At 45.3% G+C, this 144,179-nt stretch overlaps 3 protein-coding genes across 8 annotated transcripts in view; 1 reads left to right on the forward strand and 2 right to left on the reverse strand.

Moving 5' to 3' along the window:
* The window catches only part of ADGRD1 (adhesion G protein-coupled receptor D1), a 262,582-nt gene extending 241,099 nt beyond the window's left edge, over positions 1-21,483 (reverse strand). Inside the window, exons 1-5 of one of the 2 annotated variants that reach the window (XM_081893300.1) lie at positions 20,605-21,483; positions 20,449-20,485; positions 6,755-6,838; positions 2,816-2,911; positions 1,324-1,446 (exon numbers count right to left, since the gene is read on the reverse strand). In XM_081893300.1, the coding sequence (XP_081749426.1) occupies positions 1,324-1,446; positions 2,816-2,911; positions 6,755-6,838; positions 20,449-20,485; positions 20,605-20,658 (394 nt within the window). In that variant the 5' untranslated portion in view covers positions 20,659-21,483. The remainder of the gene's footprint in view (positions 1-1,323; positions 1,447-2,815; positions 2,912-6,754; positions 6,839-20,448; positions 20,486-20,604) is intronic. The other variant, XM_081893301.1, reaches the window with a different exon arrangement.
* A 34,707-nt stretch (positions 21,484-56,190) lies between these two features.
* On the reverse strand, positions 56,191-64,005 carry RAN (RAN, member RAS oncogene family). Of its 4 annotated transcripts, none has more exons than XM_081892859.1 (7): positions 63,777-64,005; positions 62,744-62,792; positions 59,265-59,349; positions 58,409-58,534; positions 57,734-57,921; positions 56,691-56,861; positions 56,191-56,590 (listed from the first exon to the last, which is right to left on the reverse strand). In XM_081892859.1, exons 2-7 carry the CDS (start codon positions 62,780-62,782, stop codon positions 56,546-56,548), a joined length of 654 nt encoding a protein of 217 aa, XP_081748985.1. In that variant the 5' UTR covers positions 62,783-62,792; positions 63,777-64,005; the 3' UTR covers positions 56,191-56,545. The 4 variants fall into 4 exon arrangements, with proteins under 4 accessions (XP_081748985.1, XP_081748984.1, XP_081748986.1 ...); XM_081892858.1 differs by having other exon boundaries at positions 62,744-62,795; positions 63,777-64,004; XM_081892860.1 differs by lacking the exon at positions 63,777-64,005 and adding an exon at positions 63,349-63,490 and having other exon boundaries at positions 62,744-62,795.
* An 18,562-nt stretch (positions 64,006-82,567) lies between these two features.
* STX2 (syntaxin 2) lies at positions 82,568-114,509 on the forward strand. 2 transcript variants are annotated; one of them, XM_081893480.1, is made up of 11 exons: positions 82,579-82,766; positions 92,705-92,779; positions 95,187-95,286; positions 98,673-98,747; positions 100,429-100,502; positions 101,521-101,629; positions 103,289-103,362; positions 103,562-103,699; positions 106,545-106,655; positions 109,965-110,092; positions 112,743-114,509. In XM_081893480.1, exons 1-10 carry the CDS (start codon positions 82,737-82,739, stop codon positions 110,046-110,048), a joined length of 870 nt encoding a protein of 289 aa, XP_081749606.1. In that variant the 5' UTR covers positions 82,579-82,736; the 3' UTR covers positions 110,049-110,092; positions 112,743-114,509. The 2 variants fall into 2 exon arrangements, with proteins under 2 accessions (XP_081749607.1, XP_081749606.1); XM_081893481.1 differs by lacking the exon at positions 109,965-110,092 and having other exon boundaries at positions 82,568-82,766.
* Positions 114,510-144,179: the final 29,670 nt, after the last annotated feature.

Genomic DNA, 144,179 nt, shown 5'->3' on the forward strand with positions numbered 1-144,179 from the left:
GGTTTTTATTTCCCAAATGGTGTGCTTGTGTGAGTTGGAGAATATTTCTTATACACACAACAAAATGTGCCGATATCAGCAAACAAATCCCTCTGGCCTGTCGAGACTAGATGAAAAGGCATCATTTCAGGAAAATGGGTTGCACAGGCTGAATCCATTGGTCTGCTGCCGCTTTTGCCCTGGTTGGAACCAACAGCTCTTTGGTTCCTCCACTTCTGGAACCCTACATGACTGGGGTTCTAGATCATGTGGGAAGCCACTGTGAGTGGTGGAGGAGCCCCACATCACCCAGTTACATTCCATGAGATGGAGGGCATCAAGGAGGGTGGCAAAAGAGGTGGACCTCAGCACTCTCACCCCCCACTTGCATGTGGGGTTTACACATGAGCAGAACGCATGAACAGGACTTAGGTCATTTCAGAACAACTAGAAGGGACAGTGTGTGTGTTGTGTGTGTGTGTGTGTGTGTGTGTGTGTGTGTGTGTGTAAAGCACGCCAAAAGAGAGGCTGTGACTCCGCCTACCACCAACATGCTGCCAACCAATTACTTCCAAGGGAATGGAGTCCTTGGCAGGGGAAAATGTTGTCTGCCCCTATCATAGCTTAATCCACCTCAAGAGATTGCTATGAGGTTAAAACAGAGACAAACACCTGTATGCTAGACTCCAGAAGAAATCATGGGACACCAACTGATTCTTTTCTTTCTTTTTTTCCTTTAAAGTGTTGGTGACATTCTTGAAGTGAATTTTTGGGGTATTGTTCTCCTGGACTGATTGCTGACCCGAATAAACTTACCATAGATCCTTAGAGAGATTCAAGCCAAATATTGTTCCTAACCAGCAATACTTATAACTTGAGAGATCTAATGCAGTCCTAAGGGGGTGATGCTCAGCTTGTGATAGCGCTCTGAGATATGAGTCAAGAGAAGGATATTAAAATACAGGGAAGATGTCTCTAAAACACAGTCCTTCAAGACAAACTCTTTGTGGAATTTGCTTGGGGAATTTCTGGCAGCAGCGATCTAATTTCTTTTTTTCTTTTTAGAAGCCCATACTTAAATTACAGCAAGAAAACTGCACCAGTAATTCTGATAAATGCATTTGCATTTTCTAGGCAAATAATCTGGATTTTCTTTTTTCTTTTTCTTTTTCTAAAATTAAAATGGGAGGTTGCAGAAAATACACATAATTAAACCTCAAAAGAGTTGCTGATGCGTGTTTTCTTTCAGCAGCTTTCTCAGGATCCTCCTCCCTTTCTCTGGGAAAAGTGTGGTGCAATAAAGGAATATAATGGAGACAATGGCGACTGTGGCTTTGTACTAACCTTCAGGTTCACAGAATTCCGGGTTAACAATGCAAGAGTTCTGATGGCTTCCAAAAAGGAGGAAGGTCATTCCTTTAACATCTGGGACGCAGATGCCTTTGTTCACTATTCCTTCTACAATATCTACCAAAGGAGGGAAATTGTTTAAATGATACATTTATTTATTTTTAATAGCCTTGTCAGTTCAAACAGCCTAGGGATACAACTCAGGCAATTTTAAATAGCTTTCATCCTATTCCTCTCCCCTCAGTCCCATCTCTATGGGGCCTCAAACCCAAAGACCACTGCAATCCATCTCACTCCTTTGCATCCTCCCAGTGCTACTCAGACCCTCCCCCAAGTACTCCAGACTTAGTGCACTGCTTTAAATGTATAGTACACATGGGGCCTATCACTTTAAACACTCATGTCATTCCCCAGAGAATCACGGGAAACATAGTTTGTTAAGGGCGCTGAAAGAGACCCTCCATTCGCCTCCCAGAGCTAAAATAACCAAGGTTCCCTGAAAGGAGGCTCTGGTTATTAAACTACTCTGGGGACTGTAGAACCAGTAAGAGGAATAAGAGGCTCTGCTGTCTCTCAGCTTCTGCCCCCTGCAACTGGGAGAGCCAATAAGGGCCCTTAAACATTACATTGCAATTCATGAGCCATAGTTAAGGATTATCTGTAAAGAGCAATGCAAAACCATGGCTTGAAGAAGGTTTTAATTTACCATGGTTAAGTGCTACATGTGCACCAAGCTAACCATGATTGATGCAATTTCCATGTCTCTCTGCTTTCTCTTCTTTTTGAGGTGACAAGTAGATGGTATACAGTAGATCCAAGTTGAGGTATACAGTAGATGGTTTCTGGGGCAGCAGAATGCAGCTTAGCAAACCATGGTTTCACAGTATTTTTGATATTGTAACCAGAGTTAAGGCCACAACCCTTGGTTAGACCTAATCATCCTGTTTTGTCTCCCCTGGAGCTACTAAAGTATTATTTACTACAAGCTGAAGCATACAGTAAATCAGGCATAGGCAAACTCAGCCCTCCAGACGTTTTTGGCCTACAACTCCCATGATCCCTAGCTAACAGGACCAGTAGTCTGGGATGATGGGAATTGTAGTCCCAAAACATCTGGAGGGCCGAGTTTGCCTATGCCTGCAGTAAATGGTTTCTGGGGCAGCAGAATGCAGCTCAGCAAACCATGGTTTCACAGTATTTTTTAATATTGTAACCAGAGTTAAGGCCACAAACCATAGTTAGACCTAATCATCATCCTGTTTTGTCTCCCCTGGACTTACTGGAGTATCATTTACTGAACCTGCATACCCACAAAGAGACTCCTTTATACTCTGTTTTGAGAGGGAGAATTTCCATTTAAAACCACACAGATTTAAAATAATTTTTAAAGAAAAACGGAGCCTGCTTTAAAACCACGTCTAGCTTACAGCATTATTCAGAATGGCCCGAGAGTGACAAATGCAGAAGAATCGTACTGAATCCTCACCTACAGTTGCAGAGAAGTTAGAGTAGGCAGAATCATTGGTATATACAAAAGTAGAATTATGGGAAGGAAGCACAGTGAAGTTGTGGAATCTTAAAGCTGGGTGGAACGACAAAAGACAAAAAAAAAGAGAAAAGCAACACAATGAATAAATGCAAGATGAATATGAATCAGCCAGTCTGTATCTCTCAATGTGGGGAATGAACAGTAAAGTAGTGAAAGCTCCTCCCAGGGGATTGTACCCAGATTGGGGACAGCGAGCACATTCAGCAGCAGATGGCTTGGTGGGGCAGAACTGCTTACCAGGAGAGAGAAGGGGAGCTGGCACAGAGGGTGTTGCGGTGCTAATGTACTGGCAGGCACACTGGATTGGTTCCATTGATGCATTTGCCCTGCACCACCTGCCCTGCTGCCTCACCCTTTGTGGAGGTAATGCTCCGCTTTGCAAAGGCAAACCTTGCACCAGCCATGCAACAGTATGTCAAGAAGCGTTACGCCTGTTTTCCCTGACCTTCTTGGCTAGAAAACAGAGTATGGTTGGGATCTGACCGAAATGACAAAGCATCTTCCAGGTCCAACCCCTGCCACATAGTGGTGCAGCAATAAAACAGCTGGCATGTTTTCAAAGCTAAGCAGGATCCAGTATGGTTTCAAATTGGATGGGAGACCACATGTTGAGATGCCTGCATTGCAGGGGGTTGGACTAGAGGAGAATTGGGATCCCTTCCAACTCTACAATTCTAGGATTCTATGATCTCTACATGGGCCTCTAGAATTGCCTGAAACCCCAATTGTCTGCCAATCAGTGCAGACAACACTGAACAAAGTTCTAAAAACTTTGGTGTTTCCCCCAAAAGGCAACCAACACCTCATTTGTGTGGATGGGTGATGCCATTTGGGCTAAATAAGCAATGGCACTCGCAGCCAAGAGAGAGAATGGTATTGGCGCTTGACTCGGGAACTCCCATGTAGATCAGTGGAGGCCAATTCTCATCAAGACTGGTGAGACTGGAGGACCACAGCAGGTAGAGTCAGATTCAATGAAAGCCAGAGCCACTTAAGTCTGCTTTCATCCCATCCTCTGTTGAGTTCCACAAAGGTAACACCAAGAGCAAGGCAGAGGAGGCTAACAGCCACCAGTGGTACCCTGTGGTCTGGTTGTAAGTAGGGAGACAGGAGGACAAGGGCACAGTGAGTTTGGTGTGGCAGTGCCCCACTGGCACCAATGGACCCAGACTCCACTGATTTCATAGCAAATGGCCATTTAAGTGTTACAGTAAAAATTTTACTTGCTGCTCCACTATTTCCCCCCTACAACACAGAGATACCTTGCATCAAAGTCACCTCCAAAATGTGTATATATATATGTATCACTTCTATCCATCTAATCTATCTATGCATGTATCTAAAAAAAGCCAGTCTGATGACGCTGGTATCTGCAGAAACAAGCAATTGAGAGATACAGAACTGGATTTACAGCCACACAAAGATTTCAACAAATGAAATGGATTAACATGAAATGCAAGCTTATGACGCTCTGAGGATTGATGAGCGGGAAACATGGAGTGAAAAAACACAACTGCGTGGGACTTATGGCGGATGCGAAGGCTGAGTTGGGTGGGTACAAGTAAATAAAACATGAAAGACTCTTTGGCTACCAAAGGAAGAAATGCATATAATCAGAGAGTGATATCAAAGCAGTGATTTTGCTGCTGCGGCATCCATGAAAGGAGACCTTCTAGGACAGGGCTAGAGAGCCAGGCGGCCTCCAGGTGCTATTGGACTACAGTTCCCATCAGCCCCAAACAGTAAGGTCAATGGTCAGGGGTGGCAAGAGCTGTAGCCCAGCAACATCCAGTCAGCCACAGGTTCCCCATCCATGTCCAAGCAGGCTCCCTGCTGTTATGACGTTACACAACCAAAACAATACATATAGCCCCATCTTACTACTGTCCATTCAGTAGTAAGGCCTACTGAGTTCCATGGCACTTGCTCCTGTGTGAGGCGTGTGTAGGTTTTGCAACCTTAGTCCTGGTTCACATATGCATATGCTCAGATATGTAAGCTAGGCGTCAAATGGTTCCTTAAACCAGGGTTACAGTTGCCAAAATGGAATGCCTAGCTGCCAGAGACAGAGAGCTTGAAAGTTGTATTTTTCAATATGACTTTTTGGTTGCTGAAATTCGTTATGATTGTGTAGCTAAAATATCACAGATAGAATTCCAAAGAATGTGTTGCTAGTGTGTGGAAACAGTCAAGATCCTCAGGCATGTACCTCCAGATGGTAGAGGTGTCAGTGCCACCTTGACACCTGGGCATCTTCACAAAGCGGCCAATAAAGGTAAAGGGACCCCTGACCATTAGGTCCAGTCATGACCAACTCTGGGGTTGCGGCGCTCATCTCACTTTATTGGCCAAGGGAGCCGGCGTACAGCTTCCGGGTCATGTGGCCAGCATGACTAAGCTGCTTCTGGAGAACCAAAGCAGTGCACGGAAACACCATTTACCTTCCCGCCGGAGCGGTACCTATTTATCTACTTGCACTTTGACGTGCTTTCGAACTGCTAGGTTGGCAGGAGCAGGGACCGAGCAACGGGAACTCACCCCGTCACGGGGATTCGAACCGCTGACCTTCTGATCGGCAAGTCCTAGGCTCTGTGGTTTAACCCACAGAGCCACCCGCGTCCCGCCAAAAGTGGCCAATAGCCAGGTGCAAATTGCACCTGGCGCCAAGCGAATTTCAGACACTGTATGCTTATTGTTCATTGGACCAAGAAGTAACTTGTTGCATGTCTGAATGAGCCATCACAGAGTATCAGTTGCCATAAAGAAAAGTTTTAGATCATGGAAAGTTGTTACAGAATCAACACATTTCATTGGAGAGGGTGAGGGTCCCTATTCATATATTCACCTGCCACCTTTAAGGTTCAGTCTTAATGGGAGATGAAGTGGTCAAAGGACTTCTGAACTGTACCACTTTGTGTGGTGGTGAGAGACAACTCAACACTACACATTGTATGTGTTGGGTGAACAACTCCACACAGAAAACTAGCATGTCCTGAGAGAAGGTTTAGACCAGGACACACTTCTCCCTGACATGCATCTTTTTATGAGCATTCAACCCACACATGCACCCTGAAGTCAAAAGTGGTTCTGTCCAAGCCTCCCTCATTGCTATTTCTGCTTCTGTGGACCAGCCTAAACGCTGGATAAATCTTGTGATGGGGTACCAAGTCAAGTGTGATTCCCATGCATTTGTGAACCAGCCTGGGGTGCTTACATTCCTATCCAAACACGAACCACAGGGAGCATCATCAGAAGGCAGAAGGCATGCTTTGTGCCTATATCTACATAACACACACACAAATCCAACCACAGTCCACAAACACAAATGAGTTTCAGTGCAGGATCTAAAGGACAGCATGAGCAAAAGCCTTCTTGGGATTGGGGGATGAAGACCACTTTCAGATGTGGGGCAAACATGCATTACCCCACAGAGACACACACACCCAATACCCCCAAACTGTGTTAATAATGCATAGCTTTATCCCATGTGGTTTCCACGTGACGGAGGCACCACTTGGTATTGCGCTAATTTTTAAGCACACACAACACAGCTGGTTATCATTGCCCCTCCGAACCCATCATCAATGTTTCAGTTTGGCTCATGAGGTTGCCCACCCACCAATATTGTCTTTGAAAGCATGGTTCTGTGTGGGTCACCAGCCCGCCTCTTTCCCCACCAAAGATCAATGCAGTCTGTGGTTTGAAATGCCAACAGAAAAGGTCATTTGGGTCCAAAACATTTGCTGGGCCAATCGACAAACACAAGTGGGTAGCCCACAAAGCCAGTGTTTCTCAACCTTGCTTTCTTACACTCTGAATTTCATAAAGATTTAAGTCACTCTAAAGGGAGTGGGGAATCACCGTTCTTCGATCTACCTCCATTTGCGTCTCGCAACTCGTGGATTCCTTCCACAGCCCCCAGAGGCCAATAGTGCGATGCTTGGGCCAGGACATCAAAACCTGTCAAGAAAACACAATGTCAAGGACTGCTTTGAAGATGTCTTCCACAGGGAGTGTCTTATACAAAGTCTGACCATTGAGTTCATCTAGTTCAAGTATTGTCTACACTGACCGTCAGCAGCTTCCCAGGATTTAAGGCAGTGTGGTAGAGTGGTTAGAATGTCAGACTGAAACCTGGGAAACCAGGGTTCAAATCCCCCACTCCAGCCTTGACGCTCACTGAGTGACCATTGGCCAACCCCTGTCTCTCAGCCTAACCTACCCCACAGGGTTGTTGTGGGGCAAAGTGGGGAGAGGGAGAGCCACCTGTGCCACCTTGAGCTCCTTGGAAGAAAGGTGGAAAATAAATAAACAAACCCTATCTGGAGACACCAAGATTTGAACCTGGGACCTTCTGCATTCAAAGCAGATGTTCTGCCACTGAGCTACAACCCATCTCTTGAGCATAATGGGAATAGGATCAACTCCTCTCCAGCAAATGAAGCAACCACATATTGGTTCCCTTATTATTATTTTCCATTTCATTTCATTTATTTAATTTGTGATTCACTTCCCACGAGGCACCTCAAAGTGATTTACAGTGTACTAAAAAACATATGCAGAGCGTTTGAATAGATAAAAACCAATTAAAAGCTAATTATAGAGATGAGAACATTTTTTTAAAAAAAAAGCAACATCAATAACGCATATATAGTCAATTCAAATCCATTGCAGGTACCAGCTCAGATTACTGAACAAACCAAAAATCTCTACTCAGAAGGCATTGAAAGAGGAAAGTCTTCATTGGGTCGTGAAAAGATAGTCTGAAATGAGGCAGACAGCACAGTGTAGTGGTTAGAATATTGCAGTAGGACCTGGGAGATCAGGGTTCAAATCCCACCCAGCCATGAAGTGGTGACCTTGGGCCAGTCATTGCTTTTCAGCCTAACCAACCTCACAGGGTTGTTGTGGAGTTTAAATGGCAAGGGGTAGACCTGTGTCAGCCAACTTGAGACACTTGGGGGAAAGGGTGAGGTATAAATTAACAATACTGATATGCAATGGGAAGGAGTTTTCAAGGGTGGGTGCTGCCACACAATGTATGTATTTATGTTTGCTTCATTCAATGAGTCTACTCTGAGTAAGACTAGCACTGCATGCAATCCCATGGGGGGGGGGGTTTAGATGTGGAAGAATGGCCTCAATCTGCAAAGAAACATCTGGAAAAGCAAACATTTAACAATTCCACCATTCTGCGCGCACGTGCACACACACAGAGAGAACATCTGTGGGTTTTTGTTTTCTGCTTTCTGCTTCCTACCAGCAAATAAATAAGCCCCGCAGCTAATCAGTAATGCTGAGTTTCCTTAAGTGCTTTATTCAGCTGCAGATGGTCATCTGCACTGAAATCGAAGTGCACAAGCTAACAAAGAACCAGCCCTCCAAGGGCTTTTGCTTCCCAGTGACAACATAGCGGCAGAATACCAATGTAAGAAGAGTCCGAATCAGGCCTGGGGCCCGTCTAGTCCAGCATGCTGTTGCTGCAGTGCCCAACCAAATGCCCTTGGGAAGCCCACTCTGCTGGGCCCGGGGGTTAACCCGAGCAATGCAGTCCAGGTCTGGTCCCAAATCCAAGGATTCTACAAAGAGTCAGTCCGACAGGGCCCAAGCAGGAAACCAGGCTAGGTTGGGTGCAGGGTCTCAGGCAGGTTCTAGTAAACAGCAATGTTGCTCCTGCAACGTGGGACAGGGTCTGACATCCTTTTATCTTTGTCGGGGTAACAGCCGGTCTTGATCCCCCGGTGACTCATCTCCCTGTCTCGCCCAAAGGCGAACACTCCTCCTGCAAGTACTCAGGTCTCTCCTCCTCTCAGACCTTAGTCTCTGCAGCATGGAAGATGTCGGTGGATTACTAGACCCAGGGGCCACCTCAGCCTCCCCTGAGTGGAGCAGCTGTAAGTGATGGCCCAGCTGAAGGCAACGAGGTAATCCCTGCATCTGGAGCCAGAGCAGGCTCAGGCCCCTGACTCGGCCCAGCTGGTGTTTGTTTCAGGGGAACCTGTGCAGACTGGGGCTCTCCAGGAACAGGTCCCAGACTTGGTTCAGATGATGTCTGAGGCAAAGGATCCAGTGCGGACTGAGACCCCTCTGGTTCCGAGCCCGAGCCCAAGTCCCAGGCCATCACACCCACAAGTGGGAAATGAGTACAACAGCACTGGCATTCAGAGCCATGTTGCCTCTGACAACAGACATAAGCCCATCATGGCTAGTAGGCCTTGGTTGGTCCTTCCGTGCAGGAGGATGAAATGATGGTTCAGGTGGCCCAGCATGGGGAGGAGGCATAGATGAAGGCAGGGATTGGTGTCTATATAGCACAAGAAGACATTTTAAAGTGTTGGCCCTAGCAAGCAGGGAGGGGGCTTACTTGGGACCCGCTTTAGGCATCCCAAAACCTTGGGTCAGTTCTGCTCAGACAACTTCCCCTCCTCAAAGGCTTTCACACATTCACCCGTAGCCAGAAGCACTTTGTGAGCTTGAGGGGTGGGGGGAGGGGTGGATTCTGATTCTACAGTATCTTCCTGCAAGTGTTAAGGGCCCACAATACCAGTTCAAAGGGCTTTTGTAGAAATGAGACCCACTTTAATAAATAGCGCGGATTGAAATTGGTAAAGGAAGATCTATTCAGCTGGAATCTCCCTGGGGACTGTGCATACACATCATTTCCTCCTCTTTCATTCTGAAGAAACAAACGGAGGTTATCTACAGCAGGGGGAAATGTCCTAGGAGTTTATTTAGCCCCGGCAGTGTGACTGGCAAAGTTGGAACTAAAATAGCAAGTTTGATCACTGCCAGAGGTCCAGGACTTCTGGGGCTAAAGTACCACTTACTAGTTAAAGGCTTGCTGTTAGGGAAACTGGGTGTGCTTGGAACAATGGGTTGTATCAACTGTAGGGCCAAGTTAAAGTCACTTAGTGGGATATCTATTCCGTTGGCGAAATATTTTACTCCAGTAGACCACTACTGTTGCACAAGCGCTGGTAACTTGGTTTCTCAATAGACACTGCAATCTGGTGCATGGCATGTGTCAGGGAACTCCCATCAGAGCCAGAGGCGGAGGGAAGGCTCCAGAGGGATGCCGGAGAGGGTCCCAGTAGGGAGAGAGGCAGCCCATCTGCTGGGGAAGGAAATCAGCGTAACACCAGGGGAGTAGGGGGGCAGATGGGGGAATCGGAGAGGAGGCTCCAGGACTTTTTGCCGGAGACCAGCGGGGAGAGCACGGGTACTCCGCTGCCCACACCCTCCCTGCGCAGAAGACTTTCCCGCAGGGAGAGTAGGAGGAGTCTTGGCGTCAAAGAACTTCTTTGCTGGAAGAAGTTCAAGAAACGCCCACTGACGGATTCTGCCAGTGACTGAGACAGCCACGGGTGTGTCCAGACAGAAAGGGTTCAACCAGGTAACCTAGCCAGGAGTGGCAGCAACTTACGCACGAGCAACCCCTAGAACCATCACAGCATGTTTCCACTGGTGCAACTGTTGCATTTGATTCCTCAGTGGTGCAAACTTAAAGCATACCTATCTGCAAGCACATACTCATCTTTGCCACTGGGGGCACAATATTTGCCTGGGCCCGGGCAACCCATGCTATGCCACTGCCAGCCACCAGGGCTTATAGTGTGGCTCTCCAGAGTTTCAGAGCAGCAGTCTTTCCCAGTGATCGAACCTGGCACCTTCTTCATCCAAAGCTGATGCTCTGCCACTGAGCTATGGCCCTGCCCCTGAACTGATCTTCACTTCTGCCTCCTGGCTTGTTCTCTGGTCCCAACTACTGGCTTGCCCCATTGCCCCTGGTTCCTGGCTCCTCAGTCACCTGACTGTTGCTCACAGGGCAGTCCTAACAAAGAGACTTTTGCTGCCCTGCCCAGAGATGCTAAGAACTGAAGCTGGGACAGTTGGAGGGCAAATCATGTGCTGTAACAACAAGAAGTAATACCTCATGATAACCATTTGCTCTACCACCAAGTGGGGGGGGGGAGAGAGAATTTCCATTTGGTTTGCATTAAAATTCTGCCTAATTCACACTTCCACAAAACACAACCCAAAAAAACTTTAAAATATTCTTGCTGACTAGGCCTCGGTGATGTTAAAAGGGAGGAGCAAGCATAGTCTTACCCATAGAGGCTAGTGGCACAGGGCGCCAGGGCTCCAAGTTGTGGAGGGCACCAAGGAAGAGGTGGAGGCTGGACGCAGCGCCTCCCAGCATCAGCTCGCTGCCCTCACCCGCCTCCGCCATGCCGTGCCAAAGCAGCGCACCTCCCAAAGCCTCCGCCTGCCATGGCCACCACAGCATGGAGCGGCCAGCTGAGCCGGGAGCTGCCACATCCAGCCTCCGCCTCTTCCCCACCGGAGGAGCTGCCCTCCAGCCGCTGCCCGCCTCCTCCAGCCCTGCAAAGCTGGGCACATCGCCGGCAGCGCCGTCCCCCCTTAAAAAGGTCAGCAACTCTGGGAAACGGGGGGGCGCCGGAGGGATCTTTGCACCACGGTGCCAGATATGCTTAAGACGGCCCTGGGAGCAAGCTGCCTCACCCCCGGCCTGCAAGGTGCTGGGGTGAAACCATCACAGTTTGGAGCTAGGGCAGTTTCACCCTGGTGCCTTGCAGCACTAGGGACAAGGCAGCTAGCTCCTCCTGCCTTTCTTCACTGAGGAGCCACCTGCCCATGCAGACAGCTGAGGTAGGAACAAGCTACACTGGCCCTGGCCAATGTTACTTGCTCTTCCCTCAGCAGTATGAGGGCCAGAGTGTGATGGTGGTTTCACCTGGTGGTATATTGCAGGTGAAACCGCTACTGTGCCCCTTCTTCCACCAGCGCCAGGCTGCAGCTGGTTTCTGCTTCGGCACGCTGGGCACTGGTGGCAGAGGGACTCAGGAGTGGTTGTGGTTTCACCCAGGATATACTGTCCCTTATACCAGTCCTTGGCAAAGTATCGATACCCCACCCAGGCCTATTGCTGACCCAAGTATTTGATGCCGACCTTGACATTATCAGTTGTAAGGATATGCAAATGTTTTTAAATGTTCTGGGGTGTTCATAATGTTCTGAAACGTTTTTAGCTTCTTTTAATTTTATTGTTTTAACACTGGGGGGTTTTCGCCGCCACGGAGACGAAGAGTGGGTTAGAAATTCAATAAGCAGCAATAACAGTGATAAACATCTCATACTTGATGTGGAAATATGGGAAACGGAACGTAAGATCAGACAAATGAGAAACTGAAACGGACAAACTCATCCATCCTAAGCTACGGCCCATCCACATTGTGTGGAAGGAGTGCAACCCTGCAAAATGGATTTTATGAGAGTTAGCTGGCACAACTGAACAGTGGAATTTGATTTAATACTTTGTTCTGCAGTGTAAGCATTCAAGCCACACAATTGTTAAATCAACAAGTCTATTTGAAATCCTGTGTCTGTTTTTTTTTTCCTTTCTTTTTTTAAGTCAAAGCAATACAAATAAAATATTTGGCGTGAAACACTGCCTGTGAAGAATCAGGAAGGATGAACAGACCCAGCACTAAAGAAACAGACTGCTGCTCACTAATACCCATATATAATCTGGAAACAGAATCTTTCTTATGAAAGAATAGAAGTGAACCTATTCCAATTGTATATTTTGTTTGCATGCCCTGGCACTCTCCCAGGTCCCTGGAGGAGAGTGAGGGAAAGAAAAGGGCATGTGAGGATGGAGGGACGTGGAGGGGGGGGGGATAGTAAGCAAGTTGTGAAGTTTCATGACTTGCAGCCCATGATCCCGCAATAAACACATTGTCCAAACATTCCAGAAACCTTGTAAAAATTCAGATCACCACTTGAAATAAAACAGAAGCCATTTTTCATGGGTGTTTCGAACCCTGTGCCTCATAAACAGAAGAACCTATGAGGTAGTGAAAGATGGAGGGTGGGGTCCCTGTCTCTCTTTGTTTCCCCAATGCCCCCAACCCTTCTTTCTCCAGGACTAAACTGCTTCTGGCACAACAGAACACCGTGACGGAAACCAGAGCGCACAGAAAAACCATTTACCTTCCCACTGCAGCAGTACCTATTTATCTACTTGCACTGGTGTGCTTTCGAACTGCTAGGTTGGCAGGAGTTGGGAAAGAGCAATGGGAGCTCACCCCATTGAGGGGATTTGAACCGCCAAACTTCTGATCGGCAAGCCCAAGAGGCTCAGTGGTTTAGACCACAGTGTCACCCGCATCCCTGTTTGCTAAGACTACCTGCACTTGTTGCATAATAGCAATTCCCATCATGTCCCTTTTACAATGATCTCACGATGTCATTGTGAGGAAGCATTTGTGGGGGGGGGGGGAGAAGTGGACTGAGAGAAGTGGAGTGGAAACCAAGCCTTACAAGGAATGTTTGAGGGAGCTGAGTATGTTTAGCCTGGAGAAGAGGAGATGTGAAGGCCATCTTCATATATCTAAAGGCTGTCACATGGAGGATGAAGCAAGCTTGTTTTCTGCTGCCCTGGAGGGTAAGGCCCAAACCAGTGGATTCAAATTACAAGAAAGGAGATTCCAACTAAACATTAGGGGAAACTTTCCAGTGGTAAGAGCTGTTTGACAGTGAAACAAAGTACCTCAGACAGTGATGGACTTTTCTTTTTGGAGGATTTTAAAGAGAGGCTGAGTGGCCACCTGTCAAGGATTCTTCAGCAGTGATTCCTGCATTACAGAGGGTTGGTGTCCCTTCCAACTTTGCAATTCTATGAGTCTAAGTTCCTCCGACAGTCATTTTGAAAAGAGAGAAGGAAAGGAATGCTGTCACTGCTGCAGCAAATCAATAAGCCCCCTCAAAGCCTGCAAATAATGTCTAACATTACCATTAACTCCCTTCAAATTTGTACAAATTAAGAGGCATTTTCTTACAGTGATCCCTAGCTATGTCCTGGGATCATGCCAATAATGAAATGTGTTGATGGTGGCATGGGTACTAGCCAATACATACCCAACAACACAACCTTTTTAAAAGAAAAACGGAAAGAAAATCAATAGAATTGAGCTGCCTAGTGACAGGAACTGCAGCAATATTAAACCATCTTTACTGTTCTTTTTTTAAAATTACATCTCCTTTCACTGAGAAGGAACTTGCAGCAATCAGGAGAGAAGTAGCCCATTCAGGAAAGGCCTTATGGAATGTGCATTTTTAAAGGAGCATTTGAAAGGCAAAGGCAGTCCTTGCTACACTGATTTTTTTTCATTCTCCTAAGGGAGACCAACCACTCTACATTTTAAGCCTTCCGTTTAAGGACCATCCTTCAGCTCATTAATTTTGATGTAGGAGTAAAGAAAGAGTTAGTATGGAGCAGGATTAAAGCAGCAGCAACGGAGTCAACCTCTTCTCTTTCTTTGCAGGATAATACATCCTGAAGAAATACAGTTGTTAATTAAAAGGAAAGAAAGAAAAAAGAAATGGGCATCAAAGCTCCTGTGGAGACTCTGAAAAGATTTGTATCACGAAACGGCCTAATGCTTGGCCTGGACTTTCCAAGTCTATAAAACATGTGGCACTTACAGTATCCATCCCAGTCACAAAAAGCAGATGTTATTTGTGTGAACAGATCTGGAGAGGTTTTTAACAGTGAGCTGCAAACCAGCCACTCGCGCTGAGGCTGAGCTTCAGAGCAACCATAATAGCAGCAGAGCATGGAGCAAGTCTTCGGCATCTCTGAAACCGCAACCGAGATCAGTGCAAGTGGGATTGTGCGTATGGTTCCCAGTTCATTAAGGAGCCTGCTCACTGGGCAAGATGGAGCAGAGCTCTACCGCTATCTTTTTCCCTCCACCCCAAAACCCACAGCTCTACCTCAGTGGTCCTATGCCCCACAATCATATTCATAAACTTATAATTCAAGAAAGTCTCCCAAGTCTTTTCTGTGCCTCCTCTCTGTTGTCCAATCAGCGCCAATCACAAACATCACTATGGCCAGCAGGTCTCACTCTTCACCTGCCTCTGGGGTGGGGAGAGTTGGAACTCAGCTTAACCTATCTCACAGGAGTGAATTCAGGTAGATGCTGTACAATTGTACTACAGTGTGTCAGGAGCACATGCAGGAGCCAGGCCCTGTGGCCGGTAGGGCTTTGCAGGACAGGGGCTTTCCTAAGTTTGTTCTGAAGAGGCAAGGTGCGGCCGCACAGGTGAGGCCAATTGGTAACTCACAGCACCTGGTGGCAAGAGTCGGGAAGGGATATAAGGTCAGCATTTCCCTTTGGCTCTTTGCCACAGCAACACGCTTCCTGCGTTGCTGCATTTGGCTTCTTGACTCCTTGCTTCCTGATCCCCAGACCCTTGGCTCCTTGCTTCCTGACCCTCGGACCCTTGGCTTCTGGACTCCTGGCTTCTGGACTCTTGTTCCTGCTCCCACCCCGCCATCTGGCCCGGTCCTGACATCCTCTGCCAGGACTTTGACCTCCCATAAAATGGTCCGTGACACAGTGGAAAATCGTGTTACGGACAGGATCCGTTCTGGAGGCCCGTCTGTAACACAGAACTGACACAAGCCAAAGGGCTTGTGCATGCACATGGCGCGATTTAACGCGTCTGCACATGCGTGAGTGGCAAAACCCAGAAGTAACCCATTCCAGTACTTCTGGGTTGCCGTGGGAGGCAACACAAAATCACGTAACCTGAAGCGGATGCAACATGAGGTATAACTGTACTGTGTTGCTTAAGTGTCTACAGCACCAGGTCCAGGGGTCAGCTGGTGGGGAAGGAAAGAAGGTAGCCATTGCTTCTCCTTCCTGCTCTGTCCACGGATGCTGTCATCCAGCCCACTGCTCAGCTTTCTGCAACTGATCAAGGGCTCCAGGTGTGCCACACAGGGAGCGGGAGTGAGAAATGGATGGCAGAACCTGCACCAGGAGATTCTAACGTATAGAAATGTTCTTCAGCTCTAAATTGGGGGAGCTTAGTTCTGTTTGTGTCTGTGTTGTGCATAGAATGTTTTCGTATTTTTAAGGCAAGTTTCTAATCCTCGTGGCTGCGATAATATAGATTAACTGCCCTATGAAATCTCAGAAGGGTGCCTGATTAAGATTTATAGCATCGGAGGGTGGAGCCTGAGTGTCAGGATGAGCAAAGATGTCGGTTTCTCACATTTCCTCATTTTTCCAATCTTAAACTCAGCTCTTCACATTTCCACATCACTTTGCAATTTTCTTAATTAAGAAAGCCATTATGAAAATTCATCAGCATTTTAGTGTGCGCTTCTCCTTATGTACGCATTTTAAATGCAATCTTGCCTAATATACACATTTTTTTGGAAGCAATGTTCCAGAATATATGCATCTTTTTATGTCATTTTCACTAAGATACGAACTTTCATGCACATTTTGCACACATTATTTGACTGGCGAACCACATTGCAAAATTGAGAAAAGTGCAGTTTTCAAAGGATGGCTGTGTGTTCCTGTGTTGCCTCGCAAACTGCAAATTAGGTAGGTTTGCCTTTAAATGGAAACGCCGCGCAAGGTTTTGACTGCAAGATTGCCTGTTTCATAACCGTTACTTGAGGCATTCAAGCAAAAATCTGCATAGCATTCTATTAATGCAAAATTTGTTGAAATATTTATCGCAGTTTGCTTGTTGGAAATGTAAGACCATTAAGCATCTGGTTGCAGGATATTCCTGGACACATCAGAAGGGAATTGTAATAATCACTCAAAACTGCTCCTGGTATGAGAGCACTCTGTGGTGAATTGTCACCACATCTGCCACCAGTCAGCAAAGAGCAGCTCCCAAGTGTTAAGCTGCAAGACGTGAGCCTCTCCAATGTTCGGTTACAAGTGGTGTTCTCATACTTGTCAAGTATTAAAATGAAGTATTTGACGTTTACTTATAAAGCCTTTAACTCACTTGCACAGGCTTCCTAACCCACAGTTGGCCCACTTTGTGACCTATGGGTTGGGAAACATTGCCCTAGATCAGAATATTGCATTGGTGGATAAAATAAGGAAATGTCACTTTGTGTTACATGCATACACACAAACACACACAGAGAAACAGCATACAGAGGGGAGGTTCAAAAAGTATCTACATGGTGCTTAGAGAATAACTTGCACCTAAATATTAGTAAGACAAAGGAGATGGCGTTGGACTTCCGGAGGAAGAGAGGGGAACCCATTGTATATCGGGGGGGGGGGGGCTGTGTGGAGAGAGTCTCCTCCTTTAAATTTCTGGGAGTTTACCTTAGTAAAGACCTCACTTGGAAAATCAACATAACTCAGGTGGTCAGAAAGGCTCAACAGAGACTCCATTTCCTCAGGGTCTTGCGAAAGAATAATGTGAAACAACTGATGAACTCCTTATACCGGTCCACAATAGAAAGTGTCCTCTCATATTGTAGCACAGTGTGGTATGCTGGCCTGACAGCCACGGACAGAAAGTCTCTACAGAGGATGGTGAACACAGCACATGATATCATGGGCTGTCCCTTAAGTCCGCTAGATGACATCGCAAGGGATCGTTGCCTTAGGAGAGCAAGAAAAATTCTCAGGGATGACTCACACCCCGGCCATCACCTCTTTAATCTTCTACCCTCGGGCAGGAGATATAGAAGTATAATCAACCGTACCAACAGGCTAAAAAATAGCTTCTATCCATGGGCAGTTAGGCTGTTGAATGGAAAATAACATAGCAAAATTGTCTTGTGAGGTGGTGCGTTGTTCAATAAGAGATTGAGTGTTTGGAGGGAGAGGGTCGTTTAATTTCATTGTACACAGGTTGTACAATGACAATAAAGGTAGTATTATTAGAATATTTCCTTTCATTAGCCTAAGAAGTTCTGGAATGTAACCTTATGCCAAGCCAGCCCACCCAACAATATTGTCTACACTGGGGTGGGCAGAAGCTAGATTGGGATCTACTTGCAGATCTCTCTGGATAATTTGCAGTAGATCAGCAAGGTTTTCTGTCTCCCAACTGCTTTAGTAATTGCAGCAACAAAACCATATCCCCACAACTGAGTTATAACTGAAAACAATATTCTAGGCCAGGCACCCCCAACCTTCAGCCCTCCAGATGTTTTGAACTACATTTCCCATCATCCCTGACCACTGGTCCTGTTAGCTAGGGATTATGGGAGTTGTAGGCCAAAACATCTGGGGGGCGCAGGTTGGGGATGCCTGTTCTAGGCTCAGAGAGAAACTGTGTCCTTTCATTCCATCTATACGTCTCTTGCACTTGGCTGTGGTTCTAATAAACAACAAATCTGATCAGATAAGACTGAAGTCTACCCAACTCTGGTCTACAATGACTGACAGACTGTCTCCGGGAGTCTCAGATAATGGCATTTCCCAGCCCTACCTGGAGACGCTGGCAATTGAACTTAGGACCTTGCACATTGTAAAGGTAAAGGGACCCCTGACCATTAGGCCCAATCGTGGCCGTCTCTGGGGTTGCGGCGCTCATCTTGCTTTATTGGCCTAGGGAGCCGGCATACAGCTTCCAGGTCATGTGGCCAGCATGACTAAGTTGCTTCTGGCAAAGCAGAGCAGCGCACGGAAACGCTGTTGACCTTCCCGCCGGAGCAGTACCTATTTATCTACTTGCACTTTGACGTGCTTTCGAACTGCTAGGTTGGCAGGAGCAGGGACCAAGCAACGGGAGCTCACCCTGTCATGGGGATTCGAACCACTGACCTTCTGATCGGCAAGTCCTAGGCTCTGTGGTTTAACCCACAGCGCCATCCGTGTCCCATGGACCTTGCACATACATTTTTCCAAATTTTGCAAGCAGCTCTCCAGCCAAGCTATGCACACAAGGGTAAATTGTGCATAAAACTGCATATACAGCAGCATATTAAAAAAAACACATTATATCAGGGGAACTATGCTTTGAGGGAAATGTTCACGTTAAGCAAAATTTCATATTAATGTGTGAATATTAGGAGAAATGTGCCCTAAGATGCAGAGGAATTTTCATGAGGACTTTAAAAATAAAATTTCCAAGCAGAAGTGGGAATATGGGAAATGGAACTGAAATGGACAGATTCACACATCCCTAACTGCAGATCCGTCTGGGCCAGATCCATGTGTCTCGAAGAGCAAAACTACACTTTTCCTTGCTGTGTCACTGGAGGGGTGTTTGGGTTTTAAAGAAATGAAATGTGGCATTGGGTGGGAATTGATGCTTTGAACAGAGTGATGCAATAAGGGGTTGTTTAACCCCTTCCCCCCCATCCCATTTTCTGTATCAAAAGAATTGCTCTCCACCCCAATGCTGCTATTGGAGGAAATGCAGGCGTTTTAATGGTTCCTCGCCTGACTAATGTTCTGGCTGTTGATGAACAAATGCATTTAAATGGATGGGGGTGGGGGGAATCTGCCCCAAGATTTTTTGCAGCTACACTGTACTTCTTGCCCCCCCCCCATTTCTTACATTTTTATGAAGGGGCCAGCACACATGGCCCCTTTGCTTTTAATCTATAGATTTATTTTTAACTACATTCCTATAATTCCAACTGTGTGGAGCTTTTGGGTGGTTTGTAAGCCTCACAACAACTTGGGAGGTAGATTAGGTTGACATGCACATGAGACGGGGCCTTCTCAGTGGTGCCTCCAGAACTGTGGAACTCTCTTTCCATTGATTTGTGCCTCGCCCCCGCCAGTACATGCATTTAGACAAGAGTTGAAGACTTTCCTCTTCAATGCTGCCTTCAACTGAGAACGCAATCTGGTTAGCTTAAGCTTCTTGAAGCATTCTGTATGCTTGCTATTTCACGTTAACATGTTTCCTCCCTCTTGTTGGTATGTTGCTTTGTGAGGGCACAGCCCTTAAAAGTGACTGAAATTAAAATTTGAGTAAATAAACAGTGACCAGCTCAATAGTTCCCAATGGGTTTCATGGATTAGTAGGATTTGAACCCAGATCTCCAGCACTTTATCCACTACATCACACTGGTCCTTATAATCTCAGGAGTGTGTTCACGATCCAAAAACCTGTACCTTTGTTTTTTAAAAAATAAATTTTTATTTATTTTCCAAACACATAATAAAAACAAACAATGCACAAAACAAAAACATACAAACATATAAACATGTATAATTTCATAGTCTTATTTTCATACACCTTTCTTCCCCGACTTCCCCATACCTCCCTTTTGCTGCATCCTTGTTCAAAAACCTGTACCTTTGAGCCACTAAAGGAGCATAACCTCTCACATTGCTTACTAGTTTATTGGCACCCGAACAATATTGATACCCCAAGCAATCTGTTCCAATTTGCTTGCACCATGAGACTAGGTCTCTACATTTGCTGTGCTTTGGGAATCTTAAATTGCAAGCTGATCCGGGTAGTTTAGGTATTTTTCTTGTGTTTTGTTTAACATATTCCATTTGATTGGAAATGTTTTACAATCATGAAAATAAGAGTAGGTACTGATTTTACATGCTTTTAATTCCATGATTATACTGCTTTGATCTACTCTGAGACCCTAGGGTGAAGGGCAGAGGAGAGATAACTTGAGGCTTTGCTAGCAAGCCTGCGCAAACAGAAGCCATCGGCCAACAAATAGCGGTGTTGTGGCAATTACAAAGATTATAATCATTTCAAACCAGCAAAAACCAAACGTTCCTTACCTGGGTGTTTGCGTAGCCAGGTATGGTTTCCATACACCTGCGTGTCAAAGAAAACAAAATAGATTTATATGAATATGGAAGCAAAAGTGTCAAAGGAGGGGGGAAAACGGGGAAAAGGTGGAGGGTGAATCTGTCGATTCCATGGGGGTCCTTTACCTGAAATAAAATCAGCAGGGAGAGGCAACACAACAGGGACAACAAATTCTCCATAGTTCCTGTCCTGGAAGTGAAAACCAAAGCAAACTCTCCAGTGAGTTCTCCTCGGTTCACAAAACATTAACTCTCTGCACAGGTTTGTATTCTTTTCGGAGGGGCATTTTCCAGGCAGGATCAAATAAAATAATCCATTCACAGGAGAAGAGGTGATCCCTTGCCGATGCCCGACAACAAATGCTTTTTTTTCCTTTGAAGGTGGAATACTTCAGTGGCTGGTAAATTAAATTCCAAAGAACTGAGCAAGGATGAATAGTTTAAGTGAAATCGGTACCATCCCGTGGAAAGAATCTGGAAAGTTACACGTGCAGGTTTTTGCCCACAGATCTTATTCCCAAGCGTCGTCTTCTGCCTTCCACTCCCTTTTTTAGAAATATCTTGTTTCTGTCTGAAGCCAGTGGGTGAGGACTGGGCTGATCAATAATGAAGGAGGTCCATTCTGATTATCCACCAGGCTCTCGGTTCTCCCTCTTTCCCACAGAAACTGGGCTGGACTGAGTTGCTCTCTTCCCGTACAGACTGGGTGGCTGAAGTTTACACCTCCATCCCAGTCCTCTTTGGGTGGAGAGAAAGTCAAAATGATGTCATGCTTTCTGCTCAAACTTTGTCCCATTTGGGTACTCTGTTTCTATATCGCATTACCAGCCAGCCTCCTTTGCTGGGTCCTAACACCAGCCAGTCAGAAGGAAAGGGGGAGTTGTTGGAAGAGGAGGTAGCTCAAAAAAGAAAAAGAAAAAGTTAAACAGATGCCATGTGAGAAGGACGAAGCGAGTGCAAATAATAATTTAAATCTGTGTGAACCACAGTTTAGGTTTCTGTGTGTGAGAGACATAGCAAACAGGAGTTTTTGTTACAATGCTATGCAAGCTTAATAGGGATGAGCAAATCTGCCAGTTGTTCTCCATTTCTCATTCTTCCAATCTTAAGTTCCGATTTCCATATCAGTTTGGGTTTTTTCAAGTCCTCACAAAAATTCAGCAGCACTTTAGCGACCATTCCTCTTAACAGACACATTTTTGTGTGCAATTTTGTCAAATATGCACACATTTGGCAAAGCAATTTCTCCTGATATAATGCATTTTTGCATTCTGTTTTCACTAATATATGCATTTTGATGCACCTTTCAACCCAATATATGCACTTCTGTGGACATTACTTGGCTTGACAACGGCACTGCAAAATTCAGAGAAGGGAAGAGTTTGAAGAACAGCTGGGTTTCCATTCATGAACTGCAGATTAAGGTAAAGGTAAAGGGACCCCTGACCATTAGGTCCAGTTGTGACCGACTCTGGGGTTGCGGCACTCATCTCACTTTATTGGCCGAGGGAGCCGGCGTACAGCTTCCAGGTCATGTGGCCAGCATGACTAAGCCGCTTCTGGCGAACCAAAGCAGTGCACAGAAACACCGTTTACCTTCCCGCCGGAATGGTACCTATTTATATACTTGCACTTTGACATGCTTTTGAACTGCTAGGTTGGCAGGAGCAGGGACCGAGCAACGGGAGCTCACCCCGTCGTGGGGATTCGAACTGCCGACCTTCTGATCAGCAAGTCCTAGGCTCTGTGGTTTAACGCACAGCGCCACCCGCATCCCTGAACTGCAGATTACATAGCCCTTAAATGCAAAGTGAATGGAACTTCTCCCCCATCCCTCCTTGGAAGTAAGCGCCGTTGAACTCAACGAGACACATTTCTTAGAAAACACGCAGGAAGCCAGCCATAAATCCTCCAACTGCTTACTATCCACCAGGGACAGTCACCATTTCACGGTCCCTGCTCCTGAAACTCTCTCCCAGTTTCATTTGAATTTTGCATCTTGAAAAACCATGTCAGTGCACACACACATTTATCAGGGCTGGAGAACAATCTGGAGCAAGTTGGAAGCCAGCAGCTCTGGGTCAGTTGAGGGCGAAAGAGTGATCAGGATCAGAGATGCCAGAAATTAGGAACAGAGAACAAGCCAGGACAAAACAGAACACTGGAAGCTGCCTTATCCTTTGCCTGACGCCTGGTCCATCTGGCTCAATCTTATCTACTCGGCCTGGCAGTGACTTTGCAGGATATCAGACAGGGGTCTCTCCCATCGCTACCTGGAGATCCCAGCGTTTGAACATGGGATGCTCTGCCCACAAAGCAGATGCTGTACCACTGATGCATAGTCCATCCCTTAATACAAAGCTGCCCTTCTAACCGTAGAGCTGCCATATTTTGAAGAGCAAAAAATAGGGCACATTTGCCAGGACACATCTGTAGGTGGGCTGGGGGGGGGACGAAGTAAAATAGTAGCAGTAAAAGATAAAAGGTGCATTCAAATATGTAACTATGGTAATTAAAAATGAGAATGACATACCCTCCAACATTTTGTGAGAAAAATTTGGGGCATCCCCACCACCACCATCCTCCTTCTCTGTCATTCGCCCCCTCCCTGCCGCTGACCCCTTCCTCACCCACCTGCTCACCCCCTCCTTCCCTCCTCTCTCTTACCTTTGCTGCCTTCAGCCTCCTGCTCACAAGTAATAATAATAATAATAATTTTATTATTTATACCCCGCCCATCTGACTGGGTTTGCCCAGCCACTCTGGGCAGCTTACAACATATCTAAAAACATCAATCCTCAAAAACTTCCCTAAACAGGGCTTCCTTCAGGTGTCTTCTAAAAGTCAGATAGTTGTTTATTTCCTTGACGTCTGAACAGCGGCGGAGGAAGCTTCTTGGGCACCTGGGGAGAACCACCCACAGGGGTGGGGCGAATCACCCATTGGGATGGGGCGCGGCCTGCGGCACCCATACAGATGGCACGGGGCACGCCGTGGGGCCTCAGCCACCCTACAGCTGGGGGGGAGGCAGTGGACGGACCGCGTGGAGCCTTCAGGCACCAGAGATGCGTAATCCGGGGCCCGTGGTAAGTGCTGCCTGCCATTTTGTCACCCCCCTCAGTAGGTACACCCGGCATTGGTCACACCTACTGCACCCCCCTTGCTACGCCCCTGCATCTAAAGGGATGGTGTACCACAGGGAGGGCGCCACCACCAAGAAGATACATCTCCAGATGATGCAGGGTTGAGCAGCCCCGGGAAGGCCACGCCAGACCTGGGGGCCACCAAAAACAACTTGAGGCCTAGAGAGGCCCCAGGAAGGCTGCACAAAGCCACACCACCACCAGAGACGCCACGAGGGTGGTGATTTTACCTCTGAAAAAGAGGATATGTCTGGGGAAACCAGGACGTATGACAACCCTATTCTACCGGGTCAGACCATTGGTCCACATAGCTGAGTACTGTCTACCCCAAAGCTTTCCAAACTGTGTGTCGTGACACAGTGTGTAGGTATGACACACAAAGAAGAAGAAGAAGAAGAGTTTGGATTTGATATCCCGCCTTTCACTCCCTTTAAGGAGTCTCAAAGCGGCTAACATTCTCCTTTCCCTTCCTCCCCCACAACAAACACTCTGTGAGGTGAGTGAGGCTGAGTGACTTCAGAGAAGTGTGACTGGCCCAAGGTCACCCAGCAGCTGCATGTGGAGGAGCGGAGAGGCGAACCCGGTTCCCCAGATTACGAGTCTACCGCTCTTAACCACTACACCACACTGGCTCACCAAATGCTCTCCACACTCCTCCCAGGCCTGGAAAGGAGTTTGTTTAATCTCTGGTTTGCCAGTAAAACTGAATTACTGTGTCACAAAATGATACATGTCCTAAAAAGCGTATCACCGACATGAAAAGTTTGGAAAGCTCCGGTCTACACAGAGTGGCAGTGGTGCGCAGAGGTTTTAGACAGGGATCTCTCCTAGCCCTACCCAGAGATGCCCAGCGATGGTACCTGGGACCAGCCATATGCAAACCAGAAGCTTCCAGTAAACAGAGTGACACAATAGTGACACAACTGCTCTGGAAATTGTAGATCCGTGAGTGGGGAAGAGGGTGTCCAAACAACTCTCAGCACCTTTAAACTACAATTCCCATGATTCCTGGGGGAAGCCTTGACTGTACACAGTGATATATCTGTTTTAAACGTGTAGGGCTGATGAGACCTAAAACAATAAAAAAATCATCAGAAAACCAAACACAAGCCTGAACCCGGACAACAGGACTCTTCCTGTCCATGGGGTTTTCCCCAGTGTTGGCTCTGACCTGCTACACACACACCCCCAGCACATCTCCCTTTTCCTTTATGACAGCAACCAACAACTCAGTGCTGACCATACCCGGGGGGAAAACGGTCTGGCAAAACCTAACAGCAGCAAATCTAAAAGCAGCTATTAGGTAAACGCAGCAAACCTGTGCATAAATATATATTTGCATGTGCACACATCAACGCAAACAACACACAGAAGTTTGCATGTGATGCAAAATAGCATATAAAATTGTGTATATATTGCCCTTGGCAAATTTTCCAGACGACTTTGAAACTCTGCACATTGGCGCAGAAATGTGGCAAAAACTGACTGGCTATTGCAAAAAAAAAAATGAAAAACCGAGTAAAACTGAAATTGTTGGATCTGTCCACCCCTAGCTGGCTTGCCCCTCTGCAGCTAGAAGGGCGTAGAAAAATGTCTTTAGGAGGGGGACATCTTGGGCAGAGAGCTATTCCCCACTTACGATTTCCCTGTTCCAAATGGCTCATCCCAGTTGCTCCCCCTCCCCATATATTCAAGCGCAGAGGGTGGGGTTAAGCGCCAGCACTATTAGCTCCACTTCACTCAAAATGAACCCCTCCCCGTTAAGACAGAACAGCCTAGGGGCCCCCTTGCATGTATTTGCCTGACTATGCCCCTCTGCTACCTGTGTTTGTACAAAGCATGTGCTTAAACCCTTAATTAAATTGCTAAGAAGAACCCTTTCAGAGTAAAAATAAATCCATACACGTCGTTGACTGTCCAACTGCTCCATCATCAGGAGGGAAAAAAGAACTGCAGCTGAAGGAAGGAGGATAAAAAGCACAACAGAAAGTTGTGCTTTATTTTGTTTTCGATTGCTGGAAGGAAGGAGGCCTCTTAAGGAAAACCAGAAGCATGCAGAGAAACAGCAAAAGGGTGGAAAGGAAGCTAAACAGCAGTGCTGAAGGAGCTGGCGGCAAGCTAGAAGCCAGAGAACATCTAAGCCACAGTAATATATATGTTATATGTTTCTCTCCAAGTTGTAATGAAAGGAAGCGGACCGACTTCACACAAAACAGCAACATATGGTGAGGGGGCTACAGTGGTTTCACTCCAGCTTGGCAAGGAGACTCCAGAAGTTGAGACTAGAGCCGGCCCTGCCATCAGACACAGCAAGGCAATTGCCTCAGGCGATTTCCTGCTGGTGTCACGGGCGATCGAAGTCCCAGATGGGGACATCGGGACCGGGGGCAAGATGGCGGGGTGGGAGCAGGAACAGGAGTCAGGAAGCCAAGGGTCCAAGGGTCAGGAAGCAAGGAGTCATGAAGTCAGGGATCGGGGCCCAAGGATCAAGAAGAAAGGAGTCAAATACAGCAAGGCAGGGAACATATTGCTGTGGCAAAGAGCAGAAGGGAAAATGCTGACCTTATATCCCTTCCCGGCTCTTGCCACCAGGTGCTTTGAGTTACCAGTCAGTCTCACCTGTGTGGCAGCGCCTTGCCTCTTCAGAAGGCCCCAGTCCTGCAAAGTCCTATTGGTCACAGGGCCTGGCTCCTGCACACACACCTGACAGCTGGGATCCAGAGGCTGCAGGTCCCACCACATTGCCCACCTCCCACCGCCAAAGTGAGGAGAAACAACAGCAGTGACATAGCATGGAGGGGCTGGGGGGCATGGCACATTTTTTTGAGGGAGCGCAACCAGGTGCAACCAGGCACCCCCACAATTGGCTCCCTCATCGGATCCTGGCTCTGCCGCATGAGGGAGCTGCAGAGACAGCTTCCTTGGGGGGTGGCCTAATGCTGCCAGCTGCAGCTCCACCCCGGAGGGTCAAGCCTGTCCCTAGGGGCAAAGAGAAGAGAGTCAGCGCCCCTTTGCCCGGTCCTCTCCTAGCCTGGGCTGCGGTGCGCTTCCTTGTGCCTGGCTGCAGCTCTGCTCCCGGGTCAGGTCTGACCCAGGGGTGAAGAGAAGGAGGAGAGTTGGGGGTAGCTTCCCAGCCCCTCTCCTCGCCTGGACTGTGGCATGCGAGTACACCCCCCCCCCATGCCGCTTTGCCAGGTGAAAAGTACACCAAGAACTCAGGCCAATATAAGTTTCAGTAGTGGGAGTGGTCCCTACTCACAAATCAATAATAAATTGTAACAAAAACTAATCCATTCAAGAGTATGTATTCTGACAAGGGTTACAAACTCAGAGATTACAAACTCAAACTCATGTATAAACAATAGTTTGTTACAGAATTAGAGTTAAGAGTTTATGAGTAGAGATAAGTTCATGTTAGTCCATAGTCAGATTTGACATGAAGGTCTTCGTTTCAATCAATGAGCAGAAGTCAGAAGTCAATATATGGATCAGAAACCAGGACAGGGCCCAGTTTCAATGTATTCACCTTCATCAGCTAATTTTTAAAGGATTGTGTAAGTTTGAAGAATTCGTATAAATATATCCTGTTACTTTTGAATGGATTAGTTTTTGTTACAATTGATTATTGATTGGCGAGTAGGGACCACTCCCACTACTGAAACTTATATTGGCCTGAGTTCTTGGTGTGCTTCTTTCTTGGTATATTTAATAACAAGAACTCCAACTTATTTAGCTTTGCAGGTGAGCCACAGTGCGCTCCCTCCACACCCCACATGCCACCCCAGGCAGCCTTAGCATTCACTTTGCTACCGAGTGGCAGTGACACTGACTCTGGCAAGCAGGGACAGGGAAATGGGGTGCGGTGGGGGCTGTCTGCCCTGGGCGTCACCACTGAAGGGGGTGACAAATTGCCGGGTGGCACTCACCACAAGGCCTGCAGCGTACCCAAGCCACGCGTCTCTCCTGGGAGTGACGCGGTGGCTTAGGCACCTGCAGGCTCCTCGCTGCCCCAAACGGTCCACCCGCCGCCTCCCCCTCAACTGAGTGGAGGGAGGCAGGCAGACTCCTTGGAGGCCCTGGTCTTGCCCTGGCTTGCCCCGGCCCCGCGTGTGGCTGCCCCCCCCTCCCCGGCGCACCCCAGGTGCCCAATCGGCTTGCTCTGCTGCTCCTGGCAAGCTCTCACTGCTGCCATTGGTTCTCCTCACTTCTCTGGCGATGGAAGGGATGGGACGAGCCGGCGGTGTCGCTGGAGTATTGTCGGTGCCTCTCTTCCCCACCATAGCTGTCAACTTTTCCCTTTTCTTGCGAGGAATCCTATTCGGAATAAGGGAATTTCCCTTTAAAAATGGGAAACATTGACAGCCAGGATCCCCACTGCCACCACAGAAGGGAGGAGAGGCAGTAGCAGAACCCCAGCTTTGGCAGCGGGTGGAGGTGGCAACTTCCTGTTTTGCCTCAGATGGCAAAATGAGACGGGCCACCTCTGGGTCAGAGCATTAATTCTGCATAGACTTTTTAAAAAGGAATTCTCAAACTGCTGTTGAAATGCTGAGAACTGAACTTAAGACTGGAAAAATGAGGAAACTGAGAGAAAATTGGCCAATTTGCCTGTCCCAAATGATTGCACCCTTTTTCTTTGCTAACTCTTCCTGCTCTTTGCTGGCCTAGAAGTCCACCACGGCCCTTTGCAGCTTTTTGAGTGAAATATTGGCCACCTAACTCACAGCAGGTCACCTAACTCACAGGCTCAGGACACAGGTGGCGCTGTGGGTTAAACCACAGAGCCTAGGACTTGCCGATCAGAAGGTCGGCAGTTCAAATCCCTTCGACAGGGTGAGCTCCCGTTGCTCGGCCCCTGCTCCTGCCAACCTAGCAGTTCAAAAGCACAAAGTGCAAGTAGATCAATAGGTACCGCTCCAGCGGGAAGGTAAACGGCGTTTCCGTGCGCTGCTCTGGTTCGCCAGAAGCGGCTTAGTCATGCTGGCCACATGACCTGGAAGCTGTCTGCGGAAAAATGCCGGCTCCCTCGGCCAATAAAGCGAGATGAGCGTCGCAACCCCAGAGTCAGTCACGACTGGACCTAATGGTCAGTGGTCCCTTTACCTTTACCTTTAACTCACAGCACCCTTAACAAACTGCAATTACCACGTGCAGCCGCATCCTTAAGGCACATGACTTCCCTCAAAAAATCGAAGGAACTCACTGAGCTGCAATTCCCAGTGCCCTTAACAAGCCAGAGTTCTCAGGATTCTTCAGAGGAATGCAAAGTGTGGATGTGAAATTTCTGCAAGCAAATTGGGATGCAATCTGAATAAACAGGTCATCTGGAAGAGCTCAAAAACATTCAGAAGGGCACCAGATTCGAAAATTCTGTCCTGGACATCTTTAGTTCGAAAATTCTGTCCTGGACATCTTTAGTTCTTTAGTTCTAGAGCTTCCTCTCTGGGTCGATCACAAAATCATATTAAAACTTTGTGTGTGTGTGTGTGAGAGAGAGAGAGAGAGAGAGAGAGAGAGGGAGAGAGAGGGAGAGAGAGAGAGAGAGGTGGGTGCAAAGGAAGAAATGTTGCTTTGTATGTGACAGAGTCTTTCTTTTTTTAAAATTAAACATATGGCTGATGAGCTAACGCAATGAAACTTGATAGCTTGGTTTCAGAACTCTATTTCACACCGGATGCCTTCCAAGAGATTTTAGCACTGTGAATGCCAGAAAATTAGCTAATTGTCATAAGCTGACAAAAGGCACTCCAGGAAAAGAATGAGAACCCAAAGTGAAAAATTCTCTTTTTTTCTGATTGCTTAAAAGGGAGGCTACAGAAAAGACGGGATGGGTGGAGGAGTTTGTACTGCAGTTTTCTTAATACTGTTTTTATTGGAATTGCCTGCCTCTTGGTGATGCTGTCCAGGTCAGCTGAATCCATCTGTGCCATTCAAGGACCCTCAAAGGGTCCCTAGTTTCCAGGGACAGAAGACTTCCTGGTTTCTGATTGGATCCCAGAATGTCCCACTTTTCCTTAGGACATCGCTATTTTCATCGGAGGGTATGGAGTTATGCAACCCCCAAGCCAAGGAGATTATACAACCTTTAGAAGACATCTGAAGACTTCCTTGTATAAGGAAGTTTTTTAATGTTGAATGTTTTATTATGTTTTTAGTCACTGAAATGTCACCAGAAGGGCAGAGAGGGGCAGAATGAGGTGTTTGCAGGCTTTTTCAATGGGTTTCTATTATTATTATTATTATTATTATTATTATTATTATTATTATTATTATTTCACTGATGTGCACGGTGCCTCAGAATGTAACCCCCACATAAACAGGTTGTTACCTACATTTATTTGTGTCTTTATCCTGTGAACCAGCCTGAGATTTTTTGATGAAGGGCAGTATGTAAATCTAATAGATGGTAATAATTGAAATATTCTACCAACATCACGAGGGACGCAGGTGGCGCTGTGGGTTAAAGCCTCAGCGCCTAGGACTTGCCGATCGAAAGGTCGGCGGTTCGAATCCCTACGGCGGGGTGCGCTCCCGCTGCTCGGTCCCAGCGCCTGCCAACCTAGCAGTTCGAAAGCACCTCCGGGTGCAAGTAGATAAATAGGGACCGCTTACCAGCGGGAAGGTAAACGGCGTTTCCGTGTGCGGCTCTGGCTCGCCAGAGCAGCGATGTCACGCTGGCCACGTGACCCGGAAGTGTCTCCGGACAGCACTGGCCCCTGGCCTCTTAAGTGAGATGGGCGCACAACCCCAGAGTCTGTCAAGACTGGCCCGTACGGGCAGGGGTACCTTTACCTTTACCTTTACCAACATCACAGGCAACCTCAATATATTACAAACCCTTTGCAATTCTAGCTGTTAAGTTTCATTACAAATGACCTAATATCTTCGATGGCTTTGAAATCTAAAGGAGAACGGATAAAAAGTACTCCAAATGTATTTCTAAATAAGTAATGGAGATTATTAATGAGTAAAATACAGCTGATCCCAGTAGGAAAAAGCTCCCAAAAACCCACACGCAATTGATGTGAGTTATAGCTTTAATGTTTCGTCTTCTGGCTTAAACTATAGGCCTCTGGGGAAGTTAAAATCCTTGTTGCTTTTACTTAATTTCTGTTGGCAGAACAATTCCAAAATAATAATAGCAATAGTAGAAAGGCAGAAGAAGAAAGAATTGAATCTAGGCAGAAAAATAAGTCCCCAATCCTATGCATGTTCATGCAGAAGTAGGTCCCTCTGTGTTCATTGTGGCTTACTCTCTAAGTAAGTGTGTTCAGAGTTGCAGCTCCAGGCTGAACTCCCATTTCCTGGGAGCAAGTCCCATGGCTATCAGTCTTACTTCTGGATAAATATGCATAGCACTGGGTGACAAGCCTGAAGTCATAGATGTATATACCTCTGAACTCAGAGGCATAGCTGTCAACTTTCAGATTTGAAAATAAGGGATCAGCAGCCTCGAAAATAATCAGCAGCCAAAATAAGGGATCAGCAGCGGATCACCGCCTGCCAGTGTACTCAACCAGCTCCTTTCCTTTCCCCCATAATAGTCAATTGGAGGAGCCTCCAAAAAAAATCCAAAAGCCCCCCCCTCCCACAAGATCACCACCCACCATTGTACTCAATGTTCCTTCTCTTTCCCCCATGTGCCCCCACTCCAGACAGACCTTATCCCCAGCAAGGGTGAGTGGGCCGTTGATGATGATGTATCCATCCGATTTTGAGCACAGGTACGTTCCAAGCACAATTCAAAGTGTTGGTGCTGACCTTTAAAGCCCTAAACGGCCTCGGTCCAGTATACCCGAAGGAGCATCTCCACCCCCATCGTTCTGCCCGCACACTGAGGTCCAGCACCGAGGGCCTTCTGGCAGTTCCCTCACTGTGAGAAGCCAAGTTACAGGGAGCTAGACAGAGAGCCTTCTTGGTCGTGGCACCCACCCTGTGGAATGCCCTCCCACCAGATGTCAAAGAGAAGAACAACTACCAGACTTTTAGAAGACATCTGAAGGCAGCCCTGTTTAGGGAAGCTTTTAATGTTTGATGCATTACGGTATTTTAATATTTTGTTGGAAACCGCCCAGAGTGGCTGGGGAAGCCCAGCCAGATGGGCAGGGTATAAATAAATTATTATTATTATTATTATTATTATTATTATTATTATTATTATTAATTATTCACTGTGTTTTTGCCATGATCACTTTCACCTCTGGCTGTTGCCTCTAGAAGGTTGCCCAGAAAGGGATGTGGGCCTCAGGCTGAAAAGCTTTCCCTACCCATTGGGTAAAAAATAGAGGGGTCCCTGGGAAAGAAGGATTGTTGAGAGCGTCAAAAGCTACTAAAGACTGGAGGGGCCATTTCTTCCTCTGAATCTGCTCAGCCTACCCAGCCCCCTTCTCTTCAAATTCTCTCTTGGAGACATGCTGGGAACTTAAATCACTTGCCCTTTTATCCACATCCATGGAATAGCACCACGCCCATTTGCTTGCTGTCTGTGACACAACACACTGCAGGGCTCATGTGCCCTTTGCCCAAGGGAAACAAAACCTCAGAGGTCCGCTATTTGGTTTCAAAACATACACAGGAGCTTCCTGCTGGTTTCACAGGAAGGGGCGATGCGTTTAAGCACAAACATTGCAATAAGCGATGGATTTAAAAGGAAGGGCAGGCAGAAACAGCTGTTAGTCATACAGTTGTCTCAGCATCACTGACAACCACGTTAACGCCTCGTTTTCGTAACCTGCAGAACCCTTTTCCCGGCACAGAAAGAAGAAAATCCAGCAAGTCGGAATCACAGGAAGAGATCTCTTCCAGCATCGTCATCTCACTCCAGAATGGGAGATGGGGTGTGACCTAAGAAGAAATGGGTGTGGCCTAGGGGAGTGCTGGAGAGTCAGATTACAAGGCCTCATAGCTAGAAGTTCCCAGTTTCTGGTGCCTTAAAAAAAAACCCAAGACCTTTAACATTAATATTCTAGTCTAGTCAATATGGAGGTTTCACTGCCTGTTCCATTTTGAGCGATGGCCTCATCAGTACAGAGGTGAGGCTTCAGCAGTACTCTGGACAGCTCCATACAGGACTTAAGCTGAAGACGCCATAAGAGCAGAGTGTGGATGTTGCTTCAGCAGCAATCATCCTCAGGCTGAAATTTCAACAAGAGCTGCAGCTGTATCTCAGTTGCTATCTGAGCAACTCACCTTCAGGAGCTGTTGATTCCAACCAAGTGGGAGAGACTGTGCTTCCACTAGGACAGGGTTTGCAAAAGCATTCCTATCTTCCCTAGCCATTGACCAGCCTTGGGTTGGCTGATGGGAGTTGCAGTTCACCAGCATCTGAAGGATCAGAGCTTCCCCACACATACAGTAGAGCATCTGAACTGGAATCCTCAAAGTCCTCCGTACATCTCGAGCTTTCTCCTTAGGGCAATTACCTCTTCAAATGCCCAGCCTCATCCCCTGAAGGCATCTGACCCCAGAGTCATGGTGCTACCCTACCATGTTCAAAGTGACATATAGCAAGAGAAGATCAGAAAATATACCTCTATGCCACAGGAGCAGCAAGGATCCTAATTGCTAAAAACTGGAAAAAAAGAAACTGAGCGAACAAAAAAGGAATGGCAAGACAAACTGTTAGAGTATATTGAACTGGCTGGATTAACAGAGGCAATTAGAGATCACACTAGACAAGAGTTTCAAAAGGCATGGGGGAAATGCAAAGAATACTTCACAAAATAGTGCCCTAAAATACATACCTGGACTTGTTTCAATTAATGTTTGCAGGAGACTTCGTGGATATTTAAGTTATAATTAGAAAAATCTTAATAATTATTCATAAAGGAAACAGTTTATAAGAAGTAAATAAGGAGGCCAGATACAGGATAAAGGAAGTCTTTTATTTCGTTGTTTGTATTGTTTATGTTATGTTCACTGTATGTTATTGTCAGGGAACTGCCATCGGAACGAGAGGAGGAGGCGAGGCTCCACGACGATGCTGGAGAGGGGCCAAGTAGGGAGAGAGGCAGGTCTCCTGTTGGGGAAGAAAATCAGCGCAACACCAGGGATGGAGGGGGGCCAATGGGGGAAGCAGAGAGCAGGCTCAGAGACTCTTCACTGGACACCAGCGGGGAGAGCACAGGTCCTCCACTACCCACGCCCTCCCTGCGCAGAAGACTTCTGCGCAGGGAGAGTAGGAGGAGACTGGGCGTCAAACAACTTTTATGTTGGAAAAGGTTTAAGAAATGCCCACTGTTGGATTCTGCCAGTGACTGAACAGCCACGAAGTGAGGGGCTGTCCAGCCAGGAAAGGTTTAACCAGGCCACCTAGCCAGGAGTGGCGGCAACTTACGCACGAGCAACCCCATATAACCATTTATGTTATGTTCACGTTTAATGAAGGTGGGTTGTGTATTGGGGGTGGGGGGGTTATGTTATATTGTAAATATAACATAATTCCAATAAAATTCCAATAAAAATTAAAAAACAACAACAAAGTAACATATCACAGTGGTGGGCAACCTAATTAGATCTGCAAGGGCTTCTGAAGTCGTGTTCTTTTAGTAGTTGCCACAACAAGTCATTGTGGAAGATATTAAGTTTGGGGGGGAAATCCAACTGTGGATTTTTGTGTGAAGGGGCTGTGAAGTCTCAGTTCAGTTGTACAAATCCCTGGGTTGAGCATGTACTCAGAGACATCATGTTGCTTAATTCTATGTGTTTGTCTGCCCCCAATCTGTGCCTGGCTCGGATTGGGGGGCCTTGGGGGGTTCTTGCACAAAGCAAAATAAATCACACAAGACCAATGCCTGCTCCACATAGTTTATCCCTTTCCCCTATCCTATTTTGGTTTTCCCCCCCAAATTTTTTTTTGTTCATTTTATGACACAAATAAACAGAAAAACAAACAATACAAACAAATTCTTGCCTTATCCTTATTTTTTCTAAACATTGTTAGGTGAGTTACCCCAAGTCCCCCCCCCCATCTGATTTTCATTTTACCTCATCTTTAGCAGTTTACATATATCATAATTTTAAACTATTTTTTAATCACACTTACTTTTACCATAAAAATCTTCACATTTTATCCCTTACAAGTAATACTATTTTAAAATACACTATCTTCTACTTCTAACCCTACACTTCCAAAGCTATTCTAAGATTTAAATATTAACACAATCTTCTTCCACTGTCTCTTCTCTCTGGTCTCAGAGTCTCCCAGTCAGTTTGGCAAGTTCCATATAGTCCATCATCTTCATCTGCCATTATTCGATAGTTGGTAAATCTTGTTTCTTCCAATTCTTTGCTAGTAATATTCTCGCAGCTGTTGTGACATACAGTCCCCTATCCTATTCTGAGGGCTGTTAGGTCATAGGAAGCAATCTGAAGCCTATCAGGAGCCAGGGAACTGGGAATCAGTGCCAAAAAGCAAGACCAGAAACACAAACCATACCAAAGCTAAGGATCAATGGGATGGGAAGTTTTCTTATACTGCTTCCTGCCCAGCAATAGCCAGTGGTCAGGGCAGAGACAGGAGCACAGCAGGTGACAACAAGAAGGCCATGAATTGGAATGAATTTGCCCAACGCCTTTTTAAAACCATCCAAGTCAGTGGCTATCGCTGCATCTTATACATATCCACAGGGCCTCTTCTAAAGGACTCACCCTGTAGTAGCTAATTCCAGAGTTTACGTGCTTTGTGAAGTACTTCCTTTTATTCATATGTGGAAAAGGAACAAAAACACTGGCTTCTTGTTTTGCTAAACCAAACAGCACAAATTCACAAAAAGTGAATTACTCGTGCTGTGTAGATGGACTTCTGTTGCCTAAGCTCAGCTACTTCCAAGTGACTTGTGTCGCCCACTTCCATGATTCCCCCCCCCCCCCCGCCTTTACATGAAATGGTGCCATAAAGTTTTAATCATTGTCATAAGCCTGAGTTGCAGGCTTCAATAAAACAACCCATAGCAGGCTACCGCTGCCTTCTTGAAATCCTGGCGCGCTTGTGAGAAACCCATTTTACAGAGTTTTAAAATAGTTTATTGGTGCCATTTATCTCGCCTTCTATAAGTCAGGAGTGCTTCAACATCAAAGAGCTGATAGCACAGATCTTGGAGGAAAGACAGTTTTTCAGACAAAAAATATCCACTTTACTCTTCTTCTTCTTTTGTACTCCCACATGATGGTGATTCAGTTTTACACAACAACTATGAAAGAAGAACTGGACAATCTCACATAAAACCAGAGATGACTACAGTGGTACCTCTGGATGCGAACGGAATCCGTTCCAGAGCCCCGTTCACATCTATAACAAAACACAACCCGTGTCTAGGTACGTGTGGGTCACGATTCACCGCTTCTGCACATGCGTGTGACGTCATTTTGAGCGTCTGCGCATGCGCGAGCAGGGGAACCCAGAAGTAACGTGTTCCGTTACTTCCGGGTCACCGCAGAGCGCAACCTGAAAACGCTCAAACTGAAGCGACTTTAACCCAAGGTATGACTGTAGTAGCCATTGACAGAGTGAGTCTTGCAATTAAATGTTGCACTGTGGCATTCTCCTAGTCAGGGTTCTGGTCACAGACTAGCCTCCTGCTAGGATACTCCATTCCATTTCCCCCCTTGCCCTTCTGTCCCATTCCCCCACCCAGGAGCGCCAACTTGAATAAAATATTTGGGGGAGCACCAGGTAAGCCCTGCCCCACATGATCGATCACATGACATGGCGCGCGCGCACACACACACACACCCATCCTGTGTGAGTGTCTGGAAGCGGTTGGAGGATGGATGGCGGCTAACAGATTGAGGTTGAATCCTGACAAGACAGAAGTACTGTTTTGGGAGGACAGGAGGCGGGCAGGTGTGGAGGATTCTCTGGTCCTGAATGGGGTAACTGTGCCCCTGAAGGACCAGGTGCGCAGCCTGGGAGTCATTTTGGACTCACAGCTGTCCATGGAGGCACAGGTCAAATCTGTGTCCAGGGCAGCTGTTTACCAGCTCCATCTGGTACGTAGGCTGAGACCCTATCTGCCTGCGGACTGTCTCGCCAAAGTGGTGCATGCTCTGGTTATCTCCCGCTTGGACTACTGCAATGCACTCTACGTGGGGCTACCTTTGAAGGTGAACCCGGAAACTACAACTAATCCAGAATGCGGCAGCTAGACTGGTGACTGGGAGTGGCCGCCGAGACCATATAACACCGGTCTTGAAAGACCTACATTGGCTCCCAGTACGTTTCCAAGCACAATTCAAAGTGTTGGTGCTGACCTTTAAAGCCCTAAATGGCCTCGGTCCAGTATATCTGAAGGAGCGTCTCCTCCCCCATCGTTCTGCCCGGACACTGAGGTCCAGCACCGAGGGCCTTCTGGCGGTTCCCTCACTGCGAGAGGCCAAGTTACAGGGAACCAGGCAGAGGGCCTTCTCAGTAGTGGCGCCAGCCCTGTGGAACGCCCTCCCATCAGATGTCAAAGTGATAAACATCTACCTGACATTCAGAAGACATCTTAAGGCAGCCCTGTTCAGGGAAGTTTTTAATATGTGACATTTTAGTGTATCTTTCATCTTTGTTGGAAGCCGCCCAGAGTGGCTGGGGAAACCCAGCCAGATGGGCGGGGTACAAATAAATTATTATTATTATTATTATTATTATTATTATTATTATTATTTGACCAGCAGTGCCCATAAACTTTGGGGGATTGGCCCCCTTAAATATTTATGGGTGGGGGCATCAGAGTTGGCTCCAGTGCTCCCACCCATTGCCAGCCAGCATTTAACTTCCTTCTGCAGGGCCTGTAAGACAGAGCTATTCCGCCTAGCTTTCAATTTGAACTTAGTCTGATCTTTTATTCCCCTTCCTTCCCTCCCCTTCTCCTTTTTATGAAGATTACCTGCTTTGGGATCCCACAGCTAATTCTCCCGTGGTCTCCTCGCTGGCCCAAATAGGACTAATTTAGCCAGCTAGCCCTGGTGATCATCTAATGTTTATTGGATGGATTTCCCCCCTAATTTTTTTAATTCTGAATTTATTATGCATGTTTTATACGGTATTTTATGCTTTTTGTTGTTGTTGTTGCATCAATTAAGAGTTTTAAATCGGTTGTTAGCTGCCCTGAGCCCAGTTTTCTGAACTGGGAAGGGTGGGGTATAAATAAAAAAAAATTACTATTTATTATTAAATGAAAAGGAACTGCCTTTAGGAACTGCCTGGCTATGTCCTCCCTGAGGGAGCCTGGGGGTTCACAAATGGAACCTGAGAAATGTGGGCCACAGTGGTGAAGAAGAGGAGGAGGAGGAGGAGGAGTTTGGATTTGATATCCCGCTTTATCACTACCCGAAGGAGTCTCAAATCGGCTAACAATCTCCTTTCCCTTCCTCCCCCACAACAAACACTCTGTGAGGTGAGTGGGGCTGAGAGACTTCAGAGAAGTGTGACCAGCCCAAGGTCACCCAGCAGCTGCATGTGGAGGAGCGGAGAAGCGAACCCGGTTCACCAGATTACGGGACTACCGCTCTTAACCACTACACCACACTGGTAAGCGGCTTGCCTAGTATTATCACTGCTATGGCAGGCCAACATGACTGGCACTTCCCACACCATTGCTGCCTTTCTGTGCAGGATAAAGAGTCAATCTCAGCATTTGCCCATTCCACATCCCCTCCCAGTTCTAATGTCCTGTTCCTACCACACCTGAGTGCTGTGGCTTGATTCCCCACAATACCAGTGAGGGCTTTGCCCCACAATTTTTTCCACCACTCTTCCCATGGTTTCTAGGCAGGTATATGAGAGGCTTTTCTTCTGTCCCGCCATTTTCCCCAGGAAAAAACCCACAGCTTACTGCTAAACCAGAACAAATATCAGTCTGCAGAAAACTCAATTGTTGCTTGTTCCAGCGATGTGGATAAGCCCTGAAGCTGTTCTCTTCCAGGATATTCCCTTCTGGAGAGCTGTCCAGCAGAGCAATTAGCAGGTCTGGTACTCTGTAGCAGCAGGGGAGCTGAGCAAAAGACTGAGACTGGAGCCAAGGAGCTGAGCAGCAGAAGGAGTTGCACTAGCAACAACCAGGTAACAAGTTTTATAGCTGGTCCACTGTTGCTGAGCTCCCAGATGTTCAGGAGAATCAGCAGGACACTAATGTGAAGTTCCACTCAGACAGTTATTTCCTCTTCCCAAATAGGGCTTTGAGATGTGGCGGAAGTGGGGACCCTCATGCTAGCAGATGTGTGCTGGGTCCTTTGGGCTTCAGTAAAGGTGTTTTCTCAATCTCTGCTCCTGAGGTCAATGATAGATTATGGTGGAAGGGTTGGAGCTGGGAGGTATGGCCAGTCTAGAGGACATAGGAGTGCCCTGACTCAACAGACTCCTCGAGCAGATCATCCAGGGCTGAATTTAGGTTTGATGAGGATGCGGGTGGCGCTGTGGGTTAAATCACAGAGCCTAGGACTTGCCGATCAGAAGGTCAGAGGTTTGAATCCCCACAACAGGATGAGCTCCCGTTGCTCAGTCCCTGCTCCTGCCAACCTAGCAGTTCAAAGTGCAAGTAGATAAATAGGTACTGCTCCGGCGGGAAGGTAAACGGCGTTTCCGTGCGCTGCTCTGGTTCGCCAGAAGCAGCTTAGTCATGCTGGACACATGACCTGGAAGGTGTATGCTGGCTCCCTCGGTCAATAAAGCAAGATGAGCACTGCAACCCCAGAGTCGGCTACAACTGGACCTAATGGTCAGGGGTCCCTTTACCTTTTATGGCTTATACTTCTATATCTCCTGCCCAAGGGTAGAAGATTAAAGAGGTGAAGGCCGGGGTGTGAGTCATCCCTGAGAATTTTTCTCGCCCTCCTAAGGCAACGATCCCTTGTGATGTCATCTAGCGGGCTCAGGGGACAGCCCATGATATCATGTGCTGTATTCACCACCCTCTGTAGAGACTTTCTGTCCATGGCTGTCAGGCCACCATACCACACTGTGGTACAATATGAAAGGACACTTTCTATTGTGGACCAGTAAAAATAGTTCATCAGTTGTTGTTTAACATTATTCTTTCGCAAGACCCTGAGGAAATGGAGTCTCTATTGGGCCTTTCTGACCACCTGAGTTATGTTGATTTTCCACATGACCCAGAAGCTGTACGCCGGCTCCCTCGGCCAATAAAGCGAGATGAGTGCTGCAACACCAGAGTCGGACACGACTGGACCTAATGGTCAGGGGTCCCTTTACCTTTACGCTATTGAAGGTAATGGGGCCCTTTATATGTCCAGCTGTCCTTTGTCAACAACAAATTGTCACTTTTTTTTGTGTTGAATATATGCTATATAGTAACTTATGGACCTAATAGGTATCTAAAGCCATTTGCACATAACAAAATAGGAGCCTACGCAGCACAAAACATTGTTGCTGTATGTAGGTTTTATTTTATTTGTTTTTTATCTTATATTTTGGAAATGTACATGCAGTATTTTTTCCCTTTACATTTTTTGGGGTTCCCCATGAGTGGGGCCCTATGCTATAGCTTGTTTAGCTTATATGTGTAAATCCAGCACTGGAGTCATCTTCTAGTGTAGGAGCCCTCGAAGTCCATGAAGATATGTTGACATCCCTCAGTCTCAGAGCACAATGAGGCTGGCTGTGGGATCTTCCTCCTCTAAGGATAAGGAAGGACGCGGGTGGCGCTGTGGTAACCACTGAGCCTCTTGGGCTTGCTGATCAAAAGGTCGGCGGTTTGAATCCCCACGACAGGGTGAGCTCCCGTTGCTCTATCCCAGCTCCTGCCAACCTAACAGTTCAAAAGCACACCAGTGCAAGTAGATAAATAGGTACCGCTGTGGCAGGAAGGTAAACAGTGTTTCCATGTACTCTGGTTTCCATCACGGTGTCCCATTGCACCAGAAGCAGTTTAGTCCTGCTGGCCACATGACCCGGAAAGCTGTCTGTGGACAAACACCAGCTCCCTTGGTCTGAAACCAAGATGAGCACCACACTCCATAGTCGCCTTTGATTGGACTTGACCATCCAGGGGTCCTTTACCTTTCTTTTTTTACCTCAGCTTGTCTCAGAGAGGGGCATGCAGCAAGTGCTCTGTGCTGCAATTCTAACAGTTGAATCAGCCCTAAGTAATGTTTCAGATCTGCCCTGCTCAGTAATTGACTCTATCTACCATAACAAATGTTGGCATTTCAGGAGTTACTCATGAATGCAGGTATTACATAAAACAATAATATTAACATAACTGGGTAAACATTCTCTTTGTTTTTTCTCCCCTCTAATCCATAATGCATTTCCCGAAAAGCCACCAACTCTGCAAGCTTTTCTGGCATTGCACGGCTACAGCTTCAGATCTCTGCAATTAGGAAAACATTTTTGCTACAGCAAGCACCTGCCCTTGGAGTTCATGTCAACGCATTTGTTTTCTATTGTTCTCTTAATTCATTGCCTTGCTGCCCTCAGAGGTCAAAGGAACCCGATGGAAAATGACATCAGATAAAATAACATTGCAGCCATGTTGCATTGCAAATTAAATTCTACCACTCAGAGTTGAAGAAATGGAATAACTCTCTCACCCCCACCACACATGAGCTAGTCTTCAAGGTCTTTCCAAGGGTGAAATACAAAATAGATAATAGAATTGTAGAATTGGAAGGAATCCCAAGGGTCATCTAGGCACTGCAGGTACCTTAACTAAAGCATCCATGACAGATGGTCATCCAAACCCTGTTTAGAAGCTTCCAATGAAGGATAGTCCACCACCTTCCAAGGGAGTCCATTCCACTGTCAAGCAGCTCTTACCATTAGGAACTTCTTCCTAATGTTTCGTCAGAATCTCCTTTCTTGTAATTTGAAGCCGTTGGTTCAAGTCCTACCCACAGGAGCAGGAGAAAACAAGCTCTCTCCATCTTCCATCTGGCAGATCTTGGGATATGTGAAGATGGCTATCTTATCAGGTCTCAGTCTCCTCTTATCCAGGCTAAACTTACCTCAACCATTCCTCAGAAGGCTTGGTCTGCAGACCTTTTATTATCTTGGTTGCCCTCCTCTACACATACAGTCATACCTCATGTTACGTTTGCTTCATGTTACATTTTTTTTTCTTTTTTATAATATTTTTTATTAATTTTAACATATGAATTATAAAGTGTACTACAAAACTTATCACTTATACAATCTTTTTGGACTTCCATCAGCACCTCTGATGATCCACCGTTTTAACCACTTCTTATGCATTTCTTAACTTTATATTGCCTTTACATCTCTTAACAAATCATCCTCCCCCTTGTCCATTTTTACAATACTTCTAATAATACTCCACACAAAACTTTTTGCAACCCTACAAACGTTGCCTGTTCTTCACAATTACTTTTCAAATAGTCCATAAATTTACTCTAGTCTTCCGTGAATTTCTGATCTCTCCGGTTTCAAATCCTTCCTGTTAGTTTATCTACCGCATAGTCCATTAACTTCATCCTCATGTCATGTTTTTTCAGGCTGTGTCCCTCGGCAACCTGGAAGTACTAGAAATAGTTACTTCCAGATTTTGCCACTTGCACATGCGCACAAGCACTAAATTGTGCTTCGCGCATGTGCACAAACACCAAATCTGTGCTGCACACCTGCGCAGATACAGCGCTTCAGGTTGCGGGCTTTTCATGTTGCAAACGGGCCTCCGGAACGAATCCTGTTCGCAACCAGAGGTACCACTGTACTCCGTCTTGTCAATATTTTTCTTGTGGTCTCCAGAACTGGACACAGGACTCCAGGTGGGGTCTGACCAAAGCAGATTAGAGTGGAATTTGTGCTTCCATTGATCACCTCACTGTATTGATGCAGCCTAGAACTGCATAATCTTTTTTTTTTTTTTTTTGCTGCTGCATCACACCGTTGCCTCATGTTAAACCTGTGGTCTTACTAAGATCCCTAGATCCTTTTCATATGTTCTACTGTCCAGCCAGGTGCCCCCCCCCATCTTAAATTCATGTATTGAGTATTCCTGCCCAAGTGCGGGACTTTACATTAGATAAGAACCTTACATTAGATAACAGAACATCGTCTGCCAGCCTAATCCGGTGTTAAATGATGTGGTGAGTGTTTCACTCAGCCGTGAAAGCTCAGTGGGTGACCTTGGGCCAGTCACTGTTTCTCAGCCTAACCTACCTCACAGAGTTGTTGTGAGGATGAAATGGAGGGAGGGGAACTAATGTACACTACCTTGAGATCCTTGGATGATAAATGGGGTATATAAATGTAACAAACAAACAAACAGACAGACAGACAGACAGATTAGATAGATAGAGATAGATAGATAGATAGATAGATAGATAGATAGATAGATAGATGATAGATAGATAGATAGATAGATAGATGATAGATGATAGATAGATAGATAGATAGATGATAGATAGATAGATAGATAGATAGATAGATAGATAGATAGATAGATAGATAGATAGATAGATAGATGATGATAGATGATGATGATGATGATGATAGATAGATAGATAGATAGATAGATAGATAGATAGATAGATAGATAATGATGATGATAATAGATAGATAGATGATAGATAGATAGATGATAGATAGATAGATAGATAGATAGATAGATAGATAGATGATTGATAGATTAGATAGATAGATAGATAGATAGATGATAGATTAGATAGATAGATAGATAGATAGATAGATAGATAGATAGATATGATAGATGATAGATAGATATAGATAGATGATAGATAGATAGATGATAGATAGATAGATAGAGATAGATAGAGATAGATAGATAGATAGATAGATAGATAGATAGATAGATAGATAGATGATAGATATAGATATATATAGATAGATGATAGATAGATAGATAGATAGATAGATAGATAGATAGATAGATAGATAGATAGATGATAGTAGGAAAAGTGCTGGGGGTTTATTCCAGTACCATAGTATAGATTTTTACCAAGATGTCCTACTGAGTGCTGTGGGAGCTACTACCTAGTAAGACAGCTTTTCTTATTTCCATTACATGCTGAAGAGGCAAGCTTCTAGAGTGAAATGCAGCTTGCCTCTTCAGTGCACAAGCAGTTGTGAGATTTGCCAAGGGCAAAAACAGTGATGAATGAAACCAAGGAATCAGAATCACGTTCCAAGTGGAAAAACAGGAATCTTTCAAGTCCCCTCACATGATGACCATACCATAAGAACATATGATAGTCCTAAAGCACAAATCAGAACAAAGATCGCAGAGACAAATCTAAGGACTCTGGATTAAGTGTTCCTCTTTCTCACACCCCAATTCAATGCCTGTATGATACAAATAATTAGAACATGCAAATACAGCAAATCTGTGCAATATATTTCAGTTGAAAGCTGGATTTGTTTGTTTGTTTTGTTTTAATCAAAACAGAATTCTATAGCCCATTTTATCACTCTACCCTCTCCGCACTTGGCCCGCTCTATGGAGATTTGGAAAATTACAATTTGCATCCTTGTCCCCCCAGGTGAATTACTGAGCATATGCATAGTGCCATCTTTTTAGCTTCTGTTGGCTCTCCAGACATTGCTCTGCTGCCAAATGCCAGCGAGAACTCCAGCTTCCATGCTGGTCCCTGTGGGAATGATGGTACAAAGCTAATTTGAGGCTGCACGCTGTGTCTCCAAGAAAACAATCTTATTCGGTGGTGGGGGCAGAAAAACAACATCCCTTCCATTATTCAAATATGCTAAGCTACAAGCAAATGTAAGTAGCTAACGCCATTGGGGAAAAGGGTAGCTAATTAAAATGTAACACAGCTCGGCAAGATGTCATCAACCATTGAGTGGGGAAGGCCTTCAGATTCCCTTTCTGTATGACTACGGGGCTCAATTTCAGCATGAAGCTGAAGGTTCTTCTGGGCTAACAAAATACCTGCCATCACGATGGAGGGGACAGCGGCCCTCACGTTAGCCATTCCACGGAGACCTTTGGGGGAACACGCTCCTTTCCCCAGGTGAAAGTTGGATCAGCCAGTGTCAACAGTGTCCCCAAGTTAACAGCAACCATTCACTTGTGGAAGCAGATGTGTATCTGGGGGTGTGGGCAGTGGTGGAACTAGCTGCTCCTGCACCCGGAGCAGTGGGGTGGAGCGATCCGCCCATGTGGCAATTGGCGTAGCGGCGAGATCCTCGGGGGGGGAGGTCCAATCGCTGTGCTGTGGTGCGATCCTCCTGGGGGGGTCCGATTGTGGCATGGCGGCGCAATCCTCCGGCGCATAGCTGTCAACGTTTCCCTTTTTTCAAGGGAAATTCCCTTATTCCGAATAGGATTCCTCTCAAGAAAAGGGAAACGTTGACAGCTATGCTCTGGGAGGTTCCGATCGTCGTGCTGTGGTGTGATCCTTCTGGGGGGGGGGGTCTGATCACGGTGCTGTGACACAATCCTCCCTGCGGGGATCCGATCGCAGTGCAGTAGCGCAATCCTCCCAGTGGGGGGCCGATCATGGTGTGGTGGCATGATCCACCCAGAGAGGATTTTGTGTCCCCCCCCCCCGGGATTGGCACCCGGGTCAGACCGCCCCCACCGCACCCCCCTTCGTACACCCCTGGATGTGGGCTGAACTTCTTCACTGTGCCTGGAGGTCCCAGTTTCTTAGTTACCGTATTTTTCGCTCTATAGGACGCACCCGAGCATAAGAAACACCTAGTTTTAGAGGGCGAGAACAAGTAAAAAAAAATCTCTCCCTCTCTGTGCAGCGCCCCTTCAGCGAAGCGACAGGAGAAATGGAGCCCCTTCCATTTAAGGTGCGCACCGATCCCTCTTGCTCCCTCTGCACTCCGGAGGCTTTGTGTTGCTTTCGCTGAAGCCATGGAGCATGCATTTGCTCCATAAGACGCACACACATTTCCCCTTAATTTTTGGAGGGAAAATAGTGTGTCTTATAGAGCGAAAAATATGGTAAACAAGCTGTTCCCTTCCTCAGCAGTTTTGCCTTACAAAATGTTAACTGGACCTGTAAACACAATCGTTAACCTCCGTCATCATTCGGATCGCATGACTTCTCTCCTTTACATCAGGGGTGGGGAACCTCAAGCCCCAAGGCCAAGTGGGGTGCTCCAGGACTTGCTATCCAGCCCTTAGCACCTTCACAAGTACTGGGATGTGTCCCTGAACTGCGAAAATGCCTCTTGCTAGTCTGGACAGAGGAAGGGAAGGTGTTTGTGTGCATGTTGAAACCTCTGGCTTCAGAGCAAGAATTACATACGTTGTTCTGTCTGTTTTTGCTCCTGGCCCTGCCCATCACTGACATGTGCCCTCTCACCGGAATGTTTCCAGTGAGAGCATGTGTATCTAGGGCTCGAAAAGTTTCCTATTCATTGACCAAAATCTTTAGTTGGGTTTCCTGACCAGTGCCGGATTTACGTATAAGCTAAACAAGCTATAGCTTAGGGCTCCACTCTCTTAGGGGGCCCAAAAAAATTTAAAGGGGGGAAAAACTGGATGTACATTTCCAAAATATAGGATAAAAAACAAATAAAACCTACATACAGCAACAGTGTTTTGTGTAGTGTAGGCTCCTATGATGTAAGTAATGGGCCCCGCCTGCTAGCCTGCTCCCTCAAATATCACTGGTTTGCTCATTTCTATATATAGGGTGCCTACATTCTGCATTTGCAAATGGCTTTAGATACCTATTAGGTCCATAAATTACCATATAGCATATATTCAACACAAAAACAGTGACAATTTGTTGTTGACAAAGGACAACTGGACATATAAAGGGCCCCATTGCCTTCAGTAGCTTAGGGCCTCATCAAACCTAAATCCAGCCCTGTTCCTGACCACTCCAGGATTCCAGGGTTTCCCCAGCCACTCTGGGTGGCTCCCAACAAAGGTTTAAAAACATCAAACATTAAAAACTTCCCTAAACCAGCTGCCTGTCTAAAAGTCAGATAGTTGTTTATTTCCTTGACATCTAGTGGGAGGGCATTCCACAGGATGGGCGCCACTACCAAGAAGGCTCTCTGCCTGGTTCCCTCCAACTTCACTTCTCACAGTGAGGGAACCACCAGAAGGCCCTCGGAGTTGGACCTCTGTGTCCAGGCTGAACAATAGGGGTGGAGACACTCCTTCAGGTATACTAGGCCGAGCCCCAGATGTGTCAGGAGATTTAAATTCTTTCAAAAACAGTTAACTGTCTCTCTCTCTCTGTGTGTGTATATATATTTGTTTTCCTTAAGCTTAGGTCTTAAAACCAGTGGCGTAGCGTGGGTTGTCAGCACCCGGGTCAAGGCAAGTAATTTGCGCCCCCTAACCCGTGGATTTGCTCCCCCTAACCCTAACCCCCAGATGTTGCAACCGGTGCGGCCGGCCCCCCCTGCACCCCCCACGCTATGCCACTGCTTAAAACTTGGGGTTTCTAAAACAAGGTGGTACCTTCTGTCAGTTTTCCAACCTTCTCTAAATCTCTCTCCTGGGGCTCCTCTATTAGTATACCAGACCAGGGGATCACCGCACCCCTCCTAACTGGCTTGGGATTGTTCTTGTCTTTCTCCAGAAGATCTATCCCCTTCTCACTGAATTGAGACACAAGTAGAGTGTTTCCTCACAACTCCACTTCTCCTTTCCTAAATTCTGCATCCCAGTTCTCACTTGTCTCTATATTCTTAAAAGACACCAGTCAATCTCTGTTAATCTAACACGCAACTCAAGAGACTTCCTTCTTTGGCTCTAGATCTTTCTCAGGGTGGATTTTACACACAGCTCAGAAGCTATACTCTTATCCAGCAGCCTTTCCCAAAACGTGGCTGGGACATTTCTGGACTATCAGTCCCATCAGCTGACCATTGGAGTCTGAAAGCATCTGGGGAGTCAAGGCTGGGGAAAAACTGACCTAAAAAGAAGAGCCATGTTGTCAGGGTTGGCCCAAGACATTTTGGCACCTGAGGCGAACCACAAAATGGCAGAGAAGAAGGGGCGAGTGAGGATTAGCATCAGGAATAAAGGAGGAATAAGCACCTGTTGTCACCGTATATCCTGCCGTCTGAGGCAGTCACCTCACCTTGCCTCACGGATGGGCCGGCCCTGCATGTTGTACAAGAGAACTGCAGGACCCTCAGCAATCTTAATATTTTGGTGAGGATCCAGGCAGAAGGGATGCCTGTTGTGTTGAATTAACACTGGTGCTGCTAAGGAGGGGCTTTTTGGCTTCCCCCACCTCCCTGCTACTCTTCCTTCCAGCTTGTTTGGATGCCTCAGATCAAGCTCTTTATTAAGTGTAATCATGCTCAATTTGTTCCACTAATTATGCACAGCTGGGTGTCAGCTAGACAGCACCACAGATGATCAGATTGCTGCTTGTTCCCAGTCCCAAACTTTCCCTGCCTGGTGTACGCAATAGAATTTGGGGTTTCGCGTGTCCTTCTTGGTTACCCAGATTGCCTTTAAAAAGATAATAATAAATTGGTGGAACTGAGGGACGGCAAGGAGCAATGGAGGAGTATTTTGCAGTACTCTCTTCATCTCCAAGTAGGACTTTCCACAGCAGTTTTGCTTTGGGCAACAGAAATAGATGAGAAACTTTTTGTAGGAAGATATTTGGATGGTTTTGCATTAATCGGTAAGAATTTAGACTCAACTCCCAGTCATTTTCACAATTGCAGGCAAAAAATGCAAAACTAACGCTAATATTTGCTTATTGCTTAATCTCTACATTCCTCAAAATAGGATTATTTATTGATCTGTTTTTTAAAAAAATGTCTTGCCTTCCTTTCACCAAAAGGTCCCAGGCTTTGTTGAAATGATTACGAATATGAAAATACTGGAATATTGGTTGGTCACATTTACAGATGGGCAAATCTGTCTGTTTTGGTTTCTCCCAGATTGTCATACTTCCAATCTTAAATTTAGTTCTTCACATTTCCATTTCCATAGCCATTTGCATTTTTTCCCATAGAGCAAGCTGCAAGCCCTATCTAGTTTTATACCAGGTCTATTTCAAAATGGAGAAGATGGAGTAGCCAGCCCCACATATTAGTCCCACCCCCCAATAAAAAAAAAGGTAAAGGACCCCTGACAGTTAAGTCCAGTCACGACCAACTCTGGGGTTGTGGCACTCATCTTGCTTTACTGGACGAGGGAGCTGGCGTTTGTCCGCAGACAGTTTTTCCAGGTCATGTGGCCAGCATGACTAAGCCGCTTCTGGTGAAACCAGAGCAGCGCACGGAAACGCCGTTTACTTTTCCGCCGGAGCGGTACCTATTTATCTACTTGCACTTTGACGTGCTTTTGAACTGCTAGGTTGGCAGGAGCAGGGACCGAACAACAGGAGCTCATCCCGTCGTGGGGATTCGAACCACCGACCTTCCGATCAGCGAGCCCAAGAGGCTCAGTGGTTTACACCACAGCGCCAAATCTCATTGCCACAGACCCACAAGTTCATTAACCCCCTGGAAAAAGAGGAGACATACAGTTCCCTTGCCTCCAAGTTGTCCATCGGGGTTCAGCTGGTATTTCTCAATGGGGGTGAATTTGGCTGTTAGGTTTCCAGTTCCTGGTCTTTAAGTTGCAGGCTATCAGCCTTCATGGACTGCCAGCCCTATACACATTTTAAGACGTCCTTAATGCACCCTGCTAAGCCACTTCGATAGAGTCTGTAAACGAAAGCTCCACTTGCTGATGGTCCTTTTATTTGTAATGTGGTGCTTTCTTTGCCCTGCTTACATATATCCAGGACCATATATAACATATATTTTTAACTTCCTTTGTTTTCGCAGTACAACAGGAAAGGTGACCAAGCATAAAAGGGCCATTAACTCGCTTGAGATGTCACAGCAAGTGGTTGTGGTTGCAAGTGGATATAATTAAGGAGGAAAGACGTGCAAAGGGAGGGAGGTGGGAACAGAAGAAATATGGCGCAAACAGCTGCCTGCACAGTGTGTTCACGCCATTCTGAGAACTGGATTTACAAAGAGAACAATGCAACAGAGGCAATGCTGGTCTTTAGGGGCATAGCTCAGTGGCAGAGCTTCTGCCTTGCATGCAGTAGGTCCCAGGTTCAATCCTCACTATCTCCAGGTAGGGCTGGGAGAGCATCCCTGCCAGAAACTCTGGAGAGCTGTTGCCAGTCAGTGCTGACAATACTGAGCTAGATGGACCAGTACAGTGGTACCTCAGGTTAAGTACTTAATTCATTCCGGAGGTCCATTCTTAACCTGAAACTGTTCTTAACCTAAAGCACCACTTTAGCCAATGGGGCCTCCTGCTGCTGCTGTGCTGCCAGAGCACGATTTCTGTTCTCATCCTGAAGCAAAGTTCTTAACCTGAAGCACTATTTCTGGGTTAGCGGAGTCTGTAACCTGAAGCGTATGTAACCCGAGGTACCACTGTAGTCTGTTACTGCAGGATGAACACTTTTAGTTAATGTTCTTTTTAACTTCTGGTGTGTTTTGAATTTGGCACTCTATTTTTTATTTAAAAAACACACCTTTAAGTGACTTTAAGCAAATTATAGTAGGCAACAAATAATGAACAAATAAATATTAAATGCTTCTCCTCCCATTGGAAACAACAGGAGGGCCAGAGGACGGCTAATACTTCTACTTCCCTTTTTTTGGCTGTTTTAAGGTACCCTGTGCTGCAGCTTAATACAGTTGACATATATAAAAGTTAGGCTAAAAGGCAGATGCGGTTCATCAACTCAAGAGCTTGCATGGGTGCATAGCTCCATCATGTGGGCTCTCAGCACTGTGGGAATATTTCTCTTTTAAAGCTGATCATTTTTCTGCTCTCCATCAGGCCTTGGCTACAGCAGGCTTTGCTCCAATCAGTTCAGAAATGAGCAATGAGCACATCACGCCTGGCCTGCCCTGGAGCTGTGACAGGGATCGTTCAGCCAAGCTCTGCTTGGATCACACATAAACACAAAACCCCTGGAAATTGGGAGAAACGGATTGTTTTAAGATTACAGCAGAGGTGGATAGTTCCAGTAGCCATAACTGGATCCTTCACTAGCATGCAGCTCCTGGGTGGTTGACCAAGGGTGCAGTGCTTTTTCCCCTACACCCAAAGGTGCCGGATCACACCTCCCTCAGAAGACCTACCACAGAGCCTAAAAGAGGATACAGTCATACCTCAGGTTACAAACTACTTTTTTGGGGGGTTAGGGACCCACCGAAAACCAGAAGTACCAGAACAGGTTACTTCCGGGTTTGGGGAGTCGCACATGCACAGTAGCACTGAATCGCAACCCACACATGCGCAGACGCGCCGCTGCAGATTTGCGAATGCTACAGGTTGCGAATGTGCATCCGCACAGCTCACGTTCACAACCCAAGCATTCATTGTATATCACAGGGGTAGGCAAACTAAGGCCCGGGAGCCGGATGAGGCCCCCCAGGCTCGTAAATCCGGCCCGCACAGAGAAGCTGGAACCCACTGTGAAGCCAAGACTCCTGGTGATGGCAACAGGAGGAAGAGGCCGAGCAGCAGCGGCTCTGCCAATCAAGTGCCACGACTGGTTTACCTCAGCACAGCACGGGGACCTCTCTGCCAATCAAACGCCACATGCTGGTTTGATTGGGAGAGCCGCCACTACTCAGCCACTTCCTCCTGCTGCCCTGGTGCTCCTGTTGGCCAGAGAGCGGAGCGGACGAGCTCGCTCTGCCTACCCGGTTCACAAGAAGCAGAAGCGGTGGTGGTGGTAGCCCCTGGGAAGATAAGCACAGCGCCTTCTTTCTCTAGGCGGGAAGCCCATTTCGGGCCACCACTGCCAGCCCTTCAGCGAATGAGGCAGGTGCAAATCGAGAAGGCGGCTGGGGAGGGACAGTGGACCGGCCCCATGTGGAAGAAGTTTGCTGACCCCCGATATATCATGTGAACCAGAGCTGTTTAGGGCTTGCTCTGCTGGTGCATGGCTTTGCCGTGCGTCACCTGATAGCTGGGAGACTGCAGAGTCCTGCTGCTCCTCCAGTTCACCTGCGCCTCTCCAGAGCCCATAGAGGATATCCCTTCAGGCTCCAGGGAGGGTCTCCTCATAACCCAGAGGTGCAGCGGGGCTTGGGTGAAGCTGGTCAGGTCTCTTCCACTTCCGGGGCCCAGCTGAGAGGCAAGATTCATTCCCCTCTCTCCTCACACCAGTTCTAAGAGCTTGACATAGTTGGGACAAGTGAAGCTAGTTATCTGTACACATGCAAAGCTCTGCTTCAGCTGGTTGGTGGTGATCACGATTGTCTTCACTTGCAATGATAAGATAAAAGGAAGAAGCGCTCGGGAATTAAACTAAAAGAGATCCAGAATGACAATATGTTTTTGAAACTGCAAAGAGGTTCAGATGTTTGTGTGTTCTGCAGAGGTGGACATCTCGACTCCAGTATTTTAAGGTCTCTTTTTTGTGTGGAGTTACCTGAATTCCAAGATAATAATCAGAGGGTTTTCTCCTTGTACCCCTCCTACTGAAGGTGGTGACAAAGAGACAGACCTTCGCAGTGGTCATGGGCTATTTCTGGAATGCATTAACCAAGATTAACATCTTTTCAGCACCAGGCAAATGTGTTTCTGTTCTCCCAGGCATTTTGAGTGCTAGTATCTTTGTAGTACATGGATCTTTTTCTGAAAGACACTGGTGATCGTGCCCAGGTGATGGGTTTTGCAGAGGGGGGTATTTACTTATTATGCATAATTAGTGTATGAATAATTTAAATTTTAGAATACAAAATACAACTTTAGTTAAGTCACACCGGATTGTATTCAACTAAATTCTACTCTGATTCAGCCCCCTGAAATAAATGGGCATGACTTGGTTTATTAATTTCAGTAGGTCAACTCTATGTAGAATTTAGACTTGGGGATAGTGACAAAATAAATTCTAAAAATCATGATTAAAGGGCTTTTCTTTACGTGAATGAAGCTCGCTCATGAGTTTCGGTGGGTGTTTTTTTGCTGGGAACCAGCTGCCAATTGCAGCTTCACTACTGGTGTAAACTGAGCAAACACATACAAGCACAACCTTCACACAATAGACCAAAAGGTAAAGTACCCCTAGATGGTTAAGGCCAGTCAGACTATGGGGTTGCAGCGCTCATCTCACTTTCAGCCTGAGGGAGCTGGTGTTTGTCCACAGACAGCTTTCCGGGTCATGTGGCCAGCATGGCTATATCACTTCTGGTGCAAAGGAATACTGTGACGGAAACCAGAGCTCACAGAAACACTGTTTACCTTCCCGCTGCAGCAGTACCTATTTATCTACTTGCACTAGTGTGCTTTTGAACTGCTAGGCTGGCAGGAGCTGGGACTGAGAGCTCACCCCATCACAGAGATTTGAACCGTGACCTTCCAATCAGCAAGCCCAAGAGGCTCAGTGGTTTAGACCACAGTAAACGGTGCTTCCATGCAATCTGGTTTCCGTCAGTGTTCCATTGCATATTTAATATAAAAACTGAGGTCATTTTTCAGTAGAAATACAGTCATCTTTAAGCTTCCTGATCTGGGATTAATCTTTTAACTCCAAGCTGCTACATGAGACTACCTCCTCCCTGCCCCAACAGTTTACCGTATGTTTTGCTGTATAAGACTCACTTTTTCCCTCCTAAAAAGTAAGGGGGAATGTGTGTGCATCTTATGGAGTGAATGCAGGCTGTGCAGCTATCCCAGAAGCCAGAACAGCGAGAGGTGATCCCTCTTGTTGTTCTGGCTTCTGAGATTCAGAATATTTTTTTTGTTTTCCTCCTCCAAAAACTAGGTGCGTCTTATGGTCTGGTGCGTCTTATAGAGCGAAAAATACGGTACATTTTGGCACCTCTCGTTTTCCTACACCTAGCAACTAGCAATTCTGGATTGAGTTGTTAGCAATTTCACTCCTCCGATACTGCAGATGTGATTGTTGTAAATCACATGCCTGTCTGGGACAAGCCTGGGAAAGGTAGAATGTCTTATCTCTTCCGCTGCGGGTACTATTACAATGTACTTTCGCTTTTAACACAAATTACTGCCAGTATGAATTGACACTAGGCTTAATTTTGCCTAACCTAGCCTTTAATTATCATAATTGTTTCATTACCATTTTACGCCAATGTTTACATTTCTCTCTCTGCATACACACATACAGTACACCTTCACTTCATAGCTTACAAAAATTCATGCCAAAGAAATGTGAGTCCTTCAGGTGCCACAAGGCTTCTAAAATGGTTTTCCTGGTTCTATTATTGTATGTCCACTTTTAAGGCTTGCAGTCTTTTTGATATACCATTAAACTACAATGGGCACTTTCCCCCTATATACACAAAAACCTAAGGATGTCATTGAACAGTAACCGTTGGAGGATTTGTAGTGCCGTATCTTTTGCAGGAAGCCAGGGCAGGGAAGGAAAAGATTCTGAAATGGCAGCTTTCAACAAGAGCGGAGGTTTGAATTAAGCAAGACCCAGAACTGTGAGGATATGAGGCAGGTCCAGAGAGAGTAGAGAGAATATGGGAGGGGCTTGAAGCTGTGAGGATATATGCACCCCCCAAAAAAAAAATTACAGTACCATCCCACATTGTATTTCATTTCTGATACCATGTGTTGCCTTCAACATGAAGTTCCAAATTCAAAGAACTTTAGAAAGTATGTTTTATTCACAAGCAAACAGTCATGTAAGTACATTCACCTACTGAAGTTCAACCTTCTCTAGCTGAACAAGCAAGACAGGCCTGCTCTTAATTCCAGTCATCTTAAAAGATATATATAGAAGCATGGGGAGGGGTGAGCAAAGGGGGCTGCAGAATAGGGCAAGGCATGTAAATGGTGGTGACCTATGTGCAAGGGGAAATTGAAAAGGGTCTCAGCAGAAGGGTAGAGGGGGAAAGGGGGGCAAAGTGAAAATGGGACTGCAAAGGGGGTTGCAAAAGAGGAGGCGGGCATGGGAATGGAGTTGAGAGCAAGGGCGTGAAAGGGTCTGAACAGGAGAGGTGGATTCACTAATTGGGCAGGTGAAAAGGGTGCTTAGCAGTTGCAACATGTTGGATCAGGAAGATGCAGGTTACCATGTAGGTTGTTTGTGTGCAAAGGAGTGCACAAAAGGAGAGTTGTGACATAGGGGAGGTGCTTAAACCAGTTGAAGTGGGGCTGTGAAACAGTTTCAGAAATGGGAGTTGGGGAGATAAAAAGCGAAAGTAGCTGCATGGAGTGGGAAGGGAAAGATCTAGTGGGTTAATATGGTGGGAATGGTAGGGGGTGGCAAGCAGAGGCACAGCCCCTAGCATCCCAGTATTTTTGTTAAAGCAGACCTACTCTTATCAAAGGCTGCAAGCCAGAAAGAAGACTTCCTCATTTGTTGAAGTCCAAGGATTTAGTTACAAATTCTTTCACTACATTTCAATAGATCTGTTTTAAGTTGAATTTCTTAGGATCTGGGCCAACTGACAGAACCTCTTCCATACATACATTCTAAGATTGTCCGGAGATACGATTTTGGCAGCTTGGAAGGCTATAACCTATTTAGTAGCAACTATAACACTAAAGCCCTGCACCACACCAATTGTGGGAACAGAGGATGGCTGAGATGCAAGAGTAGAGCTACTCTAATTACTCAACATGACTAAGATGGGTCCATTAATTTCAATGGATCTACTTCGAATAAGGCAGGTTAGTTGAATACTTTCTGTTGAAACTCCCTAGCTCAAGAACTGATATTATCTACATCATGTACTTTGGAATCACATTAGCATACAGCCAGAGTATTTAGTCTTCTGAAACTCTTTGTTGCAGTGTTCATTCTACGTGCTCTCCTTTTACTGTATTTATTGCCAAAATAGGATCTCTCTCATGACATGGTTTATAAAAATTTAAGAGCCTAAACACTGGTGTTTCCTTTTTCCAGCATTTCTCCTTCCCATGATTTCTCTTGCTTTGGGCCCTGCCTCACCAGCACAGAAAACAGGTAGCTAGCAAAACACCATGGACATTTGAAAAATTGTGAATAGCTTCTATGCAGGGTGGAATTTTATTCAGAAGTGCAATGCTAGAGAGGTAAGCCCTTTGCTCAACTCTATGACCTGGAAAGCAAACTTCCATAGGCACTTAGTGTCTGAAGGGAAGCTTCCATATACACTGTGGCAGAGTAAACCGCCCCACCTTCCCAGCACACAACAATGAAAACTGCCCACACACTACACAACTGGTTAACATGCACAGCACTTTATGATGCTTTAGTATTACACTTTATTTGGCCAGCCTCTCCTAACTTGTACAAAGGAAAGTGAACTGGAATAAAATCCCATTAAAACTTGCTTTCAGTTAATTTGCTAAAAATATATATAGTACAGTATTGCCTATCTGCAGCCCACCCAGTGCGGGAAACAGATGTGCAAGTGATGAAACTGTTTCCTACTGCATGCCTTTACAGTGCTATGGACAAATCTCCAAAAGGCAGACCTAACTGATTAGGCCCAATGCTGCAATTTCAATTCAACCCCAACACAATCCAATTGTCTTAAATCAAAGTACGGCAGCTTTTCCAGAATGTGAATTTACTCTGACTGCTAGCCAGAGCACTTGGCCTGTTTAGGGTTAAAAGTGTTTTTACTCTGCCCCAATTTGGTTGAAGCTTTGAGGACTCTGAATAACTATTCTTAAATTCATGAAGAGTCACTTGCTTGGATATTTGAAATACAACTTTATTATGGTCTAAAGAAAAAGGAATGGGAATGACAGTAACAAACAAGATTTACCACTGAATACTGTGATGCGACTGCAGCAGTCAGATTCGAAACTCAAAATGGGGAGAAAATTGCAGTCCAAAACAGCTAAATATGCAGGTCCAAAATGAAGGAATTTTTTTTAACTGCCACATTCACTCCAAAGCCCATTCTCTCTTTCAGCATTTCAAAGATTAAAGCACATGTTCTGCTCAGCTAGAATAATAAAGTGGCAAACACGCTGCACCACTGACATCACAGGACAGTTGCCTATAAAACTAGACTTCTGACGCTGGGCTCCAGCTTCACTCCCTCACAGATCATCATCTTCATCTGGCAGTGCAGTGGTCTGAGCAATCTGGAATGGGGGGAGAGGGAAAACAAGTTTAGTAACATTCTAAAGTCAATGGCAACAACAAGCAGATCACGATCTCAAGTCCTTTTATGAGCTCATTTACCTGTAAATCTTGCTCATACTGTGCTGCCAATGCTGGATCCATAACGACCTCTGGTGGTGCAAGAGCAGGCATGGCCACGAATTCCAAGTTGGGATCTCCAATTAGCTTTCTTGCCAGCCAAAGAAAGGGTTTCTCAAAATTATAGTTACTCTTGGCTGAAATATCGTAGTACTGGAGGAAAAGAGAGATTGCACATTTAGAAACAAACCAGAGGGCAATCAGTGTCCATATGCTGTTGCAGAAACCAAGTTCTGCAGCAGCTTAAAACACAAACTGTTTAACTGTGGCACAAGCCCTGCAGATTCATGAAGAGTTTTCCTCAACGGGCAAATAAACCCAATGATTTCTCTCCCACTACAAGGTGGAAAATTAACATTGCATAGAACTAGGCCTGGGTTGAAGGGCCAGAGTGTGATGGCACTTTCACCTGGCGGTGTATCGTGGATGTGCCTGCCTGCGCCTGACTCCCTCTGCCACAAGCGCCTGGCACGCATAGGCTGTAGCTTGTTCCTCCCTCTGCTTTTCAACATGGCGATGTATCACTGTATCATGTTTAACTGGAGATACATCACGATGCTGAAAAGCTGGCACAGCCCAGCCCTAAATACCACTTAATCCCATTCTGAATGTTGGAGCCCTCTTGTAGACATTCATGTATGGTACAATGCTTTTAGTCCCAATGATTTTTTGTGTCCATGTGGTACAATTTCCCTCTAGTTGTATCTGTGTGCATAAACATACACCCAGCTGTGGAGGTTTGAGATGACCTTGATGCAACTAGCTGACAAAAGTAGAATTATCTTCCATTGAACCTTCCTTTAAACATAGCCTTTTACATAGCAATCATCAGAAGGAATTTAGAAGTAGACTTCATTATTTATTTTTTTCTAAAGCAAGCAGCTGAGAAATGTAATGTGAACTAAGAAACCAAAATTACAGAGGCCATGGCTCCTTCACTTCTTCCCAAAACAACTGACACACCACCCTACTGCTTTTGTCTTCCCATCTTAACTATTATCTTTAGCAGGAGAACTTTATCTTACCTGCAGGTTCTTCTTCCTGTGAAAGACAATCGACTTTGCTTTGACTTTCCTGTCCTTGATATCCACTTTGTTGCCACACAAAACTATGGGGATATTCTCACACACCCGTACCAGATCTCTATGCCAGTTGGGTACGTTCTTGTATGTAACTCTTGATGTTACATCAAACATTATGATGGCACATTGAGCTAAAAAGTTGAAACGATTTGTAGTTAATTAACAGGGATCAAACTCACACAATGTACAGCTACCCAAACTCAAAATCTACTATTTTACAGGTGCTCCTTTAACAGACCCACTAACCCTTGATGTGTTACCTCAAAAACTAACCTTAGTAGCTGTGTTTTTATGATTAAAGAGCCCACAACCCAACATTTCAAAATAAAGCATGAAGATGGCAAAAAACCTCTGCTTAAGTTGATTTAGTTACTTTCTGATGTCTTCCAACGAAAGTCCTGCACAATTGTGATAATCTAAAACATGTTCATAACACATTGGTGCAGACCAAACCTTCACAAGCAGCTGCCAGTGATTACATTGGCAGATGCCCTTTAAAAAGCCAAATTATAACTAGAGGTTGCTGCATTTAAATTACAGACACTTCACACTCTGGTCAGGTGGCAAAAATGTGCTTTGAACAGTTAATCAGCCCAAATAGCTGAGCAGACAACTTACCTTGGATGTAGTAGCCATCGCGCAGACCTCCAAATTTCTCCTGTCCAGCTGTGTCCCACACATTAAATTTAATAGGACCTCTGTTGGTGTGGAACACCAGAGGATGAACTTCAACACCCAGAGTAGCTGCAATTACATAAAATCTCTGTTGGAACATTGCATGTAGAAGTGTAGAATATGAGCGCATATTCTAATTGAAATATTGACCTGTAGACTATCAGCAAGTGTGAGAAAACATGAGAAAAATATGATCCTTCACTTACGTTAAGTTATTCACCTTCATCTGTTTAATAAGACTGACCATCATAAACCACTTGCCCAAAACAATGGGATGGTTTTTTATCTTGTCAACAAAAGATCTACGATGCCTGTGACGCTGCCTTTAAAGACCTCCATTTAAATAAGGGACGGAGAACCCGGAGGTTCTCCAGAAGTTGCTGGGCTCTAACTCCAGGCTGGGGCTGATGCAACTTGCACTCCAGTATTAGGTTCATCACCCCTGATCTACAACTTCACATTTTTTATTGCAAGATCTGGTACATTCTTTTCCCTAGAACCAATTTATTTTGCTTACCACCCTCCCCTCTTCCAACATCAATCAACTGACAAAGGAGAAAAAATCCAATTGTGTTACAAATTCAGATGCCCCTTTAACTTATAGTGTTAAGTCACACAACTGTAAATGCTCAAAAAACTTGTACATTACAAAAAACACATTACCACTTTATTTTACTGAAATCTACTTTGCCAAAAAAAAAAGCCACCAGTTATTTTACGTAAGTAAAAGGTACATAGGTAAAAGATTACATATCACTAATATAGCAGCACAATAGAAAAAGGAAGACATTTGACATACCTACATACTTCTTCTCAAATTCACCAGTCAAGTGACGTTTTACAAATGTTGTTTTACCAGTACCACCGTCACCAACCAAAACAAGCTGTTGAAATACAAATTTAAAGAATTCAGATACTTTTGTACTGCAACTACATCCTAGGTTAACTTCTACCAACAATGGAAGTATTTCTCCAGCTAGACAGGTAAAGAGGTGAGAGTTTTAGTCCAGGGCTGGGGAAATCCTAGTTCAAATCCCCACATAGCCTGAAGTTCACTGGCTGGACGTAGGCCAGTAATTCTCTCACAACCTAACTTTCCACAAAGGATTGTTGCGGAGGGTGGGTGGGGGTAATTAGGGGGAACCAAATATGGCACCTTGAGCTACTAGAAATAAAGAATTTAAAACAAATGTATTAAGTACTGGGGTTTAAGATAGCTAACTTACATTAAACCACTTTAAAACTCAAATACACTGCATCAACTGCAGGCAAGAGCTTATTTCATTTCATTATTAAATATACCATATATACTGCCCTTCATCCAAAGATCAGAGTGGTATACAACATAAAGATTCAAAATGAAAACACAAAATGCATAACATAGTAACAAAACACACACCCAATAACCTCCTTTCCACAAACACATTTAAAAGGTCATAGATTGTTTTTATCAGTCAAAGGCCTGGTTGAAGAACATTTTTTTTCTTTTCTTAATTTTTTTCTTATTGAATTGTTATGCAAATACAAACGAAACAAAGTATAAAAACATTTCAAATTGAATACAAAAAAGAAAAGAAACAGAAAAGAAGAGAGAAAAGAAGAAAAAGAAAAAAGAGCCAACGCAAAAAGAAGATAAGTCTAATACATACAAGGTAACTTTGATAGACAGCCCAGAATGTCATTTCTCTACCGAGATGCTGACCCTTAAGGAGTCAATCTCTTTTTATTATACTTTTGGTTTTTTAACTTCCATCGACCTCACGGTGGTTCATTTCTTATAACTAAAGCAATTTCTCTGTATTTCAATATATTCCTCATCTTGGTATAAGGAGGTTTATTCTAAACACAACCAAATCTTGGTTGAACTGTGACTGGATAGGTAGGTATTTAGGCATTCCCATTCCTTCTGGACTATTTTATTTGACTTGTTCCTTAAGGCTTCAGTCAACTTAGCAAGTTCCAAGTACTCGCTCAGCTTCTGTGGCCAATCTCCTCTAGTTGGTATATGGCCACCCTTCCAGTACTTGGCTATTAGTAACCTAGCCGCCGCCACTGCATAGAAAAAAATTTTAATCTTTCTTTGGGGATATTGTCAGTTAGTAATAATTCCATTTTTTGTGAAATGTGATTATTTTTTCATTTCCTCGTAGATCGTGTCCCAGAATTTTCTCATTTTGGGGAACGACCACCACATATGAAAGGTTCTCACATTTTCATCTGGTACATAGAGATATGTAAGTAAAGCACCAAGCGAGCCTCCTGGGGAGAGCACTCCACAAGAGGGCAGCCACTGTAGAAAAGGCCCAGTCTCACATTGCCACCTAGTCCAGGTCAGTTCTTATTGGGAGATGTGGTCCTTGAGGTATTGTGGTCCTGAGCCGTTTAAGGCTTTATAGGTTAATCCCACAAAATATCTACACACTGGCACATATCCATTCCACCTGACTTTATAGGAGTAATTCAGAGTAAGCGGCATATAGCTGCCATGTAAAATGTTCATAATCATAACCAACGCCACTTCAACCAGGCTTAAAAACCTACCCATCTTCAAGATGAGCAGAAAACCGAACAGATGACAAAATGTTCTTTTTGCACATTGCCTGGGATAGAAGAGGAAGGTAATACCATAGGTGCTAGCCCTCTAGGATTTAATTCAGAGGAAAATGTAAATGGCTTACATTCAGCCTAGTACCTATATACTGCATAGACTAGTTGGACTAGTAGAATAAAAATTAATTTACACTTTTAAGCATCTATCTATGCAAAAACCACGAAGGGTGATAAATAATTTTAACCTAAATAATTTTTAACCAATGTGACCGGTCTATTGGTATTGGCAGACCACTTAAGGATTTTCTGCCTGCTGTAACAATTGTCATACTGTGTTGTATGGTTTTTAATTGTATTTTGAAAACACACCATGTACCACCTAAACAAAGCTCAGGACCACTAGTAATCGGTAGATCGGAATTTGGGAACTTCTGCTCTAAAGCAAGTTAGGGGGCACTGAGGGGAGAAGAGGGAGAGTCCTTTCAGGTCTACTTGTTATTGCTCAATGATGGAAGGAAACTTCTAAAATACTGTACCAAGAGAGGCTTGGGTTAATAGCACCTGGAACTCTGCTCTATCAGAACACCTCACAAATCATCAGTGACTAATCAAAGTTCTCTCCAAAAAAAGATACCTTTGACATCTGGTCTCACTTTTTCTCTTTTACTGAAGAACAGCATATTTTAACACCACCATCATTACAGAGGTGTCTGTGAAGGGGATATATTGATTGAAAATGTATTGTAACATTTGAATGTGTTTTTGGGGAGGCGGGTGTGTGAAAAAAGTCTACTTGTGAGGTGTTGGATGTCCATACTTTTTCCAAGATGTGAAATGTAGTGATCCATACAAATTTGTACAATCACTTCCCTGGCTGAGCTATTAATCCAACCAAAAGGCAAGATAGTACTTCATGCATCTGAGACTATACTGCCCTTAGATCTCTACTTTTAAAGGCTCACAGATAACTCAGCTGTGGAAGCATAAGTGGAAAGTAGTTTTTTTAATTGAACATGTGACGTTAGAAAGAAATTGCACAAGTCACACATTATGCCACAAAAAACGCTGAAGGAAGCACAGGAATTGTTATTGAAAGCATACAACACAATTTACTGTATATGGCTCACTGTAAAATGCAAAAAAAAAAAATTAAAAAATTAAAAGTCCCAAATATCCATAACTCTGTCTACCTATTTAAATATGTCCCCGCATTTTAAATGCTAACTTAATCAAATTGTAATTTGTACAGCCCTGGCAGAAAAGTTGAGCATCAAGTCTTCTCTTGAATAAATAATGTAATCAAAACCTATGGAAACAAAGAAGTCACGACACCCAAGCCTCCAATCCTATACACACTTAAATGAGAGTTAAATCCAGTTGAACTTAATGGACCTTTTTCTAAGTAAGCATCCAGAATTGCATCCCCCACATGCCTGATCCCAAACAAACCTAGGAGACTTTTAAGATTTACAAGGTCCATTTTGTTTTTATCGACCTTAAGCAAGCAGCTCTCAGAAGCCTTCTCAACCGAGTGGGGTTTAAAAAACAAATAATCCTAACAAAACTGCCCACCAGACGTGTAGCCTAATGAACATCCTTGTGTGGTTTCATCAGCCTAACAAAGGAAGCTCCCAAGCTAGTATCACGAGTCGTTTTAAAGAAGTGGTTTCTTTTAAAGAGAAAGGAAGAAAAGAGGGGAAGTGTGCTTGTCCCGGCCTCGCTCCTTACCTTAAACTGCACTTGCGGTTCTCCCTGCGGGGCGGCCATGCTGCTGCGTCTACTGGGAGAGAGAGAAAGGCCCGATTGAGGTTAAAAAGAAGAAAAAAACTCCCGTGCTGCGCTCATCTGCCCACGCCGCCCAAAAGGCGCGTGGCTCGCTCTCCATCCGGGTCAGGGAGGAAGCAGTAAATGGCGGCCAAGGGGTTTTTGTGTGTGTGTGCGCGCGCGCGCGCTTCTTTCCCCGCCCTCCATGCTCTCCCTCTCACCCCCCCATCCCCCCCCCCCCAGGATGGCTCAGCAGAATTGAGAAACTGCATTAAATTTGGGGGGGGAGAGAGTTGCTAATGGCGTGGGCAGGCAGAGAGGAAACAATATTTTAGAATATAATCCAAGACTCCCCACCCCCCCCGCAAAATATCCAAGGCCTTCCACCTTTTTCCCCCATTTTCTACGTTCCCAAACCAGCATGCATCATATATACCCACACATATATTTAACACGGAAGGAATGGGGGGGCCTCTCTCTCGTTTCTCCCCCTCCCCCCGCGCGACGACCCTCCCATCGTCTCCTCTCGGCCCCCCCGCCGGAATCCCCGTCCCCGCGCACTCACTCACTCGCGCCCTCGAGCCGGTGGGGGGGGGTCGGAATGCGGTTCTCTCTCTCTCCCTCCCTCAACGGCCTCCCCTCCAAACCGCCGTTCCGCGCCTCGCCTCCCGACTAACGGCGCGAGGAGGGGAAGGGACCGCGAGGGATTGTGACGCGGGCGCGCGACGGAGCGCGTGCGTCCGCGTCCCCGCCGCCGCCGTTCCCCTCCCCCCCCCACGCCGCCGCATCCCCTCCCCTCCCCCCCACCGCCGGCGTGAGGTAAATCCTGGGCCTCTCTCCTCAGGAGCCACGCGAGGAGGCCCGAGAGCTTCGAAGGCCTCAAAGGCCGCTGCCTCGGGGAGGCCTCGTTGCCGTCGCCGCGGAGAGGCCGCCGCTTCGTTCCTCATGGATCTCTCGCTCTCTCTCCCCTTCCACCCCGTTAACCGCCGTCCATTACCTTCTCGGTGCGTCTCTCCGCTCTTTCTCTCCCGCTTCCGCCGCCTCCTCCTCTGGTTCCTTTCTTCCTTTCCGTGTGTGTGTGTGTGTTTAAACTGGGCGGGCGGCTGAGGAAGAAGATGGCGGAAGCGCGGCGGTTCAAATAGCCGTAAAAAAGAACGAGGCAAAGGCGGGCTCGGCTCTGGGTGGGTTGGGAAAGGCGGGAGGGAGGGGAGGGCCTGCGTGCGCGCGCACGGCGGGAGACGCGACGACGTCGGGGGGGGGCAGCACGCAACGGACGCCTAGAGCGCCGTGGGAGGGGCCGGGTTGTCACGTGGGAGAGGGTTGAAACGCGCCTAGAGCGCATGGGTCGCGTGGGGCTTGCGCGCATGCGCGGCCCCGTCTCGAAGGCCGCCCGTAGCCTGGAAGTACACTTTTTTGTCCTGGGCGCGCGTGCGCAGTAAGGCACTCGAGCCGCCCGGCGCTGAGCCTCGGGTAGGAGATGGTGGCGGGAAAGCCTTGCTTTCCTTCTTTCCCCTCCCTCTTCTTTCCCCTCCTCCCTCCGTCTTTCCCACAGAGCTCGGGGCGCCCCTTTTTGTTACTCCCTTCAAGGGCCGGGAGCCCGTCCATGAGGCAGAGCCAGCCGCCTCAGCTGTGCTCACCTCAGAAGAGGAGCTGTAGGGGAGGGCCGGCCTTCTCCCACATATGCAGCTCCTGTCCCTTGTGGGGCGCATTTTAAATTATTATTACATTTATAGACCACCTTTATCTTCCAATGAACCCAATGGTTCTCCTCCTTCCCGTTTCATCCTACCTGTGAGGTAGGTTAGGTTAAGACATGGGTAGGCAAACTAAGGCCCGGGGGCGCATTTGGCCCAATTGCCTTCTAAATCCGGCCCCCAGACGGTCTGGGAATCAGCGTGTTTTTGCATGAGTAGATTGTGGGGTTTTATTGTGTCCTGTCGCCTCTGAGCTCAGTTTTGCTCACTGCTTTCCCTTCTGGGGACACAGATGGGACTGTGGTCTAAACCAGTGTTTCCCAACCGGTGTTCCGCGGCACACTAGTGTGCCGCAAGACGTTGCCTGGTGTGCCGTGGGAGGGAGGCGGGCGAGTCGGGAGGCGGGGCGGCGGCGGCGAGCACACGCGGGGCGGCGAGCGAGCGAGCTCCCACATCCCATCGCCGCTCGCTACTGGGCCTGCACATGCACGAAGTTTTCGCGCATCCCATCGCCGCTCGCTACTGGGCCTGCGCATGCGCGAAGTTTTCGCGCCTTCGGGATTCCCTTCAGCAGGCATCAAGCAGCCTACCTCCCTGCTTTTTCCAATTAAGGCAACCTCCACTCTCCTGCCCCTCCGCGTTTCTCACCCCAAAGCCTTGTGGGCAGCAGGAAGTGGGGCCGTCCTGCCTCTACCCCACGCCGGGTGGCTGCTGACACGTCCCTTGGGCAGGAGAGGCATCCGGCTGGATGAAGGCAGCGACGCCAGGGGAACGAAACAGCACGGCAGGTCTGAGCTGGCGCCTGGAAGGACACAAATTGCTTCATGTCGCTGCATTCCACAGCTCCGAGGCTGGCAGGTGAATGCGTGCACTTCTCTCTCTCTCGTTTTATTTAATGTGCATTTTAGAAGCATGTGGAAATATCCTGCGTCATCAACCACTTTGGGGAAAGTGTGCGCGTGTGTGTTTGGGGCTAGATTTCATGCATGCCTTTTTTTTTTAAGTTCTCTTCCTGCTTCATCCACATTCACCCCCCAAAAGGCCATTTTCTGCGTGCTGAATAAATTCTGCAACTCAAACGGCACGAGGTGCCAATGCATCGGGGCTGTGGAATTTATTCTGCTTGCAGAATTCTGCAACTCAACCGCATTTTGATGTTTAAATGTTGTATTTTAATCTTGTTTTTAAGTTATATTTCAATCAACTTGTTTTATTATTGGTTTTTTTATTTCAATCAACTTGTTCTTTATTATTGTTTTTATTTCAATCGACTTATTTTTTATTATTTATTATATTTCAATCAACTTGTTTTTTATTATTTGTTGTTAGCCGCCCTGAGCCCGGTCTTGGCTGGGGAGGGCGGGGTATAAATAAAATTTATTTGGGAAAGATGGTTTAGGTATGTCCAAGCAGGCTTGATAGCAAAAACTGTTTCTCACAAACTTAACAGCGTATACAGCCATTAAGTGACAGTGGCCTTATTACAGTGTTTTTCAACCGCTGTTAGTGTTTCTCAACCTTTTTAGGTTTTCTGTAAACTGGGGAAGACATCCATGTTGGAAGTTCAATTCCTTGCTTAGCCATGAAGCTCAATGGAAATTGCCTTGCTCTTGCCCTCTCTAATCCAGTGTTTTTCAACCGCTGTTCCGCGGCACACTAGGCCCTCAGGGACCTCGTGGCTTCCGCTTTTGCGTGTGCTGCCGTCACTCTTCCCGCCATTCCCATGTATAATTCGTGCCCGTAATACAGGCAGTAAAAACTGTTCTGTATAACGACTACCCCGCCTCTCCCCCCCCCATCTAAACCCATTTTTTTTCCTTTGCAGAAATGAGCCGCTGCATTGAGCTCACACAGTATGCATGTTTTTGCCTGGCTGTGATTGGTCCGGACTCCAGCCTGGACCTATCACAGTAGGACATCATCTTCCGACTTCCTTCCCGCCCGAGCACAGAGACCAGGACTCAGCGGGAGTCGGCACTGCAGAGAGGCCGGATACTGCAGTGATGGAAAAGTTTTTGAAAAGAAAAGAACTGGACTCTGAACAAAATTTGGAGCCAGATGAGAGCCCAAGTATGAGTGGGCATGAAAAGAAAGCAAAGATGGTTAGCTCAAGCAAATTCTCTGGCACAAGGCAATATAGCGAAAGCTATATTTCATTTGGATTTACTTTCACCGGAGATGCAAACCAACCAACTCCACTGTGCGTGGTGTGTGGTGAAAAGCTAGCTAACAGTGCTATGGTCCCAAGCAAACTTAAACGCCATCTCCAAACGAAACACCCTTCGCTTCAAAACAAGAATGCGGACTATTTTGTTCGCCTGCGTGAAAACACGGAGAAACAGGCAACTTTCATGAGACAAACCTCAAAGGTAAATGAAAGAGGTCTTAAAGCTAGCTATCACGTTGCTGAACTTATAGCCAAGTCAAAAAAGTCGCACACTGTGGCAGAGACATTAATACTTCCCGCCTGCAAAGCTATTGTAGAGGAGATGCTCGGACCTGAAGCAGCTAAGGAAATAGCCAAAGTCCCTCTCTCAAACAACACAATTTCCAGACGTATTAATGACATGTCTGCAAACATTGAAAGTGTGGTTTTGGAAAAGATCCATAGCAGTGAGAAATTTGCATTACAACTTGACGAGTCTACTGATATCAGTGGACATGCTCAACTCTTGGCCAATGTGCGTTTTGTTGATGGTGATGCAATTAGAGAAAACTTCTTTTTCTGCAAGGCATTGCCAGAAAAAGCAACAGGAGAAGACATTTTTCGGGTCACATCAGAATACCTTGAACAAGGAGGACTTAAGTGGGAAAACTGCACAAGTGTCTGCACCGATGGAGCTGCAGCCATGGTCGGGCACACCAAAGGCTTTGTAAGCAGAGTGAAGGAAAGAAATCCAGATGTGATTGTTACGCATTGTTTTTTGCACCGTGAGGCCCTCGTAGCCAAGACTTTACCAGCAGACCTAGTTCATGTGTTGGATGATGTTGTGCGCATGGTAAACTTTGTAAAGTCACGACCCGTGAAAAGTCGCATATTTGCAGCTTTGTGTGAGGAGATGGGAGCGAAGCATAAAACCTTGCTGTTTCATACGGAGGTCCGGTGGTTGTCGCGTGGCAAGGTCTTGGTTTGTGTGTATGAGCTGCGGGAGGAACTTAAAGTGTTTCTGACAAATGAGAGGTCAGATTACGCAAAACTGCTTGCAAGTGATGAGTGGTGTGCAAGGCTGGCATACCTGGCAGATATATTTCATCATCTGAATGAACTGAACACACGAATGCAAGGCCGAAATGAAAACCTGCTTACAAGTACAGATAAAATAAATGGATTCCGTGCAAAGGTGCAACTCTGGCATCAACACGTGGAAAGTGGCAATCTTGAAATGTTCACACTCACCAAGCAATGGCAAGGTGTTCACACTGCTGCACTGTGTGAGATAATAGCTAAACATTTAAAAACTCTCGAGGGGAAGTTGTCATTTTATTTCTCTTCAGTCTCCACTGAATGCCTTGACTGGGTTAGGGACCCTTATAGCTCAGCATCAGTTGGTGGAAAGGACATGACTTTACAGGAGCAGGAGGAACTAACTGAACTGAGACAAAATCGTGGTTTCAAGCTAAGATTTGCTGATCTACCTTTGGACAGTTTTTGGTTGGAAACTGCCAAGGAGTTCCCCCTTCTGGCAAACAAAGCTATTTTGACATTGCTCCCATTTTCCACTACATATCTCTGTGAGTAGAGCTTTTCAAGCATGATTGCTATAAAAACTAAAAACAGAGAGAGACTGAGAGCTGTTGACGAAGAGCTACGTGTGTGTCTTTCTTCGATTCCAGCCAGAATATCAGCTTTGTGTTCAGCCAAACAGGCCCAGGTTGCGCACTGAATAAAGTATTTTATGATTTTTCATATTTCTGTTTACTTACTATTTCATAATTAAGTAATTATAAAATACTTTCTTTGTGTTTATTTGATTCCTATTAAAGAGAGTTACTTTATAGTCAATATAGGCACAGAGTTAATTTTTTAAACATTTTCTAATGGTGGTGTGCCTCGAGATTTTTTTCATGAAACAAGTGTGCCTTTGCCCAAAAAAGGTTGGGAAACACTGGTCTAAACCTCTCCTGGTATGCCCCGCAGAGGACCTTTGTTGTTGTTGTTTAGTCGTGTCCAACTCTTTGTGACCCCATGGACCAGAGCACGCCAGGCACTCCTGTCTTCCACTGCCTCCCGCAGTTTGGTCAAACTCATGCTGGCACCTTCAAGAACACTATCCAACCATCTCATCCTCTGCCGTCCCCTCCATCTTTCCCAACATCAGAGTCTTCTATTCTCATTAGGTGGCCAAATTCTTGGAGTCTCAGCTTCACAATCTGTCCCCACTCAGGGCTGATTTCCTTCAGAATGGATAAGGTTTGATCTTCTTGCAGTCCATGGGACTCTCAAGAGTCTCCTCCAGCACCATAATTCAAAAGCATCAATTTTTCGGTGATCAGCCTTCTTTATGGTCCAGCTCTCACTTCCATACATCACTACTGGGAAAACCATATCTTTAACTATACAGACCTTTGTTGGCAAGGTGATGTCTCTGCTTTTAAAGATGCTGTCTAGGTTTGTCATTGCTTTTCTCCCAAGAAGCAGGCATCTTTTAATTTCATGGCTGGTGTCACCATCGGCTCCACCATCATGGAGCCCAAGAAAGTAAAATCTCTCACTGCCTCCATTTCTTCCCCTTCTATTTGCCAGGAGGTGATGGGACCAATGGCCATGATCTTCATGTTTTTGATGTTGAGCTTCAAACCATATTTTGCGCTCTCCTCTTTCACCCTCAATAAAAGGTTCTTTAATTCCTCCTCACTTTCTGCCATCAAGGTTGTGTCATCTGCATATCTGAGGTTGTTGATATTTCTTCCGCCAATCTTAATTCCGGCTAGGGATTCATCCAGCCCAGCCTTTTGCATGATGAATTCTGTATATAAGTTAAATAAGCAGGGAGACAATATACAGCCTTGTCGTACTCCTTTCCCAATTTTGAACAAATCAGTTGTTCCATATCCAGTTCTAACTGTAGCTTCTTGTCCCACACGAATAACCATAGTTTAGAGGTTCCAGGCCCTATGGAAGTCAGACTATCCTCCATCAGGGCCAGGGCCTTCTCAGTGATGGCTCCGATCTGGCGAAATGCTCTGTCCCATGAGACCAGGGCCCTGCAGGATTTAACCTCATTTCGCCATGCCTGTAAGAGAGCTATTCTGCTTGGCCTTTAATTTGAATTCAGCCTGACCTTTTATTTCCCTTCCCTTCTCTTTCTTCCCTCCCCCTCCCCTTTTATGAAGATTACCCGCTCTGGGACCCCACAGCTAATCTCCCCTGGCCTCCTCACTGGCCCAAGTAGGACTAATTCAGCCAGCTAGCCCTGGTGACTATCTAATGTTTATCGGACTGAATTCCCCCAAATTGATTTTGAACTTTAAATTTTATTTTTATTCATGCTTTTATATTGTATTTTATGCTGCTTCTATGTTGCATTACAATTAAGTGTTTTAAAATTGTTGTTAGCCGCCCTGAGCCCAGTTTTCTGAACCGGGAAGGGTGGGGTATAAATCAAATATTATTATTATTATTTAAAATGCATCTCTGTGTTATTTGTGGGTTATAGGAATTCATTCATATTTTTTCCCAAAATATAGTCCGCCTCTCCACAAGGTCTGAGGGACAGTGGACCGGCTCCCTGCTGGAAACGTTTGCTGACCCCTGGGCTAAGAGATGGTGACTGGCCCAAGGCTGAGTGGGCATTCAAACCCTGCTGTCCAAGGTCCTAGTCCAAAAGCTAACGATTACGCCACACTTAACAACTAAACATTATGCCTCTTAACAGCTAAACGTTAATTAACGTTTATTGGAATCAAAACACGTTTTCTCACAGCTATACTGGGTTAATTGTAGTGTTGGAATGGAGCCCACCCCCATCTAGTCCATGCCTGTATCCCTGCAATGCAGGAATAGTAGCTGAAGAATCCCTGACTGCCAGGGCTGGCCCCGTTTTTGGCACCTGAGGCGAACCACAAAATGGCACACGCACACACACCCTTCTAGGGAAGAAGGGATGAGTGAAGATCTGCATCAGGAACAAGGGTAAGAGGAGACCAGCAGCACCCCCTGAGGCTGCTGCAGAGGTGGCATTGGTGGGGCTGCTAAGCAGGTGTCGCACAGCAGCGGGCAATGCATTCCTTGGAGGCTGGATCTGCTGTGCGGTCCAGGGCACTTGCCTCATGGGTGGCCCGGCTTTGCTGACATTTGGTCATCCAACCTCTCTTTAAAAAGCCAAGGGAGGGGAGTCCACCATCTTCAGAGGTAGTCACTGTTTAGGGAAGCTTTTAATGTTTGATTCATTACTGTACAGTGGTGCCCCGCAAGACGAACGCCTCGCAAGACGAAAAACCCGCTAGACGAAAGGGTTTTCCGTTTTTCGATGTGCTTCGCAAGACAAATTTCCCTATGGGCTTGCTTTGCAAGACGAAAACGTCTTGCGAGTCTTGTGATTTTTTTCGCCCCCCCCCCTTTTTCTAAGCCGCTAATCTGCTAATAGCCTTTTAGCCGATAAGTCGCTAAGCCTTTAATAGCCACTAAACTGCTAATAGCGCTAATCCGCTAAGCCGCTAATAGGGTTGCTTCACAAGACGAAAAAACTGCTAGACGAAGAGAATTGCGGAACGGATTATTTTCATCTTGCGAGGCACCACTGTATTTTAATATATTGTTGGAAGCCACACAGAGTGGCTGGGGAAGCCCAGCCAGATGGGCGGGGTATAAATAATAAATTATTATTATCCCTCGGGCCCTCGAAGGATTCATGGTGTCTTCTCTCTCCAGCTCCGAGAAAAGAACAGGCACAAGTAAAAGCAAAAGTACAGTACAAATAGTACATACTGCGGAAGAGATAAGGCTGTCTTCCGTTCCCACGCTCTTCCCAGACAGGCATGTGATTTACTGTATGCCAATTTCATCTGCAGCATCAGAGGCGTGAAATACTAACACCTTCACTGGGCCAGGCCTTCTGATAGTTCAAGATCTTTCTGTTGCCTCTCCTTATACCAGAGGCTAGGGAACCTGAGGCATGAGTGTTGAGTGCATGCCCTCCAACGTTTATCTGATGAAAATAGGGACATCCTATTCAATAGCAATAACATTCTGCCCATCTGACTGGGTTACCCCAGCCACTGTGGGCAGCTTCCAACATATATAAAAACGTAATAAAACATGCATTAAAAAACTTCCCTATGCAGGGCTGCCTTCAGATGTCCTCTAAAGGATGTATAGTTGCTTCTCTCCTTGGCTCTGGGGTCACTTAACTCCATACACTCCCATTATTTTTCTGATTAAAATTGGGAAATTCTAGAGGAAAGTGGGATATTCCAAGATCAAATCAGAAACCGGGGCGACTTCTGTACACCTGGGGCTGTCCCTGGAAAATAGGGACATTTGGAGGGTTTGTGAGAGAACTGCCAAGCATCTCTCTCTCTGGCCCTTGGAACTCTCCCTAGACTGCACAACTCACCAAACCTAGTTCAGACCCTCCTTTGAGTGGCATACATCCCTGAACTCCGATAATGCCTCTTTGTTTCCTGGATGGGTGATACATGAGCGTGTGTGGAAACTAACCTGTACAAAGGTAAAATTTACAGTCACTGATCTTTTGCCTTTGGCACCGCCCACTCCAGTGTATGGCCCCTAAAAGGTTGCCCAGAAAGCAATGTGGCCCTCAGGCTGAAAAATGCCTGATTAAATTTTTATTAGCGGACAGTTCCCTACAGCTTTGAAAAAGTGGTCTGTTTCTCATTTAGAGCAGACATTTTAAAGAGAAAAGTTTGTGGGGATAAGTTAAATTCAAGAGAGCAAAACTATCTGACAGAATGCCAGGTATTTTAACTGCAATTAAGTTTATTCTGTTTTATGTATTTTGCTTTGCAATGGCTTCAGCTATACAAATAAATAATATTTGTATTCAAATTATAATTTATTTAGATTAGAGCAGATTCTAATGGATCATGCTATATGAAGTGATGAACAGAGTTGGTTGTGGGTGTTTTTCTTCTGAGAATTTATCAGTTTGCCTCTAGAGGTCAGGAAGGGACCTTATCTCTTTATAGATTGGTTTTCCACAGCAGCAGACCAGAATGCTATCAAGCCTCCTTCACCACCTCCTTTTCTGCCTTTGTTCTGTCTTCTTGCTTGGCCTAGCTTCAGTCCTCAAGAAACTTAGCTTTTATCTGGTCTGGCAAAACAATGAAGTGTTGTCTTGGCACTCCCCCCCCCCCGTGCCTTTTATGTTTTAAGGAGTTCAACACAACACACCTCTTAATGAAACATATTTCAGATTTGAAACTAAGAGGCAGAAAGACTGCATTGCCTACCCAATACAGCATTGCAACTCCTGACTGGCAAATCCCTGTGAAATACAAACTTAATTGGCTATTTTGAGTCATTGTTGACCTATACCATGGCTTCTGAACTCCCAGTGGGTTTTGTTGCTCTCACAACAAGGGTGCCAGCTGGCTTGCTGCTCAGATGAGACGAGAACCTTTAGTTGATTTGGCCATGTTCCACCTCCACTGTCAGAAATGAATAGCAGTTGTTGGAAATCGCAGGTGGGCAGAGTGGGTCCCATCAAGACCTGCGTGGAAGGGGTTAGAATCTACAAGCGGAAACATGGTGTACAGATCAAACAAATTCCTTTGTTAAGGTAACAGCCTTGGGCGGCCTCACCAGCATCTCAAAGAGTTAGCTAAAAGAGAAGTGTTGCCCTGCTGGCAATGGAAGATACTTCCATGAGGCAGTCTGCCACCTCCCTCACCTAGCTGGATTCCACATCATCATAGGAAGGGAAGCAATAGGCCAGGGAACTAGTGTTGGAGAGAGAGTTTGGTTGGCTTGGAAGCTGCAGAGGGAAGCTTGACTCCCATCAGCTGTGCTTAACCCAAAGCTATGATACCTTTAGGGCTAAACCACAGAGCCTAGGACTTGCCGATCAGAAGGTCGGTGGTTTGAATCCCCGCGACGGGGTGAGCTCCTGTTGCTCGGTCCCAGCTCCTGCCAACCTAGCAGTTCGAAAGCACGTCAAAGTGCAAGTAGATAAATAGGTACCCCTACAGCAGGAAGGTAAACGGCGTTTCCGTGCGCTGCTCTGGTTCGCCAGAAGCAGCTTAGTCCTGCTGGCCACATGACCTGGAAGCTGTACGCCGGCTCCCTAGGCCAATAAAGCGAGATGAGCACCGCAACCCCAGAGACGGCCACGACTGGACCTAATGGTCAGGGGTCCCTTTACCTTTACCTATAAACTTAATGTGGAATAAATATCTGTTGGGAGTGTTAATGCGGTGTACATTAAGTGTAAGTAAAACACTGTACAGGGGTACCTCGGGTTACATACGCGTCAGGTTACATACGCTTCAAGTTACAGACTCCACTAACCCAGAAATAGTACCTCTGGTTAAGAACTTTGCTTCAGGATGAGAACAGAAATCGTGCTTCAGCTGTGTAGCGGCAGCAGGAGGCCCCATTAGCTAAAGTGGTGCTTCAGGTTAAGAACAGTTTCAGGTTAAGAACGGACCTCTGGAACGAATTAAGTACTTAACTCAAGGTACCACTGTATACTGAAAAGACTAAAGTTTTATTTGACTTTCATTCCAAGAAAACCATATGCTGGGTAAGCGCCAGAACCCCTGGAGTCCCACCATTTCAGGGAAAATGGGGTACAGGCAATACAGTATGTTGTGGGAAAAGTTCCTTTTGATTGTTGAATGTTCCAAAGCTCCTATGTACTGGCAGAGAAAACTTGAAGGGATCATAGGCAAGCATCTGCATACATAAAGGTAAAGGTACCCCTGCCCGTACGGGCCAGTCTTGACAGACTCTGGGGTTGTGCGCCCATCTCACTTAAGAGGCCAGGGGCCAGCGCTGTCCGGAGACACTTCCGGGTCACGTGGCCAGTGTGACATCGCTGCTCTGGCGAGCCAGAGCCGCACACGGAAACGCCGTTTACCTTCCCGCTGGTAAGCGGTCCCTATTTATCTACTTGCACCCGGAGGTGCTTTCGAACTGCTAGGTTGGCAGGCGCTGGGACCGAGCAGCGGGAGCGCACCCTGCAGCAGGGATTCGAACCGCCGACCTTTAGATCAGCTAGTCCTAGGCGCTGAGGCTTTAACCCACAGCGCCACCTGTGTCCCTATCTGCATACATACCATACTTTTAAAGCGCTTGTGTCTTTGCCTGCCTCTCTTCTCATGTTCTCTACCATTTATCAGATACAGGTCCAATTCTGGAATGTACCATTAGACATTGCCGGTTTGATGGCGGGACCCTATTAAAACACCCTGTATGTACAAAAGTAGCAATGGGAACAGTTCAGCCTAGCTTTGCTGTGTCGTGCAGGGAGATTATTTGAGTTTTTGTATAGTAGCAGCATTCAGATACAACAACACCCCTGCAAACTCTGGTGGTACAGCCCAGGAAAAGCTTTGCCACTCATTTCTGCTGAATGGATAAACTAGCCCATTGATACATGTGCCTATGTGTCAAAAGAGAATGCCAGCCTTATCTCTGGACTGGGAAAGAGCAGTTATGAATACGGCGGTGACAAGCCTTCTCTTTGCCTTTATAGTTCCAAAAAACTGGCATAATTTTTTTTATTCTGTTTGTATCCTTTGTGTATTGTCATTCAAAGTAGCGCCAGGGTGGTTTGCAGGACACAACACAACAATAAAAAATAATGCTAGCTTCATAACAATGCAGAAGAAGTGTCAGCTGAAAGACTGGTTGCATTCCAAAGGCTTGGTGGGTGCAGGGAGAAATACAGTGATATGGGAAATTGCTTAATACTGTCTAATACAATTGGGGCACCTAGCACAGTACTGTTGTCTTTGTCCATGGAGTTTTTTTGGCAGGGATGCTGGAGTGGCTTGCTGGTTCCTCTTCCAGGTGGTCAAAACTCTCCACTATGACCTGTCCATCTTGGGTGCCCTGCTTGGCATAGATCATAGCTTCTCTGAGTTGTGCAAGCCCCTTCGCTGCGGCAAGGCAGTGATCCATGAAGACAGAAGTGCCTGGCGTGCTCTGGTCCATGAGGTCACGAAGAGTCGGACACGACTAAACAACTAAACAACAAAGCACAGTACTATCTGCATTGACTGGCAGTGGCTCTCCGTGGTTTCAGGCAGGCATCTATCCCAGTCTTACCTGGAGATGCCGGGAATTGAACTCACCACCTTCTGCATGCACAGCAGATGCTCTACCACTGAGCATCCAAAATGGCTTTCAGCTTACACCTAAATGAGGCCTATGTGGAGACAACTGAATGTAATTTCTGAAGGAGTTCTCTAATCAGGGGGCAGCCACAGAAAAAGCCCTGTTTCATACCTACCCAGTAAAAGGTAACATCCCCGGCAGATGTTAATAGTGTCAGTTTGCATTTCTTAGTACAGGAAGTATTGATCTGATATGTACAGTTCTTTCCTATTCTGCTTAGTTCAAGAGGGAAGGTTTCTACTCTGTGTGAAAGAAGGTCCTTGTTTGGGTAGGGACACGGGTGGCGCTGTGGTCTAAACCACTGAGCCTCTTGGGCTTGCCGATCGGAAGGTCGGCAATGCAGTGAGCTCCCATTACTCTGTCCCAGCTCCTGCCAATCTAGCAATTCGAAAGCACACCAGGGCAAGTAGATAAATAGGTACTGCTGTGGCAGAAAGGTAAAAGGCGTTTCCATGTGCTCTGGTTTCTGTAATGGTGTTCCGTTGTGCCAGAAGTGGTTTAGTCCTGCTGGCCACATGACCTGGAAAGCTGTCTGTGGACAAACGCTGGCTCCCTCGGCCTGAAAGCGAGATGAGAGCCACACTCCATAGTCGCCTTTGACTGGACTTAACCGTCCAGGGGTCCTTTACCTTTACCTTGTTTGGGTTATTCCTTCTGCAAAGCTGAGTACAGCTGGTTTAAACTGGTTCTGTTATCTTTCTGTCAAGGCCATGCTGACTATAATAGGCCAGGAGCCTGGGTTTCACTTACTTTCTCTTTCTATCTCTTTGTTCTGGCGTGGTGTTCTGTATACAGTGGTACCTCGGGTTAAGAACTTAATTCGTTCTGGAGGTCTGTTCTTAACCTGAAACTGTTCTTAACCTGAAGCACCACTTTAGCTAATGGGGCCTCCTGCTGTCGCTGCGCCGCCGCTGCACGATTTCTGTTCTCATCCTGAAGCAAAGTTCTTAACCCGAGGTAATATTTCTGGGTTAGCGGAGTCTGTAACCTGAAGCGTATGTAACTTGAGGTACCACTGTACTGTATAGTGTTAAGGTTTAGACTTACAGTATTATAAGATATTGTAAGTTTAGGTTAAGTCTGCTGCAACTGGATTTTTTTATGAACAGTGTCAGTCCTGAATGTATTGGATTTGTGACCACTATGCTCATTTGCCTTCAGTAGCAGTAAAGCTCTGCTGGATGAAGTACAAGTGCCTCTGGTCTACTTTTGGGGAATCCTGCAACATGTTTAAGTTGTTACTCTGCTAAGTATACACTGGAATCTACTCTGGATCAATATTGAGTAGCATTTATACAACAAATAGATGGGTAAGGTGCAGTATGGGTGGAAGCGCTCCCAGTACAGGGGTACCTCAGTTTACGAACTTAATCCGTTCTGGAAGTCCGTTCTTAAAACAAAATTGTCCTTAAACCAAGGCGCTCTTTCCCTAATGAGGCCTCCCGCCGCCGGTGCCCTTCCACCGTTTCGCTTCCATTCATAGACCGAGGTAATGTTCGCTAACCGGAACACTACTTCCGGTTTTGCGGAGTTCATATACCAAATAATTCATAAACAGGGCTGTTCTTAAACCAAGGTACCACTGTACAGCAAAATGTAATAACCATTAGGGAAAGTGCGCCATCTTGCCCTGAGGAGTGGGGAGGGGAGAAGCTTTGGGGAGTGACCAACATCCAGCCCTCATAAGGTCCCCTCTGTCTCCCAACTGCCACCACAGATGCGTCATCTTGCTCTGAAGGGAGAGGAGAAGCTGCAGCAACATCTTCTAAAAGAAGCAAGTTGTCTTTTCCCTTTAATTTAATGCAATCTTTTTTTAAAAAGATGCTTATCGTTATAATCTTATGTAAACTGCTTTGGAGGGTCTCTCTGAAAGCGATACATTGATACCTTGGTTTACGAACTTAATCTGGTCCGGAAGTCCATTCTTAAACCAAAGCGTTCTTAAACCAAGGCGTGCTTTCCCATAGCAGCGGGGGACTCAATTTACAAATGGAACACGCTCAACATGTTCTGCTTCCAAGGCAAAATTCACAAACCAAAACACCTACTTCCGAGTGTGCAGTGTTCTTAATCCAAGTTGTTCATAAACTAAGCTGTTCTTAAACCAAGATACCATTGTATATAAAATACTTTAAAATAAATAAGAATATCATCAAGAGAACAGTAAGACCAGGGCCGGCTCAATCATGAGGCAAGGTGAGGCAACCGTCAGCAGTGGCACAGTGGCGTAGCGTGGGGGGTGCAGGGGGGCTGGCCACACCGGGCGCAACATCTGGGGGTTAGGGTTAGGGGGCGCAAATTACTTGCCTTGCCCCGGGTGCTGACAACCCACGCTACGCCACTGCAGTGGCAGGATCCGCAGCAGCAGCAGATCCCCATGTCAGTATTTATTCTCTGCTTGTTCCTAATGTATATCCTCACTCACAGAGGCACCCTTTTGTGATTCACCTCAGGTGCCAAAACGTTTTGGGCTGGCTCTGAGTATCCAGGAGCTGGTGTTATTGGAATGTAGACAGGCTCACAGTATGTTTATTTATCCCACTGAATTCAGCAGGACTTCCTGCTCATTAATCAGCAGGCTTCGGGTTTCACTGCCCGTAATTCCAACAGGCATAAGGTGGCTGTGGGAAGGGGAACCTCTCCATGAGCAGACTCTAGATCAGGGGTCAGCAGCCTTTTTCAGCCGTGAGCCAGTCCACCATCCCTCAGACTATGTGGTGGGCTGGACTATATTGGGGGTGGGGGGAATCACTGGTTTTCAATATCTTCTTAGCCTTTTTGCTACGAACATGTGTAACACCACTAGTTTCATTTAGCAGTCATGCTAAGGAAACACTATGTATAATATTGCTTTGTGAATTGTCATTTTAGAATTAATAATGTGCCTTGTTGACACTAATAGATATAAATCAGAAGTGAATATGTGAAGGTGGGACCCAAATTGTAGGCTGGAAGTAAGAGGTGAGTCTTAAGTCTGGACCAGATGAAGACCACTGACCTAACCTCCCAACAGACAAATCAGAATGAATGCAAACCCTCCAACATTTCTCTGATGAAAATAAGGATGTCCTATTCCCTCCTCCTCCTCCTCCTCCTCCTCCTCCTCCTCCTCCTCCTCCTTCTTCTTCTTCTTCTTCTTCTTCTTCTTCTTCTTCTTCTTCTTCTTCTTCTTCTTCTTCTTCTTCTTCCCCACCCATCTAAATGGGTTGCCCCAGCCACTCTTGGCGGCTTCTAACATATATAAAAATGTAATAAAACATTAAACTTTAAACAAAAAAACCAAAACCAAAACCACTTCCTTATACAGGACTGCCTTCAGATGTCTTCTAAAGGTTGTACACTGTAGTTACTTATCTCGGATGTCGCATAACTCAATACCCTCCAACATTTCTTTGATGAAAATAGGGACTTCCTAAGGAAAGGGGGACATTCCGGGATCCAATCAGAAACTGTGGCGGCTTCTGTAAATCCGGGACTGTCCCTGGAAAATAGGGACACTTGGAGGATCTGTGAATGCTCAGTCAACAGGATTCATCCTAGCCTTGCTGTGTTGCACTACATGTATGTATGTATGTATGTATGTATGTATGTATGTATTTGCAGGGGTATTCTAACATCCAAGCAAACTCAAATGGGTCATCTGAAAGCATCCTGTCACACTACGTTTTATAAAATTTGTTTGTATCAGTGTTTTAAAGTTGTAAACCGCCTTGGGTGTGAACAGCAGAACAGAATGCAATAAACAAACAAGCAAACAAAACATTTGTGGCCTGTGTTTGAGAGAGAGAGAGAGAGAGAGAGAGCGAGAGCACCAAAATATGTAAATATGCTAAACAGATAATCTATACTAAAACATTTTCTTTTCTTTTTTGGTCCTAAGATGGTTAACAAAAGGTCGCTGGCTCGCAGTTCCCAAAGAAAAGTTTTGTTCGTTCTGCTCCAGCTCATGCTAAGAACAGGACACGCTTTGGAAACATGCCTGTTTCAGATTTATTTCTCAATAGGTATGCCACAGTATATAAACATTTCCAGCTTTTTAAAGCTGCAATCTTAACAACATAATTGCCTTTCTGAATCGCACTTAAGGTTCCTTAAGGTGGCTGACATTCCATTGAGAACTGGAGCCATTTGAATGCCTCTGAGAAGCTGCTGGACAGGAAGGCGAGGCGGCTTCCTTTGTTAAACATCCTCTGAATGGGGAAGTTTCATTTTGCTCTCATGGCTATAGCCCTTGATGAAACATCTCATTCAGCATCCTCTTTCTCACAAATACCTATTATTTATCAATGGCATTTGGATGCCATCCGAAGATATCAAGTTTTCTGGGTGGTGTACAATTAATAAATTTAATTTAGAGTCCTCTGTGGATAAGACACACAGTTTGTATTCACCAGGAGCCGTGCATCCAATATTGTGAGCCCAGTTTTGTGGAGCACCCTCGCAGCTGAGATCAGACAGGCCCTCAGCTTCCAGAACCTACTGAAGATTTAAAAACAAAACAAAACCAGAAGGCATTTGAAGTCTTTTCTGGTTTCATAATTTTAAAACTGATATTTATCTATATAGTATTTGTTGAGTATTTGTTGCTGTACACCACTTAAAGATGATTGTGATTAAGCAGCGTATAAAGTGTCTAAATAAATATACTAAATTAAAAACGAAATAAAACATAGAAGCAACACAAAGAAAACAAGGACAAGATCTACTGCGCTCCAAAATGCAAATTTAGGCACCGGCTTAGTTGCTGTTGAGAACAAGATGCTGGACTCAGTTGGTGACATTCTGTGTAAGGAATTCAACTTTTTTAAATATATATATACACAGTGGTACCTCAGGTTAAGAACTTAATTTTGGAGGTCTGTTCTTAACCTGAAACTGTTCTTAACCTGAAGCACCACTTTAGCTAATGGGGCCTCCTGCTGCCACTGTACGATTTCTGTTCTCTTCCTAAAGCAAAGTTCTTAACCCAAGGTAATATTTCTGGGTTAGTGGAGTCTGTAACCTGAAGCGTCTGTAACCTGAAGCATATGTAACCCAAGGGAGCACTGTACTATGTTGCTTTTCCATATACCATACCCTTTGATGAAGGGCGGTATACAAATTTAATAAATAATAATGATAACTATGGGATGCTGTACGTTGCTTAAGTAATCTTCCCATACAGAATCGTAGACTTGGACAGCATCACAAGGGTCACCGAGTCCAATGTCCTGCAATGCAGGAATCTTCTGCCCAACATGGGGCTCAAACTCATGATCCTGAGATTACCAACCTCATCCCCTACTAACTGAGCTATACCAGTTAAATATACAAAGCATTCAAACGCTGCTCCTTTGTATTATATTTTTTGCCTTGCAGTGCCATCGCAAAATCATTTCTCGTAGCTCCCGCTTGAAAATTATGCACCCCTAAAAGAAAGAGAGATGTATGTAATAATTGGAAAAAACAAAGTGCAAGAGTCAATTTGAAAACAATTATGGTATAGAAATGATAAGAACATAACAATATTCAACTTAAAGAATGCAATATTAAGGTATAATAAGATAAACAGAAGTTAATATGTAAAGAACCAGAAAAGGAAGTTGAGGGGGAAGTCCTGGAATTGTACTTTTCTTTCTCTTTGAGATAATGTTATTGGGATGAATATAAAACTGCAAGGAAGAAATATCAACAACCTCAGATATGCAGATGACACAACCTTGATGGCAGAAAGTGAGGAGGAATTAAAGAACCTTTTATTGAGGGTGAAAGAGGAGAGCGCAAAATATGGTCTGAAGCTCAACATCAAAAAAACGAAGATCATGGCCACTGGTCCCATCACCTCCTGGCAAATAGAAGGAGAAGAAATGGAGGCAGTGAGAAATTTTACTTTCTTGGGCTCCATGATCACTGCAGATGGTGACAGCAGCCACAAAATTAAGAGACGCCTGCTTCTTGGGAGGAAAGCAATGACAAACCTAGACAGCATCTTAAAAAGTAGAGACATCACCTTGCCAACAAAGGTCCGTATAGTAAAAGCTATGGTTTTCCCAGTAGTGATGGATGGAAGTGAGAGCTGGACCATAAAGAAGGCAGATCGCTGAAGAATTGATGCTTTTGAATTCTGGTGCTGGAGGAGACTCTTGAGAGTCCCATGGACTGCAAGAAGAACAAACCTATCCATTCTGAAGGAAATCAGCCCAGAGTGATCACCGGAAGGACAGATCCTGAAGCTGAGGCTCCAATACTTTGGCCACCTCATGAGAAGAGAAGACTCCCTGGAAAAGACCCTGATGTTGGGAAAGATGGAGGGCACAAGGAGAAGGGGACGACAGAGGACGAGATGGCTGGACAGTGTTCTCGAAGCTACCAGCATGAGTTTGACCAAACTGCGGGAGGCAGTGGAAGACAGGAGTGCCTGGCGTGCTCTGGTCCATGGGGTCACGAAGGGTCGGACACGACTAAACGACTAAACAATAAAAACAACAATAAAACTGCAAAACTTAATAAAAACTATTTTTCTAAAAAAACAAAGAACATTATGCATCCCTTCTTCCTTATGCTGCAAGCAGCTCCGAGCAGGATCTCATTATTCTTACTCGTTTCGCGGGCGAAAGCGGCATACAAAATTTACCCAAAAAACCCGAATCCCCGAACGCGCCCCCCCCCCCGCCCAGGGCGCTCGATTTGCGTAAGCGACGCCCCACCTGCTTGTATTTGCATATAGGCCACGCCCCTATCCTCGCGCGGTCCTCTATGCCTCCCCGGCGCTCTCCTCAGCTGCTCGGCTCGCGCGAGCGGCGGCGCATGCGCGGGAGGCGGTGGTTGCCCTGGCATCGCAGCTGAGGGAGTCGCAGCCCGTGAGGGGGACGACGGGGGGGAAGCGGGCGGAGAGGCGGCGGCGGCGCCCCTGAAGCTCCGGGAGCGGCCGGAGGAGGAGGACGAGGAGGCAGAGGGCCGCCCGGGCCTCGTCTTGGCCGAGATGAGGGACCGCCTGGCCGAGCTGGCAGCGGTGAGGGCGGCGGCGGAGGGAGGGTCCCGGGGGGTGGGGGCGGGGGGGTGGCAGCTGGCATCAGGTTGTCCGGAGGGCGCCCCCTAGAGGGGCTCCAGCCCCTGGGGTGGGGTTCTGGGGGGCTTACTTTGGAGTAGGCGCGCCCCGGGGTCGGGTCCACCTCGCGCTGCTCCTCTCGGGTGTAACGTAAAACATATCATATGAAATCAGATGCTGTTTTATTGCTAGGATTTATTTATTTATTTGTCCCCCCCTCCTCCTTCAGTGCTACTTCTGAGTAGGCATATGTAAAGGGGCTGGACACTTCGCAGCATCCTCGTGTTGTTGCACTCGTGAAAGACTCGTGTCGATGCTAAACGCGTGTGTTTTTGTGTGCCTATTATTATTATTATTAGTTTGCTGGATTTTGGTTGGGGGGGTTGTTGTTGTTGTTTTTTTACTTTGTTTACAGCGGGTCTTTGCTTTTGAATAGGCGCCTAAAGGGCTGGGCTCCGTGTTAGCAGCATCCTCGCTTTGCTCTCATAAAAAAACCCTAAAAAAACAAACCCCCGTGTTAATATAAAATGTGAGTGCGCATTTCATTAATGTTGTTGTTTTCATTATTATTGTGCTGGATTTATTCATTTGGGGGTTATTTGCTTACTTTAAAGAGACATTTTTTTGAGTGTGTTATGTATGTATGTATTATCCCTCCATCTGAAGATCACAGGGCAGTTTGCAGTGTAAAAATACAAATTGAGAAGACAAATAACAGGAAAAACATAAGCAATAACCTGCTTCTAAAAGGCTAAGCATGAACATGCTCTTTAAAATGGGTATTTAGCTCTCACAATTGTGTGTTTGTGTGTGTGTGTGTGTGTAGAGCCTTGAAAATATGTAAAAGAGCTCTTAATTCATAGCATTCTCCTTGCCTTACTCTCATTAAAGCCTCATGTTAATATAAGATGCGCATCTGGACTTTTATTATGATGATTATTGTGCTGTATTCGGTTTTGGATTTTTTTTTTTTTACTTTAATGGGGCTTAACTTTGAGTAGGTGTGTAAAGGACTGGGCTCTGAGTATGTGTTTGTCTTAAAATGTGCATGTGCACTATACTATTATCTTGGATTGCTTAGTTGTTGTTTTTTCTTTTTCTTTAATAGGGCTTACTTTTGAGTAGGCAAGTAAGGGATTGCTCTTGAGAACTGTCTTTATCTGACCTGTGCACGAATTTCATAAAGACTCCTGTGTATGCATATTTTTATTATGCTAGATTGATTAGCTTTTGTTTTTTACATTTTCTTTTATGAGACTCACTTTTGAGTAGCTTGAGATCTGTCTTTATAGCATCCTCATTGTACTGCTCTCATAAAAACTCGTTTCAGATAAAATGTGTGCATGTATGTTTTTACTATGCTAAATTGATCTGTTTTTCTTTACTGCTCCAGATTCTCATTGTGTGCAGAAAAGCAGAACATGCTTAGAAACATATATAATCTAACACATATGCACATTATATAATGTACATATTAAAATGTTTATGTGCCTGTGTACACACCATACATTTAAAGCACATCCCTCCCAAAGAATCTTAGAAACTGTAGTTTAAGTGTGCTGGAAATTGCTCTGAGGAGTGAACTGCAGTTCCCAAGGTTCATTGGGTAGGGAAATCTGTAGTGTATATGCTCCCTTTTTCTTTTTTACATTTTCATAATTTTTTTACAAGAAACACAAAAAGGTATAAACAAGTTTAATGACTATCTAGTACAGTACATTAAAAATATGTATGCATACATTTAATATAATAGAGCTTGTTTGCTTTTAGAGGCATCTAATGTAAAGTGTGTTTGTGCAACTGTATGTATTGGACTGGATTGTACTTATCTTTTAAATGGGTGGATAACCTGCAATCCTTCAGGTGTTTCTGTACTCCTTAACTCCTCTTACAACAGGGACTGTAAGAATGGATGATGGGAGTTTTAGTTACCTTTTAAAAATATTTAACGCTTTCCCAGTTGGTTTGCTGTGGTTAGCTTCAGAAGTACCTGTTTCTTCTGTGATTTTTTTAGATGCTAGGAAGAGGTGTATTTCAAGCCCTTGTTGCATCTAAGAATTATTTTCTTCCCTAACATTCTGAAGCAGTGGAGCCACATTTGACTTCCTTTGCACCATATAGCATTCCTAAGGGTAAGAACAATTTGCCCTTAGAAGAACACAGATCTTCCTTAATGCTTTCTGCATGTGTTAGAGAAAGCCCAGAGTAGTAATTAATACAGAACAGGCCACTTCTTCTGACAGTGGATAAGTCTGCGGTATCTCTCTGCTGGAAGGGATCAAATACTCAAATCACACCTAATGCAGAGATGTGTCAAATTACCCACCCTGGTTGGAATGCAGTAGCTGAGGTGCAGTGGGGAGGTGTTTGGGTGGGTTGGTATTTGGGGATTACAATTTCTTCTAATGATTGGTTTAGTTTTGCATACAGTTTGGCAGCTGCCCTTATAGGTGGTTTACCTTCAGAGTATGGTTAATGAATGAGATGTTCTTTGAGGGATGTATAAGTTGGGGTCAGGTGCATTTGTGCCAGTGTAAAGGAACTTTAAGGCAGTGAATCATGTTGATGATGGTTGGAGGCAAAGGTGCTGAGTTGCGCCCAACATTGGGGTACCCATCATGCGTGCGTGATGTCACACGCACATGGCCCCCCAAACCAGTTAGGTCAACTCACCCCCACCCCACCCCCATCTTAAGTTGTCTTTGTTTGCGCTGTCTCAAGGCTAAGGCTGCCTTGGCGAGGCTAATTCTTCTCCCTTCGTGGTGCTTGCTGAGGTGCTTTAGTGCACCCCTTTGAGTTTGCCAGGGCGCCTTCTTGGAGGGCGCCCTGGCAATCATCAAAGGGATGAGCTGGGATGAAGATGTTTTGCCCCACCATATCCCTGGTGGAGGACGCACCAGGGCAAAGACAATTCACCCCACCATGTCCCTAGCACACCTTCCAATAAGTAGCCCTTGCAATCCTCAAAGGATTGCACCAGTGCGAAGATCCCTAGCCCACAAATATTGAGGGGGCTGAGGACAGCTTGGCCCCTGGGTTTGTCATGCTTGTTTGGAGGTGACATTTGGTGCATGAGATGGCAACTGGAATGGGGAGGTGAATGAATGTGATGTCTGTGGGGCAGAGGTTTCAAATCCATACTATAACTGCTAGGGATATATGAGAAGGCATGGGTTAAAGTGAGGCACAGTCTCTAAGAAGCAAAAGCCTGAACTGGTTCCTGGATGAAGTGCAACTTCCTGAGGTAGCTTTAGGCAAGCTGTATCTCTTGGGCTCATGCTTCCAAAAAGAAGGTGATGGGTGGGGACTGGAAGAAACAAGGTCACTGTGAGGATCGGTACACAGGAACAGATGCATTGTGTGAAGTGTAACTGAGGCTGTGTACACACTAACCCATTTGCAGCACAAAAATGTAGTTTTTCACAATTTGGAATTATTCAAGTTTGTCCTCAGCATGCCTCTTCCCGTCTTGATTGATTTGCGATCCTGCCATCCACAAGGGTGGGTGTGGTTAATTTATATGCTTTTGAAAACCCTCCCCTTGATTAGGTTATCCATTCCTTTTCCTTCCTGCACTTGTCCAAGGTGAATGAAGGAGGAAGTGGTGATCTTGGTATACCTATCTGGTATCTTATTGGGCAGGTGTGGATACACACACACACACACGGCCCATTCCTACATCTGTTTTCAAGTGGACATACTGTGAGGTGGTGCAGAATCAATCCACATTAAGTTTTTATTTTCAGAATGAAGCCAGATTTTCAGGAAGTGTTTTTCAGGGGGGCAAGTGTATATGTAGTAGAGTTTTATTGCCCATGGGCTACATAGAAAAAGCAAGTACACAGTCTATTGTTTCTAGAAGTCACATGTTGTGTTTATGTAGCCTGAGCATGGGAATCATGCTAGTGAGGCAAATGGGAAGGAGTGCATTGCTCAGGTGTTACAGATTGGGAAATGTGCATTGACTTTAGATGGGTTGTGTAGGCAGGGAATAGAGAGCAGCAGCAGCTGCAAGGGAAGTGGATGTGAATTGGTTTAAATTAGATGGAGCTTATGGGAGGGTAGTCAAGCTTTGGAGGGATATTTATGAAAAGATAAATCTATGCCATCCTCCAGTCAATGGATTGAGGATATGCCAACACTCACAACTTATGAACTGATTGCTTGTAGATGTAGACGGCATGTGGACAAGTATAACGTTATTAGGAATACAGTGGTGCCTCGCAAGACAAAATTAATTCGTTCTGAGAGTTTCTTCGTCTTGCGGATTTTTCGTCTTGCGAAGCACGGATGCACCCTGGTATTAACGGTTTTAAGAAAACGGAAACAAACTCGCAATACGTTTCGTCTTGCAAAGCAAGCCCATAGGGAAAATCGTCTTGTGAAGCAACTCAAAAAATGAAAAACCCTTTCGTCTTGCGCGTTTTTCGTCTTGCGAGGCATTCGTCTAGCGAGGTACCACTGTACGTTTATTAAAATGCAGTTGCACCTCATAACTTGAACGCTTTGCGATTCAAAACTTTTTGGGTCCTGAACACCGCAAACCCAAAAGTGAGTGTTCCAGTTTGCGAATGTTCTTTGGAACCCAAACGTCCAACATGGGTTCTGTGGTTTCTGAACATTTTGGAAGTCAAACAGATTGACTTCCGAGGTAAACTGTATAGTGGGTTATAAGTAACCATATATTTTTTGGATGATAGTAACATTTATATACATATGTACTCGTCTAGCATATATGGAATTGTAGTTGTTTGCATATATAGAGACATAATATACCTTCCTCCCCTTTTTTCTTTTTTAAATTCACTTTTTATTTCCATTTTATTTTGTTCAGTTGACATATTCTTAATAAAAAATAGTAATAAAAAAGCTGGGGTGGGATATGACTGTTGGAGTGGTGTTTTGAGAGGATCACGGGGTGTTAGACTGGTCAGTATGGCAGCATGGAGGGGATGCTACCAAGTTGAGTCACGACATGTACCATTTTAGTGAGGCTTTGTGGTACATTAATCTGCGTGGCATGACTGATGTGGGTTTGGGGAGTTGAGTTGTGAGGCAGAACTGGATTTGAACAGCAACCGTGTGAGCATGTACACACATATAATAATAATTTACATAATTTTATATGCCGCCCATCCGACTGGGTTACCCCAGCCACTCAGCAAAATATATGTAACCTGATCCATGAATCAGGGGAAGCTTAGCATGAGAGCTAATGCAGAAAGCAGAATCCAGCTTGGGCCTGTATCACAGGCGCTGGGATAGTCAGGAGATGCAAACAGGAAATATGGGTCAGGAAGGGTTGCCATGTGGTAAGGATAGCATGCAAAGGAAAAGCAACAGATTAGCCTTGAAAATTTCAAATAAAGGCATGATGGGAAATTGAGTGTTAGTCCAAGTTTTTGTGGATCCTGTGCTGATCTCATCTTATTTCACCCCATGGTCCTCTACCCCAGTCTCAAAATGCAGCTGCCTACCCACATGCACTGCATTCGTTTCCATTGCCCCAACTCTTGCATTTCTTGTTTCCCATTTGTGTGTTCCTGTGGCTGTTTCTCTGTCTTTTGACCCAATTTCGTCTTGGTTTACTCTGTAAAACATCATGTATGCTTTATCAATACAAGCACACCTTAGTCTATTGCATGTCAAAGATATTGCTCCTTACAAGGACATGGGCAGTCTGGCCACTTACAGGGGAAGGAAGTCCTCCACTATTCTGCTTCTGGCCACGGGAGTGGAGCTGACTGGGGCTGGAACTGGGCTTTCCCCCTCTCACTCCTGCAGCCAGCAAGACTTGGCATAATAGACTACTGTATAGTGTAAACATCACTTTTATATGCATTAGCACTGGGGAACAAATAATAATAATGCTTAACTCACTTTATTACAATACTTGCTTTATTGAGAGTGGTCTGGAACTGAACCCACAATATCTCCAAGGTATGCAATACAGTGGTACCTCAGGTTACAGGCACTTCAAGTTAGACTCTGCTAACCCAGGAATAGTACCTCGGGTTAAGAACTTTGCTTCAAGATGAAAACAGAAATTGCACGGCTGCAGCAGCAGGAGTCCCCATTAACTAAAGTGGTACCTCAGGTTAAGAACAGTTTCAGGTTAAGAACAGACCTCTGGAACGAATTAAGTTCTTAACCCGAGGTACCACTGTAGAACTAAATGTAATAGAACTAAAATGAATATTAATTCATATAGTGTTTAACTTCACATAAGGATCAGAGAGGGAATTTTCCAGGAATGTACCTTTGAGATAAATTTCTGTACTGTGAAAAAAGAGTCACTTCCTTATCTGTTTTGCTAGAAAACGGGAGGTGTAACTAATCCTGCAATTTTTAATGCGATTTGCTAGTGTAGTTTTCTGGTTTTGTGCAAATCTGAGGGGTTAAAGGGGGAAACAGTTCAGGAGCATGCTTGAACTAGTTAGGGGCACAGCTGGAGAGAAATGAAAGCATTGATGGAATCAGTGTGTGTGGAAAAGGGGAGTTGCAGAAAGTGGTAATTCGTCTACCCACCCAAAAACACAGAAGTAAATTGCAACCCTGAGTGCTGTGTTTTGGAACCCAATTTTCTCCAGTTCATTAGTGGGTAAACCTGCATTTACAGGGGGAAAGCGTTGAGATCGGTGGCATGTTTGGGAACTGGCTATTCTCCCACCCTAGGTTTCTATGTGCAGGGATTCTTGTCTTTGGTTTTATACAGAAAAACCTTTGGACTTGTGAGTTTGAAGTGGTGTAGTTAAGAGGCAGGTTGCTTGTGTGAGAATCAGTCCCCTGAGGAGCAGAAACGCCCCTCTGTTGTTCAAATCAGCCCCCGTTATAGCAGTTACAGATGCAGATAAGATTTTTTCTCTGTTTTATGCCCATGGGGAAAGGGATAGGGATTGCTTGGCTCTTCCAGAGGCTGTTGGACTCCTAACTCTCACCAGCCCCTGCCAGCATGGCCAACAGGGAGGGATGATGAGAATTGCACTTCAGCAAAGTTAGGAGGGCCAGAGGCGTTCGAGCTTCCTTTGGGAACAATGAAAGTACTGCATCTGCCTGCATTTTTTGTATGTTTACAAGTGGGCATTCAAGCTGTGTGTGTGAGTGAGAGAGAGAGAGATACATATATGCTTTCCTTCCGCCTATTCTTATCTCTTCCTGACGCAGCAAAAGTTGAGAGGGAGGTGTTGAGGGTGTGAGAGAGAGGTCTTTTGTTTTAGCATTGGTGGAAACTCATGAAATGGCGTTTGGAGAATTATGCCTTCGGCTTTTGCATCTGTATTCTGGAGAGCACCAAAGGAATGCAATATACCTATCCTGTTTTCCCAATAACGCTTCAGGATAGGCTGTTCCTATTTGATTTAGCTACATGTCCAAAGTTGCTCTATCACTGTCATGTGGGTGTGATTGGAATACAGGGTGGTTGTTGTTGTTTTGCATCCTTCAGTTAAGCTACTGCAGGGGCAGGGAACCTATAGCCCATGGACCCGCAAGGCCCTTTCTCCACACCTGATGTAGTATGAAATGTCAACTGTGGGTTGGGCAGCTGCCAATGCACAATCAGAAGCCTTAAGTATTGTTATTTTAACTTTTTGAAAGTCTTGAATTAGCATTCATTTTTCTTACAATTTTACTCTTTTATCGTTTTTGTAAATTATTTTGAGGTTGTTGTTTTTTTGTTTTTAAAAAAGCCATGTACAGTGGTGCCTCGCAAGACGAAATTAATTCGTTCCGCGAGTTTTTTCGTCTAGCGAAGCACGAAATCCCATAGGAATGCATTGAAAATCAATTAATGCGTTCCTATGGTCAAAAAAAGTCCAAACAAAGCCAAATTTGGTACAACAAGAGTTTATTAACTGCTCTTTAAAGTCACACATACTGTAAAGGTCAGTTCAAAAATTGAAGGAAAAATAAATTAAGTTTCTATACATGACAGAAAAACATTTAAAAATCAACAAAGTGTACCGTACATTCCTGCAAACGTCCCAGATTCCTGCAAACCCCTCCCCAACTGTTCCCCCAGCCAACCAGCACACAGAAATTCAAACCCAGAAAATTTTTCAAAAAACCAACAACATGGCCCAATGGTCACAAAAAATCAAAAAAATTCAAAAAAATCCCCCACAAGCTCCCAGATTCCTGCAGAAACCCCACCAACTGTTCTCCCAGCCACCCAGCACACAGAAATTCAAACTCAGATTTTTTTTTTAAAAAAAAAAACATGGCCCAATGGTCACAGAAAATCAAAAAAATTCCCCACAAGCTCCCAGATTCCTGCAGAAACCCCACCAACTGTTCCCCCAGCCACCCAGCACACAGAAATTCAAACTCAGAAAATTTTAAAAAAACAACCACATGGCCCAATGGTCACAAAAAAATCAAAAAAATTCAAAAAAAACCCACAAGTTCCCAGATTCTCTTAAACCCCCCCCCCCAACACCAAGTCCTTGAATCCCAAACACCCCAACCCAAAATCCAAACCCCCCCAAAAAGTTTTAAAAGTTTAACTTACCAAATGGATGCAAAAGAAGTTCTGGAAAAGTTTTGGAAAAGCTTCAAAAATGAGCAAAGTCTGAGAAAAGGCTACCAAACCGCGTGCTAACAGTTGCTCCTCGAAGTCAAGTCGCAACTGCAGCTGTTCAAGCAAAGCACCCTTGGTTTTAACGATTTTAAGACAAAGGAAACAAAGTCGCAAGACGTTTTCGTCTTGCGAGCCACGGCCATAGGGAAATTCGTCTTGCGAAGCGACGCAAAAACCGAAAAACCCTTTCGTCTAGCGAGTTTTTTGTCTTGCGAGGCATTCGTCTTGCGGGGCACCACTGTATCAGGTTTATGAAATAAATACATAAATGCTGCCGAACTCCTTCACATGCCCAGTGCTTGTAGAACACAGGCTTTGGTTGTATTGCATGTTTAGGTAAAGGGACCCCTGACCATTAGGTCCAGTCGTGACCGACTCTGGGGTTGCGGCGCTCATCTTGCTTTATTGGCCAAGGGAGCCGGCGTACAGCTTCCGGGTCATGTGGCCAGCATGACTAAGCCGCTTCTGGCGAACCAGAGCAGCCCACGGAAACGCCGTTTACCTTCCCTCCAGAGTGGTACCTATTTATCTACTTGCACTGCGTGCTTTCGAACTGCTAGGTTGGCAGGTGCAGGGACTGAGCAACAGGAGCTCACGCCGTCGAACCGCCGACCTTCTGATCGGCAAGTCCTAGGCTTTGTGGTTTAACCCCACAGAGGTTAACCCCACTGATTTTTCTTAGACTTGCTCCCTTGTAAGTGTGCATAGGATTGCAGCCTTAACTACATAATTAGGAAGTGCTTAATTGGAAAAAAACATTTCATAAGTTATTCTCCAAAGACTTCATAGGAAAGTTTGAGGAATAAATATTTCCGATCTGTCTTGTGTGCCATAAGCTTCTTCTACGTCTTTCCAGTGAGTCATAGGGGTACAGGGAGCACAGGAGGGAAAGACCTGTTTATTGCAAATGAGCGGAAATCAGTAATGAATTTTTGTTGCCGGTGTTTTAAGTGTGGTTCAGTGCATCAAGTACTACCTTTAAAATGTAGTTTGATTAGTAAAACATGTTCTTATACACAAGGACAAAGTGATAGCTAATTTTATTGCTATATAATAGCTTGCAAGTATAATAGCTTGCAAAGCTAGAAATCATCATCATCTTTTTTGTCTTGAGGTTGAAACAAATTTGTTTCTTTTAATGCAGGCACAAGGAACCTCTGGCCCTCCAGATGTTCCCGAACTACAACTCCCATCTTCCCTGGCCATTAGCCATGCTTGTTGGAAGTGATGGGAGTTGCAGTTCAGCAACATAAGGAGGGCCAAAAGTTCCCTACCAGCGTTTTAATGGATATCTTTGAATAACATAATACTTGTTTTTTTAAAGCGCACCCAAAATGAAGATGGAGAAGCATCTGTTGTTGTTGAAAATGACCATTATATGGAAGACTTCTTCCAGCAGGTAAGATGCATGCAAGAGACAACCAAGAAGGAGCTACGTATTGTAACAATCATATTTATTTAATGCAGTAAATCATAGAATTGTAGAGTTGGAAGGGAGCCCTGTGCTTGGCACTTCTGAAGGCTGCAAAACTTGCTCAGCATGGATCCCTTTTCAAATGCCTGACAATCAGCTGGTTGATGGGTGTTTGGGAAGTGCTGCATACAGGGATGAATTATCTCCACCACCCCACGCTCATGGACCAGCTTTGATAGGTCTCTATCAATCGATTCCATTACAATGCCAGATAACTGACAGGTGGATGGTTGCATCCACATGTCAAAGTTGCAGCCACCCACAGGGGACAGGGGTATAAATGTCTTGCTCTCCTGATCAAAAAGGTTCCCCACTCCTGGTTTTGGAACCTCTGAACTTGGGTTTGAAGATGAGTTCTGGGTGACAGAGGTTGGCCTATGTTAATCAAAGTGAGTCCCAAAAATTCTGTGCTCCTAGTTTAAAGGTAATTCTCTCCTTGCTGTTTTCCAACCTTCATCTCAGTCCTGGCATATGTATAAGAGAACCATCACAACTTGGTGAAGTAATGATCACCTTTCACCAGCAATATCTTTCCTCTTTCTTTGACCAGGGCATCTGTAACTTACCTGGGCGGGTAATAAATTAAATTAATTTGCCCCCTCCCAACATTTTTAGTTAAATTGTAATAACTACAAATAGACACAGAAAAAAGAAAAGAAAGAAAAAGATAGTTTAAAAAGAAAAGCGGGGAATTGTCAAAGTTGGAAATAAAGGAATATGCAGTTTACTAAGTCAATAACAAAACATATTAAAGGGAAAAGGAAGTGTGGCCTAAATCAAAACAATTACATATTTTCATTTTGCACAACCCCAACCGTCAACAGTACTCATTCCAAACACTTGCATGGACCTGTGGTACCTGACACACCTGAGCCACTGTGTTTGTATATAAAATAAAATTAGACCAAATGACGAACAAGTGATCTCAAGCACTTTTAACTTACGTGAGACTTTTTTTCCCAAGAAGGGCAATTTGCCAAGTCTTGGAATACCAGTAGTCCAGATTATTGAGATCAAATGTCTTCCAAAACGTGACAATTGTGACATGGGTTGCTGTCCAAAGATGTGAAATCAGTTCCTTGTTATTTGGGTATTGATCGGAATATGTGAACAAATTCAAAAGAGCCAGACAGAGGAGGTATGAATCATAGAATTCTAGAGTTGAAAGGGACCATGATGGTTGTCTAGCCCCAACCTCTGGCAATACGGGCATCTTTTTGTCCAACATGGGGCTCGAACCCTTGACCCTAAGATTAAGAGTCTCATGCTCTACTGACTGAGCTATTCTAGTTGCTCTCAGAAAATACTTATCCTTTGGAGCACTCCTATCACATTGAAATAATGATAACATAACATAATGTGAAAATGTCTTAGATAAATTTGTGCAATATTTTGAATGTAGCTTGACTTACAGCCAGTGCTCTTTTTCTTAAAAAATGTTTAGGGGTACTCTCATTTTCCTACTCATATTGAAATAGGTAAAGGTAAAGGTACCCCTGCCCGTACGGGCCAGTCTTGACAGACTCTGGGGTTGTGCGCCCATCTCACTTAAGAGGCCAGGGGCCAGCGCTGTCCGGAGACACTTCCGGGTCACGTGGCCAGCGTGACATCGCTGCTCTGGCGAGCCAGAGCCGCACACGGAAACGCCGTTTACCTTCCCGCTGGTAAGCGGTCCCTATTTATCTACTTGCACCCGGAGGTGCTTTCGAACTGCTAGGTTGGCAGGCGCTGGGACCGAGCAGCGGGAGCGCACCCCGCCGCAGGGATTCGAACCGCCGACCTTTCGATCGGCAAGTCCTAGGCGCTGAGGCTTTAACCCACAGCACCACCTGCGCTGAAATACTGCCCCTTAATGAGGCCAAAATTAGATTCGCAAAATGTTTAGGGGTATGCTTCGCCCTTCGTCCCCCCAGATAAAAGCACTGCTTACAGCAAACTGTAATATGGGTTTTCTGGGAAATTTCTGATACCCGAGAGATTGGTCCCATTTAGCATGCTTATTTTACTTGTACTTGGTAAACAAAGCTAAAATCTTCTGAAACAACCAAGCTTGCCTAATATTGTATCAGCAGTTGGTGTCCAGTCATTGTTACTGATAAACTTATGAAATGGAAAATACCCTGCTTCACTGACAGAAAAGGGGTGTGTTGTTGTTCCTCCTTGTTCTAGGATATCATCTCTTGCTAGGCGCTACCTAATGGACCCATGCAGACAAATGAACTGTGGATTTAGTATTGCAACGGATTATTGACTCGTTGTGATTAGAAGCACAGCTACCTCTCCCTTTGCTGAATTTATTCATTTCTCTCTCTCGTTGATGTTCTCTTTAAAGGTTGAGGAAGTTAGAAAGTACATTACCAAAATAGCAGACGTTGTGGAAGAAGTGAAGAAGAAGCACAGCGTTATTCTTTCTGCCACACATCCTAAAGACAGTAAGCTTTTCATTTTGTGACTCTGAAAATGCATGCTCACTGAATTTGTGTGAAAGGTTATAGTCTGTGATGGGCTAGCGAGTGAAGCTAGAAGAGCATCTAACTTGGAAGGCAAGCCTACCTTGGAAAGGTCCAGGTGTTTTCTGTGGGTGGCATCGCTTCCTCTGTAACCTCTTTGGTGCTTGTGCATACTAGGAATCTGTGTGCCACACCTGTCCCCAACAACCAGTGCCTGCGCAGGAACTGCTTCTCAGTGTGGCATTCTGCCATGATGGGGGTTATTAGGGGCATTTAATTTATTTATTTGCTTTCCCCCTTTCTTTTGTGGATGCTGTGAGAAAGATTCATCTGGTCTTAGCCAGCTCCTGCCATTTCTCACAAAATCCACAAGGAAATTTTGGTCTCTGTGTAATGTTTGCTAAACATGGTTCTTTGCAGGAAACATTGCAAGGTGCTCCCAAGGAGGGGAAAAGGTTATGGTTTTGAGCTGATGCTCTGGCTCCCTAAATGCTTTCTATATGGCCAGGGGGCAGTCAGCACAGCTAGTTACACATTTTGTAACTAGCTGTCCCGGGGCGATTTAAAAGCCCCCGGTTAGGCAGGCAGGGGGGGCAAAGACTTTTGCCCCCCGCCCGCCTTTGGAAGAGGTCCTGGACCTCTTCCGAAGGCGGGCGGGGGACAAAAGTCTTTGCTCCCCCTTGCCTGCCTTTCCGGGAGAGCGGGAAGGCAGCGCTGCCTTTTCCGCTCTCCCGGAAAGGCAGGCAGGGGGGAGCAAAGACTTTTGCCCCCCGCCAGCCTTCGGAAGAGGTCCTGGACCTCTTCTGAAGGCTGGCGGGGGGCAAAAGTCTTTGCTCCCCCCCGCCTGCCTTCAAAAGCCATCCGGGATAGCGGGAAGCGCTTCCCTGCTATCCCGGACCGCTTTTAAAATGCTGGCGGTGGGGAGCAAAGCCTTTCGCCCCCGCCGGCCTTCCTGGACCTCTTCTGAAGTCCGGAGGGGGGGGAAAGGCTTTGCTCCCCACCGCCAGCATTTAAAAGAGGTCCCCGAGATTTCCCTATGGGCTTTCGTCTTGTGATGCAAGCCCATAGGGAAAATCGTCTAGCGAAGCGTCGCAAAAACCGAAAAACCCTCTCGTCTTGCGGGTTTTTCGTCTTGCGAGGCATTCGTCTTGCGGGGCACCACTGTACAGTATTTCCAGTGCAACACTAATAAAATCAATATAAATTTTAAAATAAATGCTATTATTTCCAGTAAATAAAACACAAATGGTGAATGACCCAATGGCCAGTTATGTAACTGGATCAAAAAAATCATTATTCATTACTTACACTTGCAATATCACAGCTTGATTTATTATTTACTAGGTTTTTTTAAATGTGGGTTGTAAAACTGGTTCTTACGTTAGAATTTACAGTTTGTGGAGAATATTCTCCAGAGAGAATTTTCTAGCAGAGAATCTTCTAGCCATACCCTGTGGAAAAAACAAACAAACACCACCCACTTGCACCTTGCAAACAAGAGTAGCATATCAGGAGAAGGAGTGCCAGGCCAGCTTTTATGAAGAAGGCAGGTGCATCTTGTAGCACTTGTAGGGACTGGGCTGGAAAAGGAGGATGTGATAATGAGTTTCTCTTTCCCCAGAGAGCAAGCCTGGCTAGCTTGCTTTGGCCTGAGGGCTGCATTCACCCTTGGCCAACCCTCGGAGACTCCTTGCCAGCAACAAGTGTCACTGAAAGTGGGTGTCACCATCTCACACTCTAGCCAGCATGCTTGCATACACATGGACAGAGACATGCACATACGCAGCCACACCGTCTCCCCTTGCCTCTGCTGATCCCTGCCCTGTGTTGTGTATGATTTGTTTTTTATACTGCAACCATAAAAAATTGGTGCTGTATTGAGGTCATGGTTAAAAAATTGCACGGGCCCGAACTCCATCCATCGAGGCCTGCCTCAGCCTGATAGTGCTGGAACAGCATCTTTTATTGTCCTGACAGAGCAATCTATACCTTTTCATCCCAAATGCTTGCCTGCCGTCACCTCAAATCTTCAGATCAGGCCCTCCCATCCAAGCCTAGAGTCCCGATAAAATGAAAACGCAAGGATTTAAGCTAGGGTAGTTCCATCAGCATTTGTGAGTCTAAGGCTGGTAGTGCATTTTCACTGACACCACTAAGGCTTACTTTCAAGTAAACATGCCTAGAGGTAAGGTAGATTTTTTTTTAAAAAAAGAAACTTAGTTATTTGGCTTAACTATGTCATGCCTATTGAGCACGAGTCTTTTAAAAATCCACTTGTTTCCCTAACAGTTGTCATCATGAGCTAATTTTAGCTCTCTATACATCTAAGAGCAGAATGAGCTAAATGCAGCATACACTATTCTCTAGAGAAATACGAAGCAGTGCTTGGTACAGTTGTTTGGCTGGCAGGGGGTGGGACGACAATGATCCGCTAATGGAGGCTCAGATATATAGAGCATTGTTTTATAAGAAATCATTTAAATTTTAAACGGATGTCTGTGGTTATGTAAAGTGTAAATTGATTGAGGCTGTTTCTTGTCTGCTAGCTTGATTTGGAAGATGATATAAAACTGGAATTATTATTTTTCAATCACTAATAAAGTGCAGTTGTAAAAAGATAAGGCAATCCTTGCCTACAGCCTCAGTGTCTAATAGACATGAATATTTAAAGACTGTAGACCAAATAAACCAATAGAAATAGACACAACACAAAAGGGAAAACGAGTGGTAAGGGTATAATAAAGCAAACCATTTCAGATTTCACTTTTTCAATTTAGATGTTTATGCTGGTCTGTGACTGTAATAAAGTGAATTCACTTTTTCAAGTTGCATCTTCTCAGTGGTATTGAAGTCAGCTCTCCCCCAGTCTTTAAGTAAACAAATCACTCCAGCAGTCCTTAGTCCCCTAGTTAGTGGCAGAGTCCAGAGTGTGCTTTCCCCCCATTCTGCTGTTCCAGGGCAACTTGCAGTTGGAGCCAAATTATTTCTGCAGTTGTTTCTGGCTCCTAGGAGAGGGAAGCAGGCTTCTTCCAGCTGCTCTTTCTCTGCCTGTGGTCCTTGCCATGACATATAGGAAGCAGGGGCCTGCGACCACTTTGCATTGACTCAGTCCAGGATCATTCCAGCCATATAGGATGAGGCTGGAGCAGGGCAGTGTTCTTTCTGGTGCAAGGCTCTCTGCAGGGTCTGGTGATCCTTTAGCCAGAAGCATAATACAAGACGATAAAAGAGACTAGTCAAAATAAGAACAATGCAGAATTTGGGGACTGTTTTCTGAGGGGCGGGAGCACTTAATAAGCAAAGCTTATACTTAAGCTGTCATTTGTCATAAACGTCTAAAAGATGTTTCAAAATTCCTCCTTTTTAAGAAACAAAGGAAGAACTTGAAGAACTGAACAAAGAGATCAGGAAAACAGCAAATATCGTCCGTGCTAAATTGAAAAGTAAGTGCTGTTATTGTTACATCTATAGCACACTAAAGGCCTGATTCCTAAAATACTGTGTCACATAGCTGAGGGCAAAGTAACACAAGTCAGGCCATAGTTGTGTAACGGTGTCATTGGTAGGCTTTTATAGCCTTACAGCAGGCGTGCACAACTTGCTGCTAGTCAAGCCAAACGCAGCCTACCAGGCAAAAATGGTAGCTCACGAATGGTCTGTTTCACATGTAGCACTAAGCCGTGGCTTGTTTAACAAACCAAGAGTTAGCTACAAGTTATCATACGGATTACCAAGCAAACCATGGTTTGCTTAGGCAAAGCTTTGTTCGGTCCCTCCCCCGTCCCCCCCGGGCTCCTCACTGCCTAAACACTTTTGCAGTGCCCTTAGTACTGGCATTGCCTTCCAGTGCCATCTTCCAGTGCCATCCTTCCTCTTTCCACTGGCCAACTGCTGCCGAGGAGGAAACACGTCACATAACGATGGTGGCTGCTGTCTCTGGAACTGCAGAAACGAGACTGACAGATCACAGGGTGGTGGGCGAAATTTGACTTCAAGGGCTGCTTGCAGGCCTGCTTCACAGCGAAAGCAAAGAGGTCAGTGTAAAGATCCACAGAGGCATGGTGAGCAGCATATGGGGCAGTTTGTATCAGGCAGGTAGAATTTTTTTTTTAAAGTTCCAGCTTCCATTCTAGTAACAATGTGAGTTTCCCCTAAAGGCTCCCTTCTTCTGTCCCCCAATGCATCAGAAGGTAACTGCTATTCTTCTAACAAATTGCAGTCATACCTTGGTTCTTGGACAGAATGCGTTCTGGAAGTCCGTTCAACTTCCAAAAACGTTAAAAAACCAAGGTGCAGCTTCTGATTGGCTGCAGGAGCTTCTTGCACTCAATCGGAAGCTGTGGAAGCTGAGCGGGACGTTTGCCTTCCAAAAAACGTTCGCAAACCGGAACACTCACTTCTGAGTTTTCAGTGTTCGGGAGCCAAAACGTTTGAGTCACAAGGCGTTCAAGAACCAAGGTACAACTGTATATTAAAAAGTAGAAATGACCATCAGCTGTAGAGTCACCTTCCAGATTCTTCATAATATAATGATTATTATGAAAATTGCAACAGCAAGCATAGCAGCTGGCTCTTTCCAGCTAGCCACTTGTTTCCAAGCTGGCCCTCCAGCCTCTGTTATTTCAAACTAACAAATGGTGCCTGCAACAGAAATTTGCAGCGCTGGGTCCTCCTGTTCAGAGTTCCAGCTAGTCAGCCAGCTGTGTTGTCTTCTAGGATTTTGAATTTTTCTCCTCCTTGTCAATTTTCCTATGCCCAACAGACAGCATTCTGTACACACTGAGCATCCTGTGTCCTCACTGAATAGCTTTTGTTGTGTCCACCCCAGCCCAGCCTTTTAAAGTTATTTAAGAAAAAATAATTGATACTTAAAATTTGATGCCCCCCTCCTGGCCTGCTGCTATCTCCCTTTTTCTTGTGCATTGATAGTGCTGTTTTGGCTAAATAGGGTTAGGCTCTTAGATGATCCATTTGCTATTTATAGGATTTAATTCTTGACTTGAGTTTTGTTTCTGTAGGAAATGTAATTTTTTAATGCAATTTCCATTTTTATGGTAAGGAGAGATGGGTAGTAACTGTGTGTGGCATCTTAAGTTCTACGAATTGCTTTTGTCTGTTTTGCAGCCATAGAACAAAATTTAGCTCGACATGATAATGTTAATCGAACTTCAGCTGATGTCAGAATACGAAAATCACAGGTATGGTACGGCTGGTAGGTGCCCTGAAGAGAATTTTAAAGAGAGAGAGAGAGAGAGAGAGAGATTTGTGTGTTAGGAAATGGTAGCTCTTTTCTGCTTGAGTTTATGGTTTGTTTTCTCATTATTTTGTGTGTGTTCAAAATAATTCAGTTTGAAAGTTAAGTCCCCCGCAAGCACTAAAATGGGAAACAAAGGGGATGATTCACAGAACTAGATGCCTGGATGTGAGCTGTGCTGCATCTGGGTGAGCAGCAAGGCAGTCATTAGACAGCTCCCCACTGCCTTGAAGCTGCCAGCCTGACCCCGCACAGCTGTTTCCCTTTAGAGCTGCAAGGTCTGCACTGGTCCAATGTCAGTTCTTTGCTATCCTCCCAAAGGGGGTTGACCTGCTTTTGGAACGAGTAGTGCATTCTGCATAATTGTAAGTAAGTAAGTAGATAAAGAAAATTTTATTTATACCCCGCCCTCCCTGGCCAAAACCGGGCTCAGGGCAGCTAACATCAAATATAAAATACATTAAAACACAATCAAACAATTGATTAAAGTACAGCTTAAAAATTCGAATCAGGATAAAATGAAATGACTGCCCACGAATTACAACCATGGGGGTCAGGAACCTCAAATATTCCTCGGGGCCAGCTGTCTATGTTGGTCCCACATGAGCCGCTAAAATGGCCAAAGAGATAACTTACAGGATCCCATAGAGGGGGGTCAAACTGGGCCCAGACCGAAGGCCAGGGGGGAACAGCTCCATCTTCAAATTTGGCTTCAAAATTGCAAAGGCTACAGTAGCTATGCTCCAGACTGCTAGTTTCATCGTCACCCAGTCTCCCCAGGGAACCTTGGGAACTGTAGTTCTGTGAAAGGGCCAATGGGATCGCAAACAACTCTCAGCATCCTCCTAAAGTGCCCTTTGGGGATGGGGTGGGCTCATAGGTATATGGAAGAGCAATATGCTTTACATATAAAAATAAGTCCTAAAAGTAACTTTGCAAATGTTATTTATATCTAATCCCAGCATACAGTGTTGGCCCGGAAGTTTGTGGAGGTCATGACAACATATAATACAACCCAGACATGCTTTCGGGAACGTACCAAGGATCAGATACGACGGCAGCTAGAAATAAGTAAGGGATTCCCTTTATTACTTAGTACTGCTGAAAGCTTTTTTGTGCTGTCAGGATTATGCAAGCAGTTAAGAAAATAGCCTTCTATAATAGCTGGTCTCCTAAACAAAAGAAGTGGTTTTTAATTTTGTATATTTCATAAACTGCTTACATATTTTGTTATGAATAGTGAAATACAAATATATTTATAAATAAAATGCATATATACAAAAGATGCTATACAAATGAGAACTTTGCAATAAAATTTGCAGAATGGGGCAGCCGGGTTGTTAACAGCACTGCTGCCTGGATCCATACATCATTGTGGTGATAGTCCTGAATAATCTGAATGCTTGTTGTTCTGTTAACTAGGGCTGATCCCACCCCTTACCCAGTGCCAGGCAATCTGACATGTAAGATGCTTGCAGTTAGGAAAACGTACTACCAGGATGGCGAACTTGCAGCTCTCCATAAGTTGTTGGAAGGCAACTTCCAGGATCATTTCACCATTGGCCATTCTGGCTGGGGATTATCTGATTCAGGAGTCCAGCAGCATTTGGAGGACTGCGTGATTCCCATCCCTGACTTTTCCCCATCACTGCTTTCTGTAGCGTGAGAACTGAACATGATTAGCAATTTAGATCTGTTTTTTTCCAGCCATGGTTTGGCTCTCAGGGTGGCTTACAATTAAAATCCGCCCCAAAATACAATAATAGTTGTGGATAGGATAGTGTGCATCAGTCTCCTCGGCATCTTGGCAATTGGCGACCAGTTTCTAGCTTCTTCCCTCTGGAGGATGAGGCAGATGAAGTTGTACATGGCCCTTGGGAGGCAGTAATACATTTGTTTTTAGTCCTCCTTAGTTGCTCTTGAGAATGTAGGAGGGTCTGTTGATGAAACTCATTTAAACCACAGATGGGGAGCCTGTAGCCCTCCAATGGTTGTTGGACCCCCAACTCCCATCAGCCCCAGCTTGCATGACCAATGGTCAGTGGTGGTCGTGGTGGATTTGCAGTTCAACAACATCTCGAAGGGCCACAGGTTTCCCAGCCCTTCTTAAAAGATTACTGAATAATCAGGGGCGGAGGAGGGGGTGTGTGGTGGGTGCGGTCTGCCCCTGGTGTCACCACTGAGGGGGTGACAAAATGCGGGGCGGCTCTCACCACAGGGCCTGCGGCGCGCCCGAGCCACACATCTCTCTTGGGAGAGACGCTGTGACTTGGGCACGAACAGGCTCTGCGCTGCCCAAACGGTCCGCCTGCTGCCTCCCCCGCCCCCAGCTGTAGGGCGGCTGAGTGGGAGCAGGCAGGCAGACTCCAGAGGCCCTGAGGTGCGCCCCGCCCCTATAGGCAGCTTGCCCCACCCCTGGGCATGCCACCCCAGGCGCCCGAGCAGCTTCCTCCGCCACTGTGAATAATATAAGTGCTCTGAGCACTTGAAGGAAGTAATATATTTTATATAAATATGCAGCAATAATAATTGTTAGTAGAAGTGTAGCAGAAGCTGTCCACTTAAATACTAAGCATACGTCTGTTGCTCTTCTGATGAAGTAGCTTAAGAGGAGTCATCTCTCCACACTGTCAATTTCCTCTTGGTGAGAGGCTGACGTTTCCTTTCAGCTTCTGAGCAAGTAGCTATTTTGCAGCATGTAACAAATGGACGTCTATAATTTCTTACTAGCTGGAAAAAACACTTCTGATGAAGAGCTGGAAGAAATGCTGGAAAGTGGCAATCTTTCTATCTTCACTTCTGACGTATGTATTTCACGCCTACTTTGCTTCCCTTGTATGTATAACATTTCTGGAGTGCTTAAAATGAAAACAAGGCAGTGTGCTTGTAGAATTAAGAAGTTCTGCTCACAGGCTTACAACCTAAATGTCTGTCTGTCTGTGTGTGTACTATTTCTCCAATAAATGGAAAAAAATCCAATGCATATTTTCTTCTTCCCCAAAGATTATTTTAGACACCAAAATTACTAGAGAAGCTCTTGATGAAATCGAGTCACGTCACAAAGATATTATAAAACTGGAATCCAGTATACATGAGCTGCACGAAATGTTTATGGACATGGCAATGCTTGTTGAGGTTCAGGTATGTGACCAAACTGTAACTTAAATCATTGCAGTGCAATATTTTATTAAAATGTTTGAGGTCTTCTAGTTGGAGCAACAGTCAATTAATTGCATTGGACACATGTGACCCCCCCCCCAAAGAAAGCACTTAGGGTGTGTCCCATAGGGTGTGTGATAAAGCAGCCACAAAAATGGGAGATGTCATCACTAGCAGGCAAAACCCCCCAACTGTTTTGTGAGCTGCTTTCCCTTTCATTTGAGGAAAGTAAGAAAAAAAAGGGGGGTGGAAATAAAAAAATATGTACAAGGGTATTTTCAAAATGTAATACATTTCTCAACTGTGCTTTGGCTGTATGGCATATTTAAGGAGGTTTGATGCAGATTTTGTGGGTAGCAGCCAATCGGATACTCAGATCCACTTTAGTTCCTTGTTCAGTTCTTTTCCTTGAGATTATATAAACAGTTGCATTCAGGTAGCTTAGTTTTTTTAATTATTACTAAGCGTAATAACTGCTTTCTTATGATTGACCAGGCTTATAGCAAATAAATAATGACTCAAGTCTTCAAGTAATGTGATGCTTTGGGTGGGCTCTGTGGTTTTTCAAGCTAGTTAGACTCCTATTGGGGGGTTTTAGCAGTGCAGAAGTGAAACGTTGAATGAGCTTTTTAACACTTTGCTGTTTATTGCTGCTGATAATGTCTGCTGACGGGACAGAGCCGCATAGGTAACACTCCTGCAATATTCCCATTTTTCCCCATGTGCCATTTCCTGAGTTAGTTCGTCAAACATGATATCATATTATATGTATATATACTGGCATTCTAACTGGAATTGCTTTAAAGGAAGTTCATGCATGGATATCTCATGCCTCCAACCTAGCTCTGAACCAGTAAGGACAGTCTCCGAGTGTTTGGAGAAAACTGAAAATCTAAACGTTCTCTTCCTTACAAATTAACTCTCTTGTTCAGACTATGTTCACTATAGCTTGCAACAGGAGAGTTTCCCAGCATACTGCTGCATAGTTCTGGTCTGTCTGTTCCCCCCACCATCTTAACAGCACCTGCATTCTGTTACCTTATCTCCTGGTGCATAGAGAGAAGCCTAAAAAGTAGACATGGAACAGGAAAACCACACTACCGCCAGCACCTTCCATTGACGTGAAGGGCAGCATGGCCTCTTTCTGCCTGTTACGCTGGCAGGCCGGAGACTTCATTAATCTTAATTAATTTCTTAATTTTTTTTATTTATACCCTGTCCTCCCCGGCCAGGGCTGGGCTCAGGGTGGCTAACACCAAATATAAATTACAATAAAACGTAACAGAAAACAACAGCAACAAACAAACAGTTAATTAAATATGGCTTGATTTATGGGCCTCATTTTTGTAGTAGCCCATAAATCAAGACCATAAAGGGAGGAAACATCAGATATTCACCTGAACCAGCTGTCCATACTGGTCCTACATGGGCCAGCAAAAACGCCCAGGCAAAATTTATATACCAAATCCCATATAAGGGGTCAGAGTGAGTCTAAGCCCGAAGGCCAGCAGAATAGCTCCGTCTTGCAGGTCCTGTGGAAAGATGTCAAATCCCGCAGGGCCCTGGTCTCTTGTGACAGAGCGTTCCACCAAGTTGAGGCCAGTGCTGAAAAGGCCCTGGCCCTAGTTGAAACCGATTTAACCTCCTTGAGGCTCGGGACCTCCAAAGTGTTGTTATTTATGGACCTTAAGGTCCTCTGCGGGGCATACCAGGAGAGGCGGTCCCGTAAGTACGAGGGTCCTAGACAGACTTGTGCAGGACATCATCTAAGCGGGGAGCATGTGAAAACATGTCTTCATAATAATTGGGGCATGCTTACCTTTTTTCTTCCTCACAGAAGCATAGTGACTCTTATGTGCAAACACTGTACAGCCCAGATCTGCGGCAGTGACCGAGTGTCAAATCTTGTTGACCCGTGAACACACAACACAGCGAATCTCTGATCTAGTGCTGGGTGCTAAACATCTGGTGCCAGTAGGAAGTGTAATCTGGCTCACCTGAGGAATATCAGGTGTGAATGCAAGAAAAGGGAGGACATTCATCCCACTGTGCCTTACAGTACTGAGCTTGGCCCAGCGTGCTTGTGTTTGGCTGGTTCACTGTAAGAGAGACTGTTGCACAGAAAAGGCAGGTTGCAGATCAGGGCCGCTCTTGCATCCTTGGAGGGAAGGTAGTCAAGGACAGGTGAGGCGGAAAAACTTGAGCCTCATTTTGCAATGCTGGGGTGGCATTGCAAAGAGTTGCTGTATAGCAAGGTAGAGGGCTTTAATTGCATAGCTTCTCTGGGAGCCCCTTCCTCAGGGGACATATTGCCTTGGAGAGCAGTCTGTTGTCCCTGAAAGAGGGAGAAATAAATTTAATTTGTAGGAAATAAACTGGTTCCTTACTCTTTAGGGAGTTACTGGTTTGAAGCTTATTAACTGTGACACATGACAATTTTTTAAAAAAGTTATGATTGCAGCACAGGAAGCTGTGTGGGTAAGGGGTGTGTTCGGGTGGATGGAGAGTGTAAGATATAAAATTCCCATGTTAGAATGCCAGTCCTAAGGAAGCATATCTCATTTTTGTAGTTATGCTTTCAATTATCAGTATTTTTTTCCTTGCCTGCTTTTACTGATGTGATTTCCATATGTCTTAAGCATCAGATGTACTACTAATAAGAACCTGCCCTTTTTCTTTAAAATGTAAATTTTATCACATAATCCATGTTGTACAATCATTTAAGTATGTTTCTTCTCATTCTGAGCCATTAAAAAAATTCTGGAAATTTCCAACAGTGGTGAAATAAAGCTCTGTTTCTGCTGTATGTTCTTGTTTTCGCTTTAAGGGTGACATGGTCAACAGCATAGAGAAAAATGTGATGAATGCAGTCGATTATGTAGAACATGCAAAAGAAGAGACGAAAAAGGCAGTTAAATACCAAAGCAAGGCTCGCAGGGTAAGTTTTCCTGTTGGTGAGCAAGTCTTGCTTTTATTGCATTCGTAGCTAGCTAGCTAGATGTCTTTTTTATTTTGGCATGACATGCAAAATCAAGATTGCTACAAAGCCACCTTTTCTGGAGCAATCCCAAATAAATGATCAAGTTAAGTTGGGGAAAGCACTTTTTCGTGTGTGTCACTATTATTATTATAAGTAGTAGTAGTAGTAGTAGTAGTAGTAGCATTGCTTCCTCACTGATGGAAGGAGTTGGAGAGAGGGGCTGTTTCTCTCTTTTCTTCTCCAAACATTTGTGTTTATTTGTTCTATAAACTTAAGATTTCGTCCTATAAACTTAAGGGTTAGAGTCCTACTCAGAGTGGAGCCATTGAACATGACTAACTTGGATCTATTGATTTAAATGAGCAAAAGTTAGTTGGATAGAGCCCCTAATAAAGTTACAGTGTCAGAAATTGGCTTTGTACACCACAGTCCTGTGCATGGTTACTCAGAAGTAAATCCTGCTGTTTTCCAGTGAGGCCTTCTCAACAGTAGTTAAGCGTATTGCAGCTTATATTTTGCGTTAATCAGACTGATGTTACTGAAGAATACACATGCTTGCATGGCCGCAAGGTTTCCTATTATATTACCGCTAAAATTCTTACGAATGCCTAATAATGTTGGCATCTTATTTATATTAATCTGTGTTGTAAACCGCTCTTTGATATTCCGGTGGTATATAAACTTAATAAGTAAAATAAAAATAATAAAAATATAGTGCTTCAAAGTGTTAAAAAGGCCTTGCATACATGCATGCATGTGCATGCACACACTGAAATGTTGGGAGTGTGCCACAGCTACACACCCACCTTCTCCTCTTAAACATACTCGCACATGCTAAATATTTGACATGCTACACGGCTGGGGACTAATGCTATATACACGGTCGCTTGCTTGCTTGATTAATGCACAGTCGCATAACAACGTTCACATGTGAACAGGCCATTGCTGATCAGATACCACAGATGCTACAAACACAATGCATTTCAGAAAGAGTCAGCTACTAGTCATCAAGAGATGCAGAATCCACATTATGTCTGTGCATGTGTGAATGGGCCTTTAGGGAATTTGCTGGGCTACTGAAGTTTATTTGTCATGATTGCAGTGGACTTGCCAGAGTGTTTGGGTTGGGTATTTTTTAAAAAAAGATGCAGTGGAAACGTTGCTAATTTAATTGCATGTATTGTTACACATTTTTTTCCAGCTTCCTTTTTCCACAAAGCCCTTCATTAGGACTAGCCTGCACTTTCCCTCATTGATGGGAACTGAAATTCCACAGGGTGGCATATGTGGGTCAGAAGGTTAAGCTGACCTAATACAGTCAGAATGGGTTTATTTTAAACACACTTTTTCATTCTTTCTTTTTGACCCCAAAATGGCTTTATTGTTTTTGGGGCTAACTGTACAGCCCCACATATAAACTGGTGGGATGTTAGTAAGCTATTTAAAACTTATTTTTAACGGTTTTTGGCTATTCTTGTTTTGTCCTGTGGCTCTCTAGTGTGGGCAGAAAATCAGTTGTAACCCCCTCACCCTGGTAAGGGCAGCTGGTACTACTGGCATGATGATGATTTATTTATACCCCACCCATCTGGCTGGCTTTCCCCAGCCACTCTGGGCGGCTTCCAACAAAACATTAAAAAATCAGTCATTAAAAACTTCCCTAAACAGGGCTGCCTTCAGATGTCTTCTAAATGTCAGATAGTTGTTTATTTCTTTGACATCTGATGGGAGGGTGTTCCACAGGGCGGGCGCCACTACCGAGAAGGCCCTCTGCTTGGTTCCCTGTAGCTTTGCTTCTTGCAGTTAGGGAGCCGCCAGAAGGCCCTCGGCACTGGACTTCAGTGTCCGGGCAGAACGATGGGGGTGGAGACCCTCCTTCATGATGTCACTGAGTATATTCCAAAGAAAAGAGAAAAGGATTCATTGGGGTGAAATGGTGTGGGGATATGCCATGATAACCTTCCCCATCTCCCTCTCGCAGCATTGCATTTATTTTCTTTTAAAATTGCAAGGGGCTTCAAAGTTCATAAGTGATTTATGGTCTGGGGAAAACTCTGTGCTTCTGTATCCCACCTTGAGGTGCTTAGTGTGGAATACATGGAGCCATTTTGTTTTGCTGTCAAAATTTGTGAGAGGTTAATCTGAAATGGTGATGTGCCCAAGACCACCTATGAATTTCAGGGCTATGTGAACTCGACTCTCCTTAGTCCTAGTCAAGTATCCTGTCCTCTGTGTCAAGTGTGGGGAGAAGTGTCTCCTTCAGTTCTTGAATTTTTGATGTCCCCCAGCTACTGTTTTTAGAAGATGGGTGGTGTTGGTATAGTTTGTCCCTAACTCTCCCACACACACCCTTGGCCTCCCTTGTTTCTGCACTGGATTGCTGTTCAATGGTTGGTTATTTACAATAGATTGGCAAGGCTTCCTGACACCCCATTGTTAGCAGTTGCAACCATAAAACTTTTTTACTTTCTCAATTAGACTTGGCATTTCTGATCTCTAGTAAATCAAATGTAAATTTGTAATTGGATACACAGTTCATAAGAACATAGGAAGCTGCCTTATTCCAGGTCAGACCATTAGGCAGTGGTTCTCCAAGGTTTTAGAGAAGGGTCACTTTCAGCCCTGCCTGAAGATACCAAAGTTGAACGTTGGACCCTCTGCATGCAAAGCAGTTGCTCTGCGATTGAATTTACAGCCCTTCCCAATGTATGGCTTTCAAGGTTCTGTGGGTAATTGACTCTCCCTCCTGTGCCAGGATTTTGCATCTGGCTCTACCATGACCACTATATTGCACCTGACTACTGCAGGGGTGGAAAACCCTTTTGGTTCTGCAGGCCTGATCCCAGCCTTGTGAGCCAAATTGGCCCAGGCTTGTTTTCCCTTGCCCTGTGCACACTCAGAAGAGCGCTTTGGGGCTCCTGATTATGTACTGGCAATCACGTCTGTACCTGCCCCACATCTGATGTCACACCTGATGTCGGGTGTGGGGCTTGCAGGCGTGGTTTGGTGAAAAGCTGTCTCATGGGCTAAATTTAAACCCACGTTGGGCCATATTTGACCCATATGTTGGAGGTTTCTCCCCCTGCTCTAGGGCACGGCCTTGGAGGTTCCATTAAAAAAACAAAACCAAAGCAGATCCAGAAAGCCTGCATTACACCATACTGACTTTTTCAGGCTGGGTGGTAGAACGGTACTTGACATTTCTGAAACAAAGCTTTTAACACCATTTTGCAAAATTGAAACAATTGCCTTACTTTCCTTTGGCAGAAAAAGTGGATAATTCTCATTATAGTGCTGGTGGTGCTTGCTGTCCTTGCTTTAATAATTGGCTTGTCGGTCGGGATTAAGTGATGCTTCGATAACCTCAGCATGCGGCCTCGCTCTGCTGTTGTGCAGTAAGTACTAATCAACTAACTTGCCATGCATGCTAACCTTTGTTCATCGGCGATAAGTGTGGTGATTTAACACACCCGCCAAGCTTGTGGGTTACACTCAACAGCTACGTCAACCCTTAAATGTGTTTGAGAGCAGAAGTCATGCGCATAGTGAGAACTGAGACACTTAGTGGCTAGCTGCTGAATATATTTCCATCCAACGCTTCCAACAGAATTTGGATGGAGTGATACCCGCTGGGACTAGATCTGTTTTGTGTTGGTGTAGAAACACACAAGCTTGGGGGCTTACACAGATTTCATCAACATATAGAGAAAGTGATGAACTGGAGAGAGAATTTGGATCTCTGCTGCAAATTGCCAGCTTGTATTGTATATTTGATAATGTGGATGAAGCTGCTATTTTCCTTTTGTAAGGTTCCTTGCTAGGCAGTAGTTGAGAATTATGTGGCATGTCCTGTCTCAAAACCCATTTCCTCCACAAGAAGCTGCCTTACACCAGATCAGGCTGCTCAATACTATCTACTTTAACACTTCCGGGGTCTTGGGTCTTTTCAGGCAGCTGATAACTGATCCTTGTAACTTGAAAAGTCAGAGATTGAACCTAGGATCTTGTGAGTGCAAAACATAATCTATGCCCATTCCCCATGAAGGCTTCGGTACAGCCTTTAACATTTTAGCCCTTGGTTCTCACAACAACAAAGCAAAGGCTGAGTTGTATATACTGCTGCATACTTGATCCATGTGAATATGTGCTTTGTCCCTTTTTCTTCTGTTGCCCCACCCCAGCCCCACATCCCAGTTACTTCTGTTGCTCTATTACAGTGTTTCCCAACCGGTGTTCCGCGGCACACTAGTGTGCCGCCGGACGTTGCCTAGTGTGCCGTGGGAGGGAGGCGGGCGAGTCGGGCTAATCCTCCGACGAGCTCCACCTCCAGACCCATTGCTCAAATCCTTTAACCCAGGAGGGCGGGGAGGGGGGGGGAGAAAGAGAAAAAAGAAAGGGTGGGAAAAAAGAAGGGGAAGAGAAAATATTTTTTTTAAAAAAGGAAAGAGAGGGAAAAAAGCGAGGGATGGAGGAAGGGGAATAAACAGAAGGGGAGGACAATGAAGAGGGGCGGGGCTTGGCAGGCAGCAGATAACTGGGGAGGGGGGCGCGGCTGGCGGCGGCTCAAGGCAGGAAGGGAGGAGCTGCCTCGCGGAGAGTCTTGGGCTGCAGAGATTTCCCGTTCAGGAGCGCGGGAGGCCACGCCGTGGATGGGAATCTCCTCCTCCTCTTCCTCCTCCTCCTCCAGGAGAGAGGGTGGTCCGCCCCACCGAGTCGGGCGTGCTCAAGCGTGGGAGCCTATAGTTAGAGCTCAGCTCCTTTTCTTGCCTTCCCCGCCCCCCCACGGAGCACATTTTCCTCGCCCCCCCAACCCCCGCATGTAGAATAGAAGCCCTCCAGCCTCCACGGTGCACAAACTCTCCCCTCTGCAACGAAGCGCTTTGTTGCATATCTTTGGTGAGGTTTTTAGGCAGTCTTGGTGCACCTTAAATCAGCGCTAATTGTGCCTGGACGCAGTATTTACTTCCGAGTAGGCCCCCTTCCCCCCCCCCCGTAGCACCTGACGTTGCTATTCGTATCATCAGGTTTGTTTGTTGATAATTTAATTGTTTTAAAAGCATCATGCTAAAGAGCTCTCTCCCACCCCCAGACCCTTGGGCAAAACAGAAACACACACATACACAAACACAGAGATTGAGCCCTGCAGGTTTTATGAAATGAATGGATTCTGAATGCCTGTTTCAGTGGCTTGTCCGCCTTTGGCTGCTGGGCCAGACACCTGTTACACGGTGCAGTCCGTAAGCTGTGAGCGCTGCTACCTGCCGCCGAGACCACGTAACGACAGTCTTGAAAGACCTACATTGGCTCCCAGTACCTTTCTGAGCACAATTCAAAGTGTTGGTGCTGACCTTTAAAGCCCTAAGCGGTTTCGGTCCAGTATACCTGAAGTAGCGTCTCCGCCACCATCGTTCAGCCCAGACACTGAGATCCAGTGCCAAGGGCCTTCTGGCAATTCCCTCACTGTGAAAAGTGAGGTTACAGGGAACCAGGCAGAGGGCCTTCTCAGTAGTGGCGCCCGCCCTGTGGAATGCCCTCCCATCAGACATCAAAGAGATAACCATTACCTTCTATGCTGTTACTATTTTTTATTTTTTTTTACATAAGTAAAAAGTGACCTTTCCCCATCTGGCATGGTGGTGTGCCTCGAGATTTTTTTCATGAAACAAGTGTGCCTTTGCCCAAAAAAGGTTGGGAAACACTGCTCTATTAAGTACCTGAGACTCTGGTGTTACCACACAAAAGAAGAAACCACAAAAAATGATGCACTGTTCCATTCTGTTAAACATGGTTCTGTGTAACTCCAAATGTTTGTTGCTCCTACACCAACATCACAGTGTTCTAGTTTCTGGTTATTTTATTACATATTTGAATTCAGAAAGTCCCTTGACTTTAGTTTTTACTATATGTGATTACCACTGAAATTGCTTGCTGTCAGTTAATTATGCTTAAGTTTGGGGGTGTGTATTGTAAATTCTTACATCTTTGCATTTATTAAATAATAATAATCTGGGGGGTAAGCTAATCACAGTTTTCCTCTCTTTGCAGAAATTGGTGTTCATAATAATTTGTGTAGCCGTAATCCTTCTAATCCTTGGAATTGTCCTAGCAGCAACTTTCTCATAACGAACAGCACATTCCAAGAGTTTGGGATCTTCTGAATCACACATGCAGGGAAACCAACATGGCCTAGTTCTTCTAAAGATGCCTTTTCTTGCCATAATGAAAGTTTCTTTTTGCAGGATTGGCCATTTACTAGCTATTTAAGTAGTCAATAGCACTTAACGTTTTACTCCTGCAAATCGGAACCAAATTGTAACCACGGTTGTTTTTTCTTCTTCCAAACAAGAAAAAGCTGGAAAGCCTATCATATGGACATGTAACCTTAAAAGCTGCTAAATCTTTTCTGCACTAACTAATTTGAAGATGAATTCCAACTTTAGGTACATCAGTGTTACCAGTATAGAATTAGGGAATTAGTTTGTGTTTTTTTTGTTTTGTTCTTTTGCCAGAAGCATTCAGCTTTTGAAATTTGGCTTCGTTTTCCCCACTATTAATTCATCTTCTTAGCATAACAATCTTGTTTAAAATTAAAGCAGCCACGTTCTCTAAATAACTGTTTGACTTCAATCCTAAACACATTTACTTTGGAGGTGGGTCGCACTGAAGCAACTGGATTTACTCTAAAGTAAATGTGATTGAGATTGAGATGCGAAGTGGCTTTCTCTTGTCTCCAGTTTTAATGTTGAAAAACAGTCTTAAACTATAGGTCTTAAGATTTGTGTGTGATATTTTTAAAAAAGCAAGCAATTTTTTATATTCATTTTTATTAGCGTCAAGGCAAACAAGTAGAAGTTGAAGTGCCTCTTTAACAGTGACCTCATCAACTCTTTGTTTTTAAAACTTAAACTCTATTATGAATAACTTTTAATCTGTGCTATAAAAGTGTTTCTTTTTAAAGAAGATCCACTCCACTGTGAAGTTTGCTAAGTGCTCTCTCTGTGTGTTCTTTCAGAGTTTTGTTATAAAATGCTTAAAGGACGCAAGATTTCTTGAAATGAATGAGAGGTGCAGTCCATGCAAGGGAGCCTTCCATTCACTTCAATGGAGGGAAGGGAAGCTTTGCATGCTTCTTCAGCCACCTCCGCTGAAGTGAATGGGTGAATTGCCTTCATGGGTGGCACTACTCCAAACACGCACCAGGACCCATTGGGCAAAGGATCTTTGGGTCCCAAGTTCTCTCCTCTTGTGCAAGTCCTGTTAATTTTAGTAAAGACCTGCACCTGAGGCTGATTTAGTGGGCTGTGTTCAGAATGCCTAGTAAGCAAATGGGCTGCAATAAAACAAAGTGATGATGGAGCAAAGATACAAGTGTCTTGAAGCTTGACTTAATTTTGAAATACTTCCAATCTGCGGTATGTGCAAAGGAAACCGAATGCGCACAGATCAGATCTGCGTTAACGATATTGGGTGTAATGCAGTGAGCCACTTCTTTGCCAAGGAGCAAAAATCAAGGTATTGCTTCTTTACCAATTCTGTTTGGTCCTTGGGTGGTTGATCAAGAGAAACTGGCATGTTTATACTTTAAAAATAATAATAATAATCTTAAATAAAACACTGATTTTGTTGGGGAATTGGCTTCTCAGTTTCCAAAACATGAATGAAGTGTTTGTGACGGCAAAAGCTTCGACCCAAAGAAAGTTGGTTGCACTGAAATCCTACTGAAATGAATGAGACCTAACACACATAACTTCCCCTGGATTTGGGGCCAAAGTGTCCATCTGTTAGCAACTTTTAAGCATTTCTGAAGTAACCCAAACGTTTGAATTTTGTTGGTTATTTTTTGTATCGTGTTTATTACTGTGTAAAATATTTGTAAGTGTATTTTGATTTGCTACTGTTTAAATATAGTAATGTCGATATTTATGCTGAAAGTGAAATAAACTATAACGGGTGCCTTTTTAAAAAACCAAACCAAACCAAACCAGAATGTGGCCTTGAATTCTTATTTCTCTGTGTTGTGTGTATAATAGATATGTATATATGTAAACATAAACTGCAGGTATATTTTGCCTTGCAATGAACTTTTTTTTAATGTAACCTCTCATTTATTTTACTTTTTATGTATTTGAAAGACATACTGTTAAACAATTGCGACGCATGCAGTGACCTAAAATGGTGTCTGTAATAGTGGCTATTTCTGATGTGTATAAAATCTTGGTGCACTACAAATGTTCTGTGGAAAGTGTTCACCCTGAAAATATGGAGACTAGTAAATATAACATTCCAAATAAGTTTCTTGATGCTTTAAAAACACCAACATAGGATCTCTTTTTAAATATAAGATTTTTCTAAATATTTGAGTTGGGGGTCTGGAGTGAAGACATTGTGTAGCATTTCCAGGAGAATTATTGACACATAACCTTCATTGTTGTTCGTTCATTCATTCATTTCTTTAAAATGATTGCTGAACATCTTTTGCTATTTAATGCAAACATCTGTAGGAATAAGTTACTCACTACACGTTGTAGGAATAATTAATTACTTCTGTTAAAGTGTTTTAAAGTTCCATTCCCTATGTAGCCACGCCTTTTCTCTTGAAATTCCAAGACATGCACGTCTTGCAGAGATTAATTTTGGGGAGGGCGGGGGGCGGGCAGGCAGAATGATACCTTCTAATAAATGCATTGAAACAAAATATTTGTTTCTTAACTTTGGAACAAACCATTGGCCACTAGGGGACAGCGAGGTTGGCATTGAAAACGTGCATCATAATGTATCTAGAATCATAGAATTGTAGAGTTGGGAGGGACCTCAAGAGTCATCTAGTCCAACTCCCTGCAATGCAGAAATCGCAGCTAAAGCATCCCTGACAGATGGCCATACAACCTCTGCTCAGAAACCTCACACTGTTAAGGAACATGCACCAGGCTTTAAAAACAACACCCCATCATCCAGCTCTTACGACATTGGAGAGTTGCCGTTATTGCTCTGACACTACAGTCTTTGCTGTGCTTGTTTCTCCTTTTCCTGAGTTTCTCCTTCTATCAGCACAGTTGTAACCTTCAAGAGCTGTTAGTTGAACGGCTTCTATAGTCAGCTGTGAATAAAGCTACTGGTTGGTTAAGAAAGCTGAATGTTTTCTGTAGGCTAGTGAGAGTTGGGGCAGAGTCTGTGCAACTGTTGAAGCTCTTGAGAGGTGGACCGGACTAAACAAGTCCTCCTTTGTAGTTGGAACAGCAACGGTTGCAGTTGCTCCTTTAAACAACACAATTATTACCAATGAATTGTAAGAATTCCAAGAAGTGTGGAAGGGAATGCCTCGCTGGGTGTGTGCATGCCCTTCTGATAATATTTTCCATTTCCATTTATTGCATTTAGCAAGTAAGGGAGAGAGAAAAGCAGGAAGTGTGGCTTTTAACAGAAATGGGAAAATAGAATTAACTTTTGGAATTCTCCTACCCACCCACAGCCTCTCTGAAATGTCCTTTTGATATGTCCCCGTGCCTCATATACCTTGCTAAATATAGCCATGGTACAGACACAGGCCAGCGGGTCACTCTCTGCACCTGTGAAGTAACATAAGCCTCGGTTTATGCAACCATAGGTTGCGATCCCTATTTTGGTGAACGATACAAAGCACCGACAGCTTCACACGGCCGACGCAGGAAAAGGAGGGCAGATAAAACCTAGGAACTGATCAAGGAAGCAGATTGTCCAGGCGTGCAGGCATTTAGTGGACTCATAACTCATCTTTGTCAATTGCTTTAGGGGGTTGGAAATGGAAACGGTAAGTTGCATGGTTTTGATGTTTGAAAAGAGTTGTATACAGCACCCTGCTTCGCTCAGAGCAAAATTCTAATAGGAAGAGGCTGGAATAAACCACAAAGTTACCGATCAAAGCAGGGTAGAAAATGGGTATGCATTTTTTACTTGGAGGCGGAAAACAGTCAAAGCATCTGGGCTTTTATTTGGTGTAAAAGAAGACGAAAGAAAGAAAACGTTTCTCAACTATACCATGCTGCTGACGACTTAAATCGGAGTGCACTGTTTGGGTTAGATAGCGAAAGTGATGACTCCAATGCTCTGTCCTGCTAGTACTGCACCTTAAATTCTTCACGGACTTCCCTCCTTAGTAAAATGTAATTAAATGAGATATTTTCAGTTCATCTTTAAGGCTTTATACGTCAAAACCAGCACTTTGAATGGGGTCCAGCAGCCAGTGCAACTGGGCCAGGATTGGTGTTATAGGCTCAAACCGTCTTGCCCCAACCTGGCCACTCAATTCTGCACCAGCTGAAGTTTCCAAACCATCTTCAGAGGCAGTACCTGGCTGCTGCCTCCTCTGAGCTCAAGGCCATGACAGACATATGCATTCCAGTCCACATCCATTTAAAGACACACAGACAAACCAGATCCCAGCATATTGTCTCTTTTCCATCTCCTTGGTAACCACACATCTAGATAATACACTTTACTAAGCATCCTTGTAAAGTTAAGGGAGGGAAGCATAAACTGTGTTCTTGGACTACAACTCCCATAAACCCTGACCATTGCCCATGCTGGCTGTGGTCCAGCAACACGCCCCATCCCTGACTCCAAACAATGGTGGATTTCTAATTTGCTGATTTCACCTCTGTTACAAGATCCACCAATTTGGAACTGCAAAATCTGGAGAGAAAATTGGAGAATTCCAGGAGTATTTCTCTACCTGCTGACTGGGTGAAGGCCAAAGTGCAAGCCTTCTTCAGCTTCTTGCTACATTGCTGACAATAGTTTCTTGGAGATATACAGTGTGGAGCTCCAGCTTGAAAGTTCAGATTTGAATCTAGCTCACAAACCAGGTAATTCAGGAACCACCTTTGAGATGTTCTTCAAGTGGAAGATTTTCTTTTCCCCCTCTTAAGGTACCCATTATGCGTGCAGGCATACACAAACACATATATCAATGAGTAAATCCAAGCATATGGCAACTTGTTCTCTCTTTTGCTCTACCGTTCACTTGACATGTTAATGCTTAATAGGAACCTCTCCTGTTAAATATTCATTGGCCAAACTATCAGTGGGTAAAGCATCACAGTTTGATTTAATTTTCCTGACACCGTTCGTTCACAGCAAAATGAACTGTTTCGAGAGAATGAAAATTGCATTTGTTGAAGGCGTTGCAGTTGAATTACTTATTTTGAGGTCAGCACCACAGCCTGTTCATAAGGGCCAGTTAATATTCCAGTCCCCAAGTGGTGTAGCCATGGACATTTCAAAGGGAAACCTGTTTTGTAGTTTCAAAAATTCAGGCTTTTAGTGGAGAGCACCAGATGTGAGCGAACCCGGCATATTTCTCTTCTGCTTTTTCATGTTTTTGGTGAGCGTTTGTGAAAGGAAGGCATACCGTTTGTTATACACCACTGATTAAAAGTAAGAGGTGAAGGTCAGGAAGGAATTACAGGTTTAATCTAGGTGAAGAAAGATGATATGGGTGCTGTGAGTCATCAGACTCAGCATGAAGTCAGTCATGTCACTAGACCTTCCATGATATAAATAAGATAAAATAAATTGTAGCGAATTAGCCTGAGACATGTGGCACTGAAGGAAGGGGGGCTTTAACGCTTTGTCCCATCATGGTTCTGATCCAGAACACGGTCTCAGTGCTGTTTGCCCCAAGAGGAAGCTCTACTCCCTGGAATTAGATTGTGAAGGGGCAAAGAGTTAAACGCCCCCCCCCCCCCGGTCCATCACAACAATCCCTATCTGCTTCATCTCACTTTCTCCAGCAGCTGCTGCTTATTAAAACCAAATCACGGATGGGTTAGTGACATGATTGATGCCATGAGCAGTATGATGTAGAAATAAACATAGCTTTGGGGAACATGCCTTCCATCTTTCCAGGATGGAAGGCAAAGGCAGCTTATTGACTGGAATCCAATGGCACTGCCCTCTGAAATCCCTAGAGCCATTTCTTCGCAACTAGTTTTTGTGGCTGTTTTTGTAAGTCAGAGGGATAGGTTACAGATAGGTAGCCGTGTTGGTCTGCCATAGTAAAAAAAAAAAAATCCTTCCAGTAGCACCTTAAAGACCAACTAAGTTAGTTTTTGGTATGAGCTTTCGTGTGCATGCACACTTCTTCAGATACTTCTGAAGAAGTGTGCATGCACATGAAAGCTCATACCAAGAACTAACTTAGTTGGTCTTTAAGGTGCTACTGAAAGGGGTAGGTGTGAGAGATATTGATAGTGTGTGTATACACACGAGAGAGAGAGAGAGAGAGAGATAATACTGAGCTATATGAACCTATGGTTAGACTGGGAACAAGATGGATTCCAATGTGCTCGCCCCCTTGCCTGGTGAACACACACATACACACACACAACTTAAAAATCTCTCCTCCCTCCTTTTAAGAAGTGGTTGCCTGCAAAATGCACAAGCTTAGTCCTGGTCTGTGGAGCAAAGAAACAGAGAAAACAACTTGAAGATAACCTCCTTTGGTGAGAGAAAGCGGTTCAGCTAGAATCCCTCTTTTTGAACCCATCCTTGAAACAAAGGGCAGAAGGCTGTCCCTTCATAGCCCTTCAACAGGTAAAGGTAAAGGGACCCCTGACCATTAGGTCCAGTCATGACTGACTCTGGGGTTGCGGCGCTCATCTCACTTTACAGGCCGAGGGAGCTGGCGTTTGTCCACAGACAGCTTCCAGGTCATGTGGCCAGCAGGACTAAGCCACTTCTGGCGAACCAGAGCAGTGTACGGAAATGCCGTTTACCTTCCCGCCGGAGTGGTACCTATTTATCTACTTGCATTTTGATGTGCTTTTGAACTGCTAGGTTGGCAGGAGCAGGGACCGAGCAATGGGAGCTCACCCCGTCGCGGGGATTCGAACCGCCGTCCTTCTGATTGGCAAGTCCTAGGCTCTGTGGTTTAACCTAAAGCATCCCCCCCCCCGTGTCCCTAGCCCTTCAATAGAGGACTATAAATAAGGGCACATGCGCCCGCTGCCTCCCCAAAGAACAAAGATGTGTGAATGGGGCAGATATGTGAAAAGAACCACGTGATGGTTGCCACCAACATCAAATCCCATTAGACTCCCGCTCTGATGCTGAAAATTATAATTTTTGACACCTAATACAGAGAAAGGAAGTCTCGGTGGCTCTCATACTTATTTACAACCTGAGAGGACACACCCTGCTGGACTAGGCAGAACTTGATAAACTAACAGGGAAGATCCGAAACCGGCGGGACCAGAAGTTCACCGAGGACTGGAGTAAATTTGTGGACTATTTGAAAAGTATATGCAGTGATGAAACAACGTTTGTGGGCTTACAAGAAGCTCTGTGAAGATAGGAAATCAGGAATATTGTAAAAAAGGGAAAGGAGGGAGGAGAGGTAATTAGTATAAGGCAATACAGTATAAAATTAGGAAATGCGTAAGAAATAACCAATACGGAGGATTATCAGAAGAGCTGAGGGAAGTCCGTAATGAATGTAATTTGTGAGAAAATATGTGTTGTGTTTTTTATAATTTTGTGTTGTAAAACTAATAAAAATATATTTTTTAAAAACGAGAGGACACACCCTGAGCGGGTCTGCAAGAAGACGTTCTCTGTCAGTCCCTGTTTCATGCCATTATAGGCCTTGAGAATTAAATGCCTTTGCTTGCCCAGCCAATCATTTTAGCCGCGTCAGATTTTCTTCCTGAGATTTTGACTAGGACTTCTTTGACCCTAGCTTGGGAAATAGTTTTCCCTAACTCCTTCTCTCTCTCTCTCTCTTTAAAAAATGATAGGATGAGCCTTCCGGCTGCATGGAACAGAACTCAACAGCAGAGGGCGGCTGCTATCTGTGAAGGGGCGTCTCCCTGAGGGGTTTTTGGAGAGGTGCTGAGCTGTAGCCTTATTTGTTTTGACTGGTGGGTGAGGACGGCAGAAGGAGCAACGGCCCCCCTGTTCCATATAAAGCAGCCTTAGCAGCAGATACAAGGTTATCTGCCCTTCAAATTCTGAGCAAAGCTTATAGACTTTCAGTCAGAAAAGTGACAGTCTTCTCTGGTGCAGCCCATGCCAGACATTTTGCTCCCTGAGGTACAGCAGCAAAGGAGACCTCACCAAGCCAAGGTGCACACTAGAGGTGAGGACAGGTGACCCTACCTAGGCCCGAAATCATCCCCCCCCTCAGGCCTCCAAACTGTCCAAAATTCCTTTTCTCTCTTCTAAAAAATCCACAGCTAAAGTTTTCCTCTGCTTTTCTCACAAGATGCTGTGGCAAAGGCAAAACGTTATTCTTTTATCAGTACGAGAGAGCTTCAAAAAGCTAATGAATAGGCTCTGTCAGAGCAAGTCTGAGAACTGACTTTTAATTCATTCAGTTGCAACATCTTGGACATGCTGAACCACAAGGCTCCTCGACCCCCCCTTTGGCTTCTCATCCCCCTTTCCTGGGAAGAGTCCAAAAGAGTCCCAAGACAGGAGTTTTCTGTTCATGCTCAGGAAACACATGGGGCAGGACTCCTGAAGAGGAGGAGGAGAAAGGGGAGGGAACTGGAAGGGGAATATATGCTCTGTGCAAATGACTGTGAACTCGTGCTTGTTTTGTGAATCTATCACACTTGCTCCTTCTACCAGCCGGGTGGTAGAAATAAAGCTTTTTCTCTGAAACTATTCCTTGAGTGTCTGTTTGACTCCCACTCGCTCTCCCGGGTGCAATACTTTTCCCCACCCGAGGGCAAAGCCTCATAAGGCTACACTAGGAGTAAAAACTCAACAAAAGTGTGTTAAAGAGCTTAACAGCTTCATGGCACCCAAAATCAGTCTCCTGAGGTGTTTGACTCAGTTTACCTCATAACAGCCCTGCTGTTGTGCATTTTTTAATAATATCTTCTTCTGTTAGGATAGTCATGTGTCCTACTTAACAGAGGACAGTCCTCTATTTTAAGTGATCCTCTGTTAAAGAGCTTTCCGGTTTGAGTCTGGCTTAAAGATGAGGAGCAGCAGGGGCCTTGAAGGTGCCATCAGTAGGGAGCACCTGTCACCCAAGTCTCTCCCCCCCCCCATATTTAGAAGTAAAGGTAAAGGGACCCCTGACCATTAGGTCCAGTCATGGCCGACTCTGAGGTTGCGATACTCATCTTGCTTTATTGACCAAGGGAGCTGGCGTACAGCTTCCGGGTCATGTGGCCAGCATGACTAAGCCACTTCTGGCGAACCAGAGCAGTGCACGGAAACGCCGTTTACCTTCCCACCTACCTATTTATCTACTTGCACTTTGACGTGCTTTCGAACTGCTAGGTTGGCAGGAGCAGGGACAGAGCAACAGGAGCTCACCCTGTCGTGGGGATTCGAACCGCCGACCTTCTGATCGGCAAGTCCTAGACTCTGTGGTTTAACTCACAGTACCACCCGTGTCCCATGTTTAGAGGTATTTCATTTCTATTTAAATTACAGTGGTCCCTTGGTTCTCAAACACCTTGGTTTTCAAATGGCGAAAACCTGGAAGTAAGTGTTCTGGTTTTCAAACGTTTTTTGGAACCCAAACGTCCAATGTCGCTGTCTGCTATTGTTTCCGGGACGCCTGCACCAATCAGAAGCTGTGATTTGGTTTTCGAACATTTCGGAAGTCAAATGGACTTCCAGAATGGCGTTAAGTTTGGCGCTTTTGTTTTTGCTGTTTATTTTGCATTTTTGTTTTTGAGGCTTTTTTGGTTAATTTGTTTTTGTGAGTGTGTAGAATCCAATTCAGCTACTGATTGGTTGACTGTGTGATAGATAAAAGCCCCCCCCCCATCCGAACAATGCCTATTATCAGTGCATGTAATAAAAAATAATAATTTTATTTTTTTATCATCAATCATTATTATTATTATTATTATTATTATTATTATTATTATTATTATTATTATTTATACCCCACACCCAGCCAAGCTCAGGGCAGCTAACAAGCAATAAAAAAATAAGTTGAATGAATACAACTTAAAAACAAGATGAAAATACAACATTAAAATATTGAAACATTAAAATTTTGATCCGCAAGTCCTAGGCTCAGTGGTTTAGACCACTGCGCCACCCACGTCCCTAAGTAGTAATGTAAGTACTGTAGATCTAGTTTTCAGTTCTACCCTGCAGTGCTGTCTCTGTTTCGCTGCAGTTCGGCCTCTGCCCAAAACTGTTTTTCACCTTGCTGTCCACTGTGACAAAATTACAGGTCTTAAATAAGAAACTACAGCGGTACCTCGGGTGACAGATGCTTCAGGTTACAGACGCTTCAGGTTACAGACGCTTCAGGTTACAGACTCCCCTAACCCAGAAATAGTACCTTGGGTGAAGAACTTTACTTCAGGATGAGAACAGAAATTGTGCAGCAGCGGGAGGCCCCATTAGCTAAAGTGGTGCTTCAGGTTAAGAACAGTTTCAGGTTAAGAACAGACCTCCAGAACGAATTAAGTTCTTAACCCGAGGTACCACTGTATGTACATTTATCTAATGAATTACATAAATTATGTCATCATTGCATTGTTCCGCCCCATTCATTTTAAGTGCAAAGGAAACATAAATATTTAGCAGAAGCTGAACAAAGACAACTATTGAAGGGGAATTGTTTGGTTGTTCAGGAAGGACTGACGGGTCAAAAGCCGAGTGACGTGGAGGAGCTGATGAAGAAGTCTCAAATGGAACTCCTGTGGCTCCAGAGGCAGCTGTCTTTTCTCTCCGACGGGACACCTGCATGCATTTTGCCATCAAGCAAGGTACTATTGCTCTGGGTATAAAATGCAAACAACTTCGATAAGGGTGGATTCATTTTCAGTTTGTGTTCAGAACTGGGATGGCTCAGGCCTTAGCAGCATTCAGTATCTTGGCTTCCAGAACCTGGGGTGGAGTAAGGGAATAGTTGTCAGCCCATACAGGCCACAGGCAGGGACATGATCCAGAAGGCCCACAGCATGTATTCCAGGGCAGATGAAATATACTCAGAGTCGAGTGTGGATTTCATGCTCTTTATTCAGCTCATAGTAGTGAGGAATGGAAGTTTCCCCGAACTGTCTGCTTTATATACATTATTTACACAATGGGCCTCACGTGATTGGCTAATTCTGGGATTCTCCTGTAGCCAATCAGGTTGCGTATTCACTTCCACCTGGAGTTGGATTGGGTGGTTCCTGTGGACCAATCAGACTGCTGCATTCTGAATCCTATTGTTCTAGGACCAGTCAGACTGCTGCATTCTGAATCCTATTGTTCTAGGACCAATCAGACTGCTGCATTCTGAATCCTATTGTTCTAGGACCAATCAGACTGCTGCATTCTGGATCCTATTGTTCTAGGACCAATCAGACTTTTGCATTCTGAATCCTATTGTTCCAGGACCAACCACACTGCTGCATTCTGAATCTCATTGTTCTAGGACCTATCACACTGCTGCAATTTGGATCCTATTCAACTCAGTACATAACAGCAGACAAACAAACAATGGACGATAGTCCATTAGCACAGTGCTACTCAAAGAGCTGCTCAGCAGACAGATGATGGTACATAAACCTTTAGCTGTTAGTCCCCAGTGACCAGTGGTGCTGAGTTCCACAGGCACTGGAGGGGCTTGTCGAATGCGTGCGACGTCACATGCATCAGGAAGAGGCTGCAAGGACTGATGAGGCCCCCTGCTACAGAGGGAAGGCACAATGGGGCCCTTTGCCTCTGCAGGGAGGACCTGTGGGGAGGCCTGGTGGGGCCCGGCCCCTCAGGATTGGGGGAGGGGGTTCAGCTCCATCTCCACATACTTTGTGGGGTCTGAGGTGCCCCTCAGCACCATAGAGCTGGTTTGTATGCAAGTGACTCTACCACAGTCCAGGTTGGGTGGGGCACTTCAGGGACTAAGTATGGTACCAGTCCCTGGCAAATTTGGGCAGGGGGGCAGTCCCAAATTTGGGCCCAACCCCCACATCAGAGAGCTTGAGAAGCACTTCATTAGTGCTGCTCCACTAATTGGACGATGCCCTCAGCCAGCCCCCGCCTGCTTACCCTCTTGCTTACAACCAGTCTAGGGGAAGACGCTGGCTGTCAACCTCCTTCTCCTTAGTGCTGCCTTTGTAGAAATCAGAATGGAGGAGGGCAAAGTCAGGATTAGTTGGCTCTGCCTCTTGTTGGTTCCAATTACGCCAGCCATTAATTTATTTATTTTGCTCTGCTTACTGTTGTCCTTGGCTAACGTGTTTAAATAAATATAATATATTGTATACTATATATTACAGTGGTACCTCGGGGGTAAGAACTTAATTTGTTCTGGAGGTCCGTTCTTAACCTGAAACTGTTCTTAACCCGAAGCACCACTTAAGCTAATGGGGCCTCCCGCCGCTGCGCAATTTCTGTTCTCATCCTGAAGCAAAGTTCTTAATCCAAGGTACTATTTCTGGGTTATTGGAATCTGTAACTTGAAGCATCTGTAACCTGAAGTGTCTGTAACCCGAGGTACCACTGTATAGCATTACCTCGCATTTTCAGAAAGTAACATTAAAATTATTTGGTTTTCTGAAAGCTGTTGATGTGCTTCTTCGTCAAACTTGGACTTACCATGCTCAGTGTTTTCCAGTCACAAACATAGCACAGTGGTACCTTGGTTCTCGAACGGCTTGGCTCCCGAACAAATCGACTCCCGATCACCTCAAACCCAGAAGTGAGTGTCCCGGTTTGCGAACATTTTTTGGAAGCCAAACACCCAACGCAGCTTCCGACTGAGTACAGGAAGCTCCTGCAGCCAATCGGAAGCCGTGCCTTGGTTATCTGACTTTTAGAAGACATCTGAAGGCAGCCCTGTTTAGGGAAGTTTTTAATGTTTGATTCTATTTTTAATATTCTGTTGGGAGCCGCTCAGATGGGCAGGGTATAAATAAATTATTATTATTATTATTATTATTATTATTATTATTATTATTATTATTATTATTATTATATTATCATCATACTGCTTTGGGAGTTGAACGGACTCCCAGAATGGATTAAGTTCGAGAACCAAGGTAGATTTGAATTCCTCACACCCAAAAACATATTTTTAAGACCCCTCACTGAAGAAATTTGCAAAAATCACCCCCTAAAATGGCACACTCTGCAGGGAGAGGGAATTCTTCTGCATCAGCACAACTGGACTCCTTCATCTGCCCCGGCTGCAACAAAACATGTCTCTCCTGCATTTGTCTCTACAGTCACAGCAGGTGCTGCAACCTTCCAGCAGCTTGACTTCACCCCCAAAGGCACACTCCTCCATTGTCTCCCAAGACAAAAGGATGCCAACTGCTTTGTTTTAATTGATGTTAATATCGTGTGTGTTTTTTTTATTGTTGTAACCCACCATGGGATTTCATGGTGAGCTTTGGGTAAGGAATATAGAGAGATATATATTCATGCTGTGAGTGCCATTGCTCATGTAACCAAAACTGCAATAACAACACCACAAGAGGGAGGTATCGGGAGACGCAGAGGTTTTTTGAAGTACAGTGATACCTCTGGTTACGTACTTAATTCGTTCCGGAGGTCCATTCTTAACCTGAAACTGTTCTTAACCTGAAGCACCACTTCAGCTAATGGGGCATCCTGCCGCCGCCACGCCGCCAGAGCACAATTTCTGTTCTCATCCTGAAGCAAAGTTCTTAACCCGAGGTACTATTTCTGGGTTAGTGGAGTCTGTAACCTGAAGCGTATGTAACCCAAGATAAAGGTAAAAGGTAAAGGTACCCCTGCCCGTATGGGCCAGTCTTGCCAGACTCTGGGGTTGTGCGCCCATCTCACTTAAGAGGCCAGGGGCCAGCGCTGTCCGAAGACACTTCCAGGTCACGTGGCCAGCATGACATCGCTGCTCTGGCGAGCCAGAGCTGCACACGGAAACGCCGTTTACCTTCCCGCTAGTAAGCGGTCCCTATTTATCTACTTGCACCCGTGGGTGCTTTCGAACTGCTAGGTTGGCAGGCGCTGGGACCGAGCAACGGGAGCGCACCCCGCTGCAGGGATTCGAACCGCCGACCTTTCGATCGGCAAGCCCTAGGCGCTGAGGCTTTTACCCACAGCGCCACCCGCATCCCGTAACCCAAGGTACCACTGTACAAATAAGTAAGTTCTTGCGGCCCACCCCCTGCCCCAGGAACTGTTGGCGAAAGGGCGGGTAAGAAATCTAACAAGCGTTGCCATGCAGCCAGCTGTCTCTCTTCTGTGGTGCAAGGGCTCTTCCACCAGCAGAGGAGCGGGTTCTGACGTTGTGTAGCAGAGGAACCCCATGCAACAGTTGTGCTAACGGAGGCCTGTTGAGCAACAGATTGTGTAACCTATTGCACAACAAAGTTACCTGCAACCTGCTTATGCATTCTCTTGCACAACAGCAGCAGCAGCAACAACAACAACATCCTGCTGGCGAGAAAACATTTCTGGAGAGGAGGAAATGTACTGCTAAGTGAATTTAACTTAGTGCCTCATTAGATGCATATTATTATTTAAATTGAAAGTGTTTCCATTTATTATTTAAATTGAAAGTGTTTCCATACAGCCATTTCTTAACTTCAGGGGTTTATTTTTTCTCTCTCTATACATACATACACACACACATGCGCACACACAGATGGCAAATGCCTTTTGAAAGGGGGTGCTTTTTATTAAATGGAAAAGTCCTTATAACATACATTAGCGACTTATAAAACGAAGAAGCATCCGTTCAAATGTGGGAGGAAGGAGACAGGTGCCCAAGCACTAAGGATCCAGGTATAGTCCTGTGCATGTATACAGTATATTTATTTCCACTGCTCTTCTTCCAGTTGCTAGGCAGCTGCCAGATCACACAGCGAAGGGCTGAAGTTGTGTGTGTGTGTGTGTGTGTGTGTGTGTGTGTGTGTGTGTGTTGGCTGCAGTTGTCTTCTGTTAAAAAAAAAGTGGGGGGAGAAACAGAATGGTTGATTCCAACAGCTAATCTGCCTTTAATACCCTTCTGTGTTTGAGTCTCAGACGCTTCCACTGGGCATCGGAGGAGGGAGGCTTTGAAAGGAATATATGTGTGTGCTTATATTTTATATATTTATATAGGGTACAAATAAACACACACACACAGAGAGTGAAAATATTGCAGCTACAATTCGCAGTTCATTGGCCAGACTTGCTTGCAGGCCTTGGCTGACCTGCTGAGGCTGTCCTGCGATAGCCTTTGCGCGGAGGTAAAATAAGATCCACAGCTGCCTATCTCTCTCTCTCCCTCCCTCCCTCCCTCCTTCCTTCCCCTCCTCCACCCTCCTGCATTGGAAGCCAGGCCCTCGGGGCCTTGCCGTCAACCTCCGGTCAGTTTCCATCAGTGCCCGCTTGCTCTGGGGCGCGGGGGGCAAACGCTTAGGTGAAGGAGAAACTGGCAAAGGAAGCGAAAGCCATCTTTGCGCGCGCGTGTGCGTGCAGAAGTGTGTGCGCGCCTGTGTGTGAGAGAGAGAGAGAGCGAGAGCGCGTGTGTGCCTCTTTTCCGTGTGCGGTATGCGCGCGCCAAAGCACTGCTGTTTCATAGGCTCTGGCAGCTGCTGCATGGCTGATGATGCTCTCCCCATCGCCTGCCTCTCTGCAGACAGCCACAGAATCATTTTGAGCCTGGACCGCAAGCGGAGTTAATGTGCGCACTGATGCTGCTGCTGCCTCGTCCTCCTCCTCCACCTCCTCCTCCTCCTCTTCTCAGGACCAGCCGGTAGTCCTAAGCCCAGACTGCGGTCTCCTTTTTATTTACTTAATATTTTCGTGCTGGTTTTACTGCTGTGCACATCGCTGTCTGGTTCCCGGTGGCGAGCATCTGTTCCGGCTTATTATGAGGAGTGCTAAATTCTAAGGTAAGGAACGAGACAGCTTTGCTGCCGTTCTTCTCTTTCTTCTTCTTCATCATCTCTCCTCTCCTCTCCCCCCCTCCCCAACTTTTCCTTCTCTTTCCTAAAAATAGCTTCGGCTGCTTAACTGGCTTAGAGTAAAACACATCCTCGGCCCTCTCTTGAAAGCAACGTTATTGGTGCAGGAAGCCCCCCCTGCAAACAAGCAAACTTTATTATTATGCTGGAATGTGATGGGGGGGGGGAAAGCTTGGATGTCCTTCAGGTCCTCCCTAGAGTGGGGGCGGGGGGGGGGAGGGAGAAAAGAGAAGAGGGAAAGGATTTTGCTTGAACAGATAGGAGAGTTCATCTCTCATCCTGTGTGCAGAAAATATATATATATATAAAAGGGATTAAGCCCTTTTGCTAGATTATTCTATCCTGTCCTTCATTCCCTCCATTCCCCCATTGCCCCCCCCTGCAATCTATTTGATGTTGGGTTTGGGGGTAGGGTTAACCCTTTCTCGCCTGCCAGGCAGGATCTTGGCCTTCTCTCTTAAGACAAGGCAGACTGGGTCTGCTGGTGGCTGATGATGCTTTGCTGTGCTTCGATGTGGGGCAAAGTTAGTAACCATGCCAGCTACTGTGTCCATGTATCTCTCCCCCCCTCCACTTTGCCGTCTACCTTTCCTCCTCCTGTTCTTCCATTAACACAGTTCAGCTGCACGGTATCCGATTGCTTCCCTAATCAACGCCAGAGTGTCTTGCAAAGCTGCCACTGTCATTATTGCCTCCCTCTGAGATATTGTTAATGAAATTGGCCTTGGCGTTTCCACTGGTCTCTCTCCGTTTGCACATCCGGTGTGTGTGTGTGTGTGTGTGTGTGTGTGTGTGTGTAAGAGCACTTGTTCTGAGTGGGCTGCGGTTTGGAACTCTTCATGTTCCAGGTTTAAATGGTCAGGGTGTCTCTCTCTGTTCCCTTATGGAAGGTTATAATATACAGTTGCGGCCTTGTGGGTTTCTGTTTGAATGGCATGCCTGCCTACGTGTGTGTGTGTGTGTGTGTGTGTGTGTGTGTGTAGCAAGTTGAATTGCAAATGTGCATTAACACCAGCAATTGCCTATATTTATTCATTACGTATATAGTGTCATCGATGCACATCCCTATTGCAACCTTTCCCCTGCTGTGCCTTATTTTCTAGATAGCAAACTGTTGGCAGGGACTCCTGTTCCTGCCTAGTGCAATGCCAGACATATTAATAATAATTTAGCACATGCTATTTCAGAGAGCATTTTTTTAAAAAAAGCACAGATTCCTCCCCAAAATAGCAGCAACAATGTATGGTGATTTGCAGTGCAATTCTATGCGTGTTTATTCCAAAGTCAGTCCCTGTGTATTCAGTGGGACTTACTCCCAGGTACGTGTCAGCAGGATTTCAACCATAGCGATCAGCATTTTCTTTTTTCTTTTAAAAAGCACAGATCTCTGCCCTAAGGAGCCTACTGTCTTAATTTTGATACTGTGGGTGAGAATGTAGGAAGATGGATAGGAGGGGATAGACCAAGCAAGTGTAGCAAACTAAAATAAGGAGTGAGTAAGGACTTGACAAGGGATCTCAAATGATGTGCAGACATGGGTGGCATTTAAACAGGGGTTGATATAGTTCGCGCCAAATGAGGCAACGTGCACCATCTTTAAGTGATGTCAGAGGCGGCGCACACATTGGCAACATAAACTGGGCGTTGTGTACATTGCCTAGTCTTTGTTGACATGGAGATTGTGTGTGTGTTGACCAACAAAATCCTCTGTGTGATGCGTATGTGATGGCCCTTCTCAATGCCTTCACATGAATGTATATAGTCAACATTCCTGACCTAGTCATGGGGTTCATCATGGCTGGGATGCTTGCAAAGCAAATAATAGGGCAGAAAGATTGAAGGAAAACCTTTGTGAATTTCACAACCTCTGACTTCTCCCAGCTGTAGCCAAATCGTGTTCCCTTGTCTCCTTCTTAAAAACAACAACAACACAAGATCTAAGGGGGAACAGGGAACTCTCTGCCTGCCTCTCCCAGTCGTTTGAGCATTGCTGCAAGAGAAGGACCCCCTCCTGTACATTACACTATTTCTCTAAATGTATCTTCCACTGGTATTTATAAAAAGCAAATTTCCAAGTTGTTGGGTTTCATTCTCTCTCTCTTCTACTTACAAAGATGAAAAAAAAATAACGGGATGGCATGTTTGCTCCCAGATGCTTCAATAAGAAGCAGATGTGCTACTTCTTCATTCCAACATCCTGTCAATGGCTTGCATGTATCTGATTAAGCCATACTCTGAGTAGACCCACTGAGTTAGTTCAGTCCTTCGATTTTCAATGGATCTGTTCTGAGAATGACTTAGACGCAACCCACCCCCAAGTGCCTGGTACTGTATATGTGTGTGTGTTATATTTTATTAACATTATTTCCTAAACTGGATTTAATCAGTTGGTTTAATGGGCATGGCATTCTTTATTGAGGTTTTTGCTGGTTGCATCTACGTTGGGCCTGGGTTCCTAACTTATTGCGGTGTCTAGAGTGGGCATGATTTGGCTGAAATCGGGAGGAAGTGGACTCGTGGTTTATGTGAGGGCACCCCTCTACCTGTCCCTGTCTAATTTGAGCAGTGGGTGGCCATTCACACCTCTCTGCTAGCTTTAAGCCCACCGTATGCACACATCCTCCATCGCAACAGTAGGCTAGGAGCAGCAAAGTAGTGCTTGGTACTGTCTGTTTGCTGATGTGCGTGTTCCCTCGATTTGGGCACCAGTAACTGAATGCAGAAGGGACGCGGGTGGCGCTGTGGGTTAAACCACAGAGCCTAGGGCTTGCCAATCAGAAGGTTGGCAGTTCGAATCCCCACGACGGGGTGAGCTCCCGTTGCTCGGTCCCTGCTCCTGCCAACCTAGCAGTTCGAAAGCATGAAGTGCAAGTAGATAAATAGGTACCGATTCGGTGGGAAGGTAAACAGCATTTCCGTGCGCTGCTCTGGTTCACCAGAAGCAGCTTTGTCAGGCTGGCCACATGACCCGGAAGCTGTACGCCGGCTCCCTCGGCCAATAAAACGAGATGAGCGCTGCAACCCCAGAGCCGGCCACGACTGGACCTAATGGTCAGGGATCCCTTTACCTTTACCTTTAACTGAATGCAGAATGACTCCCACTCCCACCCCACGGGGCTGTCTCTGCCATGTAGAAGGGTGAAGCAGCCTGTTTCAGGCAGCATCAATGAAGGGGGGTCAGAGTAGTTGAAGACAGGGATTGGTGTCTGAATGGTGCAGCAAGACTTTTGAAAGACCATAGCAGAGGAAGTGGTGGACCATTCGTACTTTGGGCAGGAAAATGTCTTGGGGCTGGCACTGGCTATCCCCATGCTTCCCTGCGAAAAATCAAATCAAATCCAGCAGCCTTCTTGATTTCATGAGGCCCCGTTCAGAACGCTCACTCCTAAGGTGTGATTGGAAACCGTTTTCTTTCCAAGTGTGGATTCTGACTGCATCTGGCAGAAAGAGGGGCAGGTCCTTAGAGCAGCCTCCTAATGTTATTTGCTGCTGCTGGTTTTTTTTTAAAGCAAAGCTATTAATCTCAATGTTTTACTAACTGCATCAAGTGGCCACATAAAGGAAGTGTTAAGGCTGTGATCGATAATATAGAAAGCTAAATACGGACTGAGTAACAGGCGAGGAAAAAATATATATATACGATCCACCTTAAGAAGCACAGGAACACCGTGCCAGAGAAAAGAAGGGAAAGGAGGCTTCATGATAAATGGTGGAGAAGGGAGCTTCCTGTAAAAATAGGTAAACTCATCCTTTCTGATTCACACATGCATGGTCATTGCTCTGTTTCCCATTGCTCTTGAGTTGTGATTGAATTGTGGCTGAATGAACATACAATGATGGCCTCTGTAGGAAAAGCTTTGTTTGAGGCAATCATGGGAGCTCCATAGCCAGCTTTTAATCTCTGATACCTCATTCATGCCTACAAATCCCTGCTAGATGCCGCACGGCACCAGATGATTGTGTGCATGTGTGAACCATATTTCCTTGGTGTCATGGTTTGTGGGAGGTGAAGAAAGAATTATAAGGAAGACCCATTCATGGAGCTTCAACCGTAGCTAGTCAACTCAATGCAGGAATTATCAAGTGATAAATGTGAAGAGTCCTTGTTGTCAACTGCTCTCAGCATTTCAGTCTTTGAATGAGGTTGATGATGAAGGAGATGCAGAGCTGCCCAGCTACTTTAGGGTTGGCATGGTAGGCAAATAACTTCCCTGTGACAGAGCACAGGCGTAGACAACATGATGTCCTCCAGAAAATTTTGGACTGCAACTCTCTCATTCCTGAGCACTGTCCATGTGGTTGGGGCTGACGGAGTTTGAGCCCAACAACAACTTGTCTTATACCAAGCCAGATCCTTTGCCCATTACCTGGCTCAATATTGCCTACACTGAGCATCTGTAGCTCTTCAGGGTTTCAGGCACGCATCTCTCCCAGCCCTACCTGGAGATGCTGGGGATGGAACCTGTGACCTTCTGCATGCATAGCGGATGCTGTACCACTGAGCTATGGCCCTTGGATTGGCTGCAGCAGAAGTTAGTGTGGGACTTGAATGCTTTGCTCAATGGTGTGCTCGTGGGTGACTCTCCCATTTCTCAACCTAACCAACCTCACAGGATTGTTGTAAAGGTAAATGGTAACACATAAAGCATATACTACACTTAGCAAGTCGGAGGGAGACCTGGTTTACTATTGTTACTATTATTATTATCATTGTTGTTGTTAATAATTATTGTAGCACTGTCTAAGAACTGTAGTCCCTTCTTGCACCAGTTCAAATCATAGCAGAATTTTAGAATTTGCACCTGATATTTTTGATGTTGAGCACAGTCACATTTCACATTTCACTTTATAATCTGACACAGAAGCATCCCTCTGTGACAAATTATAAAGTTGAATCTTGAATGTCAACCTGTAAAAAACATTCTATTCTCCCTGTTCAAAACAGCAGCAGCAACAACAACACACTTATTCCAACAGCATCAATGGGTGGGAATATTTTGTGGCAGGAGAGGGAAGTCATGTTAGCCGAAGTTACTTTAGAATTCTCTCTTCTCCTATACTTAAGCATACAGGGTTGTTGTGCAAGGAGAATGCTTTCTGCTCATGTAACAGAAATCCCTTTTCCTTTTCTCCCGCTGCAAGTCAATGCAGTCCCCAGATCTGCTCTGGAATTTCTGCAACACTCTGCAGCAAATTTGGGGGCAGTTTGGAGGGTGCACAAGTAAAGGAATAGGAGAGACGTGAATTAGCTGGATTCATCCCATATGCAGTGCTGTACAGAATACAAAATATTTGAGACTTGGGATACAGTGTGTGTTATTTCCAGTGAGGGGGCCTGCAGCTGGAAGTCCCCTGGGCCAAGCCTGGCTCCATGAGAGATGCTGCATGCCCACCTTCTCCAAGTTAACAGCCTAGAGGAGTGGTTCCCAAAGGGTCTGGCGCACCACACTGGTGTGGCAGGAGAGTTTGGCATGAGTGGTGGAAAGATTCAAGAACCATCAATATTATATTTGGGAATGATTTGTCTTATTATGTAACTGCATTGGTTTATACTTTCTGAGTGTCCCATGATCATATTATAAAGTAGTTGTGTTCTATGTTACAAATCAAGCACTGCTAGGAGTTCTTTCTTTCTGTTTTCCAATGTATTTCTTATCAAGAAAAGATTCGGTGTGCTGCGAGCAAATTTTTATTCCAGAAGTGTGGTCCAGAGAAAAAAGTTTGAGAACCACTGATCTAGGGCCTGAGGAGTTGTGCAGGAAATGGTATCTGTGGCCAAACTATATGCTGGCAGGTCATTTTAGTGAGTAAAGGTAAAGGTAAAGGGACCCCTGACCGTTAGGTCCAGTAGCGGTCTCTGGGGTTGCATAGCTCACCTCGCTTTATTGGCCGAGTAAACCAGTGTACAGCTTTTGGGTCATGTGGCCAGCATGACTAAGCCGCTTCTGGTGAACCAGAGCAGCGCACGGAAACGCCGTTTACCTCCCCCCCCCGGAGCAGTACCTATTTATCTACTTGCAATATCTATTTATCTATTTATCTATGTGCTTTCGAACTGCTAGGTTGGCAGGAGCAGGGACTGAGCAACGGGAGCTCACCCCGTCGCGGGGATTCGAACCCCCTGCCTTCTGATCAGCAAGTCCTAGGTTCGGTGGTTTAACCCACAGCACCACCCACGTCCCTCATTTTAGTGAGTAACCTCTCTCAAAATTGGCCAGGGAAGTTAATAAGGCCTGGCATTTATGTTTCACATCCACACAATACATTTAAAGTTCCCAAAGAATCTTGGGAACTGTAGCTTGCCAAGTGTGTGCAGAACAGTAGCTCACAACGGGGTGAGCTCCCTTTGCTCGGTCCCTGCTCCTGCCCACTTAGCAGTTCGAAAGCACGTCAAAGTGCAAGTACCACTCCGGTGGGAAGGTAAACGGCGTTTCCGTGTGCTGCTCTGGTTTGCCAGAAGTGGCTTAGTCATGCTGACCACATGACCCAGAAGCTGTACGCCGGCTCCCTTGGCCAATAAAGCGAGATGAGCGCCACAACCCCAGAGTCGTCCATGACTGGACCTAATGGTCAGGGGTCCCTTTACCTTTACCTTTTACAATACATATGTTTTTATTATCTGAACTTCACTATCATTTGATCTTTCAGTAATCCACTGCTTGTATTTCAAATCCTGCCCGCGACTTCATGTATGAGTGATACTTTGATAGATAATCCATCAATGGGCTCCATTCCTCTTTCCGTTCCCATTCTTCATTCCTAACTTCCTAACGCATCAAGAACCCTTCTCATTTGCCCTGAGTAGTATGAGTTCATGGCTGTAGTGAAAAATATTTGAGCCAGGACACTTCTTAGCTCATACATTTTCCCAACTTTGAGTTGCTCTCCTTCCTCTCAGCCTCAGGTGGCTGAATTCTGACAAATGTAAATCAGCAGAAAACTCAAAGAAAAATTTGTCCCTCTTCTGAACCTGTCCTAAAATAGCTCCTGACCCGGGATTTCATATGTTTTCCTGGGAGCTGCATTCTTCCCTCCTTCCCTGCCTACTCCTTTTCCAGTTGCCTCTTCAGCTTTGAGCAGCACACTTCTGGTTTTCTGAGCATGCTTAAAAAAAAAGATGTTTTGCCTTACATTTCCATGTTTAGTGCTCTCATACAAGAATTGCGATCAAACAATATACGTGCAAAATGTGATGCTCCCGTTTGTTTGTTTTTATTGGTTGTGGTAGTTCCAATCAGAGCTTTATTTTCTACCTTTAATAGTAAGTATTAAATAATATGTCCTTTTGTATTTGTCAAATGATTGTCTCATTACCTGGTTTTCTGATTCTCTGACGCTGGTAATCTTTGCCAATATGGCTGCCCTCACTGAGCCCAAAATTTGGCACCCCCATGTGGATCTCCAGTGTTGGAGCTTCTCAGTACAGTATTGCACCCTCTCGGCTCGGTGCCCTGTGTGGGAGAAGTGCCTGCTCTACCCTAAATCCAGCGCTGCATGGGTGGGCGAAGCTGAAGGTAAAGGCAACAGGAAGAGTGGACTATTGACTATAGTTAGAACAAAAGGGAAAACACTGGCTTTCAGGAGTCTTCCCATGAGTAAAATCTGAGGCAGAAATCAGTGGCAGAGGAACCCTCTCTGGCACCCGGGATGGGACGCCGAGGGGCAGGGCAAACTGCCCGGTGGCGCACATGTGACGTCCGTACGGATTGTGCACACATGGCATCCCATACAGACTGAACATGTGCAACAGCCCGTATGGACACCCATATGGATGGCGCACACTGCATCCTGTACAGATTGCACACACATGACAACCTGTATGGTCACCTTCGAGGGGCAGCCCGTATGGATGCCTGTATGGATGGTGTGTGTGAGCGGCAGCCATACTGACTGCGCATGCGCCCTCGGCCACTCTACAGCTGGGGGGAGGCAGCGGGCCATCTTGTCACCCCCCCAGTGGTACCCAGGGTGGCCCGCCCCCTCCGCCCCCCTTCGTACGCCCCTGGCAGAAAACACAAGTGGGAATACCCAGGCCTGGATAAAATAAAAAATGGGGCAAAGAGGTATTTAATGGAAAGTGTAGCTGGGTCCTCAGTCACCTTCCAGCCCACATTGTTGTCGTGCTTTCAGCAGCAGCAGGGAGGTTTCCACATAGCTTCTGTCTAGGCTTCTCCTCCATCTCTGGAGTCTCCTTCCCTGGGCCTCAGCACTAGAGGCCTCCTCCTCTGGTCAAAGAAAGGTCCCAAACTGTCTTCTTCCAGGCCACCCACCACCCACATTTGCCACACCCAGTACTGCAACCAGCAGAATCTCTCAGGGGTTGCCTGGCTTCTCGTGAGACCTCCAAGACTTCCTGTAGGTGGGATGGCATCCCTGCTGCCATAGCAATGAGACTGCAGCTCACCCTGTCACTCCCAGGTTCCCCTGAAGGAACACCTGGCTTCATAAATGCACATGCATTCGTGTAGACATTTCGGTCTTGCTCCCACTCAAGATGGAGGGTGGATGCAGTGCAGCAGCTGCGAGGGTGGGGACCACACGGCTAACTGGGTATTTTGCTGTGGGTGAAGCTTCCCGAAGGGTACCACTGAGGCTCCCAGCTTGTGCTTGTATGTACGGAAATGTGCATGGGGGATGGCAAACTGGGTCTTTGACTCGGGTGAAATGAAGCCTGGTTTCGCTCCTGGATGGATGGCGTGGAGATGCATCTTCTGGCTCAGACCCACATGGGTAGTAAGGGCATAATACAGACCCTCCAAAGGTCCCTATTTTCCAGGGATGTCCCTGATTTAGAGGAGCCGTCCTGGTTTCTGATTTGATCCCGGAATGTCCCAGTTTTCTTTAGGATGTCCTTGTTTTCATTGGAGAAATGTTGGAGGATATGGAGTTATCTCCCCCCTTGAGCTGTCTGAAGGCAATCCTGTATAGAGAAGTTTTAATGTTTAATATTTTGTTATGTTTTTTTTATGCCCAGAGTGGCTGGGGCAACCCAGTAAGATGTGTGTAAATAGTAAAATTATCATTATGGAATGGGACGTCCCTATTTTCATCAGAGTAATGTTGGAGGGTATGATACTAGTTTTCATATGTGTTCAGTTACAAGTCTGTTTGAAAATCTGCAGTAAAGAAACAACAGCCCAGCAGGAAAATCTTGCCTAGTTGATAACCATATTTTCTGACAGCATGCATTTCAAAGAATACCTCCAGATGGGCAGGGTATAAATAAAATCATCATCATCATCATCATAAATAATAGATTGCAAAACCTATTTTGGTGTATCTTTGAGCCCCAAACTCCACCAGAATATTCAGAAAGTATGAAAGCCAGGGGCTTACCATCTTCCAATGTGCACATTAGTTTGGAAGCTGTGGATCAAGTTGAATTCAATGAATCTGAATACACAGAGGCCAAATTCCTCAAGCATCCCTTGCTAAAAATTATGAATGGGTAGGAGTGATGTTGGTTGCAAGCGACAGTATCCTGAGCAAGAGCAACTTCCCCTCCCCAGGCTTAAGCAGGTAGACTTGTTCAATTGACACCTGTCTTGGCGCCAGCTTGCTTTGCTTAGCGCCTTGCGTGTTTGTATTGTGTCGATATGTCCCGAGCAGGAAAGAAAACAAACATGGGTGCTGAGACATTAGCTTGTGAGCAGCAGCAGCAGCAGCAGCAGCAGCAGCAGCAGCAGCAGCAAGCAGAGGACAGAATGTTTTCTCAAATAGGAATGCCTTTGTCACTAAGATGGTTGGTGATCTTTTGAGATGGAGAAGGGGGAAAAAAACCAGGTCTCCCTGACCTGTAAGGATGTGAGAGAATGCAAAGCTTTGCAGCCCAGGAAGAGCTAACACATGACACTTTGATTAACCGATAAGCTGCAATACCTCGACTTCCATGATGTGGACTTGTCAGCCCTGAGACGGCATTGCATTACACTTGATTATTTGCAAAGACTTTGCATTGGTAGGGCTTTCCAAGTGGAAGGCCGTATTTGTTTATTTGAAGTATTTGTACCCTGCACTCCAGCCAAAAAGCCTTGAAGCGTGGGTTACATGCAATCAACTAAAACAAGACATTCTCTGTATGCGGGCTTCTAACCTAAAATAAATAAACAAGTGGCCCACAAGGGGAAAGGGACAAGGAGGGAAGAGGAAAAAAGCAAACTCAGACACCAATTCTTAAGCAGTAGTTGCTCTGGTGTGCAGCTGACGTACAAACAGAGGTAGGAGGTGCCTGCCTGATTGCTTTTCATTCCTCCCTGACGGAATGGCTGCTGCCAGGTGATAGTTGAGTAAAAGGAGGGCTGCTGGTGTTAGGCTGATTTTGGTACAAAACGATGACTGAAATGTTGTTGCTCTTTATGTCCTTTATAAAGAGCTAAAGGACAAGCAAGGGACGCAGGTGCCGCTGTGGTCTAAACCACTGAGCCTCTTGGGCTTGCTGATCAGAAGGTTGGCAGTTTGAATCCGTACAACGGGGTGAGCTCCTGTTGCTCTGTCCCAGCTCTTGCCTACCTAGCAGTTCAAAAGCATGCCAGTGCAAGTAGATAAATAGGTACCACTGCGGCGGGAAGGTAAATGGTGTTTCCGTGCACTCTGGTTTCCGTCACAGTGTTCCTTTGCTCCAGAAGTGATTTAGTCATGCTGGCCACATGACCCGGAAAGCTGTCTGTGGACAAACACCGGCTCCCTTGGCCTGAGCGAAATGAGCACCACAACTCCATAGTCACCTTTGACTGGACATAACCATCCAGGGGTCCTTTATCTTTTACCTTTAAATATGAAGAAAGCTCACTATCTATCTACAGGTATAGCTATAAAGACCACATCCACATGTTTAAAGCATATGGCTTCTCCCAAATAATCCCAGGAACTGTAGTTTTAAGGGTCTCCCAGCACCCTTAACAAACTAGAGTTCCCAAGATGAATGTTAAAGTGTTATAAGAGGGCTTTAAGTGGGTGGTGCAGGTGTGACTCCAGAGCTGGAAAACCCCCAGCAGACGACCTCCAGCTAGAGAAGATGAATGCACCTTCCTCTGCTGGAGGACAGATGGTTAAGGCTGAACAAAAGTGGCTCCCATAAATTCTCTGCACTACTTGTGGGTGGTAAGGCAGGATGTGGGGGCTGCCAAATAAACCTGGTGAGTGGAGGAAGGTGAAGCCCCCTCCTGAGAACTTCCAGCTCAGTGTTGAAAGAAACTCTCTTACTAGGCATCCTGGTATCCTTTTATTGAGGGTTTGTACTCAAGATGCTAGGGACGCGGGTGGCGCTGTGGGTTAAACCACAGAGCCTAGGATTTGCTGATCCCCGCGACAGGGTGAGCTCCCGTTGCTCGGTCCCTGCTCCAGCCAACCTAGCAGTTCGAAAGCATGTCAAAGTGCAAGTAGATAAATAGGTACCGCTCCGGCGGGAAGGTAAACGGCGTTTCCGTGCTCTGCTCTGGTTCGCCAGAAGCGGCTTAGTCATGCTGGCCACATGACCCGGAAGCTGTACACCGGCTCCCTCGGCCAATAAAGCGAGATGAGCGCCGCAAGCCCAGAGTCGGCCACGACTGGATCTAATGGTCAGGGGTTCCTTTACCTTTACTCAAGATGCTATCACGCCAGTTACATGCTATCCTACTTTCAGTGCTACCGGCACCTGCAAATGTTCTGGCTTCATTTCTAACCAGTGCATATTCTTAACTTCCTGCTGAAATCCCTATTTATACCATATATTTTCTGGCTTATTCTTGTCCTGCTGCAGCGGCACTATGGCTCCTCTGGATAGCAGTAACGTCGGGAAAGCATCACAGAACAATCTAAAGCAGAATGAATCCGCCACAAATGCACTACTGCGGTTCTGAGAACAGGTTGCAGAATACGCCAGCAATTTAACACCAGTCTTAAGAGGCCCTCACTCACATTGTTGGATGAAGGCAGCAATGGGCTAAGAGAATGGGTCTGGAAAGAGGGCAGACCCAAACCCATTGCTTCTTTCAGTTATTGTTGCTGACTTCCATCTGTCTCGGGAGGCAATGCGGGAGTGCACTTTGGGGATGAAGGGAAACAATTGGAGAGTTACCATGCTTGCTATGACTGTAGAGAGCAATACAGTGGTACCTTGGTTTAAGAACAGCTTAGTTTATGAACAACTTAGATTAAGAACGCTGGAAACCCGGAAGTAGGTGTTTTGGTTTGTGAACTTTGCCTTGGAAGCAGAACATATTGAGTGTGTTCCATTTGTAAATTGAGTCCCCCGCTGCTATGGGAAAGCACACCTTGGTTTAAGAATGCTTTGGTTTAAGAATGGACTTCCAGAATGGATTAAGTTCATAAACCAAGGTAACACTGTACAGGAGAGACATGTTTTGTTGCAGTTGGGTCAGAGGAAGGATTCCGGTTGTGCTGCTGCAGATGTGCCATGGCGTTTATTTTCTCTGCACTCCTCCCTGCGGTCACTCGTCTTCTGGGCACTGCTATGGATGCATGACTTGACTGACTGTCTCAAGGCACTATGGTTGTCTGCAAAGGATTCCCACATGGCGGAGTGAATATTGCCAGCCTTCATGTCTTGTTTGCAGACATTTTTGAAATGCAGAGTTGGTCTGCCAAAGCTCCTCGTGGAGCACATCTTTGGGGATCCTGCCATCTTCCATTTTGCGGACATGACCAAGGAAGCACAGATGTCACTGAGAATGCGGACATGCTGGGATTATATTAAAACAACATTAAACAAAATTAGAATTGGATCTACAGTTGCACCCAGCTGCAGAATTGGAAAGGCGGTTTCAGCAAATATTCTCCTGGGGACAGCAGGAAAAGGAGGAGCCCTAAAGAGAAAATTAACGTTTCATTTAAAAAATGTGGGGGAGAGGATTCTAGTTTTGCCCTACCTGTGACATGTGAAACAGTTGCCTGGCATGGCTTGGACTCCTAAACTGCCACCTTGCTTAGGGAGCGGATGATGGCATCTTCACTTCCACCTCCCCATGTGAGAAGCTGCGGGGCAGGGAAGGCAAAGGTCCAGCAAGGCTGAGGGGAAGCCCCTGGTCTGTACTGGATTCAGCCTGATGCCTATCTAGTTCTCACAGAGGCCACCCAAATGCTTTCTACTACTGCCTGATCTGCATGGGAAGATGCCTGCCGTGAAAATCTAAAGAAGGGATTTGGCACGTTGACAGTGTCAAGAAAATGGTATTTATATCCATTCGGGGTCGTTCTTTGGGAATGAAGATGATGCCATGACTTTTGGTCATCAGACAGGTGTCAGAGACCAGCCTTTGCAGTTTATCTCTTAGTTAAATCATTGATTTTTTTTTTAAATTAATCAGTTGGTTGGCTTCATTTTCATGAATAAGCTTTATGTAGATTACCTTATCTCTGTTGCATCCTTGCTATCTTTAGTTCTTATCCTGTTAACCTGGTTTATCCTCCACTGGGACTCAACACACTCATGGTGTGTGAATACCTACCACCTTCACAGTTTTCTTCATTGTATCCAATGACATCTGGCTTCTGACTAAGACAACACAGGGAGCCACAGCACAATCAACCTGTTTGTTTTCCAATATGGCTCTGCAACCCACACTTTCATTTGGTATACAGTCAAAGGACCCCAAAAGCTGCACAAAGAGGATGGGGAAAGTGTACATATCTACTATACGTTCTGGAAAATGGCTTGTCCACTTGTCCGTTGGTTTGTTGTCTGTAGGCTTGGCCACCTCTCAAGATAACGTCTTTGCCAAACATGGCACAAGGGTTCCCAGGCCGGGGGGTTGGTGATCTTTGTTGACAATTGGATGCCAGCTGCCATTTTGAATCAAGATGGTGGACCAAAATGTCACCTTTGTCCATTTTTTGGTGTTGTTTTGGTTGGCTCCTGAGATATTGTCACCAAATTTGACATGAGGGTTTCTGAGGTTGGGGTGGCAGTCTTTGTTGATGTTTGTTTGCATGCTGGACACCTTTATGAATCAAGATGGCAGATCAAAACTTTACTTTTTTTTTTGCATGATGGATCCAAACTCACAAATTACACTATCCATGTCACAATATTTCTTGGTTTCTAAAAATTCCTGGGCAGTGCTGGGCAGTCCCCGCATATATGTGTTGTATATCTATACAGTGGTACCTTGGTTTGCAACTGCTTTGGATTACAACCACATCAAACCCAGAAGTGCGTGTTCCCCCCTTTTTTTATTACAACCCATTTTTTTTGGATTACAACCAATTTTTGGAGGGAGGCCCCATTGGCGAAAATGCGCCTTGGGTTACAAGCAGTTTTGGTTTACAATCCGACCTCCGGAACTGATTATGGTTGTAAACCAAGGTACCGCTGTATATCTATGTATACATACAGTCACAAACCTGGATGTTCTTTCTCTACTGTCAGAGACAGCATGCCTCTCAATACCTGCTGCTGGGAACCACAGGTGTATTATATCATTCTTATTTTTATTATCCTCACCTTTACTTCAGAATGTTGTACATGATTTATTCGTGTTTTTTCCTCATAACAGCCCTGTGAGGTAAGTAAGCCTCAGTGAAAGTTAATTGGATAACCCGGTTAATTTTGAGGCTGATCAGACTTTGAACCTGTTCCTCCTCTGTGCCTGTGTTGCTCTTGGGATTGTGGCCACCACACTGTAAAATGCAAAAAATGTGTTAGACTTACTAGTGCTAAGGCTCAGTTCCCAAAGTTCTTTCTTGTTTGTCGGGGCTTGTCGCCCTCTCTGTTCCATGTGCTGCAAACAAGTAACCAGGTTCGACCAATCCCTTCCTTAAAACTGGTCACCCAAAATAGTTTGAATTAACAAGTAACAAAAAAAATAAATAAATTGCATGCTGTTTCTGGAAGATGCATAGGCTCAGTCTTTGGTGAGTTTCCCAGGAAGAGAATTTCTTAATAATAATAATAATAATAATAATAATAATAATAATAATAACTTTATTATATATACCCCACCCATCTGGTTATGTTTCCCCAGTCACTCTGGGCAGCTTATAGCACATAAGAAATTGAAAAATATTAAAGATAAAAAAATTTCCCGATACAGGATTGCCTTCAGATGTCTTCTAAAAGTCAGATACAGTGGTACCTCGAGTTACAAATACCTCAGGTTACAAACGCTTCAGGTTACAAACTCCGCTAACCTGGAAGAGTTACCTCAAATTGAGAACTTTGTCCCAGTATGAGAACAGAAATCGTGTGCTGGCAGCGCAGCGGCAGCAAGAGGCCCCATTAGCAAAAGCACGCCTCTAGTTAAGAACAGTTTCAGGTTAAGAATGGACCTCTGGAACGAATTAAGTTCATAACTAGAGGTACCACTGTAGTTGTTTATTTTCTTGACATCTGATGGGAGGGCATTCCACAGGGCAGGCGCCACTACTGAGAAGGCCCTCTGCCTGGTTCCCTGTAACTTCACTTCTCGCAGTGAAGGAACTGCCAGAAGGCCCTCGGAGCTGGACCTCAGTGTCCGGGCTGAACGATGGGGGTGGAGACTCTCCTTCAGGTCTACTGGGTCAAAGCCATTTAGGGCTTTAAAGGTCAGCACCAACACTTTGAATTGTGCTCGGAAACGTACTGGGAGCCAATGTAGGTCTTTCAGGACTGGTGTTGTATGGT

This window comes from Podarcis melisellensis, assembly GCF_964234715.1.
Source record: "Podarcis melisellensis genome assembly, chromosome: 16".
Classification (NCBI taxonomy): domain Eukaryota; kingdom Metazoa; phylum Chordata; class Lepidosauria; order Squamata; family Lacertidae; genus Podarcis; species Podarcis melisellensis.

Excerpts from the sequence above, each read along its gene's own strand:
- RAN (XM_081892859.1), bottom strand. The coding sequence starts at position 62,782 with ATGGCCGCCCCGCAGGGAGAACCGCAAGTGCAGTTTAAG. Across the intron at positions 56,862-57,733 it reads ACAGGAAGAAGAACCTGCAG|TACTACGATATTTCAGCCAA; the intron begins GTAAGATAAAGT and ends CTTTTCCTCCAG. Across the intron at positions 56,591-56,690 it reads AGTATGAGCAAGATTTACAG|ATTGCTCAGACCACTGCACT; the intron begins GTAAATGAGCTC and ends CCCCCATTCCAG.
- STX2 (XM_081893480.1), top strand. The coding sequence starts at position 82,737 with ATGAGGGACCGCCTGGCCGAGCTGGCAGCG. Across the intron at positions 92,780-95,186 it reads TGGAAGACTTCTTCCAGCAG|GTTGAGGAAGTTAGAAAGTA; the intron begins GTAAGATGCATG and ends TTCTCTTTAAAG. Across the intron at positions 103,363-103,561 it reads TTTCTATCTTCACTTCTGAC|ATTATTTTAGACACCAAAAT; the intron begins GTATGTATTTCA and ends TCTTCCCCAAAG.